At 40.6% G+C, this 121,896-nt stretch overlaps 1 protein-coding gene and 1 long non-coding RNA gene across 5 annotated transcripts; both read left to right on the top strand.

Moving 5' to 3' along the window:
• Positions 1 to 591: 591 nt before the first annotated feature.
• FAM110B (family with sequence similarity 110 member B) lies at positions 592 to 74,302 on the top strand. 4 transcript variants are annotated; one of them, XM_083451275.1, is made up of 3 exons: positions 592 to 1,178; positions 28,879 to 29,043; positions 71,131 to 74,302. In XM_083451275.1, exon 3 carries the CDS (start codon positions 71,471 to 71,473, stop codon positions 72,581 to 72,583), a length of 1,113 nt encoding a protein of 370 aa, XP_083307401.1. In that variant the 5' UTR covers positions 592 to 1,178; positions 28,879 to 29,043; positions 71,131 to 71,470; the 3' UTR covers positions 72,584 to 74,302. The 4 variants fall into 4 exon arrangements, with proteins under 4 accessions (XP_083307401.1, XP_083307398.1, XP_083307400.1 ...); XM_083451272.1 differs by lacking the exon at positions 28,879 to 29,043; XM_083451274.1 differs by lacking the exons at positions 592 to 1,178; positions 28,879 to 29,043 and adding an exon at positions 40,203 to 40,333.
• Positions 74,303 to 88,677: 14,375 nt separating this feature from the next.
• LOC310681800 lies at positions 88,678 to 90,300 on the top strand. Its single transcript, XR_014513632.1, has 3 exons — positions 88,678 to 88,743; positions 89,599 to 89,733; positions 89,992 to 90,300. It is a non-coding gene; the product is annotated as an uncharacterized lncRNA (long non-coding RNA).
• The last annotated feature ends 31,596 nt before the right edge of the window (positions 90,301 to 121,896 follow it).

Genomic DNA, 121,896 nt, shown 5'->3' with positions numbered 1-121,896 from the left:
CCATTGGCTCATTATTTACAAATCACCGATAACAACCATCCATAGAGAGTGTGAAGAATTCAGTTTCCTAGCGCCAGCTTTAAACTGACTGTATACAGTACTACAATGAGTTTCAAATTGGCATCATAGCCTGGAGGGGGGGGGGAGAGGTTAAAGCAACAACAGGCCAAACCAAGAACTGGTTCAGGCCACACAAAACCAGTGTGGGAAAACACCCTCGCTTTAATCCTATACTTTTTTTTTTCCTGAGAGTAAACTTCAACTGAACGATGTTACTTCGGAGGAAAAGCGCAGAGGCTTTTAGGCTGATAGTTCTCAGGGGGAGGGCGAGGGCTTGCGCGCAAATCACTTTGCGCAGCTTCGCACATGCTGCTAAAACAACAAAGCCGAATGCGGAAGAATAGATCGTCACAGTTCTCGCAATCCAAATTATGACTGGTTTAAAGGGGGGAAAGGGGGGAGGACCTTTCCCTGGCTTACTATTCATTTATTTGGACGCCTGCATTGGCTGGCTGCCTTCTCTCTCTTCCTCCCCTCACACGTCTTGGTCCAAACCCAAGAGCATTGCCTTTAAAAAGAAAGAAAAGGGAGGGGATGCTTTCTCGGCAGCGTCTGCTCCGTTACACGGAGGGGGCCGATTCAAGCCTATTGTGTGCGGGCAGCAGCATCCCCCGCCCCGCCCCCTTCCCCATTTCAGCCTGGACCAAACCATCCCGAAGTCGAGGGGGCCCCGAGAGGCAGCGGGGAAAGGAGCATGCCAGCCCCTTGGCCCAGCCGCGCTCTCCCGAGAGCTCAAGGCCGGAGCTCGAACCGGGGCTTCTGGCTGCTTTTTGGCTAGACCCTGCGAGGCCGCCCATGGAGAAAAGGCAGCCCCGGAGCAAGGCAGCTTCATTCCCTCGACTCCCCCTCCGCGTTGGCGAGGCAGTGGGAAGGACGGAGCTCGGCGCCGCCGCCGCAGCCAGCGGCTCTAGCTGTGGCAGCAGCAGCAGCAGCAGCAGCTCGGTCGTGGGAGAGTTTCATTCAGCGCGTGGAGGGAGCCCCGCGCGCGCCGGCGGGACGGCTTAGCGGGCTGCGCTGCTCCCGCGCCCCCTCAGCGGTTCGACGCCTCGTCTCCCCTTTCCACGGGAGCTGGCGTCGCCTGGCGAGGGGCTTGGTATCTCTGAGGAGAGGCGCGGCAGGTAAGGGTGCTTCTGAGAGAAACGGAGGGGGAATCCGGGCACCTCTGGACCGGTGGCGGCGGCGGAAGAATACCGGAGGGGTGTGTGGAGAAGGGTGGCTGGCTGGCTGTCGCGCTCGTTGTCTGGCGCAGTTACAGCTCCGTCTCGTCTGCCCTCCCCAACCCCCTCACATTTCGGCTGCTCTGACTGGAGTGCCTGTTCCTTGTTTTGTTGCAATGGCCATAAGCACAGGCAAGCAAGCCAGCAAGCAACGCTGCTGCCCGTTGAAATAGCAGCAGCTGAGTCCTTTGGGAAAGGGGGGGGGGCGCTTGCTTGCTTTGTGCATGCGCCAACCACCTGGACTGAGCCCCCCCCCCTCCAAAAGGGCATTGTTCTTCCAGTCTCTCGGAGATATTTGGGTTAGAAGCAGGAAGTGGGGGCAGGTTTTGGGGGGAGGTTGCTCGTGTAAACTGGGTTTGTACTGCAGAGAGGAGGGTGGGTTATCTGCGTGTGCGTAGAGGGAGGCAGGCTTGTTTCCTTGCAGATCTCCAGAGATGGAAGTAATTCCAGGAGAATAGCAAAAGGTTGGATACCCAGAGCTGCCAAGAGGATTCTGTTGGCTCTGCCTGGGAAGCGGAAGAGCTGTTGGTTGCTGAGATCCAGGTGCAGCAGCTTCTGGTTCCAAAGTCTTGCTAGTATCACTGTTGCATCCCGAGGCTGGGATCACGTGCATACTTACTCGGGATGCCTGAACTTGGACTGAAGACAGCCAAAGTTGGGGGGGAACTGCTTTGAACTAACATCCTCCCCGCCCCAAATAATTGCTACAGTTTGCTTGAGAGCACCAGCACCACACTTGTGATGGTCAGTCTCTCTTCACCTTAGGTGAGATTATTTTTGAGTAAGCATGCACAGGAATAGGCTGTATGGCTCCTGAGAATATGTATGTTGTGAATAGTTTGCTTTTGGCATTGTGCATGGCAATCCTCAGAAGCCATACTCATTGGAGTTTACTCCCTAGTAAGTATTTTTAGGGTTTCAGCTTTAATGTCATTCTCTCTCTCTCTCTCTCTCTCTAATAGTTCAGCAGTGTTTTTGGTTGCAGTCCTAGGAACATTTACTTGGGGAGTAAGTGGAACTAAGCACAGTGGGACTTGCTTCCAAGTAAACATCCATAGGGTTGCATTATTGGAGGACAACTGTGTTTTCACATTTGAGGTGCACCTGTTAGGTGGGAACTGGAGTTACAGTTGCAACTGAATAAATTGTGTTAAGGCAGTATCCTAGACTTCTAGTAATGGCACGGATCCAGAGGAGGACTTTTCACACAGGCTTTCCTTACCTAAAACATCCATGATACTTGCCTGTCAAACTTCTTTCATCAGTGTCATTTCATTTTAGTGCAGGTCCTTGTAATGGCAATATTATGATCTATGGATGAGACATCCATAGATGTGGTATAGTGGCTAGGAGTATAAGTTGTGATGTGGGAAGATTCTACTTAAAATCTACTTAAAAATTTATGGGGGGGGGGACTTTCTCCCTCCCCTTTTAGAATCATGTAATTGTAGAGTTGGAAGGAACTCTGAGGGTCACCTAGTTCATAGGCAGGTGGCCCGTATGGGGCTCAAACTCATGACCTTGGCTTTATCAACACCATTCTCTAACCACCTGAGCTAACTGAGCCCATTTGTAGTGTGAGGATAAGAATACAGTAATGGCCTACTGCATAGGGCTGTTATAGTAACTTTTAAGAAAACATGAAATATTCAACCAGTTAGGCAACAGGTTATGTACTAGAACTGCTTAGATATGAATGGGCGTCATGAAGAGGCTATGTAAAATTCTTGCTTGTGGTGGCATTCTATACAGTAGGCTTAAAGCTATTTACTCCATGCCACCTCCCCAGTCATAGTTTTAAAACCCTTCTAGGGAATCCTGGTGTTTTTGGAGAACTTATCAGTGCATTCTTTAGTGAGAAGACCTATGATGTTAGACAAAGTTCATTACATTTAGTCCTCCATTATTGATCTTTCTTTCCTGAACAGTTTTGCCAGAAGATGTTGGGTGCATTTAAGGCATGCTTATGGGTGCACATAGGATAACAGTGGAACTCAAAATGTATGGCCAGTGCCTGATGATTGCAGTGCATGATCTCCTACAATAGAGATGGGGAACCTGTGTCTGTCCAAATATTGCTGAACTACAACTCCCATTATTCCTGACCATTGGTCATAACTGACTAGAACTGATGGAAGTTTTAGGTCAGCAGTATTTGGAGGGTCACAGGTTCCCCAACCTTGCCCTACAGTATACAAGGCCTTTTTGGTCATGTGCTAATGTTCTGTAGCAAGTATGTAGTTGTATGTATTCCTGGCAGATAAGTTGATGCAGAAGAGGTTTCCGGAAGACAGAGAGTTCTAAAACCACTGGTATAAGAGACTCTTCATGCCCATTCCACGTGCAGCCTTGTTTGTAGAGCATCTCTTGCCCTCTGCAAAAACATTTTTCATTGCTATCCACATGTGGGCTGCAATATTTGAATGGACCTTTTAGTAGCTTTGTGAAAATGGAAGCAAAAATGTTTTGCATTAAAAAAAAAAATCTCACTGGTATCAAGAGAAATTGCATTAATAAGCATTTGACTTCAGGATATGTTATGAGCAGCAAACTCAGTGGAAAAACTATTGAGCCAGTGCAAATATAAATCCAGGTTAGTTCTTCCTTACATCAAGAATTTGTCTTCGGCCTGTTGTATGTCTGAAATACTTTTTTTTATTTAATTCATTGAGCAATTTTGCTTCACTTAAATGGTCCTGAGTAAGCTGCTCCTTACAGGACCATTGAAAAGCTGTTAATAAAATTTAAAACTATAACAACACTGGCCTAGAAAGATTACATATTTATGACTTGATCTTGGGGTTGTCCAATGTGCTTTAATTCTTTTATGATGAATGAATAAACACAAGGTTCCTTCCTCTAACCCAGACTTCTGTCCTGTTCCAAATCTGGTACACATCTGTCACAACACTACATGAAATTAGGCTCCTATGAGGGTAACCTTTTTTAAATAAAAGGTTGGTAACTGGTCAGATTTCAAAGGGATGCTCTTTCTTTTCAGAGAGGTGAACCTAGTGCGGCAAAAATGCTAAAAAGATACATAGAGACTATACTTCCTTATATATTCTCTAGCTCTTTAGAGGTTATTTTGTTAGTCAGTCAACTGAGCACTGGTTTCACAGTAGTCAGATATATGTCATGTATCCTTTTTATGGAAATGGCGATGTACCTTTTTTATCTCAATCATGAGGTCTCCTGATAGGAAATACAAGGAGCTCCTTGCTGCACCCTGCCACAGTCAGCTTCAGGAATGCCAGGGTCCTAAGTCTTAACCATTTGTAAAACGATCAGACAATTGTGATGGAGGTAGCAAATAATGAAATGGGAGGGGGGGGGAATCTCTTGGTTGCTACAACAATGTGACGTGAAATTCCAGCGGATCAATCAAGGCAGCTTGCTCCTTCATGATAGTGGAAAGGGTGGAGACTTCCTTATGGATCAGCCATAGTGGCAGAAATTATTGTGTTGCTGCTAGTGCGGAATGGAATCGGTCAGCTTGTAGAATCAACTTTCCAAGATCCAGAAATCAGTTTCAAGCCTTCCATTGTCGTAAGACTGATATCCGCATATCTCTGTTTTAAGTTGTGAAGAATGCCTGATTAAGACTTGTGTCAGTGAGCAGGAGTATACAAGAGGAGGGTGGGGGATTCTGATGAGAAAGGTGATGACACTGAAGCATCTGAGTTGGATAATATGAAGCAAAAATGCTTGTGTTGGCCTGACGTCTGCTTAGTGTAACCTTCACCACATTTAAAATCTGGCTTTTGCTGTGCATTCAACATGTGTGTTTCATATGTACTCTGTATTTTATTTGTTTAACTTCATTTTTTAAAATATCTCTTTGGGCTCTTCCTGAGATTCCATGATGAAGACTAAGAACTCTTTATTCTCTTCAGTATTATGTACCTTTGTATTTACAGAACATTCTTGGTAATTTCCCTTAAAATAGTTAACCATTTTATTTCATCATGTCATAATAACAGTTAATGGACTTGGTTCTGTTTTGTAAGTGATGTCAGTTTCTCACGCGCACTTCTCTTAAGTTGATGATTTAAATACTTGTCTACTCTTTGATAATATTTGACTGGTCAATTGAGCAATATTCCTTTACCAATGAGTTGCCTGAAATCTTGTATTTCATTTCATAATGTTATGTTCTCAAAAGCATGATAATGATTTGCCCTATGTTGAGGTGGAGAAGTAATTGATAAATCATAGTGGTTGATTATAAGATACAGCCATTAAAATTTCATTTCAAGTAAAACTGTATTATTACCAGAGCAGACAGGTAACCCATTATTTTGTAGCTGGTCAAATGGAATCAAATATCTGTAAAAGCCTATCGAAAGAGAGATGTATTTCAGCTGACACGGAAAAGTAAACTGTTGAAGCTTGGAGAGCATTCCATAGTTGGGCTGCCGCTACAGAGAAAACTGTATCCTGTTCACTACACAATGTTACTTATGTGGTAATGGGATTGAGAAGCCACCCGCTTAAGCCTCTTTGACAAAAAGGCAGGAGAAAAGTGCAGTAAAATAAATAAATGTATAGATTGCAAGACAACAAGTTGCAGTCATATATATATATATATATATATGCAGGTTTTGGTGTCCTCGGGTGTCTTCCCGTGTAAAAGTTGGGGTGTCTAGGCGACGTTTCGACGAGGTCTCACTCGTCATCTTCAGGCTGGTGCTTTCGGCTTCTTGTTACTGGAACAGAGCAGGATCTCAGTGTTTGAGTTCCTATAAATACTGTTGAGGAGGTGTGGTGTATAGCCTCCAATGTTCTGGGCAGAGAGGAGGTTCCCAGGCTAGTGTGCCTTTTCTTCTTTTGTTCCTTAATTACTTGAGGGATATCTTGAGTGATTTCTTGAGTGATTTCCTGAATCCCACTTAGGTGGGTCATTAGGTGTGGATTAGTTGCTAAAGCCTTCGTGTCTTGAACTCTTGAACTTTGTGAAGAGTTTTTCTGAGAAGATGGCTGTACAGCACTTGGTTGTGCTCTGGCTTGGCTTCGTGTATAGGGGCGAGCTGTGGTTTTGTGGCCTGTGCCAGCCAGATCTGTGTAGGGATTGCAGGGGGGTGCAGCATCCGGAGGTGCCACCCTGGTTTGGCTACTGGATGGTGTCTGTAATTTATCTGTGGAGAGGGTCTGGGTTTGGGTCTGGTGTGGTTGATTGGTGATGGCGTTCTGTGTGCCTCTGGATCTGGTGTCAGATTTTGTGGGGAGGGCTAATTTCCAGATGTCTGGCAAGCGGGATGTGTCGTCACGCTTGTTCATGTTGTGAGGGTGTTTCTCTATCTCGATGGCTTCCATGATTATTCTCTTGTGGTGATGTTCCATGTTAAAGAGCAATTTGGAATCTGCAAAATTAATTTCGTGTCCTGTTTCGGGTTACACTCTCCACAGATAAATTACAGACACCATCCAGTAGCCAAACCAGGGTGGCACCTCCGGATGCTGCACCCCCCTGCAATCCCTACACAGATCTGGCTGGCACAGGCCACAAAACCACAGCTCGCCCCTATACACGAAGCCAAGCCAGAGCACAACCAAGTGCTGTACAGCCATCTTCTCAGAAAAACTCTTCACAAAGTTCAAGAGTTCAAGACACGAAGGCTTTAGCAACTAATCCACACCTAATGACCCACCTAAGTGGGATTCAGGAAATCACTCAAGAAATCACTCAAGATATCCCTCAAGTAATTAAGGAACAAAAGAAGAAAAGGCACACTAGCCTGGGAACCTCCTCTCTGCCCAGAACATTGGAGGCTATACACCACACCTCCTCAACAGTATTTATAGGAACTCAAACACTGAGATCCTGCTCTGTTCCAGTAACAAGAAGCCGAAAGCACCAGCCTGAAGATGACGAGTGAGACCTCGTCGAAACGTCGCCTAGACACCCCAACTTTTACACGGGAAGACACCCGAGGACACCAAAACCTGCATTCCTGTACCCGTGAAAATCTACGAAAGCATATATATATATATATATATATATATATATATATCCATTTATGTTTTTAGAGCATTGTGATGTATTCAAGATCCCAGATTAAGAAAGTCTGTGCTGAGGTGTTTGCCATGCAGTGTCAGTAGTTCAAGATCATGGCAGCAAAGGATTTTCTTCAGTCTTGAATCGTCAACCTTCAAAAAATCATGTAAAACCTTTAGGATGACTTTCGTGGAACAAGGTTGATTTTCACTCTCATATCTGAATGCTGGCTTTTGTATTTCTATGCAGATTCAGAAGTAAGCTTTGCATAGATGAGTAGAACATGAGATTAGGACTCTATGGAAATACTTGATGTGAAAATTAATGACCATGGTTATTGCTTTGAATCTAACCTTCAAAACCCCTATTTGCGACTCAGCTGGATGGGCAAATTCATTTTGCATTAGTTTCTGTTGGTTTCTTTGTTACACAGATCTCTTCTTGTTGTTTTATGGGCTAGTTTTGCTCTCTAGAGTAGCAACTCCCAAACTGTGTTCCACAGGCAACTACAGTGGTACCCCTGGTTAAGAACTTGATTCATTCTGGAGGTCCGTTCTTAACCTGAAACTGTTCTTAACCTGAGGTACCACTTTAGCTAATGGGGCCTCCTGCTGCGGCCGCCGCACAATTTCTGTTCTCATCCTGTAGCAAAGTTCTTAACCCGAGGTACTATTTCTGGGTTAGTGGAGTTTGTAACCTGAAGTGTCTGTGACCTGAAGCGTCTGTAACCCGAGGTACCACTGTAGTTGTCCACAAGCTTCATTCAGGTGGTCCACAGCACATCTGTGAAGAACAGTTACAATTTGAATTCCATAAAATTTGATGGCATTCAAATTCTGTTACAATAAAATGCATTACAGTGGTACCTGGGTTTAACAACAGCCCTGTTTATGAACTATTCCGGTTTAAGAACGCCCCAAAACTGGAAATAGTATCATGGTTTGCGAACTTTACCTCAGTCTAAGAACGGAAGCCGAACAGTGGAAGGGCACCGGCGGCAGGAGGCCTCATTAGGGAAAGCACGTCTCGGTTTAAGAACAGTTTCAGTTTAAGAACAGACTTCCGGAATAGATTAAGTTCGTAAACTGAGGTACCACTGTATAAGAAAATAAGAAGCAATAAAAATACAACTAAAGATCATATAGCATCTAGCAAAGTGCATGACAGTTGCTACAACAGGCAGAAAACAAGGTTCTGCCAGGAACCTTAGCACTTTTCAAGTGGTTCATGGCGAAAGGAAGTTTGGGAACCACTGCTCTGCAGGAGCCAACTAAAGCATGCCTGATTTCTTCTGGCTACAGCCCATTATGTAGAAAGGATTTTCCATGTGGACATCTATGCAGCTTTGTGGTCTGTTCTGTCAACGGAAATAATGTACATTCAGTTAGAAGGAAATATAATAAGCACGCAACGTATGCACATTTAACTTGTGCACATTCCGCTTTATGTGCTTGGCAAAAAACAAACAAATAAGGGGTGGAAAGGCATCAGTGTCTGGGGGGGAAAGACTTTGGCAATCCCACCTGCCATTGAACCCATGACCATATGCAATTTTGGCTTTAGGCATGATCCCCAGAACTATAGTGAATGTTCAGAAATCTGTGTAGTTACAAATAATGCCCCACCCTTATCAATATTCATATTGTATTGCCATTGGTATTCCAGGTGACAACAGTTGCATACTTTCATCTGTATAGACACACTTGTGTTTACTCTTGATGCTGCATGACATTTTGATCCTAAACAGTCTTACCTCTTGTTTGCTTACTATCAAATCAACTGTGTGAGATATTAAAGATTTATATTGCAGCAAAATTAAGCATTTGCAAAAGCCTCAAAGTAATACTGATTTAAGGTAGTCTTTTAATGTCTATTCATGGCTGATTATAGCCATAAGACTGCAAATCTATTGTTGCCTCCTTTTATTTAATTTAATTATAAGACAAGTAGATACCATTTCTTTCTCTTCCTGCCCACAGCAAAACTATACTACTACAACAGAACTGTCTTTGTTTTTATGAATCTATGAAATTGTGTAACTCCAAGAGCAATCCTTCCTTTCAGGAAGAGACTGTTCCGTTTAGGTCAAAAGTGACAAAATTAATAACTGGTGACACAGCATTTGCTAACTCTGTAATCCCACTGTTAGTAAAATAAAATACACCCCCCCCCAAGTTCCATGAATTAAAACATAAGCTTCATAGAAATGAGATAAAACAAAGCTCCCCCTCCTCACTTTTAATCAATGTAAAATTTAGCATGAAATTGGAGAAGATAAAAGGCTTACGTTTAAGGAGTTACCCCTTTGAGTTTAGAAGTATAGCTGAACTGCTAGCTTGACAACTTTCTACATTTCCCCTCACCGTAATGTGGTTTGGCGCTACATAATGGAAATGTTATTTATACATGCCTGGTTGCAGCCTTGCAAGTGCAAATAGTAAAGAAATCCATTTGATCCATGCCTTGCACTTACCATACTTTTCTGTGTATAACATGCCCCCATGTATAAGATGCCCCCTATTTTGGGGGACTAAAATTAAAGAAAATGGGGGAAGATTGCCGTAATCACTCACCCAACTGACGAACGCTAACAATCGCGACACCCACCAAATTGCCAAAGCCAATCCAAAGCAGCCCTTGCCGCATCCGCTAATAACCCACCCATTTGACAAAGCAGCAGTCAATCCAAAGCAGCCCTTGCAGCAGACTCCATTCACCCACCCAATCGCAAGGTCCTGCTTGCAGCTGCAACCAATCGCCCGTTGTCGTCCCCCCTCTGCACTACCCATATATAAGATCCCCCCCTCATTTAAAACTTTATTTTTGTGTAAAAAAACCTTTGTCTTATACACGGAAAAGTATAGTATATTGAGCAAATTTTAAAAGTGGGCATGCCATTGGGTTGCAACCCTGCGCCTTGTTCCACTTGCAAGAAATCCTGCTGATTATTTTTTTTAATGGCCACCTCCTACCATGATACTCACTGCTTGAACTGATGACAAGCTGCTGCCAATATGGAGAGAGGCAGTCATGTGAGGAGCACCATTGTGTACAGATGTGTTTGCAGCTGCTTGATAAATATCACTGGGCACTGAGTTCTTAGTATACTGAGAAGAATGTTCATGTATGTATATTTGTAGTAATAAAAAAAAATGTGCCATGAATTTAGCGTGGTTCCTTCATCCCTTTGATGTCCGTGTTTTTGGCAGGTGTTTTCAGGAAAGAGACTTGTTCGATGAATCATAAAGGATTTCCTATCACTAATATGATAATTTACAAGGCCAGATAGGATATTTATTTGTCTGGAGCCAATGAATGTTCCTTACTCTCTTTTCACCCCGCTCCAAAAAAAAAGATTGTCTAATTCTGACTTCTTTTATTTTTCATTGAGAAACCAGTGAAACCAAATCCTTAATATATGGGACTGGTGTTTAAGGCTGCAGTCCTACAAACACATTGCGAGTTATATAATTGAACTAGTTTTTAAGATATTTTCATTGTTTTATTGTTTGTTTGCTTCCTTGGGCTCCTTTAGGAGGGAGGACAGGGTATAAACTTAATAACTAAACAAACTAGTGGCTTTACTTTTGAGTAAGTTGCATAGAATCAATTGCTGTGCTAGCTAAATATTTTTCTGCTATGGAAATGCATCTGGGTTTGTTTGTTTTTTTATCTCTTGGAATTTAGTGTACTCTTACTAGTCTTTTGGTAGCTCTGATTAGGATGGTTTCAGTTTTATGTCATTATGAAGCTAATATGTTACTTCTTTAGAGTAAAAACTACTTTAGTTTGGGAGATCTATGGATTCCCAAGGACAATGAGTTGGATAACTTCCATGTGCTGCCTTACCTGCCACACCCTCTGGGCTCATGGAGCCTTCCCACACAGTGGTGTAGCATGGGTTGTCAGCACCCGGGGCAAGGCAAATAATTTGCGCCCCCTAACCCGTGGAGCCAGGTAGGGGCAGAGAGCTGCGAGCATGAGCGTGCACCCCCCCCCCCCAGATGTTGCGCCCGGTGCGGCCGGCACCCCCTGCACCCCCCACGCTACGCCACTGTTCCCACAGAGTCCCTTTGACATGCAATCTATTGCAAATTATCCATGAACTACAGTAATTCTTTTATAATACTTATCCTAGTGACTGGAATAGCAAAATTTGCTAACTGTGCAGAGAAAGACTTGCTGGTTAATATCTATTAATTTTAACATGCTTTTGTGCGAAAAGAGTTTGCTCTATCAAATGAACCTTAGAAACATCTTACAATGCATCAATATATCATATATACCTGCCTAAATGATAAGTGACAGTCTGTGAACATTACTGTTCTCTGCACCCCCAGGGCCCCCCGCACAAGCAAGCTGTAGTTGTAGTGGTAGAGCACATGCAAAGCAGAAAGTCCCAGGTTGAGTCCCATTATCTAAAAATCTCCAGGTAGTCCTTGCTTCCAAGTCCATGTAAATGCTGAGCTATATACTATACACCAGTAATGTCACTTAGCCTAAGGCAGCTTCCTAAACTATGGGAGGTTAATTGCAAAAAGGGGGGGAAAGGAGGGGGATATAAGAACGCAAGTATGTGAGGACATGCTAAAGTAAAGTATCAACTATATTTGTGTAGTTTTGCTGCTGCTCAAGGTGCTGTGTGTTGTGTGTTTGCTCTTTTCATTTAACCCCATTCTCTTCTCCAATAATCTGATAACTCCGGTACAAACTTTCTACCAGTGGGTTTCCATAAGAAGTGAGGTGGGTGGCAGCCTGGGTTCTCATGGCTGAGTAACTGGGTGAATATTCTGCCATGGACTCACTTTTCCAGCTTTAAACATGAAAGTTATCAAACCAGTTCAATTAAAATGTAATCCTCATAAGGGGAAAAGGAACCGCATTGACATAACTCGTTCCAGATGTGCTTACCAATAGGCTCTTTCTTTCTCTGGCTTGGGATTTAGCCAGGTTCATCCGCTCTGTGCCTGTTTTTGGTCAGTTCCTGGGAAATCGGGAAGAGCAGCTAGTGTGGGAAAAGGCAAATGCTGATAAAATTTTGTATTCGCGAAGTGTCAGGAAAGTGGACAACAGAGATGAGAAGCATTAATGAAAGTCTCTTATAGTAGCTATGACAGGATAGCACTCCAAATTGCTACATCGTGTTCTTGTGTTAAGATACTGTATCTTCACTGCTTGGGTCCAGAGGCCAAATGGGCCCTTCTCTCTGGCCTTGGAACTCTCCTCAGGCAACACCTACTCACCAACTCTGCTTCCCACCCTTGTTGAGTGCTCTTGTCTGGTTGGAATGTGTCCTAGAACTGCAATAACAACTCTTTCTTATCTGGATGGAAAATAGAGGTGGATGTGTGTAGAAATTAGCCTACTGTCACTAAATGTTTCTTCCCTTGTTCCAGCCACTTTTTCCTTTGGTCCCACCCACCACTTGCATATGGGGGCTTGGAAACAGCTTCCCCACTTTTGCTTTACTTGGAGGTCTTGGAAGTGTTGGTCCAGCTGTAGTATTGTTCAACTGGCAAAGGGAACAGAGACAGAGTTGGGAGGGCTGAAGCTGATTTTCAGTTTTGGAGCCTTAGATTGTGTGCCTAGATAGCTCAGTTGGCTAGAGCAGCATTTCCCAACCTTGGGCCTCCAGCTGTTTTTGGACTACAACTCCCATAATCCTCAGCTAGCAAGACCAGTGGTCAGGGATGATGGGAATTGTAGTTCAAAAACAGCTGGAGGCCCAAGGTTGGGAAACACTGGGCTAGAGCATGGTGCTGATGACAGCAAGGTTTCAAGTTCAATCCCCATATGGGACAGCTGCATTACAGAAGGTTGGAATAGATGATCCCCAGGGTTCTTTCCAACTCTATAATGCTATGATACTAATGAAATACTTTTAATTGTGTGCTCCCCTCGTAAGTATACAGTGTGTGTGTGTGTGTGTGTGTGTGTGACATTAATGTTTGCACTCTTTTGTGAGTTGTATTTTTAAAACCATAATTCTAAATAGTGCTGATAATGGCAAGGTTGCAGGTTTGATCCCCGTATGGGACAACTGCATATTCCTGCATTGCAGGGGGTTGGACTAGATGATCCTCAGGGTCCCTTCCAACTCTACAGTTCTATGATTCTATGATGCTCAGGATTCAACAATGTTGCTCACCCCAGAGGCTGAGTATGCTCAAAGCTTTCTCTGAAACTTGGAGCCGCAGAGGTGAAAGAATAAAGCCTGTTGCCTCCCCAACCTCGAATTTCCACTGAAGCTTGTGATTTGTTTTGGTCCTACACCTGCCTGGTGTGTTCCATGTCCCCTGGAGTGAGGACTCCTAGCTCAGAGTCTGCATTACGTAGAACGTGAGTTTTCATGCTGTGTTTCAGAGGTGTGTCATGAGGTAAGGGGTTAAGGTAGTGTGGTCATAGCAACAACTAATTATTGGTTCAAGCATCTAGAGAACAAGCTGCCTTCAGGTCAGTTCTAGTAGCTCGATGTATTGGAGTGTTCTCAGCAAGCCTTAGGAGACAACTTTTTTGTTGGACCGTTCTTCCTGGCTTGTAGTGTTATTCCATGCATACTGATGGTGCCTAATACATATTTCTATCACATTGTAGTGTAGTTTGGGTTGATACTCCCAAGTATTATTGTTATTATGGAGAGTACAGATGCTGCAACAGAATCTCAGATGCAACAGCTGTTCAGAATCTCTCCAGCTGTTATCCATGCAGCACAATATTGCCTTGCACGTTTACATGCTTATTATTTATTTATTTATTTATTGAATTTAGTTATTGGATATAGTTTTGTTGCAATCTGTGAGAGTTCACTTGATAATAAGGAGTTAACATATAAAGAATCAATGCCCATTTCCCCCAAAAAGCAGCTCACTTTCATCACCTGGTTGACTATGGACTTTGTATGCACAGCATCTCAATTTAGGTTCCAATCCACATAATAAGTTCAGGAGGAAATTGTTGTTGATTAATCATACAGCCAAATGTATATGGTTTTGTATACTAAAAAAGGAAATTAGGAACTTTGGATACACTGTTAAGTCAAAAGTGCATCCCAGTATAGATCTGTTTCTCTGATGCTGATGAATTTGGCTTTCAAAATATGTTTCAGAATAACACAATAGGAGATTTATTATATGATCATTTAAGGTTTTTTGAGGGAGAGCCACAGGTTCAACATCTCCCTTAGAAGGCCTTTTCAATTTAGATTCTATTACTTTGGGGTGGTTTTTTTAAAAAGCCCTGAATTTTTGTGTTAGCTTTGTTTCTGGGTTTGTTTGTTTTTTAATCATTATAAAAATAAATGAGATTATGAGAATGCAAACTATTTTTCATAGCCTAACGTTTAATCTGTTGCACAGATAATATATATTAATATCAAAGCTGTTATAAATAAAACAAAAATCCAGCAAGCATCTCTCTTGGAAGTTAAATCTAGATATACTACTGTGCTGGGGGTGCCTACATGTAAACATTTAATTAAACAACAGTAAGAGAAAGAAGAAATCAAATAAGTTTGAAAATAAATCTTTAACCCTAGTCCAAATAAACCGGATTTTGACCCAAAGTACAAGCACTCTTTCAATTATATGCAATCCAGCAGAGTGTAGATATTCTTTTAGTTTTACTTGTTCATATCTGTCTAATATAATTCAGTATGTGGTATAATATGTTGCTTCTTCTTCTTTTTAAAATGCAGTCTCTTTCCTTCTTGTAGCTAGGAAAAAAAATCTAGGTCAAAGAGATGCTGTCTTATTAATAACTTAGGGCTCCGTTCAACAGAAATTATCTTCAGTGGCTTCCTAGCTTCTCTGTTCCATATCCATTGTTCCAAGACCCTTGCTTCTGACCTTTTCCTCCTCTACAGCCTTCTAAGTTTCATACAGCCAAAGGTTGTGTGACTGTGTGTGCTTATGATTGATTTCTTTGGATTTTTTTCAGCTTTTGTTTCTGCATTTACATTGCTGTTCCTCCAACAGAAATACTTGCTAGCATGACTCAGTGGCTAAACATATTTTACTCAGAAGCAAGTCCTTTTGATTTAAGTGAGAATAAGGTCTACTTCACATGCACATTACTATATGTTGGCACTGTGACTATTCCACTGTGGGGTGCCATAGGGTACCGTTCTGTCTCTGAAGCGGTTTAACAGTGCTTAGGGGATTTGGCGTACTGTATCATCAAGATGCAAGTGACGCACAGCTCTGTCACAACTGAATAATATGCAGATGTGCAAGTTCTGAGCCCAGTGCCTGGATACATTGGTGGTTTGCATGAGGGCCACAAGCTGAAGCTGAATGCTGACAAAGCTGAGACCCTGGCTGTGAGTGGTGGTCCTCAGTTCTGGGAGTTAGTCTCCCTGTTTTGGACTGAGGTGGCTCTCCCAATTAGGGAGCAGGTGTGTGCCCTGGGGGAACTCACCTTTAACACTGGAGCCCCAAGTGCCTGGCTAGGAACATTTTTTACAGCTTCATTTGGTGTGCTATCTACTTTTGTATCTGGACAAGGATAGCTTGGCAACAGTGATCCATGCACAGGTAACCTCATGATTAGATGATTGCAATGTGCTCTCTGTGGCGCTGCCCTTGACATTGGTCTAGAATTGTATAGTTGGAAGGGAACCTGAGGCTCATCTTGTCCAATGCCCTGCAATGCAGGAATCCTGCCCACAACCATCCCTGGGTGGGCTTGAAACATTAACCTTGTTAACAGCCATATGCACCAACCCTTTACGCCACGAGGCTTCTGCAGCTGTGCAAAATGCAGTGGTAATGCTGCTAGCTGGAGCAACCTACTATGGTCATGTAACACCATTGCTGAAAGAGCAGCAATGGCTGTCAGTTTGCTACCAGGCCAAGTTTAAGGTTTTGTTGTCTTACAAAGCCTTAAGCAGTTTGGAACCTGAAGGAATGTGTTCACCCATATAGACTGGCTATCAAGATATTAGGATATGGCCCGTTCGGTTGTTCACAACATGCAGAAGAGCATTTGGCAGGAATCAGGGTGAGGGCTCCCCCCCCCCTCTTGTGGCACCTGGTCCATGGAAATAAGATGGACACCAATTCTGTTGAGTTTTTGGCACCTCCTGAAAACATGACAAAATTGCTGTCCATCTTATTTCCATGGACCAGGTGCCACAAGAGGGGGGGAAGCCCTCACCCTGATTCCTGCCAAATGCTCTTCTGCATGTTGTGAACAACTGAATGGGCCATATCCTTTTATGGATCACTGGTGCAAGGCATTGACTGGTAATGATGAATTTAGTGTGTTTGTTTATTGTGATTTTACTTTGTTTTCCTGTATTGTTTTGTTAAGTTGTATTTTACTGTTGTAAACTACTTTGGGATTTGTATGAAGGCTGGTATAAAATATATATTAAATAATTGTTCTCGTGTTCTCACTCTATATATGTCCTTACAGCTGTAGCTTTCCAAATTAGCTGCTAGTTCAGAATGGGAGGCATGTGTTTGAAGGGTACTATATTTCCCAGTAATAATGCTTAGGGTTGGAACCCTGAACTTCTTGTTGGGAAGTATACTTTATCTATTGTTTTTGGTCAGCATTTAGGAAGGCTGTCCCAGGAGAAGTTTTCTGCAGTGATGAGGGTTAATATGTTGAGATTATTTCTGGATGAGGGGAAGGTTTTAGAGAAAACTCATGAAAGCTCATCACTACATCTTAGATGGAGGGAAATCCTTATGCATTTAACTAATATTTTGTAAGAGGCTGGGGGGCATTTGCAGAAATTGGCTACCCAAAAGAAGTTGCATCTTTTCATGATGTAAATGCTTGGGTTTGCATGAGTCTGAGATGGAAGAAATCTAGAGGAATTACTCCCAGCACAACTACTTCCAAGGTGAACCAAAATCTTACTAGGTAGCTCACCTGCAGCATCAATTTTTGGTACCCAGACAGTAATAGAAGGTTCTCCACAGGAGGGCCATCGTCATAGGGGAAGGCCTGTTTTCCAGGTCTAAGAAAGCTGTCTTCTGTGATTGTATCTGGGGCAAGAGGTGCCTTTCACTCACAACCCAATATGGCTTCTTGCTTCTACAAGTAGATGACCATATAAGGAGTTAAATGCAAAACTCGTATATCAACATTTATTAGATTGTTTAGATTATGTACAATAAGTTAAATGAAAACAGCTTTAAAATGTAACAATGAAAAAAATTCGTACTGAAAGTCAAACCAGCACTAAATAATAAAACAATGTCAAACACAATTCATTTTATACACCAGAATCCTAAAATTATATTGAAATGTAAAAAAGGCCCACCCACATCAAACAGCATAGACAATACTAAATTAAGAAATGATACTGGTATTTGGCCCACTGTGTGAACTACTGCAGTTAATTTGGCCCCAAAATTCATCCCCCTTTGAAATGAGGCCTACTTGTATTAATATCTTTTTCTGGTTTTGATTTGTAGCATTGCCTTGTTGAGTTGCAAACTCTGTCATAGTGACTAGTTGGACTGCAGGCTTTAATATGATGTTCTTTTAAGTTGCTAAATAAATAATATTGGAGGTGCTAAGTACAAAGAATTGGTGCACTGTTATAACATTCAGTATTTTGTTTACAAGAACAGCTGAGCCCACACCTTGTTAATAAATCATTTCCAAAAATAAAACATTTGTTGCATTTTATGCTAGTCAGACTTAAAAGAGGTGTGTGAATTTTGAGGGAAAGCAGGTTAATAAGCAGAGGCAGGACATGCACTTTCTAAATCGTGTTTGCATGTTAAAACAACTAAGGGTGTAATCTAACAGGGAGGGAAGAAACAGGTGGATGAATGGCCTAATCCAGGAGTCAGCAAACGTTTTCAGCAGGGGGCCAATCCACTGTCCCCTCAGACCTGGGGGGGGGGGCGGACTATGTTCTTTTGGGGGGGGGGGAATGAACCAATTCCTATGCCCCACAAATAACCCAGAGATGCATTTTAAATAAAAGGACACATTCTACTCATGTAAAAACATGCTGATTCCCGGACCGTCTGTGGGCCGGATTTAGAAGGCGATTGAGCCGGATCCTGGGCCTTAGTTTGCCTACCCATGGCCTAATCCAATGCCCTGTTGGGCTTATGCCATCAGAGGAAAGTGTGGGTGGAGTAGTGTGTCAGGGAAATGGGAGGATTCTCCCAGAATGACCATGGAGAACCACCTGATGTATCCTCTTTGTTGGAGAAGAACCTATAATGGACTTTCCCAGATCCTTACAGAAGGGACTTGCAACATTGTATATTTCTCTGCAATGGTGGACTTTTCTCTCTGCCACTAGAGAGGGAGATTTGACACATCCAGTGGCCCCTGGGATGGGGCCCTCTCCCCCAGTACTGTAGGGTTGTTAACTTTCCGGATAACACATTTATTACATCATAAGCTTTCGTGGACTCTGGTCCAGGAAAGTAAGTGTCCATAAGACTCACCTAGTTTTTAGACGGGGGAAACAAGAAAAAAATTATTCTGAATCAAATGTTGTACTAAACTATTTAATAAACTACCGGTATATCAGAATAATATTTTAACCATGTAAGGTGAACAGCAGTCAGCAGTGGCATTAACAAATGAAGAGAGACTTTAAGGTTTGAGTACTCTTCTAGTCTTCTGTGAACCCCAAGAACTCATCAGTGCTATAGTCAGAATGTATGAAGCTCAGTTGCTCACAATCATTACATCACTTTCTTCGCTATCTTCATACAAGATACCATCTTCGTTTCCATCCAAAGCATTGCTAATGCCACATTTTTTCAATGACTGTACAACAATTTCCTCCTTCACCGAGTGTTTTCACCCATTCACAAACTTGAGTGATAGTGGGCCTCTTCATTCGTCCAGTAGGTGTGAGATCATGATTACCAGCAGCCATCCATTTGTTCCACTCTTCTCGCATAAAGACCTTAAATGGCTTTTTGATGGAAACGTTGAGAGGTTGCAACTGGCTGGTAAGACCTCCAGGAATTATAGCTAGATGCCTCTTCACTTCTTTAAAGCACTTTTTTGTAATTTCGCTAATATGTGCTCTAAACTGGTCAAGTACTAATAAGGCAGGTTTTTTCAAAAGCCCTCCAGGACGTTTGGACCAAACTTTTTCAACCCATACTCTCATTCCATTTTCGTCCATCCATCCTTTCTCATGAACATGTACAACAACTCCTCTTGGAATCACCTCTTTTGAAAATGTTTTCCTTTTGAAAATTAACATGGGTGGCAATTTGGTGCCGTCTGCACAGCAAGACAACACAACCGTGTAACGGGTTTTCTCATGTCCGGAGGTTTTCACGACGATAGTTTTGGCACCTTTCAGATCAACAGTCCTATTAGATGGCACATCAAAGGTTAGCGGGACTTCATCCATATTCCCAATCTGGCCAATTTCAAACTCATTTCTCTTCCTAGCATCACTTACAAATTTATGAAAGGACAGAATCTTAGATTCATATTCTTCTGGCATTTTTTGTGCAATTCTAGTTTTGGTGTGCATAGCTTGGCCACATGGCCTCATAAATCTGTAGCACCACAATGGTGATCCAGTAAAATCGTGAATGCCTTTCTCTACAGCAATGCTTTTGGCTTCATATATTATCATTTTTGTAGAGACTGAGAAGCCATTATTCCAGTGATTTGTGATCCATTCTTTCATGGCCACGTCCAACTGTGGCCACTTTGCAGCATTTCCATGAAAAGTGTGCTTTTATCTGCTTTTTGCAGCTGATCCTCCTGTTTCCTCCACTCTCTTACCATTTTTTCAGTTGGAGGTGGCCCAAAATGTCTCTCCGCTGCTCTATTTCCATGCTCCTTAGCATATTTTACAACTTCTAGTTTAAAAGGAATCTTATATGCTAGTCTTGTATGTAGAATCCCTCCACCCATGCAAGCATCATCCCAAGGGGGTTGCACGAGCGCGCCCACCCATCCCAATGGAGTACGGGGGCGGAGGGGTTACATGGCTCCCGCTATGCTTGCTTTACACCCGTGTAAGTGGCTCCTTTCCTGCTTTGCTGCTTTAAAGCAAGCCATGGAGGAAGAATGGACAGGAACCATGGCTCCAGTCCGTCCTTCCTCCGCGCAGCATTCACTTCATAAGACACACAGACATTTCCCCTTACTTTTTAGGAGGAAAAAAGTGCATCTTATGGAGTGAAAAATACGGTAACTTCATAGCACAATCACTAAGATGGATGGCACTGTATTTCACAACAAGCCCCTTCCCTTGAATTATGTAGCTTTTTAAATTTTATTTTATTTGTTAGTAGTAATAGTGCAGACATGGTGCATCTGTATGACCTGAATATAATCTGACCTAGTCACCCAAATTCTGTCTTTTCCTGTATGTTGGATTGACTTTTCCCCCCAGCTCCCCTGCTTGCACCTGTAAATTCCTACCTTAGTGCAGGAAGTATTTCTAAATACTCATGGACAATTCTGTTTCTGCTTCCATCCGCTTTCAAGTGTGTTCTATCCCTTTTCTGCATTAATCGGTGAATTTTGAAAACCAAGCAGGATTAAAATTTCCATTTAAATATATTTTTAAATAGGCATTTCTAAATGCATTTTCTATCAAAATAAGGATTTTAGAATATGTAGTTTGATTCTGCACCCCCCCCCCCGAAAATCACTATGTCACAGTGTGAATTCCAGTGGATGGCTGCATTCCAACCTGTGCATTAATCTAGGAGATGCAGAATAATTCAGTTTGTACTGGAAACTGCAAAAAACTCCACATTCCCCCAGTATCCTCATCTATCACTATTAAACTAGTGTTTGCCAGTGTGACAGGTCCCTAGCATTGGTATCAAATGCCATTTTCTTTCCGTTTGTTTGTTTGTTTGTTTGTTTGTTTGTTTTTAAAAAAAACACCTTTGCTTGTTGCCTACATAACATATTTAGATGTATCTGAAATAACAGAATTCTTTTCCATGAACATCATTTTTGCTTGCATGAGTGTCCTTTAAATTATGCATTTCCCTGGGCATAAGCTGAATATCTTGAACGTCCTTAAAGTCACTAGCATATCAGAGGCATTACCATAAAACAAAAAATAAATACATTTTCTGTCATTCTGTTTATTCTAGCTTCTGATTTCACCACATCTTCCGCATAAAGGATGGAAAGCACTGGGATCAAAAGGGAAAATTAGTGCACCAAGAAACCTAAAATCTAACTTACTCATGAATATTGCATTGTGTGTCCTTCTCTAACCCACACAAAAAGAACTAATATCTCTGTCTTTTATCCAATTGCATATTTTTTGCAGTGCTGTAGAACATAGATGTGGGCAGGGAGGGAAATGAAGAAACCCCTTTGTTTAAAATATCATTTTAATTAGCAGCTAGTTGCAGCAAGCCTTTAAAAAGTTGAGAAAACTGTCTCCTTGCCTAGGACTGTGTTCTATTTAAAACATTTTTGGATGACTTCATAGATTTTGAAACTTTGGTTTCTACCCCCTCCCTCATTTGGCATACTGTTTGAATTCTCATATTGCATATATTTCTTTCCAGAGTTCTCAGTTGTATTTCTGTGTGTTTGTATGGTCATACATTGCTGTCTTAATTCAGTTCCATTTTGTTACATTTGAGGATTTTCGTGCAGTTTTGCACTATGTCTCGCCATGGTCTCAGATATCCATGGGAAGTCTACAAAGTGTCTTGGATATCCTTGCTTTTCCAAGCAATTCTTCTAGTGTTCTGCCCTCCCTCTGAAAGAGCAGTTGCACAAACTGATGCACATTTATAGTGGCAGGCGAGATGTATTTATCTTAGCTGGTTTGGGATGGGGATTTGCATTTGAATGTTCATCCCCACTGCAATCCTTCGTCCATTTTACTCTGTACCAAAGAGTTTTATTCGGTTAACGTTTACTCAGGGTAGACCCATTGAGATTAAGGTCTATGACTTATTTAGGCCTAGTAATTTCAATGGGTCTACTCTGAGTAAAGGTTAGTTGAATACCACCCAAGACTTTGCACATCCAACAGCCAACTCTTCCCTCTCAGACAAGAAAATAAATTGGATAGAACTGGTCATAAATTTCAGTCACCATCAGAACAACAAATATTTGCATTGGAAATAGAACATCACCAGTTACTTACCATGATAGTCCATTTATGGCTAGGGAATGAGAAATTAAAGGCTTTGGTGTTAGACGCCTCTCTAAAGACGTGTAAAATGTTATTAAATAGTTAATAATAATATTTTCATTAAAAGTAATCAGAGTGGTGAGTTTCACTGGAGCCTAGGTCTATAAGGGAACTTGTGTTCTTTATTTTCATTCACAGCTTCTGCTATGAATACCCCCCTTTCCTTTGCTTATGATGGAGCTCTTTCATTTGTACTGGTTAATAGTGTGCACCACATGAGCACTGTCTGTGTTCACACATCGCCCCTCTACTTTCTCAATTCTTCTCTTTGCCACATTTGTATAGTAGCACCAAACAGCTTCCTTGGAGTTTCTGTGGAAGAATGATGGGAAAACTTTCTCCATCTGCTGTTTCAAAACTTCTCGTATAAAATCTGTTTCCTATTAAGTGAAACTGTAGAAGACACAAGCTTTCCAAGAGGGCTGGATGTCAAATGCACTCTCATAAGTAAGAGGTACAAAAATACTAAACATAGAATAATGGCTACAAGGTGACTAAACATGTGATGTGTACTTCTTTTGTATACATGTCATTTCCTTCTGTTCTAATATTTCAAGGTTGTCAGAAGGCTACTGAAGGGTGATAGTGGTGAGCTGAAATGCCAAAGCAATTGGGCTGATATTCTTGTGTGCTGATATAACAACTTGTAGCTGATTAGTTTCAGCATAACATGGATAGGGATGTGCTTTCATTCAGTAATACAGTATGGGATGGTGGATCGACATATTTATTTGGCTGTATGTTTGTCCATGCGTAGTATATTGCTTTAAATGGGATGTGCATTGGAATGTGCATTCCCCCATTCATGTTCTGCAATTCGTCACTCTTAACTAAGTGAAACTAGAGCTTTCTCAGGGCAAAAGCCTTGCTACACCAAGCTGCCATGCAATGAAACTGAGCCTCATCAACATGAATGAACACATTCCTTCCTCTCCAAATGAGCCCTAAAATGGTGTTGAAGCAGCAGTAATTGAGGACTACAACTTGCAGCAAAAAATAAACTTTTCCAAGAGGGTTGTTTTTTTTCTTTCTGCATCTCTTGAAAGCCCACTTTGTCCCTTGGAAATGCTTGAGTGAACATTTTGACACAGAATTTCTTTTCAGCAGAAAGCTACAGAAAGGTGAACTCAAAAAGCTAGGTGCCCATCAGGATTTCTGTTGCATTAGGGGAATAATAGTGCTGAATAATGAAGGCAGAGGGCAAGGTACCAATAATTAAATCCCACTGTACTGCAGCCCATTTTCGTTTTGGGGTTTGTCACAACTTCTTGGCTTCCAGAATGAGGATATGGCAGTCAGCATGGAGAGACCATGGTGTTGTGGTTTCCACTTTGGGGGGGGAAGGGGGAAGGATTCTGCATCGGATATTCTAGGAGATACTCTGAGTATATATTTTGCTTGTTTTAGTGAGCATCTATTCAATCCTGCTCATATATTGCAGACACAAAAAATATTGTAGGCATGTAGAGTCATGGAAACTAAGAGATGTTGAATGACATAGGACTTTCACTTGTGCAACAGAACTTCACCACTTCCCCCATGTGTGCTCCTGAAATATGCTCTGGGTTTTCCCCTGACTCCCCAGATCAGATTTGAGGAGAGTGCAGGACACGCATACAGAGAGGAGAAGGGAAGTTGCACTACACAAGCAAAAATCATTGTGCTGGCAGGAACAGTTGGATATTGTCCAGGGTCTGCACCATACATAAACATAGATTTCTCATTAGTGTAAGTCTGGTTCATGTTCAGACATTTATTTGAAAGTGTGTAGGGAGAGGGGAGCAAGATTGTGTGTGCTGACTCCATACCTGCCCTACATGTATTCAGTGTGATATCAGAAAGATATTTGTATTGCACGCCTATGCAAACTCTCTGCCCTTAGGCTCTGTCTTTGCAATCAGATCTCGTAAATAAGTAGCAGTTGAATATTAAACGGTAAAAAGAAACAGTGGTACCTCGGTTGTCGAATGTAATCCATTCTGGAAGACAGTTCGACTTCCAAAACGTTTGACAACCGAGGCACAGAAGGGGGTCGGCAAAGTCAGTGGAGGAAAAAAAAGAAAACGCGGCAGAAGCCGTTCAACTTCTGAGGAACGTTTGAAAATGGAAGCAATTACTTCTGGGTTTTTGGCGTTTAGGTTCTAAAATGTTCGGCTTCTGAGATGCTCAAAAACCGAGGTACAGTGCCACCTTGGGTTAAGAATTAAATTCGTTCTGGAGGTCCGTTCTTAACCTGAAACTGTTCTTAATCTGAGGTAGCACTTTAGGCTAATGGGGCCTCCTGCTGCTGCCACGCCGCCGGAGCACAATTTCTGTTCTCATCCTGAAGCAAATTCTTAACCTGAGGTATTATTTCTGGGTTAGCAGAGTCTGTAATCTGAAGTGTCTGTAACCTGAAGCGTATGTAACCCGAAGTACCACTGTACTTGAAATAAACTGTACGAGTAATGACTCTTGTGTTGGTGTACATTAAAAGTTTGTATATAAGAAGTCATAAGGTATTTTAATTTTAAAATATTTCATATGCAGATAGGCTTATTGCAAGATGTATGTTTTGGTTAAATGATTATTTTTTAGCTGAATCCTTGCCTATGTATGATGATTTCAATGTTATTTGTCCTTTCTGTTAAAGTGATACACATTTTTGTTAATGCTGTGGGGCTTCTTAAAGTTTGACATAGCTTAGGGGCTCCTCAGGCCTTAGCCTGGCCCTCATTGTAGTCCAGCAATGTTTAGGGGCCCACAGGTTCCCCAGCACTATGCTGAAGAGGTCTATTAAGACACATAAACAGATGTTATACATTACACTTTATGTAGTATGGGTGACTTGAGTCACTGTCGAACATGTTGCATAGTTTGTTTTCTGCATTTTTCATTTCTGAATGTTATCATTGATTTTATGCAGGTGGCTTAATGTGGGAGTGGCAAAAGTGTTTGGTGTCTTAATGCCACTGTGGAACTTGTTTGATTCTATTTAGTTCCTTAAACAGAAATGCACTTCTCAGATTATATGGGGTACGATAACTTTTTTAGGTTTCCTGTTGCAACCTTATTTGGGCTTCAGTTATTCCTGTTAAGTGTGTGTGTGTGTGTGTGTGTGTGTGTGTGTGTTTAAAAATAGTGACTCAGCCTGCCTGTCTCCTTGAATTGAGAGTATGCTTTTTACAGACTGATTCTCTTTGTCATAATGTCCACTGGCAAAGATCTTCTGTTTCCAATTAGATGCAAGGCCAGGATCTCCCACACCTTTTCTGTTTTGTCAAATCACTTCTCTTGTTCCAAGAATAGAACTATCTTTCCTAGTTCAGTTGCAGAGCAGAAGGTGCTCTTTTGGAAGAGACTGTCATGCTTCAACTGAAGAGTTACAGAACCCTGTAGCTGTCTAGTCGGTTAAAATTGGCCTAATTCTTTCTCTTTCATTAGTATGTTAATTCTGTTTATAGTGTTAAAGTGCTATATCAGTAGCTTCTGTATGTTCCTGTTAAGTATCAAAATTGGCATTGCTTATCTTTAAGGCTGAGCAATGGATTAAAACATTGTTTCATAGATTTGAATACATGTAGTGGCTCTTCAGAGAATGTTAGTCAACCCAGCTTCATAAATTTGTCCCAAACTAACCTTGGCTTGTTTTGAGAACATAGTACTGTATACATTCACAGGCACTGGAATGTAATCAACAAGAGTAAAGAGAGGTCAGGCGATGTCAGATGAGCAAACTGTATCTAATATAAACAGAACTGATATCCTAAAGATTAGGGCAATAGGCTCAGGAGTTGTGGATTATTGAATTTCCAGACTGAAACATGGGGCAGATTAGCCTACTCAGAATAAATCGGAGTTTTTGTGTTAGAAGCTAAAAAGAAGAGACTGTTACATTTAATAGGCATGTAAAGAGGATCTTGCAGAGTTCTATGGTATCAATTTGATTTACCTCTGGCAGGACTCAAGGTGGCATACAGATAAAAATAAGAACTGCTAAAATTCAACCTAAAAGTATGGATTTACACATTCTTGCTGAAAAAATATGTATGTTTGTATGTGTGGAAGATCTTGCCCTGATAATCCCAGATAGAAAAGGCCCATGTAAATTCTGAGCCCAGGATTGCAGTTTACCTGGCATGGCCAAACAGGCTTTAGTCTGCCCTGTGCTGCATAGATTCCCAGGATAGTGACACACATAGTATGTTTGGGGAATGTTCGTTTGTGGTAGTATGTGGCTTACCCACACTTTCTTTTGGGGAGCAGTGAGCCTAATCTGCAACCCAAAGGGACACAAGGTGCCCTGGATGTGACAGATCTGGCAGTTCTCACATCACTGTACATAGTGCAGTACATTTTGTCATTTTGTTTGCTGAAGTTCTAAAATACCAGTATTGAGAATAACGCTAACCATCTTCAGCTTTAGACAGAGTTCAAAGTGGTTTGCGAACCACAGTTAACACTAACTCTTACGAGTTTAAACACATTTTCTGCAAATAACTTTTTTAATTTGTGTGTGTGTGTGTGTGTGTGTGTGTGTGTGTGTGTTTCATACAGGGATGGCACCAGGAAGGGACAGAACAGCACCCATGTGTTTATTTCACCCAGGGTCTTAACAGGAGATCAGAAAATGTTACATCTGCCTTGGTCCTCATAAGGAAGATCTCACTTTTTAGGTGTAGTAGTAGTAGTAGTAGTAGTAGTTGTGTGTTATTGATGAAGCATGCACTAGATTATCATTTGTCTTCAGTTTGAACTGCCAGGTCTTCAGAGGTTATATGGGAGTAAGAGGACAAGTGAATTACTCTGCTTACTTTCACTTGTACATTTATGTTGTACCTTTCCTCCAAGGAGCTCAGGGTGGCATATATAGTTCTTCCCCCTCCTCATTTAATCCCCACAACTATGTTGAGAGTAGATTAGGTTAAGAATAGGTTGGGTTAAGAGACCGTGACTGGTCCAAGGTGACCCAGTAAACTTTGTGGTTGAGTGGGGATTTGAACCCTTCTCTCCCAGGTTCTAGTCCAGCACTCTAACCACCATGGCACATTGACTCTTGAAATTACTTCACAAGGAGAATTCAAATTCTTCACTATAAACAACTCCATTTTCTGAGAATGACTTTGTTTAAAATTGGCATTTTAAAAGCTGTTTTTGGGCTACAGTCCCAATCATCCCTGACCACTGGTCCTGCTGGCTAGGGATGATGGAAGTTGTCGTCTAAAAACAGCTGGAGACGCAAGTTTGAGAAACTCTGATTTATGCCCTCTTACTGACAGTGGTCATCAACCAGAGTGGCCAAAGTAGTTTTGGTTCCATATCTGGGCCTGAAATCAGACTGAAATGGGTTTAGATAATCCACTTCTTCCAAGCATGCTTGCAGGTGGGCTGTGAGTACTGAAGTAAGGTGCTGCATGCTCTCTTTCAAGTGTGCAGAGAGGTTTCTAATGCCATTTATCTTTATGTAAGTGGTGAGATGCTGTTGCTTATTCTGTTTTAGCTGAACAGAATATGGCCTGTAAGCACTTATCATTGTAAATGTGACTTGGTTTTCTGACAGTCTGTAGAGGTGCAATCCTTAGGGCTAGAGCTGTTTATTTAAAAGAGAGCTTAGTTTTGACTGCAAATATTACCAAACCACAATTTTGAAAAAAGCTATTCTAGCTTGAAATTACTGTGGTTCATGTATCTTAGTAACTTCCCTCACGCAGCAGCTGCATTCTGCATTTTGTGGTAAAGGCACATATCCATCAATAGCTCCTTTCTCTTGGCACAAGGCTGTAGGAAGTTGTCAATAGCTTATTCAGCACTTGTTCCCTTGCTTGTGAAAAGAGATTCTGTAACACTTTAGTAGTTCTTGAGACAAACAACTTGATTGCATTTTTATCTAAATATTATGTGCTTGTATACAAGACTGTTGTTAATGCATCTGCTTTACACTTCCATTTAATCAGTTGGACTTAAAGGGATATAATACTGGGTAGGTTGTTCTTCCTATTGCATAGGTATCATTCTTCTGGGTTTTTATTTATTTATTTATTTCGCATTGTTGTCCCGTCTGCCCCCCTTCTTTTGAAACCCAGTTTGATAACCCAGTTACCCTGGTAAACTAGGTCTTTGTGTCTGATATTTGTATGGTATTATAAAAATGAATCAATATATGTTTATTCAGCCCACTTAAAAAAAAAAACCCTATTCACAGTGAGTTGTGAATTTTTAGAAACTAAATTAAATAATCAGCATCATTGTCCTTAGTCTTCCACTCAGGTAATATTTACTATTGAAAATCAGTCAAAAGAATTTCCTAACACCTCAAGTTGTACTCATTAATTTGTAGGGCGTTTAACATATATTTTCTTGTCAATGCAAGTTGTTTTGACAGCTACTTTGACAAGTGCTTGGATAAATGTTGTGCCTTTACAAAAATGTGGCTTCCGAGACTGTGGACCCACCAACCTGACTATCTTCCGCTGTTACGGTACTTGCTCTAGGCGCTGCAAAAAAAATCCTGAAAGTGCTTGTAGAGGAGTTTGGCCTTGGAGAGCTACTAACACCCCCCTCCCAAAAAAAAAATCAAATCTGAAACAACACCTTACATCAAGAAACTACCTGTGGTCCAGATGACCATAACAAAAATTCTGAAAACACACTAGCTGGTGAGATACTTTTTATACATTTATTCTGACAAAATGATTGGTAGAGTGCAGCATTCAGTTCTTCCCCTGGTATAGAATTTCTGTGTACCATCTCTTTGCTTGCTTCAGCTATCTTAATTTTTCATCCTAATATGGTATGGGTTTATTTACCTTGGAAGGACTTTCAAAATATGTGGAGAATCTTGGCTGATTAAACTGCATTCAGCTCATAGGACCAGTTAAAGGTGAAGGCTGGAAGGAACAGGACTGGTTTTGTGCGATTACTTTTCTGCTCCTCCTCCCAGACTTTAATACTTATATGGGGGGAGCGGAGTTCATCATTCCCTTGAACTAGTGGTTTTCATGTTGGGGTTTCCTGAAGCTTACTAATTGTCCCCAAGAACAGAAAGCTACTGCAAAAGTTGATTCTCGTTGCCTTAAAGTTTATTACAACCAAAGGCTTCAAGCTGGCTTTATAGTTCTCTGAAATACAGTTGTACCTCTGGTTACAAACTTAATTCATTCCAGAGGTCCGTTCTTAACCTGAAACCATTCTTAACATGAGGTACCATTTTAGCTAATGGGGACTCCCGCTGCCAGTGCACCACCAGTGCTATTTCAGTTCTCATCCTGAGGTAAAGTTCTTAAGCCAAGGTACTGCTTCCAGGTTAGCGGAGTCTGTAACCCGAAGTGTTTGTAACCCGAGGTGTTTGTAACCCGAGGTACCACTGTAGTGAAATAGGCAGTAAAAGCAACTGCTCCATGCATTTGTGTATCGTTTCTGCTTTCTCTTGAGGAAGTGGAAAACATGAATGGGAATCTGTCTACCTGTGTGCTTTCACGGCTTCTAATGCTCTACTCATCCTTCATCGTGGAGTCATTCACTCTGGTGGAACCTAACTGGGAGCTCTTGGTGGTAGAAGAGTCTCAAACAACTGTTCAGTTCATTCAGCTGTATATTGGTCCACTGACTGGCTTGGTCTACCAACAACATACAGAGAGGAAGTGCTTGTATCAAAGCCAATTTTGTAAAACTTTGGCTTGCAGCCTGACACATTTATTTGACTGGCACTAGGAACAATTGGAGTGACCCACAGTAACACAGTTCATCAAAGTTAAATGCAGGCTATTTTAAAAGGCTGTTGCCAACTTAGCACTTAGAAAATGAATAATTGAATAAATAAGTTTCACTCTTCTGAATGGAGCTCTTTCAAAAGAAGCGTCATCAATTAAAAATATCCTTTGAATAGCGAAAGGCAGCTTTGTGCTTAGCTGTTCTTAAAACTGTGGGGTGTTTATCATTCAGGCAGTAGGTAATCAGGACTAGATTTCTTATACTGAGAAATGCAAGTAATATTAGACACTTCTCTTGATCAAAAGAATAAGCAGCAGCTTTGGAAGTGTGCTGAAGCCCTTCATCATCTTTCCCCGTGTTCTTTAGTTTTTACCCTGCCAGCCGTCTTTAGAAGTTTGCATTGAGATTTTGTTGGTTTCTGCTAAACACTCTTGAATAGGGCACAAGAAAAGGTGTGAACCATCAAGAGATCGGTGGAGCTATTTTAATAACTGCATCACTGGAAGGGCATAGCAGAAACTATGTCCACAATGCATGATTACATTAAGTAAGTTTCCTCTGGCAGCAGGAAGCTGGAGGAATGTTACCTTGGATTCTCTTTTTAATTGTACTGATATCTAAATAGAGCCTAAAATAAAATAAGAATGGAACGATTTTGTCAAACTTGGTAGAAAATGGAAAGTACATTTTACTTATGAAAAATTAAAATTATTTAATATTCAACACAATTTACATCTCAACTCAGAAATTAATTCCATTGATTTCAGTGAACTAAACTCTTTAGTCAATGTACTTAAGATGAACTTTAGGCTGCTATGAAAGTAGAAAATTTAATGGCAGCTCAATGTGAGACAGGGCCTTTTCTGTAGCAGCATCCATGTTGTGGAATTCCCTCCTAGGAAGTGGTGAGACAAGCCATGTCCATGATTGTATTTAGGGAGGCAGTGAATATATACTTATTCTCTTTGGTTCTTAATACATGATTGAAGATTTAGCTTTATTTTTTGTTGATTAAGTAGCAAAAATTAAAACTAAATCTCAGTGCTAAAGGTAAAGGTACCCCTGACCATCAAGGTCCAGTCGTGACCGACTCTAGGGTTGCGCGCTCATCTCGCTCAAGAGGCCGGGAGCCAGCGCTTGTCCACAGACAGCTTCCGGGTCACGTGGCCAGCGTGACTAAGCGAACCAGTGCAGCACACGGAAAATGCCGTTTACCTTCCCGGTGGAGAGCGGTCCCTATTTATCTACTTGCACTGTGAGGTGCTTTCGAACTGCTTGGTTGACAGGAGCTGGGACCGAACAGCTGGAGCTCACCCCGTCGCAGGGATTTGAACCGCCGACCTTGTAATCGCCAATTCCTAGGCTCTGTGCTTTAACCCACAGCACCACCCACGTCCCATAAATCTCAGTGCTAGTCAACACATTTTGGAAGTTAGGTTTTGTTTTTCTAGATATATTGGTTTGCAGGGCTGAAAAACAATATAAATGGGGGCGGGGAATAGTAGGAGATACAGGATGGAGCACTTGTCTTGGACACGCTTCTTCTTTGCAGTACATTGGTGTGTTGCTTCTCCTTCCCCTAAAATGTGGGTGGAATGAAGGTACTAATAGGAAATATTTGAAATACTACCATTGCAATATGTTCAAGGAAAATGGAAGGTTCTCTTTAAAGTTGTCAAGGTGATGTTTGTCCTACTTTATTTCTCCTCACTGAAGCAAGTTTAACTGTTGCAGATTGTATGAATAATTGAACAAGGATACCTCACTCGTTACCCAAAGTAATATTCTGCTCACTTGCTGCTCAGAGCTGTGCTTCACTCTTTATTATGGCACAGAGCTTCTTAGATGTTTGTGATGTTTCATTCCCCAGTGTGAGTGCTGGCTTTTGCTTCAATTCCCTCCATGATTTAAATAAAACGTTCAGAAATCAACATTAGTATTGAAACAAACATCTGCCTGCCCCCCTCTCCTCCCCCCTCCAAAAAAAATCACAGACCTAGAAGAGATGTTTCCTCACAAGTCTGGATTTGCTGTCTTTACGGATATTAAACATGAGGGGTTTGCCACATAGTATTTTGTAAGGGGAGACTCCAAAAGAAATGAAAACAGAGCTCTGTGTATCTGTTTTGCTGTTTCTAGCGGAAGACATTTAATTTGCCTTCTAAAGCCAACCTCGAAAATGATGCAATTCAGCTGAAGTAGATTTATGGTGCCTTTTCCTCTGGAAATCAATACAGCTTGGAGGGGCTGTCATGGGAACTGGCTGACTGAGATGCAGCTGTGTTCAAATATAAACTTCTGTACCACAAACCCAAAGTAATGACTCTTGGTTTTTGCTTTTTAGTCAGCACTTTAGCTCTGAGACATTATGGGGTAAGCTTTAATTGACTGCTTTGTTTCCATTAGGAAGTTATTGAAACTTTGCTATAGCAAATTCAGCAAGTTGATGTGATGTTCTAAAAGCCATTGCTATTCTTACTTGCCCTTGTGTGTTTTGTGGTTTGTAAGGACCTGGAAATGTGTTGTGGGACAAGGTAGCATTTGTATACTGCAAGAGATGGAACCACTTCTCTCTCTAGTTTTATAAGCTTTGTAGTTGCTTGGCCTGTAAACAAGGGCTCAGATAAAGCAATTTCTTCATACTGATTGTAGGGATCAGCCTTCTTCATACTGAGTACATCAGGGACATGTTTGCTGATGTCACCAGCAAGTTCTATTTTATGCTGCTGGAAACTGGATTTTTCAAATAATATTTGTCGCAATACTGCGATCTTTCAATTATTAAAATATAATTGATAGTACCATTGCCTTCAGAAGCTCAGGGTGATGGTGATGATTTGGGAGAGGGAATTGTCTTCCCTGAGTTGCACTTGGCACCTTCATCATATGCTGAAGAAATACCTTTTTACTCTGACCTCTGACACTTGGAATGAGTCCTTTTAGGGCTTGTCCTATTTTTGTGACCATAATTTGTTTGAAACTATTTTTCTTTTGTTTCAAATTGATGTGACCCACCCTGGGACCTTAGGGTAAAGAACATATAATAAATCAAATATATTGTTATGGTTGCTATTATTAACAGCAACAACGGTGATGTTTACACCACAGATAAGATACAAATTCCATCTAGACTTAAAGGGATACCCAGCAGCAACCACCTTCTCTCCTCATTTCACAGATGCTCCAAAGCCAGTTATAGAAAGAGCCATCCATCAGCTCCAGCCAGTATGGGTTTGTTGGTATTTGGAGTTCAGCAACATCTGGAGAGCACCATGTTAGCTATCCCTGAGAAAACTGAAGAGCTGGAACAGAATTTGTACAGGCCTGGGAAAGCATTCATGACATAAGAGAGTGCATCAGCTTTAGTATACCAAGAAGTACAACAATAACCTGAAGCAAATCTTCTTTTGAAAACAATGTTTCTCACAACTTGGCAAGCCTGCTTTTTCCCTATTTGAATGGAATATAAAAGTATACCATGTCACGGCTAAAATGGCCGCTGTTTCTTTAATGCGAATAAAGCTGGGTCAGCATGACTCAGCAGCCTGCACCAAGTTGTATATATAGAGTGAGAAATGTTAGTTTGGTTGCTGGTGTTTGGGTTGGTTGGTTAGTTAGTTAGTTAGTTAGTTAGTTAGTTAGTGTTGGTGTGTATAGTTGTTCAGTCGCTTTTGCACAAAGACTTGTAAGAATAAAACTCTGCAAGGACTTTTCTTGTGGACTCTTTTATGTCAACAAGGGTCCGAGGACCAGGCTGAGGAGACAAAGGGAGGTCAGAACCCTTTCCTTCTTTTTTTGCTTTTTACAAACACTGACATACCATGTCATGGACTGCTGTTAAAATCAATATTCTGTTTTGATTTAAAACTTATAAAATGTTGGGTTGTAGCCAAAGGTTCTGTTCCTCCCAAAAGAAGGAGTCTTCCTCTCATGGAAGAATGGGGTCTTTGGATCCAGCCCATTAAAAGCTGGATTTGGGTACATAATAAACAAGGAACTGGCCACATCAAGTCATAATATTCTGTTTGGAACAACAAGCTGGATATAATTGCTTCAGAATCAGATCTCATAATTTAAAAGCTTAAAATCTGATTTAAGCATATGGTATTAAAGGAGAAAAAACTTTATAAAAATGAAATCTGAATTCAGTACCAACCACCATCTACATTTAGGGCCTGGTATTCTGTTGCTTTCTCGCTCTTCTTATAAAGAAAAACAACAATACAGTTTTAAAGTAGAGAAATGCCCAGCAGTTTGCTGGTTTTGGGGAGGAAGCAGCATCATGGGCAATTTTATGTAATGCTGAAAGATTTGCAGAATTTTTTTCTGATGTGAAAATAACAAGCTTAGTATTTGTGACCTAGATTACTATGTCTTTGTTGCAGTTATGAGTGAATGCACTTATGAGTGGGGTGTTTTTGTTTGTTTGTTTGTTTGTTTGTTTTGTTTTGTTTCGTTTTTAAAGCAGCTGATTGGCAAATGTAGCCACAGGCTGCAAAGGGTTCAGTCAAGAAATCAATGCTCTTTTTCCATCTGACTGCCTTGAAGACTATGTAAATTAAGTGTACTTAACCATAAAACCTATCTACATTGCTAGAGGTACAGTTGGCAGTTACAAACTACCACCAACACCATTTTGGGAAATGGATCGATTTATATATTTGAAAACAGTCATAGCTAGGGTTCCTTGGAATTTCTCATAGTGACTTTCTAATAAATATGTAACTTGAACTAATAAGGTTTTATTCCTTATGAAATAAATCAGAGGGCCAATTATCTTCCCATTTTGCATCTTTGTTAGGCTGGCATTCTAAAGTATGAGAGCAAATACCTTAACATGCATATGACCGTATTTATCATAAATTTAAATAGCAAGAAAAATGCTCCAGGTTTCAGCTACTTCGATTTCCAGATGATTGAAGACTTGACTGAAAGGCACATAAGGGCTGCTTTCCAGAATTATATGGAGTGCATTTCAATAATGATGGTGATGTTATTATTATGTGCATGAGTTTGAAAAGGACTAAATAGGTTGCATTGTTTAAATGGGCTAATTGGATTTAAGGGAAATAGGATGAACTGAGATGTTTACTGCTTATAATAAAATACTTAAACCAGTACATTTTGTTTGCTCAGTCCCAGTTTGTATTCAGGTAGCTCCAGATTGCTAGCCTGCTGCATGTTCCTCCAAATAGTTTCAGACAACTCACATATGTAAAGGTACCATGCTGTGATTGTACTGATTTGCAAGAATGGATGGAACATGTTTTAAACTATTGCAGGTAGCAGGATATGACTATCCTCCATATTGCCCAGGAACTTGTATGATAGTCTGGAACAGTTGCCACTGTGTGGTGAAATTCAGCATGCATATGAGCATAACATTGCCCCAAAAGTCTTTCATAGTCCAACACACTTTCAAAAAGGGAAACTTGTTAAACATGAAGAAAAAAGGTAAAATGAAGTCGAATTAAGGGTTTGGGTATGGAGAGATTAACTCAGTTGGTGGACTGCAGCTGGGAAATAAATCTGTCACATGCCTATTACTGTTAGCCACAACTACTGCGGCAGGGCAGGCTAGTTTTGTTCCATTGGCATAATCCCAGAGAGACCCAAAGGGAACCCTTGTCTGTGTAGCTCTACCAGGTTGTGTTTCTTTGTAGTGTGTGGCAAAAAAGACAAAACATGCAACTTTTTTCCTTTTATACACAAAAGATTCTACCAAGTGAATTCCATGGCCTTCTAACAAGTATATTGTAACAGTGTATATGAGTGTCTAATGAGAAAGGAAGGAGATTATTTGTGCTTTTGAAAATGGCATTCTGTTCCCTTGCCTTCACTACAGGCTTATGGGAGTGCTGCTCTTGCTTCTACTTCCTGGAAGCTTTCACCCTTCTGTTTATTGTGATGTAGGTGTGTCAGAACCAAAAGCTCATTCTGCACTAGGAATACTCATCCTAGCTTGACTTCCTATGGCATAGCAATCCAAATATTTGCCTGAGGTAGAAATTGCAAAAGTTGCTGAAGAGAGCGCTAACAAGATTCCAAAATGCCCTTGTGGCATATGTTTAGATATATTAGAAAGGGGTGCGGGGTGCTATTTAACATAAGGGATAAAATCCATAAGTAGTACTTCTCTCTTAATGCAAAGTAGCATTCTGAAATCCAGAAGAGCTTAATGCTTACTGTTCTAGTTGTGCAACACTGATATTCTAAATAAAGCAGGAGAGGCTGGTTCCTTGGGTAACTGGGGCACTTACTGAGGATGACCAACCTCTGTCATTTTCAGTCAGTCTGCAATCTTCCAAGCAATTGTGGGTGGCTCTGCATGTCATTGTCTCTGGCTCCGCCTGCTCCTTTCCTCCCTGCCTTCCACCCTAGCAGTCCCAATGAACAGCCGCCACCACAGCACATAATATAACTTCAGCAGTTAATCCCACTTGTTTATTTTTTGTTTGCAAGCAAGCCCTTAATATCTTGTCCACGTTTCTTATGCAGCTTCCTGCTTGCCTCAGAGATAGAAGGGGACTGCAAATGCTCTTCTCAGTTTTTTTTAGGAAGTGAAACTCTCTTAGGCTGCAATCCTATGGATGCTTAGTTGAGAGTCAGCTTTGCTGAACTTATTGGCCCTTACCTCTGAGTAAATCTTTGTAGGAACAGTCTGGGAATCTTAAATTCTGGAAGAGTAATTGTATTAATCTGTGCTAGAAAAAGCAACAAAAGCTTGCAGCACCTTAGTTTTAAGGTATTACAAGCCATTTTTTAGTCTAGAAAAATACAATAAGAGTTTTCATTAATTTATAGAATGGGGAATAAAATTATGAATGGAGACTAGATATGTTGGCAGTGTTTTCATCACTGGCATTTTCTCAAGGCAATTAAGATGCACATTTTTGCTCTCCTTTCATTTTAAACTTGTTAAAGTTTTCTGCAAAATGTGAACGTGGGCAGTGAGACATTCCATCTTTTTACATTCCAATTAAATTCCTAGGCATGCTCAGTTTGGGAGATTTGTTTATTGAATTTGAATGTTTGAGCAGCATGTAAGCCTTGCATGTTAAATTTTCTTCTTCTTCACCAGTTCAGTAAAATAATTTGCAGATATATCAATAACACTTTTTATCAACTAATTTAGATTAATGTTGGAAATGTTGACTTTAATTATGTTGGTTATTGCACAGGAATTGCAAGCTTAATTTATGCTGCCATGGTATGTCTGATGCAACAGAAAGATAAAGGTCATAATCCAATACAGAAGGAAAGTATCTCATAACTTGCATTATTAATAATAAGAAATCAGAAAAAAAATATGCAGTACAGTCCCACAGATGTCTTTTGACAAGTATACTCATTTGAGTTCAGTGGAATTTACTCCCACAGTAAGTGTCCATAGGTTGACATGAATTTAGCACACATAACATCTGGATGTTAAATTCATGGCTACAGTGGTACCTCGGGTTAAGTACTTAATTCGTTCAGGAGGTCTATTCTTAACCTGAAACTGTTCTTAACCTGAAGCACCACTTTAGCTAATGGGGCCTCCTGCTGCCGCCGTGCCACCAGAGCACAATTTCTGTTCTTATCCTGAAGCAAAGTTCTTAACCTGAAGCACTATTTCTGGGTTAGCAGAGTCGGTAACCTGAAGCGTATGTAACCTGAAGCGTATGTAACCCGAGGTACCACTGTACTTATTAAATAAATCTGGGCCATTATGCTAAATCTTCAGAGTGGGATAAAGGGCCTTTCCTCAATTCATATAATATGCAACGATGGATGTACATGTTGATGGCAGGATACTAGAGTTTGTCAAATAGTGGCTTGTCAGTGAACGACCGGTAATTTAACTTCACATTTATTGCCATATTCAAGGAATTCAGAAATGTTTTTGTGTAAAAACAAAAGTCCACAAAGGTCTGCTTTCACCCTAACAATTACTGGTGGTTTCCACTGATTATGTATACAAAAAGATTTGTTGGGAAGGGCTTGATTGTGTTTCATTTACAGAAGGAAGGACTAGCCTAAATAGCATAGATGCTCTATGCTAGCATCTTCATAATTTGAGAATCATTAGAGAATGTGGGTGTCAAATAAAATACAGTTATGGGCTGTTATGTACTGAAGTTCTCACCCTGGGCCAGCAGGGGGATACTGTAAATAGTTTTCACTCAGGTCCACGTCAGTTATTTTAGGCGGGAAACCCTGGGTTGTTGTTGCTACAATGTTGACAGCCGGCTGCCTATAAAAGCAGGCCGGCTGAGCTGTTTGCTATTCAGTTCTGTTCTAGCTTACAAAATAAAGAGCTGCTTTGGAGAAATCGCTGTGTCGTCTGCCATGTCTACCCACTATTCAACATGGACCTAACAAGTTCAATCTGGTTGTTGTTGGTTTTTTTAAGTGTGCTTAAGTACTACTGGAGTAAATTGGGACAGATACGGTTGATGTCTATGTTTCATTCAGAGAGTTTAAGCACATGGATTTTTAGCAAAGTTTAAAAATACTTCGCAATATGTAATATATAGCTGCGTAAACAGTTTAAAGTTTTTCTTCCTGGGTTGAATTAGTGTATTCATAATTCAGATGGTAATTTTCACTACCAACCAGATTGGGTCAAGAGAGGGAAAGAAAATGAGAACTGGGAGGCTAGCTTCAAGCCCTGCCTCTAGCATTGATTTGTTTTGCTGGCTTTCCCTTAATTGTAGGTCGTTGAAATAAGCATTATTATTTTGCCCTGCTTTAGCTATTTGACCACCCTAAATCAGGATTCTATAAATTTTATCTTGGCTAGTCATTATTTGTGCTCGCCATCATAGCTACTGCCCACTTTACTCTATAGGTTGCTTGGCGTATGCAATTACTGTAGAGGATGGGACAGATAATTCATGTCATTTCACATTGTTGTAATGGGGTGTGACTTGTCTTGTCATGCTCCCCAAATCAAGTAACCTAAACCCCAGCCACATACCTGCCTGCCAGGCTAACTACCCCACTCCTTTCTCACTACATGACACCACCTGAATGTAAGCGGTTAACAGGCCTGGTGTGGAGGAACAAGAGGAGCAGTGGCCCAGATCCACTGCCAACTTTCCTGGTTCTCCTGGCTGCTGAGACTTGATATTGTTGCACATCTTACACTTGTTCCTCTCAATATGCCATCAAGAAAACGATTAATGGGCATCCTCTGCCGATCCTAGTATCCTGTACGTACCTACTGCACACAAAATAAGGTTCTTTGCATGCAACAAAAAACTTGGAAGAGGACTGAGCTGCTCTGTTGTGCCCAACACAGAATGCTTCTTTTTTCCAGAGGTCCCTGCCAAGTGCAGATAATGCATGGAAAGGAATCTTTGTACTGGGTAGGGATGCTCACTGATAGAGAGGAACATTTGCTTCTTGGGAACTAGTGAGGGTATGTAGACCCCTGAATTGTTTTTGGAAACACAGATATAGAGTCACAATTCAGCAAAATACTCAAGCATATTCTTTACAAGTTTCAGCAGCTCCACTATAACTTTGCTTTGAGAAGCCATGTGCCAAACGTTTATATGCATCCTCATTACACTAGCACAATAAACCAGAATTGGAATTACTCATCCTTCTCTACTGCCAGTCTGTGATATGTCAAGGAAAATGATCGTATTTCATGCAAATGCAACGATTTTGCATATAAAATATGAAACACTATATTGTAGCATAACTTATGAAGGAAACTGGCTTTGAAATTGATGAATGCTGCTTCGTGGTTTCAGATCTCATGAGGGAGTATTGAAATAAGCTGAATGTGTGGATTTGATTTTTTGCATTTAAAGAAATAGCACATGTACACACACACTCATACACATACAATTAGACATTCCTAGAATACCTGCCTTTGGGTGGGGGGGTTATTTTCTTGATCATGTGCCGTTTTTCATAGTACTGTGCTAGCAAACTGCTATAATTAGATTAACAGCCTGCTAAACAGCAGTGACAGTATCCAAGTCTCAGAGAGCATGTGCTAGATTCTGCATGCGCCTTTCTCCGATTGGCTGCTGGCGTTTGCTGCTTGCCAATTTGATAGGTTTCCACAGTAATCTTTATGCTGCATTAGAGACATAGATACAGAGGTACAGTGTTCATGCAACGGTGGAGGAAGTCTGCCTCTTCTGTGTAGAATAAAAGAAAAGCCTACAGACGATAGAGGCATTGCTCTTTGTTATAAACCCATCAGCATTTAACAACTGCTGGCTGCAAGCAGAGGTCAGTGAAGGAGTTTCAGTTAATGGTAATTACTTTCAGGTCTTTATCTCCCCCCCATAAAACACATCCATGCATGAAATGAATACAGTTAATCATGTCATCTGTTTAATTTGATCTTGCTTTCATTAATATTGTGTGTACTCCAGCGAGATGGTCATCACATTATAAAACACATCATTATACTAAGAATTTAGCAGAGAAGTATAATGTGTACTGCATGAAGAAATAGCTCTCATATGAAATCTGGAGCGTGGCGTGTACCTTTTTTGTTATTCTAAGAGCAGTGTTGGTGTTTATTTGAAGGGGGGTGGCTGAATATTTGAATTAGAGCATATATGACTTTTGCCTTTCATGGAGACGGAGATATTTCTAAGTAATGATCAGATAACAAGGAATAATGTCAGGATGTATGCTTTAATGTGATCGGTGCAATAACTGCCTGCCGATTTATGCATAGGGAAAGGAATTCAGATTAATATGCTCCATTGTCTGTCTGTCACCTTACATTGTTTGGGTGAATTCTTTGTTTGATCCTTTGAATTTTTAAAGTAGCCTTTCGAAAACATCCACTATAGTGCAGTGAATCCATCTCTGCACACTCATTGTTCCCAAAGGCCAAACAGTGAGATCAAGCTTGTGTGTGTGTGTGTGTGTGTGTGTGTGTGTTTAAGGACCTTGCCCTGAATGTAGTGAAAGAGGTATATATTGCTGCAGTGATATATCTGACAAGCTTGGGTGGGTTTTTTGGTGGGGCGGGGGAGCTGTTCAGGGAAAAAACATTTCCGAAATTTGATTCATCTTGTATTGTCCTGTTTTTTCATTTGGGATTTGTGTGGTGACCGATCCAAACTTATTCAAAACTATGCTGATTGCGAAGGTTTATTAAAAGAGCAGCCAAAGAGAGCTCTATCTCGATGTAGTCTCAGAGTGCACTGTGACTTACAGTGTTCAAATCCCACTCAAATGCATGGGACCTTGCACATGATGACGATGGTTTCAGTGGGTTTCTGCAGGAGAGGTTCTTTGAGGATGTTCCCTTGGTTTGTTTTGACTGCTGATAGCCCATAAATGTGCATTAGGTCACCAGTTGTCCAGCTGGCACTTCGCCACCATGCGTCTGGGTAACAGGAGATTTGCCTCGAGTGAGCGCAAGCTATGGACTTTCACTACTTTGCTTTCACTTCTTATCTCTCCCACTAATCTCTGGCTCCCCCCCCCCCCCCGTGAAGTTTTGTACTGCATTGCAAAGCAAAACTAGGTAAGTCATAGCTATCGGTCTTTTGCCCATAAAAGCAGATTTTTTTTGTCATTTGTTGTCAGCTTTGTGCATTTTACATTTGGACACAGAGAGGATGGAAAGCAAACACAAGAAAGTAGTCATTCATTAAATATTTTACTGAGTTTAACCTTCAGCCTAGATTGTTTTAATATGGTGCATAATGTTGATAGTTTGTTTTGTTCTATTTGTAGAACAAGAGTTAAATTACTGGTTATGACTGACATCCCAAATTTGGTTCATCACACTTTTGAATCTGAGCCCAGCTATCAACCTCAACCTTCCTCTCCCAGCTTTAAAATATTAATAATACTCATCATATTATAGGATTAAATTGATAATATATGCAAAGAACTTTGAACATGAATGTGGGGGTGGAACTGTGGGTTTTTGTTTTTATTTAATTTACTTATCTATTACCTTAAAGAAACTTCAGTACCAGTGTTTTCTGAACTCTGTATTTCCCAGAAATTATAGAATAGCCTTTTTGCATAGCAACAGTTAAGTCTAGGACAATGATGAATAGAGAGAGTGGGTGTGCACATACAACCTGTGTGTTACTGTCTGCTAGCCCCTCTCTATAGTGCTATATTGCCAATTATAATTGTCCTGTGTTTTCTTTTTCAAAAGAGACCTACTGCCTCTTATAATTATCTGTGTGGGTGGAAAATAAAATGTTGCAGTCTTTTTATGGCATGGCACTTGATGCTGCCAGTGCCTTGCAGATGTTGACAGCAGCTCATGTGACAGTTCTAGACAGTTTTAATTCAAAATGAGAAGTACCTGTCTTTTCTGTGCCAGCAACTACCGGGATATAGGACAAGCTCTAGTTTTCTGAAAACATGGATGTAACTCCTTAATTTGTGGCAGGTTTTATATGCATCTCTTAATAACCATTTCATGCATGTGGTATCTTCCATACTGAAAGCTGTTTCTGACACAGTAACCCTGTCAGCCTTTCCCAACCTGGTGCCCTCCAGGAGATATTATTGGACTACACTTCCCATCGGTTTCAGCCAGTATGGGAAATGGTCATAAAATGATGGGCGATGTAATACAACAATATCTGGAAGACATCAGGTTGGCGAAAACCTGATCTAGTCCCTTATCAGTACTGTGCAAGCAAGATGACATGAAAGCTTGGTGGTTTCTAACAATGTTAAAGAATGGAAGGAAGAAGGTGTTCCTACAATACACCCTCATTTTGTTTTGATAATAGAATTGTAGAGTTTGAAGGTACCCTGAGGGTCATCTAATCCAACCCCTGCTATGCATTGTTCTCAACTAAATCTTACAGGACAGATGGCCATCCAACCTGTGCTTAAAAACCTACAAGGAGATTCCACCACCCTCCTGGAGAATCCATTCCACTGTCAAACAGCTCTTGTCAGAAAGTTCTTCCTGATGTTTATCTGACAAATACACGTTTCAGAGTTTTTCTGACCATCTTCCAAACATTTGTGCCTGATTTGTTTCCTAACAGCTTCCCCATAATTTATTTATTTTTAATGCAAGTGAGGAAAAGCAATGTCAAAGGCAGTCTAGTAATGCGTATGGTATCTGTCCTGCTTTTCATGTTAAGAGACCTTGTAAACATAAGAACGAATGTGATATTGCATCACGTTAAGATATTGCTGACAAATAAGCTGGTTTATATTATGTTTTCGCAAAGGTATACTTCCTTCTGAAACATAGTTCAGTAATTTGCACACAAATATTAGTTAAATTTTATTGTAAAACGAACTTGCTACTTACAGGTGAAACTCAAAAAATTAGAATATTGTGGAAAAGTTCATTTATTTCAGTAATTCAACTTAAAAGGTGAAACTAATATATGGGATAGACTCATGACATGCAAAGTGAGATATGTCAAGCCTTTATTTGTTATAATTGTGATGTTTATGGTGTACAGCTGATGAAAACCCCAAATTAACAATCTCAGAAAATTAGAATATTAAATGAAATCAGCAAAACAAGGACTGCAAATAGAGCAATATTGGACCTCTGAGACATATCTCGCTTTGCATGTCATGAGTCTATCTCATATATTAGTTTCACCTTTTAAGTTGAATTACTGAAATAAATGAACTTTTCCACAATATTCTAATTTTTTGAGTTTCACCTGTATTTCATTAAATTGCATATTAAACCAGGATGTTCCAGCATATCTGTTGGAAAGCACATTTTTGTACCATACTGTTGTTAAAAAAAATGTTTATGCACTACCATTGTGCAGCTCGTCAGACTTTGTGAAGACCTTGCCAAGATGAACTGCTTCAGTATTCCCAGACAAAAACATAGAGGCTATATATATCACAGTTCTCAACCAGGGTCTGGCTAAAAAAAAGCAAGGGAATAACAGGACCATGTGCTTAAACTGCCTTTCCCAATATGTTACCCTCCAGATGTTATTGGACTCCTAACTCCCATCAGCCACAGCCATATAGCCAATGGTCAGAGACAGTGGGAGCTATAATCTAACAGCAGGATACCAGGTTGGGGAATGCTATAAAATTTCCTGGGACGGGGCTAAGAGAAAGAGGAGATACAAGATTTGTTTGTTTTTTCTTATCATGCTGTGTCGTCTTCCATTTTTCCCCAGAAGCTTCCTCTGTGTGACAGTAGTACAGTGGTGCCTCGCAAGACGAAATTAATCCGTTCCGCGAGTCTCTTCGTCTAGCGGTTTTTTCGTCTTGCGAAGCAACCCTATTAGCGGATTAGCGCTATTAGCGGTTTAGCGGCTATTAGCGGCTATTAAAGGCTTAAGGGATTAGCGGATTAGCTGCTAAAAGGCTATTAGCAGCTTAGCGCCTTAGAAAAAGGGGGTGGGGAGCGAAAAAACCCCTCAAGAATCGCAAGACATTTTTGTCTTGCGAAGCAAGCCCATAGAGAAATTCGTCCTGCGAAGCACCTCTGAAAACGGAAAACCCTTTTGTCTAGCGGATTTTCCGTCTTGCGAGGCATTCGTCTTGCGGGGCACCACTGTACTTTTCCAAGGGTGGAAACAGTTGTTGAGAAGAACACTACTGCCACCAGTTTGCATTCATTGTAGATCCCATGGGATGCTTTCTCCCAGTGGATTGTGCCAACAATCTACCCTCAGATGTTTGGGACCACTCTTAAGGGACTGCATATTTCTATCTTAACCAGGTTCCTCGGAAACTTCTTGTGAGATAACCGATGAATAGTTAAATACCAAACAAAAGAATACCAGTAAACACCAGTATACACTAAAACAAACAGTTTCATGATGAATGTAGCAATATGGTTTTGTAAAAGGAAGAACTGTGGATTCTGGCCAACCAGCACTACTACAAAAATAAACAACCACATAACATATTAGGAGAATGTCAGATGTAGCTGTGTTCATGGATTACGTGGACTCTTGCTCCTAGACTCTCCGCTTTATCACAGTATTTTAAAAGTTCAGAAATCATGGTCACTCTCTGCATGAGGATGTTACACATAGCGAATTATGTACTGGGGGCTTTTTCTATATCCAGCAGTCAGATAACATTTCCACCCCCACTCATGTTCCTCAGTCATTTGTATCAATGTACAAATAGAACTTCAATTGCCAGCAATCTATATGGGACAGCCTCCTTTCCTGGAATGAAAAAAAAGGAACTATGGTTATTACAAATGGAGGACCTCCTGTTAGGCCCAGCAATAAGAGCCATTAGGCTGACAAGCATCAGAGACAGGGCCTTTTCAGTAGTGGCCCACATTTTTTTGGGAATCCCTCCCCAAGGGCGTCACTGTTGCTATTCCCCTGGAGACACCTAGTTTGGTTGTCTTAGGGGATTTTAACACCCACGCCGACACAACCTTACAAGGGGCTGCTCGAGACTTCATGGAAAGCATGGCCTCCATGGGGCTGTCCCTGAATAAGTCTGGCCCAACTCATAGCTGTGGACATGCCTTAGACCTGGTGTTCACCTCTATGGATGTTGGTGATTTGACACTAAGTAAAAGCAAAACTAAAGAAGTGCCATGGTCAGATCACTTCCTGGTGCAACTGGACTTCTCCGCAACCCTTCCCCTCTGCAGGGAGGTGGGACCGATTCAGATGGTCCACCCCCACCACTTAATGGATCCAAATGGTTTCCAGAGAGTGGTAGGGGATGTTTTATCCCATGTTGATGGCCTTTCAGCTGATTCCCTGGTGGCCCGCTGGAATGTGGAGTTAAGCAGGGCTATTGACTGTTTCGCTCTGAAGTGCCCTCTCTGATTGCATGGAGCCCAGACAGGCCCGTGGTTTTCCTTGGATCTGAGGGCAATGAAACAATCACTGAGACGGCTAGAGCGCCGGTGGTGGATAACTCATTCTGAATCTGACCGGACATGGGCTAGAGCTCAATGTCGAGCCTACCAAGTAGCGATAGCAATGGCAAAGAAGACCTTCTTCACCCACCTGTATTGCATCTGTGGAAAGCAGCAGCAGGAGACTCTTTCAGGTGGTTCACAATATAGCGGAACAGCCTGCTGCATCGGGGCCCAGTACAGGCCACATGATCTCCTGCAATGATTTTGCAAAGTTTTTTTGCAGATAAAGTCGCTCAGATTCGGGAAGAGATAGACTTCACCTTGGGAGCAGGGCCGGGACGGGAGAGTACTAGAGTCCTGTCTAGTCAAGTTGTGTGGGATTAATTCCAATCTGTTACCTCTGAGGATGTGGACAGGCTGCTTGGGCGAGTGAAACCAACCACCTGTCTCCTTGATCCTTGCCCATCCTGGCTTATAAAAGCTAGCCGGGAAGGGCTGGGTGATGGGCTTCACGGGGTGGTGAATGCTTCTCTCTGTGAGGGAGCCTTCTCAGACCCACTGAAAGAGGCAGTTATCAAACCGCTTCTTAAAAAACCATCTTTAGATGTGGCCAATATGGCCAACTATCACCCAGTCTCAAATCTTCAATTCTTGGGCAAGGTGATTGAGTGAGTGGTTGCTGAACAACTCCAGGCACGCCTGGAAGAAGTGGACCATTTGGATCCCTTCCAGTCGGGATTCAGGCCTCATCATGAGACTGAAACTGCCTTGGTCACACTGGTCGATGATCTCCGGCGGGCTAGGGACAAAGGTGAGAGCTGTTTCCTAGTTCTGCGGGATCTTTCAGCGGCTTTTGATACCATTGACCATAACATCCTCCTGGACCGTCTAGAGGGGCTGGGAGCTGGGGGCACTGTTATACAGTGGTTCCGCTCCTTCCTCCTGGGCCGTGTTCAGAAAGTGGTGGGGGGGATGAGTGTTCAGACCCCTGGGCTCTCACTTGTGGGGTGCCTCAGGGTTCTGTCCTCTCCCTCATGCTTTTCAACATCTACATGCATCCACTGGGAGAGGATAGCCAGCTCTACCTCACTATCAGAACCAGTGAAGGTCCTGTGTGAGTGTCTGGAGGCAGTTAGAGGATGAATGGAGGCTAACAGATTGAGGTTGAATCCTGACAAGACAGAAGTACTGTTTTGGGGGGACAGGAGGTGGGCAGGTGTGGAGGACTCCCTGGTCCTGAATGGGGTAACTGTGCCCCTGAAGGACCAGGTGCGCAGCCTGGGAGTCATTTTGGACTCGCAGCTGTCCATGGAGGCACAGGTCAATTCTGTGTCCAGGGCAGCTGTTTACCCACTGCATTTGGTACACAGGCTGAGACCCTATCTGCCCATGGACTGCCTCGCCAGAGTGGTGCATGCTCTGGTTATCTCTCACTTGGACTACTGCAATGCACTCTATGTGGGGCTACTTTTGAAGGTGACCCGGAAACTACAACTAATCCAGAATGCGGCAGCTAGACTGGTGATTGGGAGCAGCCGCCAAGACCACATAACACCGGCCTTGAAAGACCTACATTGGCTCCCAGTACGTTTCTGAGCACAATTCAAAGTGTTGGTGCTGACCTTTAAAGCCCTAAATGGCCTCGGTCCAGTATATCCAAAGGAGCGTCTCCACCCCCATCGTTCTGCCCGGACACTGAGGTCCAGCGCTGAGGGCCTTCTGGCAGTTCCCTCACTGTGAGAAGCCAAGTTACAAGGAACCAGGCAGAGGGCCTTCTCGGTAGTGGCACCCACCCTGTGGAACGCCCTCCAACCAGATGCCAAAGAGAACAACAACTACCAGACTTTTAGAAGACATCTGAAGGCAGCCCTCTTTAGGGAAGCTTTTAATGTTTGATGCATTACTGTATTTTTATATTTTGTTAGATTAGAAGCCGCCAAGAGTGGCTGGGGAAGCCCAGCCAGATGGGCGGGGTATAAATAATAAATAATTATTATTATTATTATTATTATTATTATTATTATTATTATTATTTATTAACTTTGGGATATCTTTTTTTATTTCCAGACTGTTTAACTAATTTTGGAAATTTTGACTGCTGTTGGCTTTTAATTTTAACATTGTACTTCTTGTAGCTTGGTGTAAAATATATGTTTACATATGTTAAAATGTTTTGGCAAGCCACCTTGGGAGGGCAGTGTGTATGCTTTAAATAAGTAAATACAGCAAGGTGGAACAATATTTTGACCAAGAGTTATAAAGAAGTGTGTTTTTTTTTCTTTTACCTGGTTAAACATCAGTTTTCCCAGCTGATAGAAATGCACTTCAACTTCATAATACACTCTCATAAAAAATTCATAACTCCTACTTTGTCAGAGAAATCTGATTTTCCTTGGATACATAAATATTGCCTTTGACAAGAGAATGTCCTCCTGACAGGCAGTGAAAATGTGCTGTAAAACTTTAATATTTCAAGGCAGGCAATCAAACCAGTTGCAAAGAGGCTACAGTAAAAACTTCCACACATGGCTAGTTTCACTCAGGAAGAAGTTGGATTTTTAAGGGAATGCATGATATGAAATAATTTGCTCACACTTTGTTTTAGCAGACAAAACATTCACCCATAGCTAAAACTGCTTGATTTCTACTCTGTTTCACCAATTGACAAGCCCCCTATTAAGCTATTAATCCAGCAGATATGAGAAAATGCAGCACTCAACTCTTATTTTCCAACTATCTTGGTCTGCCTGTTACAGTTCCGTTAATTTTTGTTGTTGAAATGGTGCTTGTATCATTATCTCTCAATATGAAAATATGATACACTAGCCAACAATATTATTATCTCATAAAAGTGCAGGGACATGTTATCTTTCAAATACATTAATTTGCATTTAAAATGGTTCTGATATATTGTCATTCTCACTGAAAGCAAAGTTCTTTACACTGTGTCCGCTTGCCATAAACCCAAGTTCTCTGACATCAAAGATATGTCCATGGTTGGGGTTCTCCCCCGCCCCCCCGCCGCTTCTTTTGGAGAGTGGGGTGGGCTAGTGACATCTCCAGTGTCTTAACTACCATCATCCCTTTCCAATGTCACCACCTCCTCAGTCCCCTTTCTGTGTGCATGCACACTACTTCAAGCAGTGGAAAAGGGGTGAAATGACAGTAAAGAGGAATGGGATAGACTACAGCTGATTCTTTCTTTGGCTCCTTTTGGACCTACTAGCCCTGATCTTCTTTGAAGCAAGTTCAGTGCTGGTGGGATTTTATTTGCTCCACTGGAGAATGGGAAGTCATTCCGGAGCCCCCTGCATCATCCACAGAAATAGCGGATTTAGTAGAACATGACACGCTTTCATGCTGTTTTCCCCTGCCAGCGCCAGCCTTCTGCTTCAAATCTGTTTCCTTTTCCTTAGCATCTCTGATTGGGACTTTGCCAGTTGGTGATACTGAACTTGGGTGCATAGTACATAGCTACAGAGGCAGCAAATTGCTTGTAAGCTCTTCTTTGAAATCCTGAAGGTTTTGTTTCTGGTTCTTCACCCTCCCTTTTTATTACAGCAGGAAAATGTTGTATAGTGGCATGGTGAAAGGTTTAGAAAATGTGTAAAAAGAAAAGGAGTGAAAGTGGTCTGTTTCCCAAGTGCTATAGTTTTGATATAGTTTACCAACATTAATTAGGAACATAATGAGGACATGGGTAACTTAGCAAGGCATATAACCTACATTCTTTTCTTCTGGGCTTTCAATGAATAAGTTTGTTTTGAAGGTATGTGCTGTAAAGAGAGATTTCTGTTGGGAAGAGATGACTGGAGCAGCATTTTTCATTGATTGTGGAAGTAGTTTTTCTATAGCCAGATTCTAAAAAGGAAGACCTTTAAAGACCTTTATCTTTCAAAAACAATGCAAGCTATTTGGATTTTTTCTTTTCTTTTCTTTTTAATGAAATAGGTGCCCTGTAAAACTCATTTTCAGATGTCTTGACAGAAATGAAACCTTTTCTATGGCTATATCAGGTGGTCTAATTAAAGCTATAGAATAATATTCTATATTATCCTAGAATAATATAGGATTATTCTAGCATAATCCTGACTCTAATAAGAAATATTATACTTAGTGAATAACAAGACATCCAACTTCTAGTGCTCTCTGCACACTGGCAAAGTTTGTGATGTGAGATAACTACATGAAAAAAATTGGGCGAACATGTTTTTAACATCTGATGTTATTTGTACCGGTAATTTTCATGTGTATTTTACATAAACCACCTAGAGTTTTTGATGCTTAAGCAATATATTAATCCAGTTAAATCAACAATTTATCAAATAAAATAATCAAATAATCAAATAAAAATTAACATAAATGTGTTGTTATTACCCATGATGCATTGTGCCAAATCATTTATCGGGTGAAATTTCACTGGTGTGCTGATGACACACTGCCCCATTTCTCCTTTTCATAACATTGTGCTATTGTGATGCCTTCCCTGAATGATCTGCCTGAGTTCAAGCATAGACTAGATGATAATGAAAAAGCTTAAATTGAACTGAGACAAGAAAAGATGAGGTGGTAACAGTTTGGTTCAGTTAAAGATGGCATTCTGTGTTCCTCTTTCTCCTGGTTTCAACAGTAATGTTTCATTCAAAAACATTTTTTTTCAAAATGCCTCTTTCACTCAAAATAATGTTTGCTATCTGCAAATAGCAGTAATTTCAAACCAAGTGAAAATCACAAATGAACTTCTTCTGCCTATGGCAGTTGCTCTTGCAGAACTGTTACCCACCTGATTTTATCGTAGTGATACAGAAATTATATATTTTTTCTACAAGTTGCTAGGTTTGCTTCCTTTGCAAGTGTGTGAAATAATTGTTCTTTGTTAACAAATGTGTTACCATGGAAACCCTCCAGGCTTCTTTACAAACATTATTGCTATGCATGTATACAAAGAAGATATTATAGATCCAGTGTCTTAAATAACTGTTAAATGTTTGACTACAGAAATATGTACACATCAAAGTTCACCATAAAAACTTTATGGCTAAAAAGTGTGCTTGAGTAGTTGCAGGATGGTTCTTTTTGGATTTTTTTTTGGGGGGGGTGAATTTTGGGGGATGCTCCAAGCTCTTGAATTTTTGCTGGAGACAACGTCAGCAAAGTCCTGCTTGCACCTGCTGCAAAATATATCTTCTAAGGGCAAGTACATTTCCTCCCGGAGTTCCCTGCACACAGCAAGCATTTTGGGAGGAAAGGGTGATTAGCAACACAAGCAATGGTTTTGCCTAATAAGGCAAGCTGAAATTTGTTGTTGACAACTTGATTACACTAGGACAGAGTTGCTCGAATTGAGCTCTAAAGTTTAACATGATTAGTAGACCTTGGTCAGGGAACTCAGTTTGCTGGACTTGCAAATAAGCAGACTGATGATGGTACAAGAAGTAAGGCAGTGGAGCCTGGCAGCAGGGCTGTAGCTAGGGGGTGGTGAGGTGGTTCCCCGTCAGGGGTGCAGGCATGGGGGGGGGCCATAAATATGTCTATAAATAAAAATACAGTGGTACCTCGGGTTAAGAACTTAATTTGTTCTGGAAGTCTGTTCTTAACCTGAAACTGTTCTTAACCTGAAGCACCACTTTAGCTAATGGGGCCTCCTGCTGCTGCCGCACCGCAATTTCTGTTATCATCCTGAAGCAAAGTTCTTAACCAGAGGTACTATTTCTGGGTTAGCAGAGTCTGTAACCTGAAGCGTCTGTAACCTGAAGCGTATGTAACCCGAGGTACCACTGTACTGATTATTGCCTCATGATAAAATGTTTTAAATAGAGGGTGAATTGAATGGGGGGGGGTTGGAGGAGAGGCGGAAAGAAGAACTAATTTGTCAGTGGCTAGGGGATGCAATCTGAACAATTCTGCGAGGGGCGCAAGATCACCTAGTTGGTTCTGCCTGGCAGCCACTATATACTGCAACTAACAGGTAACTCACGTAAAGCCAATATTGTGTATTGTCAAGGCAGCCCTGAAACCACCCCCATGTGAGCTTCCCTACCTTTCCAAAGCTGGTGCATTGAGGAGGCATTTTTGCCGTCGCCCAACCACCACCAAGCAAGGTGGGGAGCTTTTAAGCCATCCAAGTTCTTGCAAGAGCTTCCCAGAGCTTGCTAAGCAAGGTGGAGAGTTTAAAAGCTTTTTCCAAGGCAGAAAGAGCTTTTAACCTCTCCTCCTCGTGCACGTTTAATTTGTGTGATTTAAGCTAGCTGGCCGACAAGCATGTAAAGCTGAAACCATGCAAGTTAAATGTGTGTAAGTTGTGAGTTACCTGTACTTTGCCCTATACGACTAAACCTCTTCTTAGTATATTTCTTTCACATAGCCTACAAGTTTTTGAGCTGGTGTGCGGGATGAATACAGCAGGGCTTACCAACTTTTGATGACAGTAGGGAATTTAAAGGCCAGCTAATGAGTAATCAAGTGACATTGAGCAGGCTTATCAGATCATAATCTCAGGTTCATATTCTGTAATGCTGATTTCTCCAACTATTGTCTACTGCCTAACTTATAGTTGCTTTCTCAATGCTGTAGGTCAAATCCTACACACGTTGCTTAAGTCTTGGACAAATCCGCTTTAAAAAAAAATCAAATCTGATAATTCAAGGTTGTTTTCCCAGGGATTCTGACATCATGCTTCTATTTGCAACATCATGTAGCTGCCTGGTATGAAACCATCCACTTTTTTCTTTTTTTTCTTTTTTTGGTTCTCTATATTCCAGTTTCAAAAAACATATTTTAGGAATGGAGCACTCTGCAGCCTGCTACAATCTCCATAGCATATACAATAGACTTATTGTTAGAGTAGGCTGATTCGGATATGACTTTGCTACCAATGGTGATAATAGCAAAATCAGGATTTGTCCTTATTTTCAAAGAAACTCTTCTCCATTAAACTAACGTTTCAAGATCTGCCATGATGACTGTATATTCCTACCTCACAAGAGATGTACCTTTTGAAATATCCCAACAGTTTTCCACATTGAGGTGTCAGAAAACTCCAATCCGTTGTGGGTTTTGAAAAAATCGATACACTTGAATCACAACAGCTGGTGTATTTTAAGGCCACAGTCAGACAGCAATTTTGTCCTTTTATCCTGACATTTATGTAGCTGATAATTTTCACATTTTATGTAACCTTTCTCATATGAAATCCACTTCTGGATATTTACCATAATCAGCTTGGAAGCTTAGGCATACCTGCGATAGCTCAGCCAGGAGAGCATGAGACTCTTAATCTCAAGGTTGTGGGCTTAAGCCCCACATTGGGCAAGATTCCTGCATTGCAGGAGGTTGTACTAGATGACCCTTGGGGTCCCTTCCAACTCTACAATTCTAGGCTTCTAGGCTTCCTTGATAATTGCATCAAGAAATGAACTCCTTTGCAGCCCCATTAGAAAACCTGAATTTTTCTTGTGGTTTTCATAGATAACACCATCTCTGCTCACATGACAAAATGTGAGGCAGTTCTTTCCCACCATTTTCATGGGTGAATAATGAGGAAACAGAAGCGCACATGAACATAAAGGGTGATGACATGTCCAGTGACATCCAGTGTTGTGCTACACAGTGTCCACTGGCATGAATCAAATTTAGCATGACATGGCAGTATATCAATCAAAAAGCCCCAATTCCATAATGCAACAACTAATGCAGTGTAAAATGAATATTAGAAATCAAGACAGAAGTACCAGAATAATCACCAGAAAAACTAGAGCAATAATCTCCATGTCTGAATGCACCTGGAATGTGCATCTGGAAACTTTTACCAGGTCAGTCGTGTTCCTGTTTTCCACACGCAATTGGACATATTGTTCAGCATTCTTATAATTTTCCTTATAGTTATAAATAGTAATAGGTTCCATGATCTTGATTGTCCTTTAAGTACTGGGTAAGAATCAACAGATCTCCTAGAATTTTGGGAGGTGGGAAAGGGGTTTCCAACTTCATCAGGTTCTTGAAATGCTGACAAGTATTTGTCTAAAGCAAATCACCACTGAAGAATCTGCTAGAGGTGTTGCTACACTGTTTATTTTACCTACATAAGCTGATTCTATTTTATTAGACTTTCTGAGGAGGGAATTGTTGCTATTTCTATCTTAGTTTTTCATTTCTTGAAACAAGTGAAGTGTAAATAAAAGAGTTGTTTTAACCTCTTTTCTTCTTCAGATGCTATGTTTACTTAAAATCTAATCACTAAAGTGTTTGCAGATCATAAGTTTATTTAACACTGAAGGTAGTATGCACAGTCAATATATACAATATGCTGTGTTCAAAATTTTCAATTATATCATGGATCCATTATATAAGCAACAGGAATTCAACTTGGTTAGAAGTTTATGCATCTTGGCATTGGTGTACAAACAAATTTTATTTTTCATATTATATACTAATTGAACTTGTTCTGCAATATACTAACTTGATGTTAATCCATATGATCATACTGTTTGTTATTTGTGTACAATTTTGGTTTAAGTATCCATGATTTGAATTAGGTGGCCAGACTGTTTGCATGTTGAAGGTATATAAAACAGCCTACACCTCCCATTGTATACACTAAATTACTTTTGTAAAGCGCAAAAGGGAGCCTTCTATCTTCTGTTATCTTGTTCAGCTGGCTATATCTCAAGCTGGCTGACCAGCTATCACTTGCCCATTCATGGGCTTTTGAAACTTTTAACTATTTGTTTACATTTTCCAAAAAAATTATCCGTATTTTCACTTTCAACTTTTTACCACCTACATTTTTTAAGCATAGCAGTGTTCAGTACAAGACTGCTTGGCAGCATCAACCCACACAAATATAATTATATAATTATAATTTCCTATAAATCTGCTGAAACACAGGTCACCTTTCTGTAGATGTGATTTCTTATGCAGCCAACCCCCTGCTGACACACACATGCTCACATATATTTTTTACCTTCTGACATTAAAACAAATATTGTGATTCTGAAGGCTTATTAGAAACAGTGCTATCCCAAACAGATAAATTAGCCAAAAGAAACTTGTGTATGATCAGCAAGAGCTTTTGAGGCCAGGAGTGAAGGAATTGTTTGGTGGTGGTGCTATGGTATGCCATAGGAGGTATTCTACTGATGCACCCCAAATTTAACTATTTCTGTGTGTCTTGTGTTCTGTGTCTCTATAATAAGTGAGGCTCAGCCAGAATAGGGCAAATTTTGGAAGGAGTCTGTTACTGGCTTAAAAATGTTTGCCTGTGCAAAGACACCAAAAACAATGGTGCTTGCATTGAATGGTCACATGATATCACTTTGTAGATTACTCGGGCTAAAATGTTTATTGCCATCATCACACTTATTACATGATGCCCGAGTGATTAGGATAATGTTCTTATTGTTGTAAAAGGATGCAGTTTCTCATCAGGCACTTAGCAGCCTTTGAAGAGCAGAGAAAGATATTAGCAGACAGGTGGGGGCAGTTTTGTCCATTGAAAATGCTACCTTTTGTGCAAAAAAAAATATGCATGTGAATATTTGTATAACCAATGGCTGACATATGAATTGCTTGATATGCCTATTCAGTTAACTCTGTAGACCCCCTGTATTCTCCCCAAGATAGAACCCTGGCTGTCTTAAGCATGATGTCTATGGCATACAAAAGAAATAAACAACACTTGGGATTTATAGCAGCTGATATTCTAATTTGGTTCTGTGCTCTTCTTCTCTCTGCACTTCATAAAAGTTTTATTCTAAAAAAAAATTGAAGTGCTCTTTAGACTGGAGTTGCAAGCCTCATTGTCCCAAACAGCAGATAAGGTGGTATACCTGTGTCACTGCAAACTTCCATGGTTTGCATGAATGAATTATGTATAGGAATACATAATCAAATGTCATTTTTCTAGCCAAGTTTCTCCCATGCCCCCAACTTACTAATTTTCCAGGTGGAGGAATATTCTTTTCCTTCCCTCATACAAGTTCACACCTCAAAACTAAATCAAGGCACAGATTTATTACCTCAAACTGCTGGGTTTTTTTGGTAACTTGGCTTGGCTCTTCTGAACTTTTTTTGGAATTCATATCTCTCCTTCCAGGAGAACTAAAAATGTAGTCTAGCATGACAGTTTGCTGTTATATTGAAGCAATTATTTCTACATAATAATGCATAGATAATATGCAACGGTGTTGCTTTCAAATCTGTGTTACTTGATCTTTTAGGTGTGAATTCCAACATTGTATTGTTAGGTAGTCATTTGAAGGTAGACGTGCTGGCCCATAAGAAAAATGGCAAAATCTGCATTAAGGGATTCATTAGGGGATTCATTAGGCCAACCAAATTTTATGCTGAATATAGGATGCAGCTACAGCAGGCATCAGCTGCATCAAATGTACAGTCCAGAGAGTGCATATCAACCCCACCCCCTTCATGATACACATGTGTACTGTTGTGTGCTAGTGCTGCGCTTGTGATGGCAAATGAGAGTTAGATAGCACCTCATAATGTCAGTTTAAACTTTTTCAGAGTTTTCATATGTAGCCTGTGGAATGCTAATGATGCTGTTCTTCAAGAGTAATCACAGACTATTACTGGCCTCTTGTCTGAGAACTATTCAGTCACTTGAAAAATGTGTTGATTTATTTCTACTCTCTTAGAGTATTTTTTTTCTTTTCTTTTTTTGGTAGGACTGAAATTACTGAAACACTGACTTGTAATTTTCATCCTAGGTTATCTGTGCCAAGAACAAATACTACTTACACTTCTGCAACACAAAAATAATGTGCTGCAGAAGAAGAAATAGAAATGGTTTAATTTAAGCACAAGCTTAGCAAGTTCCTTATTTACTGAACTAACGTTTTGTTGGAAACAAGATTTTTTCCCCCAACAATGTTTTTAATTTTAATGTGCTATATAAACAGCAACTTGTTTTGGAAGAGGCTGCATGATAGAATTTGAAGTACTTCAACTGGGTTTAATTTCCACTGCATTGAAGCTAGTGACTAAGCTTCCATTGAAATTGAACAAAAGAGATAAATAGAGTCAAGGATGTGCAAGGATGAACATTAGGGGGTGATATTTATTTTTATTTGTTCTCGTCTTGTTTATTTAATTTCTTTGATTTATCTCTCTCCTGATCCAGATGTTAATGGAGAAGTATAGCTGCAGGTCACCAGCATACTGATGCCACTATGTTCCAAAACTCCCAATAACTTCATATATTATTATTATTACTACACTATTACTAATAGTATTTATTTATTGAATATCTACAGCACCTTCACCCAAGGATCACAAGGATTACAATATAAAAACACAAAGATGCATAGCAAACTAAAACAATAACCACACACACACATTGTTTAAAAGGCCATAGATTGTTTAATTAGCCAAAGCCATAGCATATAGATGTTAAATAGCATTGGAAAGAAAATAGTGCCCCAGGGAGCCCCATAGCACAGGTGCCAGGTAGTCTTAAGAGCACTCCCCCAATGCTACTCTTTGGACTTGATGATGTAGGTAGGAATGGAACCCCTATAGTACAGTGCCTCTGATATCCACCCTACACAGCCAGTTTAGAAGAATACCAATGTCAATAGTATCAAAAGCTGCTAAGATATCAAGTAGTAGCAAGAGGATTGAACTTCCCAACCCTTTCCCATTACAGATGACTGTCCCCCAAAGATCCTATGCAGAAGAAATACATAGAAAATGGTTAGATTCACTCTCAAGTGTGCCTTTCTATGTACTAACATAAAGCAGAATGTTAAAGGTGATATTGTGCCTATTTCTCAGTTTTAAGCAGAAACTCTTAAGGTACAATAAGTCTTGTCCCCTCCACGGATTGTGTCATAGACTGGCTGGATGCCAAGGAGTGATGGGAGGCGCCAGCTGAGGAACCCCCAAGGGAATAAGACTCAGGGCCTGAGGATTGGTGGTGGGATGATGATGATGAGTGGTCAGAGGGAGAAGACTGGGAGGAGGAGGTGTCGGAAGCTGAAGAGGTAACAGGGCTTGGTGAGCAGGAAGAGAGCAGTCCAGAAGCAGAGGCCTAAAGAGGAGGCGAGTCAAGAAGCAGGGATATGAGTCAAGCTGGTGATGAAGCCAGGGTGTCTTCCCCTCCTGCTGTGACCAGCTCCCCTCCCATTCTGGTCTCCCAGAGGAGGTATGAAGACGGAGGAGCAAAGACAGGCATGGCGATGGAGTCTCCGATTGCTTGGGAAGGGCCCAAGGGAAGACTTAAGACAACTGTAGGGAGGCGGGGTCCTTCAGTCCCCACAACTGCCTCATAGGAGCAGGATCTAGTTGCTGTGGATGAGCAGGATCTAGTTACCAGGATGAGTTGCTGTGCTCAGGAGGCCTGGCCTCCTGAGCCGACATTTCCCCCTTGAATAAAAAGTTAACTGCACTGACGTTATGTGATTGATTGCTGACCTACTCCGGAAATCCGCTCCTGACAGATTGTTTTCTGCTGCAAGTTTCTTGAACATGAAATATATGGAGTGGTTGCAGAAGCACTCTGTCTAACCCTAACTGTTGGAGGGGATCACTGTTTCCTTTACAGATGAGCTGTACAGGCTGGTGCCTTTACTCCATTTTCCTTCTCCAAACTTACTACTTTAGAGCATAGGGAGGAATTCAGTGGTCCTCCAGATGTTGCTGGACTACAACTCCCATCATCCTTGACCATTGACCATGCTGGCTAGGGCAGGTTGTAATTGGTGCCCAACAACATCTGAAGAATCATAGATTTCCTCTCCATATATCTTCCTTGTTCCTTCCTAAATACCTTCTGACATTTAACAGCTATTTGTTATTTTTTAATTATACCATTGCCCCTTTTAAAATAACTTTGAATTATTTGTGGTTCATGCATATATTTTCCACTTGCATCTAAAAAGTTTTAATGTTCAAACATTTTTTCATTAACTTTCTTTACTGCTGCTTATGCCATAAAGCTTTTCATCTGTCTTTTGAAGAAAATTGGGTTTGATTGCAGAGATAGCACCATTGCACACAGCTTTCTCTCTGTGTATATCTTTTAGCCTATGTTGGGACTATTGGAATATTCAGTCTTTCCACCCATAAGCCATAAAATTATCCATATGGGTACATCTGCACTTGGAGAGCTATAACAATATCATATTCAATATTCCCATGTTTTCAGGCCTGTATTATTGGAGAGAGAAGATGGAATGAGAGAGAGGTTTGGTCTGAAAACCATTGTGCATTTTAGTTCATGCTCAGCATATATTCTACAAATAAGGTTTTCATAGTTTAAAGTTTGATCAGAATGTCCAGATTTTTAAAAATGATATATATTGAATTTTGTTATTTCTTTTAAAAAAAGCAAATCCTCCCTCCTTCTACCATTACATACCTCCTTATTTTAAAAAAATGTATTGGCTACGTCCAGTTACATTGATCTTTCTTTCTTTTGTTAAATATTTTTTTATTATTTTCCACAATTTAATTCTACATTAACACCAATAAAAAAGAACATTTTTACACACATACCCAATCCCTATGCGTAGCAATATCTTTTCAAAACCTTTTCTTCGAGATTCCAAGAACCTCTGGACTTCCCTCCATCCCCTCTTCTTGTTCTTTATATAAACAAAATTCTCTTATATTTCCATATCCTTTTACCCAATTTTCTAATAATTACACATAGTTAATCAAAACTCACTAACACTTCACATCATTTACCATTATTTAATACATATGTCATTTAAGCATCTAGAATATCATTTAACACAACTTTCTGCATTCCACATCTGTGCTCAACTATTATTTTTTCTTCCAATTTTATCCCCATCTCTATTAGTTGCAAGCGTTTAATCAGAGCCTGCTCACTTACTTTGATCTTGTAGTAAATCGAACCAACAAGCACATCGATGATGATCTGGGTTTCAAATTCATTTTTGTTTGTAAGCCAAGTGGACACAGAGAGGGTGGGTGTCAAGATAATTGGTATTACCACAATTGTTGGACAGATTTTATAACAAGAACAGTGTCTGTTTGTCTTAAGAACAAGAATGTTGTCACATCAGCCAGGCAACTGGAAAGAAAGCAATTGAATGGAAGTAAGGAATTGTATTAATAGATTGGATTTGTGAGGAACAATGACAAGTTTTGCACTCTCTTCTGTCTAAACTGTTCGGTGGGTCACTGAAATGGGTGACATCTCACTAGTCAAAATGGCATGAGTTAGGGTAGTCATATATATGTTTCTCTGGTATTGTGAATTATTTGTATTGGGGCTCTGAAATGATTCACAGATCTGTTTTACTAAAGTGTGCTGCTACATTGTTGGACTAGGTCTCAGAGAATATTCAGCTCTGATTCACGGGGTGACCTTGGGCCAGTCGCCATCACTCAGCCTAACCTACCTCACAAGGTTGTATGGAAGACAAAACGGGGAGGACAAAACAATGTACTGTATATAAAATTGAGCTCCTTGGAGAAAAGTTGAGATATAATTGCAGTGCTTTGGGAGGACCCGGGGGTGGGTGTGTGTTAAAAATGAAGTGCCAGTGCTCATATCTTGATAAAACTGCCTTGGGTGCCAACACAGAGTGGCTACCATAAGCAGCAAAACAAGATGGTGGTACTCTATAAACTGTACAATAGTTAAATAAATAAGTGTGTTGGCCTTGGAGTAGTTTCTCTGCAACATTGGTAGATATCTCTGGCAGATAGGTTGCCTCTGTGTGTGATGTCCAAGATAATTCAAGGGAAGAATCTCTGCCCCCAACCTCAGGGTTCCAGGGCTGTTCTACTGCCGTAGAAGTGCCTGCATCAGTTCATTGCAAAAAATGAAATATCAAGGGTTATACCAGCAATTATCAAACAAGCTGTATAGATAAGACAGTTGAATTCAATTGTGAGTTAGCACTGTGTATTCTAATTGGCTCTATTACATTTTGATTGATTGGTCGATGCTTCTGTATCCTATACATCTCTAGTTCTAAAACTGAACTTATAAACTATGATTGCATTTGACAGAGGTTATGCAGTTTGCTACTTGCTCAGTGTTTTCAATCACAAGGAATGAGATAAAAGTTTGAAAGAGCAATTCAGCTGAGGATTGGGCATTTAGTATCACTAGCTGTGCGGTGCCAAATTTACTCAGATCAAGAGAACAAGCTATTGTGAGTGTTATTCTCCATATAAAAGCATGATGGAGCATCTAAATATAGAAACTCAGCATACTCTTCCCAGAATACAATTACTGATATATATTTATTGCATAGGCCTTGTAAATATTTTTGTGCAAATTTGTCTTGGAACATCTAAGGCAAAAAATTAAAATGAGGGGATGTTTCAAAGAATTATCTTAAGTGTTTCCAGCATTTGATGGTGTAACCCACTTCGTCTTAAAACGTAATTATTGTAACTTAGATATCAGTTTACAAATTTAATTGTTTTCCTGATGTCTTGAGTAATTCTTTTGCTCCATCAGTTTACATCTAAATATAAAGTTTGATAGCTTGTACTTGAGGTCATTTTACTTTATTTATTGGAAGTTCACAGTAGTGAAATCAAGGTTTGGACTTTGAGTTTCCTTAAGGATAACTGTGATAAAATTTGTTGAACAGTGCATAGCATTTTGTTTTCTTTTTAAAAAGCAAATATCAATGTTTATCAATTATGCTGGGCTTTAGCGCCCCATTGCAACCCATTGTTTCAGGTAGCATGCACGCCTCCCCTTGCCACCACCTCTCTTTCCCGCACCTGTCCAGGCACAAACACCTACCCATTCCCTGACATCAGTGAAGTGCATGCAGCTGTGAAAAAACTTAATGTGCTGATGATTATGTGAGGCTTAATGCGTTGTGAGCTAGAATTGCTGGAGAGGGTGGAACTCTTTGTTCACCTTCAGCAGAAAGGATTTGCATTTCATCTGCATTTGACTAAGAGCTACACATTAGTTTACACTTAATCACTGTTGTATTATATTCAGAATCACTCCCTGTAAATTGTAAACACTACCGTGCATGAAAGCAGTTTTCCTGGAATGTGCCTGGATCTGAGTCATGCCAAACACTGAATTTGTGTCCATAGAGAGGAAACAAATTGTCCCATGGAAAGCAGTTTATTGAAACCAATTAAAAAACAAACAAACCCAAAGATGACTGCTTGAGCTACTACAGATGGATTTTGATAAATTCAGAGTTTTGCAAGTGAATTTGATACTCCCTTGCTTCTGTTCTGCCAGATTTGCTCTCAAAGACTGACTGAATGCTAAAATATATAAGTGCTTAGAAGTTACTACTTTGCTTTGCAAAAATATATTATTCTGCAGGAGCTGTGCTACAGGACTTCAAATGTGGTGAAAATAGTTGGATACATATCTTCCCTATTGTTACTTGAGACACTTGATTTTCTCTTCTCATGGACACTTTGAAAAACTGTTTTGCCTTGCAGAGGGAATTCCCACAACTCAAAGTCTCCCTATTTGAAATGCCGTACAGATCTCTCGGCTTGTAAAGCGAGATGAGCGCTGCAACCTCAGAGTTGTCTGCAACTGGAATTATCTGTCAGGGATCCTTTATCTTTACCTTTACAGATCCATGCACCGGATATATCCTGCTGTGGGTTTCTTTTTTTAAGTTAGCACTTTAAATCAAAGCAGAAGAGAAAATGTCTCTCCAGACTTGTGTTCATTGCAAATATGTAAAAAGTAGTCCATGCATTTTGCAGTTGCATACATGCAGTTTTGCAGGATGCAGTTGCATTTGGAGGTTTGAGTCTTTAGATAGGTGCAAGGCAGGGCTTTCTGTTGTGCATTCACCTTATTTGTACCCTCTGTGATTACTGAGTTCTTTTTGCACAGTTAGACAAATAAATGTTGGTGAGCATTTTTGTTTGTTTGTTTGTTTACAAGCGTGAATAAAGTTTGTAGAGAAAATGGTAGGTGAAATGAGTGGAATTACTGAGAATTGCTGTTTCCTTAGGGAATAGCTATGTTCATGAGACAGATAGAGGGAAGGTTGTGTGACTGTGTGGGCGTCTCGCCCCACCCACTACTCCTGGAATGTGCTCCCTGACATATTATCTTCTTCTTCTTTGGCGATTACTCGTAGCCGAGTAAGATTGTCTTCCATAAACACAGGGGTTTTTTGGAAGACGCCTGTGTGTGAATTTGTTTTATGTGTGTAGATCAGTTCACCCTGACCAACACACAGTCTTCGCAGTAAGGCTCTGTTCCGATGGCATGAGTAGTCACGACGACCAGTAGATTCTTATCTGCTGCAGCCTTCATCTGCCTTCACAGCTGTTGTAACATACTGCTTGTTATCATCAGCCTGTTCTGCCGTAGAGGACTTCTTGGAGCATTCTTTGTCTAGTTCCTTCGCTTTGACCATACCGCCTTGGGTGACCCTGCTGGGCGTACGAGATTCCTGACGGCTTTGCTCACAAGGGTCATAGGAACGTGCAAGCCCACTCACCACGACAAGGTGATGATCTAGCGAGTGAGGACATATTATAGGGGTCATGTGGCTCTCATCTCCAAAAAGTTTTTCCCCACCCCTGCTATAGAGAGGGTTCTTATGGGGAAGAGGCAGTGCAGGGGCATGTATTTGGAGGAAGAACAGAATTGGAGATAGCTCTGCTCTTAAGAAGAAGAACAACAACACACCCTGAATATATATCTTGGTTGTATTGTGTTAATTTTGTAGGTATGTCCTTAATAGAAAGAGAATGGGAAGTTTGCTTTTATTGAAATTCAGTACCAGACATCTATGCTAAGTTGGGTGATGGAAGTTATGGAGGGATGCCAAATTTGACAATAAAATGTTAAACATGGACCTGCAGCAAAATCTTGCTGTGTGCAGTACTCTTGTTCAGTGTGCCAGCCAGCCATGTCTTCTTTCAGGGCACTCCTTTCCACCACAGTCAGTTTTCTCATGCCCAATTTATACTCACCATATTGTGGTGACTGAGAATGCTTGGTCATCATTGAACTGTTTGGTAGGTGCACAGCTGCTCCCTTAGAATTTGTCCTAAATGGTGGTTTGTACAGGCAATCTGCGCTTTGTGCACATTCAAAGAATGCGCAACCATGCACGCACAGGCCATTTTTGGACCCAGAAGAAGATGGAGTGGTGTAGGGTTGTAATGGACTTATGCACTCTCCACCGACTTGTGCAATAACCTGGAACGCAGCCATCATACCAATTGGGGCTTGCCTAAACTTTTGAAATGGGGCTCCCTGAAGCATGCTGATATCTTGCTCAATACCTCTGTTTTGCCTGCTTAGTCTTCCTAACTTGGTACCTGAATCTGTTATTGGATTTCCTTTATATTTTAGTCCCTACTCTCACTCTAAAACTCATCTTCAGGTTTCTCCTAAAATGCCATTGATTCTACCTGCAATCAATCAATCAATGCAATTATCAATGAAAGGAACATCTAAGTAAATCACAGTACTTTAACAGACACTGCCTAAGCTGTACTAATCCATAACGCCTCTATCCCATTTGTTTTCCTTTATTTCATAGTTGCCTCTGTTATTCAAACTTTTATATCCATGGATCACAAATGTGTCTTTTCTGGCATGTTTTTCTCCATATCCGAAGCTGCTGTCTTGATCTAGAGCGCTAAAAAGATCAATATTGGATACAAATTGAGGTTGTCCTTCATCTCAGCACTGTAGCTGATTCCAGACTCTGCACAGACCATGAATTTTTTGCAATATTCCAAGAACACTTGGAATTCCAAGCCATATAGGTGGAATCCACACACACATTAAAAAACTCTGTGAAAATGCTTTTTTAAGAAATGTTTTGAAAAATACATTGAATTTAGCATAGCTCACTGGCGCCATCTAGTGTCACAACTGTATATTGCACATCTAAAACATTTTATTTGCAGCTGTGTAGCTGAGTCTATATTAGGAACGTGGGTGGTGCTGTGGTCTATGCCGATCGGAAGGCCGGCGGTTCAAATCCCTGCAGTGAGCTGAGCTCCCATTGTTCAGTCCCAGCTCCTGCCAACCTGGCACTTTGAAAGTACATTAAAGTGCAAGTAGATAAATAGGTACCGCTCCAGCAGGAAGGTAAACAGCGTTTCGGTGCACTGCTCTGGTTTCACCAGAAGTGGCTTAGTCATGCTGGCCAGATGACCCGGAAAAACTGTCTGCGGACAAATGTCGGCTCCCTCGGCCAGTAAAGCGAGATGAGCGCCGGAACCCCAGAGTTGTTCACGACTGGACTTAACTGTCAGGGGTCCTTTACCTTTATCGTTTATCTGAGTCCATAGTCAGCTTGCAAGAAATCTGGCTCACTGCCCTAATCTGCTTCTAAAAGACCTCTCTCTCCCCAACCCCCTTTGCGTGAGCCATGGTGTCTATTTGGGAAGATATCTGATGTTTTCTTCTTAAGAGTTAAATGACCAATTTCCTCAGAACACTTTCACTTTGACTTTTCTGGCATCCAGCATATCACACTTCACAAATGCTAGCATAGAAGCCATTCTTCCCCACTGACATGCTCCCCAACACAGAGGAGGAAAAAGCTGTGCCCACAGTTTTCCACCTTTGCTTCCCCTGTATGTATAATTCACACTAATATTACTCGGCATTCTACCTTAGATATGACTGGATTTTAAATACAAAATCAGACCGCTAAGTTTGAGTCCAGCAGCACCCTATAGGATCACAGGATAGCCACGATGGCTGTGTTGCAGCTCCTCTGTCAGAGGCAGCGTGCTGGGGATTACAGGTGATGGGGTCTTGTTGCATTCGTGTCTTCCTTGCAGGTTTCCCACAGGCATCTGGTTGGCCACTGTGAGAACAGGATGCTTTCCTAGATGGGCCATTGGCCTGATCCAGCCGGCTCTTCTTACGTTCTTATTTAACCAATTGCTTTTCAACTAGGGTCACTGGAGCCTCATTTTCAGAGAGATAACCTCTCCACCACCACCTTTGCCTACATCCAGTGCAACTGTATCATAGAAAACAACATTTTGTACCTGCTTCATTTTTTTCTGTTTCACAGCTCCTAAGGCAGTGGAAAATTTGCCTTTCATCTGGCTAGATTAAAACCAAAATAAAAAACCCTAAGATGCACAAGAAGTGCAATAACTTCCTTTAACTAATACCTGACTATCGGAGACTTAAGTGTGTCTTTGCTTTGATGGATCATATACCAAAGGTTCATCTAATCCAACATTTTGTTCTTCATAGCCAGGCAGATACTTGAGAAGCTCAGAAGCAGGACATGAGTTCATCAGTATACTCGGCACTCATGTAACCCAGCCACTGGCATTCAGAGGCATATTGGTGACCTTGGAAGGTAGAGCATAGCCATCATGCCTAGTAGCCAGCTTGCCTAATCCCTTTTCTTCTTGGACAAAAAAAATCCTGAACGATGGTTCTTGAACTCTCATCTCTTAAGATTTCTGGTATTCACCACAGAACAGTCATTAAATCTCACCAACCTTTCTTTATTTGAGGCTGCATACACAACATATATTTAAAGCTGTCTTAAGGCACACCTGGACCAAGAATCCTGGGAACTGTAGCTTTTACCCCGCCATCGAACTACATTTCTCAGCACCTTTTACAAACTACAGTTCCCTGGCTTCTTGTGAGTGTAGAAATATGCTCTGAATGTATGTTGCGCAGAGAATGATACTCTCTCACATCCAGTACTAAGACTGCTTGTTTTATGGACTTTTAAAAATATCCAAAATCTGCCATTTTCTCCTTGTCAGGCCTGAGCAAAAGGGCAAGGAAGAAAACAGTAAGCTAGTTTCTAAGCACACATTTTATATGTAGCACTAGGTTTTTGTTTGCTCTGTAAATACAGTGGTACCTCGGGTTACATACCCTTCAGGTTACACACTCTGCTAACCCAGAAATAGTGCTTCAGGTTAAGAACTTTGCTTCAGGATAAGAACAGAAATCGGGCTCCAGCGGCGTGGCAGCAGCAGGAGGCCCCATTAGCTAAAGTGGTGCTTCAGGTTAAGAACAGTTTCAGGTTAAGAACGGACCTCCAGAACAAATTAAGTACTTAACCTGAGGTACCACTGTATTTGCTAGTAATGTCGAAAAAGGCTGTGGACACTCTCTGTATTGCTCTTTATCCAATGTGCTCCCATGGGTGGTTTGGAAAGCCATGTACACAAGAGGTTAACCACAATCTACACCTATCCTGTGATTTCTTAAGAAATACTGCATTTTGATCCATTTCCCCCATAAACCTGCTTCGATCCGAATTGAGAAAAAGAATGACCTAGCTGTGTTTTAAGCCAGTGATGTGCACACTGCCTTAGATTGCAACAAGAGTAATCATGGGTTTTTTCCAGGGTGCTTTGAAAGCTAGCATAGTCGCCCTAAGATAAAAGGCTAATAGCAGAACACAAAGGGATCGCTTAAATAGAGAGTTCCAAAGAGTTTCCATTATTAATGATGTATAAGAGAGGGGAAGGATGGAAGCCAATAAATAGTAACCTTTACAGTGCCGTTATTGCAGAGAAGGCTGTTTTTAAGTAGCAGTCAAAAGGTAATAGGGTATAGTGCTATAAAGTTTTATGAATCACTATCCAGAAAACAAGATGATGGTTCAGCAGGGTATTCTGAACTCTTAACTGATTTGTTAACATTAGAGACTATATAAAGTCAAATTCTGAAGTGCATATTTTAGCTCTACTTTCTAGAGATATTCATCTACATGCCATTGAAGAGATTTTTTTTTTTTTATGGCCAGCATGTGTGCAGCACAACAACTGTCTGATTTAAGTTTGCTTTCTAAAATTAAGTTCTGAGTCATGTGTCTCCTTGAAATACAGTGGTACCTCAGGTTACATATGCTTCAGGTTACATACGCTTCAGGTTACAGGCTCCGCTAACCCAGAAATAGTGCTTCAGGTTAAGAACTTTGCTTCAGGGTGAGAACAGAAATCGTGCTCCGGCGGCGTGGCGGCAGCAGGAGAGCCCATTAGCTAAAGTGGAGATTCAGGTTAAGAACAGTTTCAGGTTAAGAACAGACCTCCGGAATGAATTAAGTACTTAACCAGAGGTACCACTGTAAACAAATCTCCCTTTCCACAAGACATAGCTAAGGGATAAAATTTGGCACACAGTGTTGCTTAAAAACTTACAACACCCCTTTGAAGGACTCTTCCACCTAGTGAGAAACCAGTAAGTCTATTCATAATCCAGATGCAAGGCGATGCAAGGCTTTTTGTGTTTGGCAACCTTTTAAAGAGAATAATTTGCATCTGAGAGCATATGAGTTACACATGTGCCAGTTTTAACCCAGTTTTTTTTACATGCTACTGAATTTACATTTTAGAAACTGAATTTAGATCCTCATTTACTGAAATAACACTGCAGTTCTGCAGCATAAAGAGAGATACAGCGATGCAAGGCATGCCATATCACAGCTGATATGTTTATGGTGTCAGTGTATCAGGACAGTGATTGTCAATTGCAGCAACTTCCAGAAACTGATTAGCAGCTTGTGCAAGATACTTAGAATTCACTGCAGATTTAGTATGGAGTCACAAAAGCAATAAAAAGGTCAAGAATATAGTAACAGGAATCAGGACATTCCTTGGTGCTTGTTTTATTACTAGTGTCTGCTGATTATATGGAACAATAAAGAACAATAACAACAACAACAAACTTTGAGACAAGGGTGGGGGGAATCTAACTTAAAATATGAAACCAACATGTTTTGTGAGGGGAACATCTATTGTGAAAGCGGAGCCTGAGCTTTGATCGATAAATGGCATCCATTGACATTGAGCTTAGACTTCTGATACAGAAAGGGCACAGGATAGTCCTGCATTGTCTGTGCTGTAAATAAATGCAACAACAGTTTACTTGCTATGCTGTTCTTCCTTTTCCCTTCCACCACCACCTCAGACTTTTGGGGGATATGTGTAGGACAGGGCGCTATAGGGAGGACAGGGTGCTATAGAGAAATAGGGAGAGAGAAAATTTCCCCTCTTTCTCAAGTGGATACCTTGCATCAGTGGAGGGGGCAATGGAGGTTAATTACCAGCCAGTGTTTGTACAGCTGGAACACTTGCTTACCCCACTCTTTAAACATCTTAGGTTTTGCAGTATTGCATATACTTTCTGGTTGGATATTCAATATAGCTTTGTTGCATAATTTGCTGCCTTTTTTGTAGCCTTAGTGGTCCATAGTTTGCCTGGTAATGCCTATTAAAGAACTCATTCCATATTCTTAATGCCACTAAATGATGTATAATTCTGTCTTTATTGCTATGTTTATTTCAGCAGTTACTGAGGAAGTATGGCAAACCTTTCCTGCTCTATGAAGCTTTAAAGAACTTTTATTGAGTTGGATACTAATAAGTAGATTAAGAGATCTTAAGAATTAATAATATATGTGAATTACTGGTGTCATAATTTCATAGCAAGAAATAATAAAAAATATTTTTATACCCATGTAACATCTCTGAAAAAGAAAGAAGATAAATGTTCTGTTTGGAGTGTGTTAATAAAATGTTACCAAATTGTGTTTTTATTTAATGCCCATGCTGGTAACATAATTTGCTTATTAAAAGGAAGACATATAAAAAAAGCTTTTGGATCACCCATTCACTCCCAGTGCAAGGGCATGGGGAGCACTTTCACACCCCTGGTGCAGAGCTACCCTCTATTCATTTGATTTATGTCCACTTCAAAATGAGATGTTTTCATACAAGCTGCCATATTGGATTAAACTAGTTTTCTGTCTAACTCATTATTTTGCCTGCTGACTGTGACCAGTCAGATACTATTGTGTGATTCTTGTGCAAGGCATGATAGTCATATCTTGGTCTGTTGCTCCCCAGCATTAGATAATCACAGGTATAGGAATGGTGCTTCATGGCTTGTAGCCACTAAGTACCCTCTGATGGTAGATTAATTTGCTTGCAATTCAATTAGGTCGTTATGATTTTCACCCTGCATTATCAGCCATTCAATTCATCATTTACCACCAGTAAGTAGCAGCTGTGTTGATGGCAGATACATTAATTCAGTCTCTGCCCACCAGGTGCTGCCACTAAATTCTGCTTCCTTCCCCTTTTGTTGCTGGTGCTTCTACTTGAAGAAAAACCATAACATCAGCAGTAGTAACTATAGCAGAGGAAAGGCAATAAGCATAGCTGAAGGGAAAGAGGTAAAGAAGTAGTGAGTGAGCAAGAGTAACAACAATAGGGCGGAAGGACTGGGGCATGAGTAGGCAGAGCAAGTAGAGGAGACAGGAGTCCCCCTTTGAGAGGTAAGGTTTGCAAGACTGATTTATTTTTGTAAATGATTTTGGCGTGTGATCATATGAGATCAAAAGGGTTCTGTACACAGCATTTGGAACACGTGCTTCCCTCAAAGAATTCTGGGCACTCTAGTTTACCCCTCACAGGGTTTCAATTCCATCACAAACTGCAGCACCCAGAATTCTTTAAGAAAAATGTGCTCTGAATGTGCTTTAAAGGTATAGCGAGTACAGAGACAAATGATGAAGTAACCCTAAGACCGGAAGGAGATGTTTGTCTTAGACATTTGTAGCATTTGTCTTAAACATTTCAGAGGGGGAGCCATGATAGTCTGTTGCAGCAGCAACAACAAAATGTGTTAGTCTTTTAAAGGTGCCCCAAAACTCCTTGTTGTTTAAACATTCACAGCAGAGACAAACATTAAGAGAGAAAGAAGCTATTGCTGTTTTTAACTCTGCATTAACTGTTCAGTATAAAATACATGAATTAAGATCATCTAGGCAAAACGCCAACAGCTGCAGTTCTGGTTTTCTTTTGTGACAATAGATATAGCAGGAGGGATTATTAAATTTTCCCTCCCGGTTGGTCCTTTTCATTCAGCCTCTTTACCATGTTTCAAATGACAGGCAGAAATATAGGGACAGCCTTGAAAATTCAAGAGACCACATAAATGTCTAAGCAAGAATATGATTTACCGTATAAGCCTGCAGCTTTGTCGCTGTAACTTATTTTTAAAAAAAAACAACAACATTTGAACCCCAGGCTTAGATTACAAATAACTAACATCTTTAAAAGATGCATAAATATACCTACATAGAAGTGCACCAATCCCAGTTTGTTAATCCCATATTAATAAGGCGCATGCCATTAGTCGAAAGTATGGTGGAATGTTTTAGCTTGAACAGTCCACAGCTGTAGCTCAGCCAACAAATGAAGGGGTGTGGAGAGAGATCTCTGTTGCTATAGCTGTGATATCATACACTGTTACTAACATGTGGTTGGTTATTTTGCGTTTCAGATCACTGCTTGTAGTGGAGCACAAAGGAACCGCAGAGACTTCCACGTCCTTCATTGAGAAGAAAGAAGCCAGCAGAGCAGGATTAATACAGGCTTGTTTCTGGTGGTCTTCTTATACAAAGGCTGCCTTCAAGGGTGGGGGAAGAAGGAAGAAAGAAACACCGTGCTTATTTAATGAGCTGTGAAATGAAGCGCTGCTGCTGCTGCTACTGCTGCTGCTAACCTCCCAATTCCTAGATTCATCTGCTATTCATTGTGCTTAATATACATGTTTCTGCACTGTGCATTTAGAAGATCCCAGAAAGGAATTCAAAACGGCTGCCGGGGAAAGACCACCAAACATGCCTACAGAAACACTACAGACAGGTAGCATGGTGAAACCTGTCAGCCCCGCCATCACTTTCACTTCAGCCGTTCCACTCCGCATTCTAAACAAAGGACCTGACTATTTTCGCAGGCAAGCAGAGCCTAACCCAAAAAGACTTAGTGCCGTGGAGAGGCTGGAAGCTGACAAGGCAAAATACGTTAAGAGCCAAGAGGTCATCAACGCCAAACAAGAGCCTGTGAAACCAGCAGTGCTTCCCAAGCCGCCAGTGTGTCCTGCAGCCAAGCGGGCTTTGGGCAGCCCTACCTTGAAAGTGTTTAGCAACAATGCAAAGACTGAGAGTGGTGTCCAAAGGGAGAATCTGAAGCTAGAGATTTTGAAAAACATAATCAATAGCTCAGAGGGCTCTAGTTCAGGTTCGGGTCACAAACATAGTTCACGAAACTGGCCTCCCCACAAATCCGATTCAGGAGACCTTAACCGGCATTCGTTTGCAGAATCCTTAAAGGTTTACCCCACCCAAGGCCGTAGCAGTCCTCAAGAAAGCAACTCCAATGTGGGTAGAAGGCTATTGGGACAGTCGCCAGAGTCATTCTTGCACGTTTCCCATAGCTCATCAGACATTAGGAAAGTATCTAGTGGCAAAACCTTAAAAGCAATACCGTGCAGTAGTTCAGCTCCACCTCTCCCTCCCAAACCCAAAATTGCTGCCATCACCACGCTGAAATCGCCAGAGATGGACACAGTAGAATCCAGCTGTGGAGTCAGTAGACGACCTTCTCTACAGCGATCAAAGTCAGACTTAAGTGACAGATACTTTCGAGTTGATGCAGATGTTGAAAGATTCTTTAACTACTGTGGACTGGATCCTGAAGAACTTGAAAATCTTGGGATGGAAAATTTTGCAAGGGCTAACTCTGATATTATCTCTCTCAATTTTCGCAGTGCAAGTATGATCAGTTCAGACTGTGAACAGTCTCAGGACAGCAACAGTGACCTTAGAAACGATGATAGTGCCAATGACCGCGTGCCATATGGCATTTCTGCAATCGAAAGAAATGCCAGAATCATCAAGTGGTTATACAGCATCAAGCAAGCTAGAGAGTCACAGAAAGTGTCCCATGTGTGAGTTAGATCCGCAGGGGGGCAAAGAGGGACTGTATCTTTGTGAATATTGTGAAGGGTTGTGAAGTCTACTTGAAGTCTTAATACACTTCTCAGATCTCTTTTTGTGTTGCTTGTTGTGCAATGTTTTCAAGTTGCATGCCTGTCAACATGTGAACTGACCTGGCTTCCACTTGAACAATAACTAGCTACAGAGCCTGGCTAAGCATACACACATTATCTGCCAAAAGTTTAAGACCAGAATCTAAATAGGGCTTTGTTTATGAACAAATTGTTTACATTAAATGGTTATATGGCTTCTTTTTTCTAGATCTGTAGGTCCCTTGTGGTTGTTTTGGGGTTTTGTTTTGTTTTGTACATTTTTGTGTGTGTCTTGAGCACAGGTATAGTTAAGACACAGGACAGAAATTGCCAACCTAAGATTGTTATAGCACCGTGCATTAGAATGGCATAGTAGTCTGTGGAATGAATGGGTCAGATTACCTGTAGTAATAATAATAATAATAATAATAATAATAATAATAATAATAATAATAATTTTTATTATTTATACCCCGCCCATCTGGCTGGGTTTCCCCAGCTACTCTGAGCAGCTTCCAGCACATATAAAAACATAATAAAATGTCAAACATTACAAACTTCCCTATACAGGGCTGCCTTCAGATGTCTTCATCTGTGAACAGCAGTAAAAGGCAGTGGTATAGGGCTGAGGTTGCGGGGAGGACGGGGGCTGGCCTGTCCATGAACTACATTGTATAATGCAATTATATTTCTTTCTTTCTTTTTTTTTAAAAAAAGGTTGTTTACCTTTCGAAGAAAGGATACACAGGTTTTCTGTCGTAATCTTCTAACCGAATCCCCCCTCCACACCCACCCACACGCCTGGTGCCCCCATATACAGCCTTTTTACAAGCAGTGGTCTGGAAAGCGATAAGCTATTTTTTTGATGTAGCAAGAACGGTCTCACCAATCAAGGGGTATTTTGAAAAGAGGCTGGGAAAACGAAAAGGATGGGTGGCATTTTAAAGGAAACTTCCTTGTCTTAAACTTTTGACAGGAATGGTTAGATCCTGTTTGCTGATCTTTGAATGCCTTTAAACTAGACAAAGCACATCATGATTACAAGCTCCTGCTGCTGACTACTTTTTTTGTAGACCTGTTTGAGCAGTTCATGAACAGAAAATGGAAGTACACAGCCATATCAGTATAAGAAGAGCCTCTTACCCAGAAGTTTAAACACACTCAATATAGCTGAACTATATCTGAGAAATTGTGATTATGTTGTCTTAAATATGTTATATCTTAAGGCTGTGGAAGTTTGTTACAGCTCTAGGAAACTGTAGAAACATGACAGTATGTAGCTTCTTCTTTTTTGTACCCTTCTCTTCCTCCTTGCACCGTACGATGTTTAGTGCTGCACGTCAATCTGTTACACTTTTTTTTTCTTTTGACAATCTTGTGTCTTCCCAATGGTTTAACTGTCATGTCAAAGTGGCAGTTGTGGTGCATAGCGGAGAGTTGAAAGTGCAGTGGTCTGCTTCATTATTATTATTATTATCATTATTATTATTATTCATGCTTTGAAGTACTTTGCAGCACTCTTATACTTCATCAGCTAATAGGAAACTTTTTCTTGTGTAAATGCTGTAAGACTTTGTACATATTTCAGTTCTTACGAGATCTTTAAAAAAAAGTGTTATGCTAATAAATAGCTCTTGGTGCAGCTACTGGTCATGAGTTTCTCTGTTTGTACTCCTTATGCTAAAGTGGGCACAGGAAAAAGATTGAATGTAATGAGTGTGAAAGCAACTCCTGGTTAAATGTACAATGGAAACAGTCCCCATCCCCATCCCCTACCTCAACCTTTTTACTGCTAGACTAGGCATAACCAGGGTTGCTGTTATTGTTAAAATTTGTAGTCTTAGCCTTCAACCCCAAGGTTCCCAGGGCAGTGCATAACAATACGTTTGTTCATCAATTCAATAAGTTTATTGTGCTAGCCAAAGGCCATAACAGTTCATAACAAAATCAACACAAAAGTCATAAAGCAAATATCAAACCAATATATCAAGAAATCAGAATCAGACAACCCAGCAGCAATCTATCTGTTACATCAGCCCAGATCATATTCTTTTGTTTTTGTATAATCATGTATTTTGTACTCTTATTCGGTATTTTTCTGTTGTGAACCACCCTGGGATCTTCAGATGAAGGGCAATATACAAATTTGAAAATAATAATAATAATAATAATAATAATAATAATAATAATAATATGCCTGTGGAAATTAATGCATCTGAATCTGACACCTAAAAACAGTGTAGGCGACAGGTGGATCTTGATGGGGAGAGAATTCCACAACCAGAATGCTACAACAAAGATCCTAATCCACATCATTACATCACGAGATATCAGCAGAACTAAGAACAAGGCCTCTCTTGGAAATCTTAAGGCACGGGATACCAGGTAATAGGGGAGGCATTGTTTTGAATACTTTGGCTTAGGCTATATAGATCCCATAGGCCAAAGTCAGTATCATAAATTGGGCCCAGTAGAAAACAGGCAGCCATTAGATACCCTTAAGGCTAGGTGTTACAAATGTAGAGAGGTGTGTTATACCAGGGTCAGACTGTTGGTTCAACTACCACACCATTGTCTATTTTGACTGGCAGTGGCTCTCCCAACCGCACCTGGAGATGCAAACTTGCCTTCTAAGGCTAAAAGAAGAGGGGGTGATTTTCATAAGGGCCACATCTGGGCGGATGGATTAAAACTCCTCACATACTGTCTCTTCTTTAGAGGCCATTCCTGAAAAAAGTGGTTCAGGTATAACTATGTGTTCACAACAGCAGAGATGAAAGGAGGTGAAGAAGGTAACTTTTATCAATTAGTACCAGAATTTTAACAGATCACTGGGGCTCAGTGGCATGTGCTCAAGAGTTTTTAAATAATGCGGATATAAATTTGTTACACCTTTATGCAACTTGTCACCAAAATCCATCCTGAAAAACAGCCAATGCAATGCCAGTTCTTAAAAAGGGATCTAAGGGAGAGTCACAACAATTAGCTAGTTACTCTTTGTCCTAGGTAAATTGGTAGAATTATTAATGCTAGAATTATTATTTGTATTTTATTTTATTGGAGTACAAGTGCATATATTGCCACACAGAAAAACACAAATGTGAATAAGGGCATATAACGAATATGAATGAAGTCATAGCCCAAAGGACTAATAAATTAGATTACAACATGATAACCATAATGTCAAATAAGTGAATCTTTCAAAAAGGATGAATTAGGTGGGGGATGAGTACTTGACACCCCTTTGTTGATGTGATTAAGGGAAATCACATTTCAAAGAAGTCTTATTTAGCTGCATCACTTGCCAGTCTACTTTGACATGTTATCTTTCAGGCACTGCCCAAAAAAACATAATTCTGGACCAATTCTGAACTGAATATCTAGAGAAGCATTTCCAGTTACATCTGCCTCCATTCTAACTGCTATAGGAAGAATACAATGAGGTCCTTCTGGAGAAGCTGTTATTGATACACTTCATATACACACACATACATGCAAAATGGTAACTTGGGGCAATGCAGTATGTTTAGACATACAATGTCTGATATATTCCTTAAACCCTTTCCCAGAATGTCTTAACCACTTGACCAGCCCACTCCATGCAGATCATTCGCCCCCTTTTCCTTGCATCTCCTCCAGCACATGTGAGAGACATTGTTCCATCGATGTTGCAAAAATGGTTGGGGGTAAGACAGTACCTATGCATGAGTTTCAAGGAAACCACACATACTGAAGCTGAGGTGGACTTTGCAGAGCACTTTGGTCCGCATGAATGACAAGCAAAGCTCCAGAATAAAGGTTCCTGTGTCCATTCCTCATAGAATTCTTAAAACTTCATTGTTATCAGAAGACTGAAAATGAATTCATTGCAAATGGTGGATACTACATGTTCAGGAACTGAGGTAACGTGCCTTTTCAAACTGTAAGTGTTGCCTGCTGAATATTTAGAAGCTTAGATGCAAAGGAGCTTATTTGATGGTGTAGCAGCTAGTTAAACTGATACCTTGAAGCTTTTCAGCAAGTTATGCTTTGCCATCTAAAGAAGTCTGGTATTCTGTTCAGTCTGCATTTTCCACAACCAATGCATTTCTTACCGTATTTTTTGCTCCATAAGATGCACCTGACCATAAGGTGCACCTAGTTTTTAGAGGGGGAATGCAAGAAAAAAAAAAATTATTTAAAGGGAGCGCTGAGCTCCCTTTCACAAGCTGCGCGGAGTGTGTGTGCGGCGCTTGCAGGCTTTTCCCCGAGGAATGCCACACACACACTCCACGCGGCTCTTTAAAGGAAGCGCGGTTCTTGGGGGCTTTTGTGGGAGGTGGGGGAAGTGAGAGAGCCTTGCTCTGTCCCTTCCCCCACCTCCCGCAAAAGCCAGGGATAGCCGCGTGAAGCCTCCGCAGGGCAGTGGGATGAGGCTTCGCTAAGGCAGAAGCTAGAACTGCTCGAAGGAGCGCTGCGGAGGCTTCGGGGGCTACCCCAGAGCTGCTCAGGAGCATGGGGCATCTGCGTGCAGCCTGCCCGCTGCTCCCAGGACTGGCGCGGGAAGCCTGGTCCCCCCCCCTCCAGCCCCAGGGACCACACATTCGCTCCATAAGACACACAGACATTTCCCCTTAGTTTTTAAGAGGAAACAAGTGCATCTTATGGAGCGAAAAATACGGTATATATCCCCATGTCTGTGAAACAGGGGTGATCCAAGAATCCAAATATATATAACGTTAGCATTTTAGCCCAGGATTTCCACAGTGCCCTTAAAAAGATACTGTGTATTTCTATCATGGTTAAGAGAGGACTGCCCTTAATGATGGCGAATGAAGCAGAAGTTTCCAGGGAAGACTCATTCTCGATAACATGGATCAGTTGTTTGAATTTAAATGGGTCATAATATATTTTTAGAGTTGGAAAGCCAAATGCTCCTGCAGTGGTCTGTCCTTTATGTACCCTAGCTACAATAAAACATGTAGCTCCTGTATTGGTCTCTACCCCCACCGCAGGCATTGTAACTCTCCAAAGGAGTTAGCTACAGTACTTGGATTATGTATCTGCTTTGGAGAGAGCCAAGGCTGAACTCCTGTGGACTTAGTTGTATGTATTTGGCCCACCTCCAAAGCAAAGCAAATATTATCTGAAGCAAAGCTGTCCCCTATTGGAAGCACTGAAGCAGGTTCCAAAATGAATTCTTTTTCTCTGCACACTCCTGTTAGCAACTATAGTACAAGCATTTGCTACTTCTTCGTTGTTAATACAAATAGGAGTTGCATGCCTATGTACTCCCATTAGCAGGAATTCAGATTTGTCATAAAGCATTGTACTTTCAAGGGTATGTATGTATGTGTCATTCTCAACTCTGTTTCAAAAATGTAGAACAATGAATTAATAACTTCCTGCATATGCCCAAAAGGGAGAGTCACGAGAAAGTTAAAATGCAGCTGTTCTGCTACTACTTCATATTTTGCAATTATATTCTGGTAGGAAAATAGGGACAAATGATGATGAAAAGTTTCAGATGGAAATTATGCATTTCAGTCTTGTGCTATAGAATGCTGTGTTTGTTTGCAAAAGAAATCTAACATCAGATGATCAAGGGCTTTTGAAGGGCAAACACAGAAGGAATAATGTGTTTGGCAGGAATTCAACAGTCAAAAGACACATTTAGAAAATGCAGCCAATCAGCATTGCTGACTTTCTCTTTCTTTTTTCCTGCTGCAGCTTCATCCATCCATGGAGGCTGCACATATTTGATTCAAGTCTCTCTGCTCATTCAGTGAGAAACAAAGTGCTTAATGGAGCTCTGGGAAAGGGAGTTGAATAAACTCCCCGCAGAAGTCTATCACCCGGAAAGTGCCAAATATCAGCAGCTGGAGCAGACTTTTCCCTTGCTTGCATGTAATGCTATAATTCTTGGCTTCAGACAAAATAACTTATTTATTTTCTTTCTATTTTTTTCAAGTTCACAGGTAGCATAAACGTCAACATGAAAGAGATTAAAAGGGGACGATGCCTCAATAAATGGAATTGATCGGTGACAGAGGCTTTGACGATTACAGCTCAGGAGCCTATACTGCAGTTTATTAGAGGGTTTTCTCAGGGGCAATGAATTCACTGAGAGTGAGGCATTTTGGAGTTTTCATGAACATTCCAACTTCTCAGGAATGAAATGGTGAAGTAGAGAGTCTCAGTCACTAGTTGGGCTTCTCTCTCTTCTTTCTTCTCTCATGGCCTGCAGATCTTAAGTCGCCTCAGAGAATGTGAGTAAAGAGGTGTCTCAACAGTTCTCTTAAGTCCTTTCAGGAGCAGTTCATACCTGACCATGGCATCTTCTATAATCAGTTGAGCTGATTTAATATGAAAGGTCGATGGGAGGGAGGGTCATCTCACAAACAGGCCAAGAAATAGAATGAAGCCGGGTGGGAAAATAAGAGGCCAAGCACACATTACACACAAACACATGAAACAACACCAATGCTACTTAAAAATAAAATGAAAGATATACCAGGACCATGGGGGAGAAGGTGGTTTAACCATTTACACAAGTGATTCCAATCAATATTAGTGGGACTTAGTTTCAGTTAGAGATGTTGGAGAATTCCAATTAAAACAGGAACAGCAGTGGAAATTACCAGTGTTCACTTATTCATCCAATGTCCAGAGAGAAAACAATCCAGTAAATATAGAGAGAAAACAATCCAGTAAATATGTTCGGTATTTGCTGTTGATTTCAAATGATACATAGTTGATTACATTCCCCCACCCATGCATTGTGTTTCCTTTGCATTAGTGGGGTGGTGGTGGACTAACGTAATGGCAATGTAATTTATTCAATTAATAGTGCAAGTTACGCAATTTCATCTCAACAGATAGTGAGACGAATAATGTGATTTTTGGAAGAAGACAAACTGCAGCACAACACTAACACTGCTGCATGTAAGAAATACAGAACACAATGGAAAACAAGGCTTCTTAATCCCTCCACTCAGGTAGGAGGTACAGAATTGAAACTGAGCACTTCCATTTTCAGGGTGTATAACAGGGTTCAGCAAACCTTTTCAGCAGGGGGCCAGTCCACTGTCCCTCAGACCTTGTGGGGGGCCAAACTGTATATTTTTTTGGGGGGGTGAACAATTTCCTATGCCCCACAAATAACCCAGAGATGCATTTTAAACAAAAGCACACATTCTACTCATGTAAAAACATGCTGATTCCCGGACCGTCCGTGGGCTGGATTTAGAAGGCGCTTGGGCCAGATCCAGCTCCCGGGCCTTAGTTTGCCTACCCAATGTGTATAAAAGGAGTTACAGGGCTGTTATTACACTACACCAAAGGTAGAGAACTTGTAGTTCTCTGGACGCTGTTAGACTACAGTTCTCATCAGCTCAAAACAGAATAGCCAATGATTAGGGATTATGGGAGTTGTAGTCAATAACAAGGGGGGCACAGGTCCCACACCCCTGTTCCACACCTGGAAGTAAGCCCCATTAAACTAACATCTGAGAATGCTTATCTAGGATAGCACTGCTAGTGAACCAAAACAAAATGGATTCAGCTGCCTTAAAAAATGATTTAGCCTGATTAGAAGCTGGCACTCTTCTTGTGAGTACATGTTCTGGTCTGTTATTGAGACAGTAATGGCCAATTGCCTCTAGTGTGTGAAAGACCAGTTTTGACTGTTGACACATCTATTCTGTCAGCGGTGAGCAGGTAAAGTCATTAAGAAAGTGTTAACAGCTTCCAAAAGATTCAGAAGCAGAAAAAACAACAGTTCCTGATACTTCCCAGTGGCTTTATGCTAACAGGATAACTAGCATCTTAAAATGAACAAAATTTTGGCATGAGAGCAGAAAAGATTGTATGAGGGCATTTTGGGTAATTCCGAATCATGACAGGAGGAAAATCGGGATGAGGGAAGGAATTGCTTATATAAATATAGGTTAGAAGAGAATAGCTTGGTGCTTTTAAAAGTGTGCTAAAATGTGTGACCTGCTTTTCAAGCATATTATTATTTTATAGTTAATCTTGCTTTTGTGAGGCGATTGAATAGTGCTAGGGTTTCTCTCTCTCTCTCTCTCTCTCTCTCTCTCTCTCTCTCGCATCTGCAGATAATATTCCAGAGTACAAAAGAGAGTTTTCCTCCTCCACCCCCCCCCCCATTTTAAATTATGGGATATAACACTGCTTTATCTGCAGTGTTTCAGTGTAGACCAATTTTCACATATCTTCTCCATTAACTCTGACCTGCAAATGACTTGGGAATGTGTGCTTTGCTAATGTGCCTCGCTGCATGAAAATTATAGTATTAAATCTCAATAAATGCTTAATTTGCTCTATCCATGTTATGCATATCGGCAAGCAGATCAGCTTACCATTATCTGGCACAAAATGAACTTCTCCTGAAAACCCTTCCTGTGAGCTTATGGATTTGGACTCCCATCTGCTGATGTGTCTGTTGTATGAAGCATTTGTGAAGAAAGAAAGCAGTCATAACACTCCCAGGTTTCCCAAGGTTCTCATTTTTTGCACTTTCTCCAGCTGTTAAACGCTAAATGGCAATTCAGATGAATTGTCTGTGTCCTATATGTTAACATGTGCATATTCTGGAGAATATGGCAAGCAAGTAAATCAAAAAAACAGAAAAGCACTGTTATCTAAATTGTAACATTCCTAGCATGCAGTGATATACAAGCAGAGTGGAGTTATACAGGCAAGCCTGATGAGTTTATAACCTTCATGTGTTGGGAAGAGATTGGAATACCTCTCTCTAATTTTCATTATAAAGTGTACTTTCGGCAAAATCTGGTGCTTTGTTTTTGGTGTCAGCTCAGATCATCCTTAGTTAAAGCATTCTTGCTCAGGTAGATCCTCTATTGTATGCTGAGAATGGGCTTCAGCAGTGGAACAGTGGTTGTAGATTCTCCTTTCTCCTTGGAGGTTTTTAAGCAGAGGTTGGATGGCCATTGGTCATGGATCCTTTAGTTGAGATTCCTGCACTGCCAAGGGTTAGACTCGGTGACCCTCAGGTGTCCCTTCCAACTCTATGATTCTGACCAAACCTCTTTCCGATTTCTTGGCACTTGGAAGGGTCTTTTTCCCAGATGGGCTGTTATATGCTATATGAGGAAAGATGAAACACAGAAGGCTTTGCCACACACAAGGCACAAATACTTGTTTCACCAGATCATTCTAGCTTAACAGATATCACCTGTGAGTTATAGAGAACTGATGAGGTTCAATGAGGTTCACATTGTATAGTAAGTAGTTGGTACTTTTTAAAACAAATTTGACTTTTTAAAACAAATTTTCCAAGAGAACTTTCTAAAGTTGAAACTGTGATAAAGTAAGGCAGAAACATTACAGCTGCAATCGTAAACTTGCTTAGGCAGCAGCAGGACATAAAGCAGCCGAGTCACCATTGCATTGCATTATAGAGCCAGGGAGGACGAACTGGGAGAGGAGGAAGAGAAATAAATGCTTTGTATTTTTGCCATGCCAGCTCCCAGGCTGGTGCAAGAAACAGTTGTGGCTTAGTATACAGTATTGTTAGGCACACTAGTGAACAGTGTATGAACTTGAAAGGCGCCGCATTGCATCCTCTGTCACATTGTGAGAAAGTCTGGGAGGCACATCTCAGATCCTGGCAAGCAAAAACAAGTGAGGTGAAGGCCATACAATTTTTGCATTGCTAATAAAAACTCATAGCATAAAGTCATCCTGCTTTTGGGCTGGTCTGTGATTGATTTTCTGTTTTGAAAATACCAGATAATTCATAAAAATAATCCGTAGAAACTGCAAGCCACAACTCCTACTTGCATTTCCTTTTCTTTTTTAAAGGAGCCCAGTTTGCTGGGGGAGAAGGGGTTAAATCCATTCCTCCATCAGATCTAGTAGAATAGCTTAGAAGCATGTCTGTGATCAAAGCACCAAACCTTGGCAGAGGTTTGTCAAAAGCACTAAAGGTATATTAACCTAGACTAAAAGAATATTATTTGCAAATACAGCTTCTAATGGGAAGCTAAGGTTTAACCCCCCCCCAAAAAAAAAAAATCTGAAGAGGAAATAGCAATGGCTGTGCAATGCAAAGAAGAAAGCTACAATCAACTCTGATAAGTAGAGTCATGAATTTTCCTAAAACACATTTCTATTTATCTCCTATGTTCCATATCCAGAATAAACATGTAGTAACTGACAGAACTGATGTCTCCCTATTTTTTGTTGTGTTTCTGCAAATAGAACATTATGATGTTCTGCTTAACGAACAACACATCCTCTGTGGAACATAGGTCTGCATGACAAGATAAAAAGGGTGGTGGCCTACAATTCGGGAAGGTATTGGAGATGGTTGGCACAGAACACCTTAATCATAAAATGGTTGTGTTTGTCTGACTTGCAGCTATGCCCTTAATTGACTAAATTAACTGAATTTCTGCAATACAACCACCTTACTGATCTCTGCCTACAGTGGTTTCCAGAAGAACTAATATAATATATCAGTACTTAGTCATGAAAACATCCATTAATGAGTGAGACTTATTCTGTAATGTATTTGTTCCCCCACCACATCTCAAAAGTTTTAACATTTGTATATTGCTCTAGTGGTTTGGGGTTTTTGTTTTATGGAAAAAAGTACAGGGTATTTCACAGTGATCATCTCAGCCATAAGAAGAGCCTGCTGGATCAGGCCAATAGCCCATCTAGTCCAGCATCCTGTTCCCATCATGGCCAGATGAAATGGGATCAGATGCATTAAACTCTGCAGGCTTCAATTTGGGAGGCCAAACATGGAGAAAAATGTATGCCTAAGACTTTTACAGGAACATATTCCAAATTCTTGGAGACTCTTTTTTTCCCATCTTCTATAAAAGAGACTATTTATGACAAGCTTATTATATTCAGAGACAGGCAGAGTATAACTTCATAAAAAGAGAACATGAGGGCCTTTAGATAAGTCAGAAAAATTCTCTGCTCACAAAGGTGATTTACTATTCTCCATTGCCCAGGGTAGATTGCCCCTTTAAGCAGGTAAGAGCATAATTTAAGGCTGAGGGCAGATAACAGGGCTTTCCCCTCCCCCTTGAGAACAGAGGGGAGCTTGAACATATGTTTAGGGGGGTGTAGTTTGAGTGGTTCATGTGCATAATAACTGGCCATTGTGCACATTCACCAGGCCTCTTAGAGAATGTGCACATAATCCTTTCATGAAGAGGGAATTGTACAATGCGCCCTATGTGGGGCTGCTCTTGGGTCTGGTTCAGAAGCTCCAGCTGGTGCAGAATGCAGCAGCCAGACTGCTGATGGGGGCATCTGGCCAGGAACACATGGCACCATTGTTAAAACAGCTGCACTGGCTGCCCATGTACTACTGAGCCAGGTTTAAGGTCCTTGTATTAATTTGCAAAGCTTAGAACAACTTAGGTACCTTTGGGATTGCCTGAATCCTTATATCCTAGCTCAGTCGCTCAGATCTTCTGTGAGAGCTTCATTCATTGAGTTTCAGAAGCTCATTTGATAACAACAACAAATGCAGTCTTTAGTGTCTTTGGTCCGGTATTGTGGAATACTCAGCCGGTGCCTTCTGTTTCAACTGACTCAGTATAAGGCAACTTCCTATGTTTCTTACACTTGTAGAGTCCATTCTTTTACTTAAAGCATATGTTTGAAAGTTGATACAGTTCTTTGTTGACACCTTTTTGGTCAATAAATATGAAGCAAACATGAAAAGGAATTAAATTTGTGTAAATATCTTCCACATCCCAACTCTCAAAGTGAAATAGGTTTGTTTTTTTAAAAAAAAGTTAGTGTTTGCTTTGGGCTGGTTTTGTGGCACCCTGTTACTGCTAGTGATAGTAACGTAAGCAACCAAATTAAAATGGAACTGATTGACAGAGCTGTCAGGTTACTTATTCTGCTGAGCTGTGATTAAGAAGCCATGCCTAGCTAGAATTTGAATGGGAAGACATTTGGGATCCAGCAAGGGAATGGTGCTGATGATAAATCCACTCCTTTCTGCCATGTTGATCAACAATACTCTTTCAAGAAAGCATTTGAGTGCTCCACTATTTTAATTTGCTTGCTGATCAGGTTTTCCTCTCCTGTACAATCCTTGTTTCTTTTTTTGAAATCATTTTCTTCTCTGTTCCTTTAACTTTGCTCTTCCTCACTTGGGCTGCATTCACATGGCAGTTCTGTTTTCACGACTTTCCCCTAACTTAAATTCTGAATTATATTTGTGTTTTCATGTGACTTAAAAGCTACTTCTGGAAACATAGTGGAATATAGTGCAAGTTTAGCGCTCATTCCCATTTTATTTGCTTCTGGGGGGAAAAACATATGCAAATAATATGAAAATGACCATTAAACTTGCATTATATTCCAATATAGTTCCACTATATTCATGCTTTGTGAAGCAATACATGAACTGAAACTTAACCATATTTCAAAAATCACACTTTCCTGAATTTTGTAATGCTGTTCTCTAGACACTTTAGTATATGAATTTTGTATCGCCATCAATTCTTGCCATTGTGAAGGGTTGCTGTGCTTGTTTTTCATACATCCAGCTTCTCAGCCCATCTCCTTTCCCCCCATTCTGTTGTATCCTTTGCCTCTGTAGAAGTTGATGCCTAACAGCAAGGGAAGATTGCTTCCATTTTTAAGTATGCGTAAGAGAGCATATATTAATGCAAATAACATACAACTGCAGTATATTAGGGTAAAGTCCTTTGCAAATATGTGTATATAGGGAGAAATTTGTACTAACATGCAGATGCAATTTTATGTGGACTTCTAACATTTTTTAACAGAATCACAAATGAATGTGGAAATATGATAAAATGACCTTAAAGACTGGGAAAATTAAAAAATGAGAGGAGCCAAAATCCCTAGCAGCAATATTCTTAAGAGGGTAAATGCAACTCCTACAAAAGCCCATAGCAGAAATAAAACTCCACAGTATTAACCTTCAAATAATACTTGTATTGGCATATATTTGACTAAGTAATGTGCTGAGATCAAAATACAATGCCCTTTAGTAAGCAAATGTAAATGTAAGCAAATGTAAACAAAGTCTCCCATATTTTATCAATTCAATGCAGTTTTTAAATGGTTGCATGGGAGATTTCCAAATATGTGCTTTGCGCAAATTTGCTACTGTACACAGTTGCTTGAGAAAGTCTTCATGCAGGACTGACTTTAATGGATGTACTGTCTAGTTTTCATAACTGTTTTTGGTATCTGAGGGGTGCAAACCAGTGAACAATAGAGGCCTGAGTTTGCTTTGTGAGAGACTACAAGGATCACTCTAAAAGTTTATTGTGTGTTACTAGCAGTACTGTACATCATTAGACATGGGATAAATTGTTGCCAGTTTGCAACACCGCACTGGGGCTTCTTTTAATGTACCATGTAAACTTTAGCACAGTCTTTTGCTTCTGTATTTATGATGCTCTCTTCCCAATAAGTGTTCCAGCACAGTAATTGCTAGTCTTTCAGACAATCCTTATTACAAACAAATTAAGTTGTTTCAAGCCATGGTGCACCTAACATTACATGGGCTGATATAAATCACATTTAATGAGTTTCCTCATTATTCAGAGTTTGCAGCCAGTGTGAACAGGAAGCAAACAGCCAGGCAGTAATCAATGTTATAATATATTCCCTGTCTATTAATAGCAGCTCTGCTTTGGTCTCGTAAGACAGGACTTGGAGTGTACAGTGGTACCTTGGGTTACAGATGCTTCAGGTTACAGACTCCGCTAACCCAGAAATAGCACCTCGGGTTAAGAACTTCACTTCAGGATGAGAACAGAAATTGCACGGCGGCGGCATGGCAGCGGTGGGAGGCCCCATTAGCTAAAGTGGTACCTCAGGTTAAGAACAGTTTCAGGTTAAGAACGGACCTCCAGAACGAAGTTCTTAATCCGAGGTACCACTGTACTTCTGCAGTGGTAGGTTTAACTACCAACGCTTGGCATGTTATAGATTTTGTATCTTCAGGGGCATTTCTTGAATAACTTTCCTACGTGCTATACCACCAAGAGATTTCAACAGTAGCTTATGATGTAATGTAGATGGTGGATACATGGGACACAGCCTTCTTGGCTGTGGCCCACACATTCAGATTTGGCTCACACATAATGCCAAACCATGAGTCATCAGACTATGGTTTATGAAACCATGGTCAAGTGTTATATGTGTCATGGAATGCTACTCAATATTGATCCAGAGTAGATTCCCATGTATAGTTAGCGGAGTAAAAAATTAAACACGTTGCAGAATTCAAAAAAAAATAGACCAGAGGCAATTGTATTTCATCCAGCAGAGCTTTACTGCTACTGAAGGCAAATGAGCATAATGGTTACAAATCCAATACATTCAGGATTGGCACTGACCATAAGAAATCCAGTTGCGGCAGACTTAAACTTACAATAACTTGTAAGTCTAAATCTTAACACTAAGCATGCTATGTACAGAACACCACACCAGAAGGAAGAGAGATAGAAAGAGAAAGTGAAACCTTCCAGCCTTACTTTTGTAGTCAGCATGACCTTGGCAGAAAAGATAACAGAACCAGTTTAAGCCGAGTGTACTCAGCTTCTCTGAAGGAATAACCCAAACATCATGAACCTTCTGCTTGTTTCTTTCACACAGAGAAGCTTCCAGAAGCTTCCAGAACCCTCTTGAATTAATTAGAATTGGAAAGATCTCTACACATTATATAAATACTTTATGCACTAAGAAATGCAAACTGACAATATGTGAACGCAGCCCTGCAGCTTAACTATTGTTTGCTTTCTGCCAATAAACCATTATCTGAAGCCATGGATTGTTGTTGGCTTAAGAACTTCAGTTTGTTTTAACTACTGCTTGGTGTTACATATGAACCCAACACCCTAGGTTCTCACCAAGCTACAAAGGCCTGAGGCAAGAGCAGCTGGAAAATGAAACAAGCTTTGGAGAAATGAACCATAGTTTGTTTGATCAGCTGCGGGGGACAATTTGGGGTTAACCCGAAATTGGTTAAATGCACCATGACCTAAATAAAGTGTGGCTTAACACTGTGTGTGAACCAGGTCTCAGGCCCTTTACCTCAGATAACTCATCTTGCTCTGTCTCTTTCAACTGTTTCTAGGTTAAAATCATAGAGTTGCTGAGTTGAAAAGTGTCTTGGAAAACATCTAATCCACCCCACCCTCCCGCTCAATGCAGGATTTGCAATGCAAGGTGCAACAACATCTTCCTTATGCACAGATCTTTTTCCTGCATCTTTTTTCTGGCGCTGCCAACAGGAATGAAAAGGAAGATTCAAAGGAGTCCAGGCCTCTTTTAAATGCCAGGGGATTACTCCAGCTGCTTATTATGACAATCCCCATATAACAGTTAGCACTCCCTTACACAGACCAAGAACGTTTTTCAAAAGATAAAGGTTGGGCATGAGCCATTAATCATGGGACTTGCAGTTATCTTTCACCAGTGAGAAAGAAAGGAATTGGTTGCTCAAGGAGAAAATAGGGAACGCTCGCTGGGAGGGGGGAAAACTTTTTTAAAAATCGGAAATAAAATAGGACACTCCGAGCTCTTTGTTTTGCTTCCAAAAATCTTATCAGAGCAGATGCAGAATAAAATTTTGGCTGTGCTATAAATAATAAAACTTATCTTCTCATTATGAGGGCCACAGCACAGTAAGGAATCCACGCCCCAGGGTGCTACAAAATATATAGTCTGGACAAGATGTTTTCATTCCTAGGTTTTTATTTTTAGCTTTTTATATAGACGTGTTGGTTAGTAAACAAAAAAAAAAGTTGATTGTTACATATAACAGCAACTCAGTTTCTTAAATCTGGCATCAGAGGCATTACAAATGACCTTCGTTTCCTTTCAAAATAAGAGGCCTGACAAATGCTTCTTATTTCAAAACAAAATGTATAGACACTTTGTTTCTCATTGTAGGAAAGGAACTGCAGCACATACATAGTTTCTGGGTATCTCTGGTTCATGGTTTGAATGTAGCTGGAATGTCGCTATGTATTCAGTAGCTGACAAACAGGAAACAGAGAGGTTTGGCTCCCTGAGAAGAGACTGACCAAGGAAAAGGTAAGAAAAAGAAATCTGGCATGACTTAACTATTGCTGGCCCTATTGGTCAACCTAATTTTGCCACAGAATCGTTGCTGTAAGACTAAATAGGACGACCTGCATTGAATGTGCTAGAAGAAGAGTGGGGTACAAAATATAGGGAGAAGTGTAGCATGATGCTATGGCAACCATCCCAGCAGCTCAAGCTTTTCAGCTTGTCGGGCAGAAAGATCTTCCCCTTTTTTTCTCCCACACACCGTTTTGTGGTTCTCCTGACCTACCCAAGTCACTTTCAGAGTGCATGGTGGGAGGAGAATCCCTCTTGCACTAGTGGAAGTCCTTGCACAAGCTTCTGCTGGCAGGACTAGTTAGCTGAATCCTGCCCAAGACAATGACACCGAGAAAGTAATTTTCTTAATGTTTGCTTTTTTAAAATAATAAATTAATTTTAATTTTAATAATCAAAATAATGGGATGGTATTCAGCTAAGTTTTACATGAATAAGTTAGGCCCATTCATTTCAGGAGGTCTGCTCTGAATAAAACTTAGTTGAATACCACCCAGTGGAAGTATACTTTTCCCCCTCTAACGTTTGCTTTTATTAAAAACAGAAGTCATTGTTTTAAATTCATTATTATTCTCAGGCTATATAAGATATCTCCAGCAAGCAGAAGTGTCTGAAATTGTCTCTTAATTGTCTCTAGGAAAAGTCCCATCTAGTTAACCTTTCCCAAATGGACTGCAGACTTGGAGGATAATTGCAGACGCCAAAAGAGTTTGCCAGGTATTAGAGATATGATTAAAATTTCCTGTCTCCAAAGAGGAGTCTGTCAGGGTTTTTTCTCCCCCTTCCCTTGCTGTCCCCTGGACTCAGCTTTGGTATCAACATATGGGACATGACATGCAATCCATTTAAAGATGGAAAACTTAAGGAAGCAATAGATTCAAGCCCAATGCTGGTCTGGTGCCAAGATGAGGGGGTCGGAATCAGGAAAAGATACTGGGCCAGGTACTCGGGCTTTCTTTCTCTCTATCTCTTTTCCCTTTTTTGAATTTGCTTAACTGCATTGGCTTCAAATGAATGAAAGCAACATGCGCCAGCTGAGTGCTGGCTCCTTGCACTCAGATAACCAGCTGTTTGGGTCTCCTGCAAAGACTGCAGAGCTTCAAGCGCTGTCATCTCCACAGTTAAATCTGATTCCCAGACTTAAATTAAAACCACATTGCTTTCTCGCTCCCACAGACTAACCTTTTTTTTTTTTAACAGATCTTATCTTCTCATTTTTCACGGACAGGCCCACATCCTCTGTGTTTTCACCATGGCCCCTGAATCCCACTCTGGTACTATAATAATTTATGAAGATGTTGAAAGAGGCTTGGATGCCACACCCACCCCTCATGTTTTCCTCTGGAAAGCGATCGGGAGCAGTGGCAGGGGGAGATAACTTCAATGTTTGAAAGTTAAGAATAGAAGAAGATCGAGGGATAAGCTTACTTTTAAAACTGGTAAAGCCAAATGGGCAGTTGTTTGTGTTGCCACTGAAGCAGAAGGTAGATTGAAAAATGTGGGATCATTTTTAAGGCATGCTCTCAAATGTTACCAAAATGTTGCATCCTTCTTTTTTAAAAAAAGAAAAGAAAAGAAAGAACACTTTTTTAATGGTGAGAAGATGATATGTTCCATCTTGATGCGCCGGATTTATAATGTTGTGGCATTTATATTCTACTGATAATGAAGCTTTGATCTTTCTAGAAATGTATGGAGATAAAAGAGAGATTGATTCACTCTGAATTCTTACCCCCTTAGGGAACGGAGAGGCAGGGAGCAAGCTTGATGAGGGTTACACAAACACAGACCAGAGTACAATACTGCCAAGAGGGACTGTTTATACTGAGTGAGTGTGTGTGCATTGACTTCATGGGAAAGAACAGTGTTAAAAAATTCTCAGTCACAACTGCAGTAGTATATCCACAATGAAAGTATGGTCCAGCCAGTGCAAGCAAACTCTGAATGGGTTCTTGTGTCAAGAATGGTAAGAGCAACATCCTGGAGTTGGGTTTCTCTCCTTTTTATTTGCATTAGTTCTTAAGAGAGGGCAAATTGTCCATGGCTTTTATTCCTTTAGTGTATGCAGAAGGGTGGGAAGTTTGGAAAAGAGGAGAGAGGGAGCAAGTTGGTATAGAAGAATAATGTATCCACTCACAAGGGATTGGAGTGGGGATGTTTAGAACTAATAGGATGTGGTTTGGTCTGCATTGTTAGATCAGTCTCAAGCCTGGGCTGACCTGCCGTAAACTGCATAAGAAGAGCCCTGTTCGATCATATCAGAGACTCATCTATATCTATCTATAATATAATATAATATAATATAATATAATATAATATAATATAATATAATATTATTATTTATACCCCGCCCATCTGGCTGAGTTTCTCCAGCCACTCTGGGTGGCACCCAATCGAGTGTTAAAAACAGTACAGCGTTAAATATTAAAAACTTCCCTGAACAGGGCTGCCTTCAGATGTCTTTTAAAGGTAGGATAGCTACTTATTTCCTTCACATCTGAAGGAAGGGTGTTCCACAGGGTGGGCACCACTACCGAGAAGGCCCTCTTTCTGGTTCCCTGTAACCTTACTTCTCGCAATGAGGGAACCGCCAGAAGGCCCTCGGCGCTGGATCTCAGTGTCCGGGCTTAACGATGGGGGTGGAGACACTCCTTCAGGTATACAGGACCGAGGCCGTTTAGAGCTTTAAAGGTCAGCACCAGCACTTTGAATTGTCCTTGGAAATGTACTGGGAGTCAATGTAGGTCTTTCAAGACCGGTGTTATGTGGTCCCGGGCACCAGTCCCAGTCACCAGTCTAGCTGCCGCAATCTGGATTAATTGCATAGGATAGATCGTCATCCTGCTCTGAGTGGTCACCAAACTGTTTATGGCAACCAGCTAAGATACCAAATTGTGTGGAAGCACAAGATGGCTAACATATAAAGGACAATAGTTAGCCAAGTTTTGCACAGTGAAATTAATCAGTTTAAATAGTTACGTTCCTTAATTTAAATAAGCCTACTATGAATAAAACTTAGTTGAATGCTGCCCAATGGTACCAGTGTTGACTCAGGAAAAAAAATGTGGAAGAGATATGCCACGAGCCCAGGTTAAGATGCCACAGTAAGGGTGTGTTCACATTGCTGCCTTAGAGCACAGTTAAGTTGTTGGGTTTCATGCCTTTCCCCACTCTCAGCTGTTCACATTAGCAGAGCTTCATTAGTGTCAGACCAGGAGTTGTTGACAGGGTGGGGGTATCTGTATCCTATGCAAATGTGGGATACACAGCTTATTAAAGAAGAATTAGGAAGTGACGCTGGCTTAAGAAACACTGCATCAAACACTAGTATACATATACATATTGGATAACATTGTGTGAACACAAAAACCCAGTAATGGAAACTCAGCGAGTACCTAGTAAGCAGGCATATGAACACAGCCATAGGCAAACCACAGCTTAGCTCGCAGCTGTGCAACTCCAGCAGGAAAAGCACAGTGGCCACAACCTCCTCCCTGGGAATCATTGGTAAGGTTGGCCCCCACCAAGGGCACAGGCCCAGGAGTGTGTGAAAATTGCACCACTGGTGAGAGAGTGCACGAAGAGGAGAAGCCGCTTGTCTCCTGCTTTATTTATTTATTTAATTCTTGCTTGCTTGCTTGCTTGCATTTATATCCCACCTTTCTCCTCATGGTAGCTTACATAGTTCTCCTGCTCCTCATCTAATCCTCACAACCTCTCCATGAGGCAGGTGTGTCTGAGAGGTAGTGACTGGCCCAAGGTCAGCCAGTGAGCTTCATGGGCAAGTGGAGACCTGAATCCTGGTTTCCCAGGCCCTAGTCCAACACTCTCACCACTGATGAGGGAAACAGTCCCTTTTCCTCTTGCCTTGATTTTCTATCTGTGGTGGCAATGGTTCCCACTTAACAGAGAACAGTCTATTTGAAAGCTCTCCAGTTCAAGTCTGATTTAAACATAAGGAACACTTAAGAAGGGAGAGCAGGAGCCTTGAAGCTTACCATCCATAGTTAACAGCAACTGGGCAGCAGATCAAGCCCACACATAAGTCACCTGGTGTCTCTTCACTCCTTACTTCATTTCTATATACATCTATATAATAATTAAATACTTCTGTTCAAATTATTGTACTTTTTCTAAATTTGCAGCTCTGCAGACAAATTGCCATATGCAAATGTTGTACAATTTGGAGCTCTCTTTGGTTCTCTTTTTTACCTGCTGAGGCAAATCCTCTTTTTTAGCAATGCATAACTGGTCACTCTATTCCCAATGTTTAAACTTTCATATGGAGCATGGTGGAAAGAAAAGTGAACATCTACACAGAAAGGAAGAGAAGCAGGAACATTTTGTCTGTTCGTGAGGGCTGGATTGCCTACATGACAAGAAAAATTAAACTGGGATTTGGAGACTCTTTATCTTTCCCACTATCTCCCCCCTCCTCCCCAAACTCCTTGTAGAATGAAAAGCATTTAGTGTTTTTCTTTAATTACCTTCTTGTTCAACCTTTTATTTGTTGTCTAAAACCTTCAACGAGGACTTTTGTCTTCCTTTTTCTCCTGCCAGAAATCTCTTGAGTAAAATTGCTCCTTTCAGAATAGACTAGGAGACAATAGCAAGAAATTATTGAGGAAAAAGTTCACATAGTGGTGAACAGGGTGGAAGGAAGAGAAAATAAAAGAAGGAGAGCATGTCAGGGAACATGTCTTCCTAAACTTTATCTCTTATCTAAAACTGGGGTCACCAATGTGGCACCTGTGAGGACTTTCCCTGGTGCCCATGAAACCTCTGAGTGCCAACCACTGCCCCATACCCTTTTTTGTCATGAGGTAGGGAGTTGCTTTTTGCTCCTTGAAAGGGACACAGCGGTGAAGGAGAATACTGGAAGAATGAGGCAGTACCACAACAAATGAAATATATTAAAACAGTATAAATATCCATTGAAACATAATCGAAAACATCCGTACAACATGAGTAAGTACTGGCTGGTTAAAAACAGAAATTCATATTGTGAAGATCTGCCTAAACAATACAGTTTCTAAAAGAAGGGATGGTTCCTGCTTGGTGATCCCAAAGTTCTCATTTTTTTTTTTCACAGGTTGCCTTATAGAATTTTATATCCTGCTATTTCCCCCCAAAAAGAAACTCAAAAGCAGCTTACAACAATCAAATATACAAATGTTAAGGCTGAAATCACAAATTATATTAAACCAAAACAACCAAAAAATAATAACATATTGAAGACAAAAACAACTCATACAATCAAGCAAACACAGCAAGGAAAACATCATTAACATAACGAGAAAATAAAAGTTCTTTAGCTGAAGACCTTAATAAACAACCTGGTTTGAGCTAAAAACGTAACAAGTGGCATTCAATATTGAAATTGATGGACCAAATTTAGTCATGCTCAATCATTTCAGTGGGTTTATTCAGACTAAAATTTAACTGAATGCCTTCCAAAGTGTCAGGGATTGGTAGATCTCCTCTGGGAAGGCATTTCACAGAGAGAGCATTACTATCGAAAATGCCCTTTCCATGTTGGTACCTGCAGGCCTCATACAGCCAAGAAATCTGGAACAGGGCCTCAGATAGTAAACTGAATTTCTGAGAAGGAACGTATGGAAGAAGGCTATCCTTAAGATGATATTTTTGCTCACTTTCAGCTGGTTACGAACTCTGTCTGTTCCTGGCATTGTTAGACTTGGCCACAATCATACAGGTAACTTTGGTGACTATTAAGCAGTTCTTAAATAGTTCAAATTCCACATGCCGTTGTTCCAGTAATGTTAGAAACAGAAAGGGAAAGCCACTGGCTGCAATATAAAATAAGATTGAGTACCAGGCCTTCTGGAGTTCATTACAACTTTGTTCTGAATCACTACTTGACTTCTTTCTGTTTGTTCATTCTCTAGCCTTCTGGTGTGCCAAATCACATCATCACCACAGTAAATATTTTGCATTGTAATATAACATGTTCTGCTTCTTGTATGTTAATTCATTTCTAATAATGACCTCCTTGTGGGAGATGTGTGTATTTTACAAAAAAAAAATAAATTAAAACAATCAATACAGTGTAATGACGACACACTACAAGTGTTTTAGCACAAGGAAGTTAACTTGAGAGAGGAAATATTTGAAATCTGGTTTTGTGTTCCAGAAACTTTGCCCCCGCTGTCACCTGCCAGCTCTTTGGAAGCAGTGAAACTATGCTCCCTAATATGCCATAATATGAGTAAGTGGAAGTTCCTTCAGAAGGAATTCTATTATATTTTTTTTTTAAAAAAATGCTTTTTATTAAGTTTTTCACAAACAAAAATAAAACAAAATAAAACAATCTTTTACAGTCATCATTTTACGACATCTTATTTACACTGCGTATATTACACGCCCAGACTTCCTTCCTTCCCGCTTCGGTTTTCTTAATATATGTCTTCTCTTGTAGATTCTTATTCACCTTCCATACACATCACAGGATTTATATCAACCCTGCTGTAGTCTTTCCTCATATGGTTTAATTTTCCATCCCTTCTCTGTTTTCACTAATATATCTTCGTACGTTACTCTCTTTCCCTCCATATTTAATTTTTTTGTTGTTAACACATCTATCGGGGATAACCACCAGGGTGTGGTTCTTTCTAATAAATTTTTTTTCTTGTCCCATACATCATATAGGGCACCCCTAAAAATATGATTTGTAAAACCTTTATGTATTTTCACCTTGTTTTGCCATAAATAAGAGTGCCATCCGAATCTATTATTGTATCCTTCAAGATCCAGCAAGTCGGTGTTTTTCAGAAAAACACCTTCAGAAGGAATTCTAAACAGCCTCATCAAGGGCTCTATGAAAGCCTTCCCCAACATTGTCCTCTCCAGATGTTGCTCAATTCTAGCTCCAATCAGTCCCAGACAACATGGTCAATGAACGGAAATGATGGGAGATGTTGTTTAGTGACAAACAGAAGAGAAGCAGTTGGGAAAGGCTAGTCTTGGATCTCTAAGCCACCCCCTCTTGTTCCTGTTTGCAGAGCTCCTTGAGAAGTAGGGATGATTGAGAATGCAGTCCTATATACACTTGCTTCTATGTAAGTCCCATTGGATTCAATTTTACTTTCTTCTGAGTAGACATGTTTAGGATTGTGCTTTAATTCAGTTTTAACTTGTTCGTGTAGGTATGCCCAGAAAAAATAGGTCCTGGTTATAGCAATCTGTTACATTTGCCTGGTGGGATTTGTCTCATTCCAGAAACTATTGCCTGAAGGAAGAGGCTGGAGTCAAACCAATGTTTTAATCAAGTATGGAAAATCCAGTATTTAAAGTATAAACATGGCAATTGCTTCTCCCCCCCCCCCGTCTTATTACTGAACATTCTTCAGTGAGGAAAAGCATGCCTTATCTGCATGGTCGTATGAGATCAACCTGGTCCATTGCCAAAAGGGAAGGATTCTCACACAGAAAAGCCACTTCCCGTTGCTGGTTCTGAAATCTTTCTTTAAAAAATGAAATGAACAACTGTTTTGTGCCTTCCATCTTGGGATGCTTTAGGAGGGTTGACAGAAACCAAGCAGCTGGAGTAACTCCCTCCCCCCCCCCCCAAATCTTCAACAGCCGCTTATTCAGTGGGAAAGAGGAGAGGAAACTGACACAAATCTGTGCATCTAATGATGAAGCAGCCAAGTGTATTTATGTCTAAGCTTTAAGGAAATTGCAGAAACCCTGATTCAGCCCCCCTAAGAAGATTCCCGCTGTAAGGCTGCCAAGGTCACTGAATGCCTAAATCTGATGAGAAAGCAGCCCGTGAAAGAAAGTGGCAATTCTTTTGAGCTGCTCAGCATTCAGTTGGCCAGATGCATTTATATTTTTTTGCCATGTCCAAACTGTGACATTCCTGTGAAAATAAGGGATTTAATTCTAGCTGCCATTTCAAGGTTTTACCAATAGGATAGGAAAGCTTCTTTAATTTGTACTGCAGTGGTGGCTCTCCACAAGAAAGCCAAGTTAAGGCCTGGCATTTCCTTGCCTGTCAACCTGAGGTATCCTGGTATTTGATGCCTCTAGGAGGAATTCTCTGTAGCAACAAGTCATTCTATTCTGCTCACCCTTCATTTTTCTAAGTTCATTTTTCTATATATCTTGTCACTATATCCTAGTAATGAAAAAGCAACATCACATAGAATCATAACAGTTGGAGGGGAGCCTTGTAGGCAATCTATTCTGATTTGGAGCAGTTCCCCCATGAGGAAAGATTACAACATTTGGGGTGTTGTTGTGTTGTTGTTTTTTTAGGGGAGAAAACAAGCATGGTAGAGACATAGTAGAGGTGAATCAGATTGCACATTTTGTGGGAAAAGCAGAAAGAGCATATTTTTTCTCCCTCATATTTTGAGCTAAATGGCAGAAGACTCAGGAAAAAAGAAGCATTTTTTTCACACAGCACATAATTGAACTATGGCATTTGATCTTATGGGATATAGTGATGGCCACTAACTTGGATGGCTTTACAAGGGAGTCCGACAAATTGACAAAGTATAAAGCTACTAGCCATGATAGTTCTGTGCTACCTCTGTTGCTAGAGGCCTCTGAAAACCAGTTCCCAGAAATCACACGTTCATGTCCTGCTTCTAGGCTTCCCGCAGGCATCTGGCTGACCATCTGCTGAGCTTCTGTCAAAGAGGAGCTACCTGCAAAGCTTACATCCCTTTCTAACAACAGCCTCGGTGTTGCCAGTCTTGGGACTGCTGTACAGAATTCTGCAGACGAATGACTGGAGGTAAAGTACTCATTCCTTTGAAAAGAAGGGCATCAAAAGCATCCATGTTTTATCTTGCTTTCATTGGAGAGAAAAAGAGGAGAATGAAGGGGAGGTTCCATTTCATTGGAACTGGAACTTGTCAACACTGTTTAAAGTGATGTAGACAAAGTTGTTCGAAAAGGCCTTACTACTGTTTTCAGATTAGAATGGCTAAATTAAAGGGATTGGCTTTGATTTATTTTCCCGATCGCTCAGCATCAACAGAAGCACTTTCGGAGCATGTCAAGCATCTCCAGTGAGCAGATCAGCTGAGTTGCTGCTTTCTGCTAAGAGCTCATGCACAGCAAAAAATAGATAAATCAATAACAATGTGAAGCTTAGGAAGGGTAAAAGTGGTCTCTCATCTTGCAGGAGAAATGCAACTCAAAGGGAAGCTATATTTAGAATTGGCAGCTCCCTATATTATTGTGCAGGGGCAAAAGGAAGTGAGGTGCACCCATGGGTGCAATCCTGAATACATTTCCTTGTAAGTAATCCCATTTCAATCTGAATGGAGTTTATCTCCAAGGACATAGGTTTAGAATCAGGCTGCATACACATGGTTTCAGCACCACAACCCCAACAGAATAGCAGGAATAACCTTCCACAAAGCACCCTTATAGCATTATTCCCTTGGTGTCCATTATTGCTAGCTTGATTGCTGGGCAAACTTAACAAGGTGGAGTCTGACTGCAAAGAAAAAGTGAGGCACTTACAGCCTGTTGCTATTTTTAATCACAGCCTACCAAATTCAGGTTAGGCAATTAAAGTTGATTTGGCGCTGTTGTGCAACAAACATCCTTCACTCCTCACAAGTGGACATTTTGCAAGAAGGAAGATGCACTGGAAAGTGTGGTAACAATTGTTTGATCGTGCAATATTATCTAACCTTATTCCATCCTTAAGCAAACCAGAATAAATGCTCAATAAAAACTGTTGTTGTCTAACCTGCCTGCAAACTTTGTGCCAAGAAATCAGGACGGATACTCAACAAACAGGTTATCTGCCTCCTTTTTATTGGTCCCTAATGTCATCATTGCAGCCACACCAGTTTTTAAACATCCTGGATTTTTCTTCTGCATTTTTCTTCTAGTATCCTTATTATTTGAAGGCATTTCAGGCAGACAAAACAATGAAATCTGAAACAGTGAAGCTGCTGTTCTTTGTATTATCCCTAGAATTCCAATATAAGTGACAAAGGGGGGTGTCATTATGTGTTTGTTGTTATTTTTGGAAATTGTAAACTAGTCTAATTGAAGAGCAGTATGAAAATACTTGTAATAAATAAATAATAAAGGGTGGGATCCAGTGGTCACTATCTGCTGATCAGCAGATCAGGGAGAGAGGTCATTTTGGAGTCTCCTAATCCTCTGGAGCAGATTTACGGGGGCCACTGCAAAGAGGAGAGGAAGTCATGAAAATAGTCTCACGCTCTGTTCTGCTGACTGATCCCCTTCTATCAGTGAACAGTCACTACTGTATTTAACTCAACAGAGTGGTGCATGCTCTGGTTATCTCCCGCTTGGACTACTGCAATGCGCTCTACGTGGGGCTACCTTTAAAGGTGACCCAGAAACTGCAATTGATCCAGAATGCAGCAGCTAGACTGGTGACTGGGACTGGCTGCCGGGACCACATAACACCAGTCCTGAGAGATCTGCATTCGCTCCCAGTACGTTTCCAAGCACAATTCAAAGTGTTGGTCTGACCTTTAAAGCCCTAAACGGCCTCAGTCCTGTATACCTGAAGGAGTGTCTCCACCCCTATCATTCTGCCCGGACACTGAGTTCCAGCGCCAAGGGCCTTCTGGCAGTTCCCTCATTGCGAGAAGTGAGGTTACAGGGAACCAGACAGAGGGCCTTCTCGGTAGTGGCGCCTCCCCTGTGGAACACCCTCGCTTCAGATGTGAAGGAAATAAGCAGCTATCCTATCTTTAAAAGACATCTGAAGGCTGCCCTGTTCAGGGAAATTTTTAATATTTAATGCTGTACTGTTTTTAACATTTGATTGGGAACCACCCAGAGTGGCTGAGGAAACTCAGCCAGATGGGCGGATATAAATAATAAATTATTATTATTATTATTATTATTATTATTATTATTATTATTATTAATTCGATGGGGGGGGGGTGTTTCTACTATTTCTAGTAGAACCACTTAACATTTGCAAAGCATTTGAAAACGTTAATCATAATTCTTCCCAGGGGGCTTTTTTGGGTTCAGGGCGCAGGGAGGCTGCAGAGTGCTAGAGAAATGTACCCAGGAAAGAAAACATCTACACCCCCCCCCTCACCTGCTTGCAATGATCAGGATTTCTAAATAAATTGTAACTACAGTTTCGAGTTCCCTGAGCCATGAGCAAGAAAAATAGAAGCCTCTTTAACAGGGGAAGAAAACTTTAGAGAACTTGGAGGACAGAGTTTGGCATAGCACTGATGGTAAATGAATGAAAGCAAGGTAAGGTTTTGTGTTTCCGGACAAGACATGATGTCTCACACACAAACACATACAAGCTTTCCATGTTTTTGTATCCAGATCTTTTTAATTAACGTGTAGCTGTTTCAAGACAAGATCCCTAAACATTAATTCAAAATATTCAGATAGGGAAACATGGAAACGTTTTGTATGGGTGTATATTGTGTATACCATCTTCAAATTCCCTTGGGTGATTTCTACAGCAATGAATTTGAATCAATGAATTTAAAGCCAAACATATCATTATGTCTTCTGAAGCAGTAACATAACAATAAATATTGCAAGTCTCAGGTAGTTAACCCTCAGTTGATTCCTATTTAGGGAAGAACACATGAACTACTAACAACATCAGATCCTGTTTGTTGATTGACAGGTAAATATGACTGCTTCCCACTGAGAAATTATTGCCCTGAAATGCGTTCACCACAATGAATATGCTTTTTAAAGGTTTATTATGATTTAGGGACCCAGCCATGCCCCTTAAGTCACTTAGGAGCTTTTGAAAATCCTTTTCCCCTAGTTTAACAAATGATAACAGTTTTTATCACTCTGCAGACTTTTAGGATTAAGGAGATGTGGATTTATGTAGTGAAGGCATTCTATACCTGGTGCTAAAGGTGCTTTGTCATAAAGAGATTTCTTATGCTTAACAATAACACCATTACCTACAGTATTTGTGGCCTTGCAGATTTTAGTTGGCATTTTTTTAATTAAGTAAATGTCCAAAAAGAGCTGTGTATTTTGAAAGCAAACCATATCAGTGGGTGTATATACCCTGATTCCACAGTGCCACCATCTGAATTACTCTGGCCTCAGCTTGACTTACATATGTTGCGGCAGATCTGGGATAATTCAGATGGCAGTGCTACTGCATACTGTGTAACTGTTCCATTTTAAGCGGAACATTCCAGATTTACAGAAGCCAGACCCAATCCCAGATGTCCCATTTTGGCTCCCATGTTCTAGAGGGAGTTTTGTTTATTATTATTCCACCCTGTGGCGTGAGTCAATTGGTTCACACCAGAGCATGGGACAAAAAACAAACAAAAAAACAACGGAAGCAAAACTTAACTTGCCCCATTTGTCACCACTCTTCTTCCCCCTTCTGCCATGGCTTTCCAGCGGACATACTTGCTTCAGGCACCATCTTCTAACCAGAAGTCCGTACTACTGGAAGCCGGCGCCACACTTGTGGAAGTGGCGATGGCCTCCGGAAGTGTGGTGGCAGCCATGGAGGCTGCAGAGGTGGAGGTTGAAGGCAAAGGCAGTGGGTGAAGGTGTGAGCAAGGGAGGGAAGGGTCGGGCATGCAAGGAGGAATGGGACCAGAGTGAGAGGGGGCATGGTCTCTGTTGAGGCTGTGTTCCAGTTTCCCTCATTTCAGTGTTGGAGGACATGCTATTAAGTGCCCCATGCAAGCCCAGAGCTCCACTCAACACCAGTTCTATTTGAATAGGCAGGGAACTTACCTAGCAATTTTTAAGTGGTGTGGGTTGAGCACTGCTGGTGGGGGACACAATACCTCTAGAAGAGCCCTCTGAGAGAAGCCTACCCAAACATGGAGTCAGACCTGAATAATAGCATGAATAGAACAAAAGAAAAGGCCTCCTGGGTGTGGCCAAAGGCCCATCTAGTCCAGCATCCAGTTCTCACAGCAGCCAACCATGGTTATTAATTGTTAGAATGGTTAGAAATGCTAAGATCTTTGCAAACCAGGTTAAAAAGAGTCAAAGGGTTATCGAAAGAACTACTTCTCTAATGTGCATCTTCTTTCAACTGGAGCGCAAGCTTCTATTCTACCATTAGCAATCTGTGCAAATTTCCCTTTGGTTGATTGGTAGTACTGGAGTTCAGGTGGACAATAAGGCATTTTAGCAAGGCTTTTGTTTCCACAAGTCCATCCTTAAGGCTGTGGTACCTCTTTTGGATCTACATGCCCATACTCTGTCCTTTGTCATCTTGGCTGTCCCACCCTGCAATTTGTTGCCTACAGGTGAAGGACAAATGAACACTGCCAGGTGATATTCTCCTGTTCCCCTTTTCTTCACTTATTTATATTACAGGAAACTTAGAGCAAAACAGCCTCTTCCACTCATTTTTATCTAAACACCCCATTTAAAAAACGAGCCACAGCAATTAAATCTTCAGGCATTTCAAAGAGAAATGAAGACCTCTATTCTACACAATATTTGCTTAACACTGCCTTTTATGATCCCACTTAATTTCAATACCATCTGGTTTACTCAGTTAAAATTAATTGAATTACTTTGTGGTTAAAACAACCACTACCCAACTGGCAGAACTCCAGTGCTACAATGCATTGCAGTTGACAAATAAGAATGAAAGTGGGCTCATTCATCCCAGCCACTTGAAAGGTTTCTTCTCCCCTCACGGGATCAAGAAAACCCAAGGACACATCCCAACAGCTGGAAACGTCATTATCCCCAAAGAGCAAACAAATGTAGAAATAGGCGCAAAACCCTTTAACTGGCTGGAAGGTAACATTCAATTGGCCTCCAGTCAATAACTACCTAGACTTGCCGTAAAATTCAGCCAGTTGTTCTGAGGCCTTCCTTGGCCACAGCAGCAAGAGAACTGTCTCTGTGTATGACTCTTCCCTTGCCTTGGGAACCAAGAATCCTGTACTTGGTGAGATGCATTCCTTTGGGATCATGACATCTTTATATGATCATGGTGATCAACTTTTCAGTGGATTTCTCTCATGTGGAATACATCAGTTTTAATTATCTGAAGCTGCATTAAGATAAAACATTTAGTTTGAGAATTTGATAGGTGCAGACAATACATTATTATTATTATTATTATTATTATTATTATTATTATTAATCAGGGCAGTGTACAACATTAGAAACACATTACAAAACATCAATGGTAAAAACATAAACAAACATCAATGGTAGTTGTAAGAATTTGGCCACAGACTATTGCAATCGTAGGACAGACATTTTGATGGGCCTACACAAAATTCCCCTGAAAAAGATCAACAACTTTTGTGTCCAGATTTTTTACTTCTTGAAGTTTGGCAAGGTCAAATGGCTCGTCTAATTTCTGAAGCAGTCTGAATTTGACCTTGCCTCCTCTCAGTTTGACAGCCAGGGACAGCCACTGAAGATCCTTGGCCATCAAATGACAGCTTTGTGTGACAGCATGAAACATCTGAGGTAAACAGGCAGCATTCTCAAAACCACTGATGGCTGGAATTCCACCCTCTTAGATGTCTCTCTTGCCCCAGTGTCTTCCACTGAGCTCCTCATTCCTCAATAATTCTTGGACATGCTGCCCTTCTACATCCTCTTACAGTCAAATCTTGTACTTGACCACTTAGAAGTCAGTTTCATTTACTTCAATAGAGCTTACCCCTAGGTAAGTGGGTATAGGATATCAGTCTTATTTAAACTTACAGAGTGACATCATTATATTTAATAAGAGATTTAATGAAGCTATATTGGGGGGGGGGGGACTATAGCTGGAAGCCTATCCTCCTGGATGGGTGGGTGTGGAAGTGTTTTTTTTTGGGGGGGTGCACTCATCAAGCCAAATAGACGTGCAAGCCTGCTGTTTAACAGTTTCAAGTAGCGAGGAGTAGCCTTGCTGGGGTTTCCCCAGGCCAAACACACCAGCTTCCAGGCTAGCAAGGATCAAAGGACATGCCCTGGCTGCCTTTCATAGTTTTGTGCAGACAGGAGAGATCTGGCAGGGCATCTGCTGACTGATGCAGATTAGAAGTAGCTGGATGGAAAGCAGGTGAACTGGAGATTCTTTTCCAGCATGGATTTTAATCTTAACTGCATAAGAATTTAGGAGTTTCTAACACTTGGCTCTTCAGTGAGATGAACATTACAAGTCCCCAAAGTTTAATTCTGAACTCAGGCCTGGCAAGCTTTGCTGACATTTCTAAATTTAACAAAATGCACAGAAAAAGGTAGTGATATAAGAGTAATTGTGGGTGGATTCATTTACAGGCAACATCAAAAGAGATGATTTAGTTTCCCTGAAACCTAAATAACTTTGTAAAATGCCGCATGCTGCAATCTCAAAGTTTATGAATTATGAAATTATGTTTTCATTGGTGCAATAAAAGTAAATAATGAATGATGTTAAGATTTTTTTTCCCTTTTAAAATATGTGCTGTTGTTTTTAGTTTAAAGTGACGATAAACTTTCATAAATCTCTCAAGCAAGGTAATGAATACAACAGTATAGTTTGGCAGTTGAAACTCTATCAATGTTTAAGTGCTTTTTCTCTTAGGTATTTTTGTGGTTGCAAGGTTTTAATAATTGAAAATGGAGAAAAAATATATATAGATCAACCTTCATCAACCTGATGCCCTCCATATATTAAGGACTACAACTCCCATCAACCCAGGTCATTCTGGCTTGGGTTGATGGAAACTGTAGTCCATTACATCTGGATGGCATCAGGTGGATGGAGGCTTGTCTAGATTAAGCTTGGTTCTCTAGCTGTTTTTGGCCTACAACTCCCACCATCCCTAGCTAGCAGGATGAGTGGTTGGGTATGATGGGAGTTGTAGTCCAAAAACAGCTAGAGACCCAAGTTTGGGAAACCCTGGTCTAGATCACAGATGAGGGGATACTACTGTATATCTGAATATGGTACCCAGAAAGCAATTACTTTCTGGAACACTTGTATTATATCTATGAGTGATAAAAGCTAACACATAGAAAAATTATCATAGTTTTATATTTTTTTAAGTGTTCTGATAGCACATATAACACATCTCAAATTATCAATGCAGATGAAGAGATTAACTATAAATGTATTTATTATACTTTATTATATACTTTCTGGCCCCTATTGACTTAGACTGAATCAGTTCCTTGGCAAAAGTATGAATAATCTATTCAAGGAACGGACAGGAAGGGGGAGATGGAATCCAGACTCCCATTCCCAAAGGCAAATATTTTTCTGCCTATCACTGATGATCTGGCTAGTGCTGTGCATGTATAAAGAAAGTTGTTGGATTGGTCTAGGAAGGGATCTCATGAATGACACTCATTTATACAGGTGTTTCCTCATCTAGATATCTGCACAGACCGCTTAGCAATGTACAGCCGGTGATGACATCACACCTTATTTTATGCCGTGTGGAGTTTTAGACCAGGCGAATTACCAGTTGACGCCGACCTTCTTCCATTTAATCAGTAATAAACATGACTCATGTTTGATATGGGTGATTTCCATTATTAGAGTGATCATCAGGGAACAGAGCTCATGGAAATGCTGTGCTCCATGAGCTGTGAATGATTAAAAAAATACATAACATGCTGACAAAGTGCAGCAGATTTTGCCACAGGGGGAAAAGGGGGAAATCAGCAAACCTCTAATCTTGTCCTGGAAAACTGTGTAGAGCAGGAACTGGAAATGTGTCTGGTGGCTATGGCTTTCCCTGTTCCCTGCTACACCCACAATTTTAGATAGACATGTCAGATGTTTCTACACCTGCATCTCTCATTGCACAGTTCTTACTCAGAGGTAAATGCCACTGAATTCAAGTTAGTGTTATAGGATTGCAGCCTCAGTTTCCTTCTGTCTATTGCTCAGGGGTAGCATGATTTTCAAGTGGTGTTGTGCCTTGCATGTTGATGAACACTGAACAGTCATTTTGCCATCCCAATATGAAAAACTTCCCAAAGGAATTATGAGATTGGGTAGACTGGGTAATTTACTTAGGTCAGGTAGTTGTTCCTTCAATTATAAGACACAGAAATGACTCTAAATGTACTCATCTAACCAGACAAGCTGAGGGGGGCGGACATATGTAAGATTGTCAGATATTATTATCTAAACGACTTTTATGCTAACCCTTACATTAGAGGGCTTTCTGGGTATAGAGGTTTCATGCTAAATGGCTTCTCAGACTTCACTAGCCAGGGCATGTTCTTTGCATTTTTTTAATCTTTCAATTTTAATCCTCTGAAGCTCTTATTTCTTCTGTTATGCTTCATTTAATCTATATAGTGATATTCACTGTCAATTCTGGCCATTTCAGGCATCTCCAAGTAGACAGCCTAATTCTTAAGGTGCTGTGAGACTCTGTCTTGTAGTTGTCACACAAAATACTGTTCCAGAATGTAGCCTCAACAGTCCATCCTGCCTCACCACTTAACTCTTGAGCATTCAGTTTCTCTTTCAGTTATGTGCATCCTAATCTTAGATGTACCTGCTGAGCATTCATTTCCACAGTAGAACTTAGTCTGCATACACACCACACATTTAAAGCACACATCTCCCACTGTTAAAAAGCCTAGTAACTGAAGTTTAAGGATGCTCAGAATTGCTAAGGGTGCTTGAGGGCTAACCAGAGTTCTTTAGGGGAAGTCATGTGTTTTAAGTGTATATTGAATACATGGGGTATATGCAGCCTTGGTCCAAGGAGAGCATGCATAGAATTAAAGCCAAACTGCACATCTTTACATCTCACATTGTTCAACATTATTGGTGTCCAGAACCAGCTTGTCTATTATGGATTTTAATAGTGTCTGTACTTTGTCCTGCCGTTTAAGCAGCCACAGATGTGATAAGCATCTGTGGACACATTTGTAAATCAAATAGCACACATTTGTAAATCAAATAGCAGAGAGACAGGACTAAAGACAAGGGAACATATTATTTGACCTTTTTGTGTGTGTTTTTTAAAAAAAGATTGCCCCACAAACTTTCAAAAAAGTATTACAGTGGTACCTCGTGTTAAGAACTTAATTCGTTCCAGAGGTCCATTCTTAAGCTGAAACTGTTCTTAACCTGAGACACCACTTTAGCTAATGGGGCCTCCCACTGCCACCACGTGATTTCTGTTCTCATCCTGAAGCAAAATTCTTAACTCAAGGTACTATTTCTGGGTTAGCGGAGTCTGTAATCTGTAACCTGAAGCGTCTGTAACCTGAAGTGTCTGTAACCTGAGGTACCACTGTAATATGAAATGTTTACAGTGTAATGGCTATATATGTACAGATAATTTCATAAACTCCTTGGAGAAAGTTGTAATGTTGGTATCTGTTTTGCCATAGTCCAATTAGAAAGAGAATATGGTTCATTAAAAAATTGATTAAGAACAGGACTTCCAGGAACTACCAAGGACTGTTAATCTTTCAGAAAAAATTCTCTTTCCAAACCTCTTGGCAGATTACTGGCTTCTTTCTTCATTTGAAAGTAGTCTTTGTAATTGGCCAGTTAGAAAGGCTGAAAAGATGTGACATTGATTAGGGTTTAGAGGGGGTTTGGGGGGGGAGGGGTTAAAGGAGAGACGGGGATGGAAGGGAAGGAGTGTGTGTCTAAGCCAGGAGCTGCTAAGGAAAGTAGCCAACACATTTCAGGATTTTTTTGGCAGGTTTTGTCCTAATGAATTATAGTATTTGCTCTCTCTCCCCCACCACTATATCTTCTACTCACCATCACCCCACCCCTCACACACGTTTCCCCCAATTCTGAATGTTTTTGAAAAGCTGCAATTACAGAGGTCACAGATCATTTGAATCAACACAGCTGGTCCTGGAACAGTTTCAGCACATAATCACCTATCATGGATGCTAATTCCTGCTATGATTAAAACCCATGCTTTCCAGTAGGGCCGACAGCTCCATTGTCAGATATGCCACCCCTTAATGCAGAAGTCTTGGGCTTGTCTCCACCTGGCTTGCAGGGTTTCCTATATTGGTATGATAAAATATGGGGAGGGGGGCAGGTAAGCCCTGTCAGGCATAATCGATCACATGACACAGTGCATGCACACCATTTGAATGGCAATGTCAATCAATTGGGGGGGCAGGCCTCCTCAAGTATTGGGGAGGCTAAAGACCTTTCAGACCCTAGGAGTTGGCTCCTATGAATATGTATGTACTTTCCCCAAACCTGCTTATGCATGGACAGTGCTGTTTGGGCTTCTCTGCACCTCAGAAAAGAAGGGCATGGTAATTGTGCACAGACCAATAGAACAGGAGCACAGGAAATTGTCATATTGTGAGCCAAATCATTGGGCTTTCTAGTTCTGTCTACACTGACTGTCAGAGATTTTCCAGGGTTTCAGACGGGGGTCTCTCCCAGTCCTATCACAGATAGAACCTAAGACCTTCTACAAGCAAGGCAGATGCCCTACCACTAAGCTGTGACCCTTCTGAAGGTACATGAAGACAGAAAGAGAATACAAGATCAATGAATAAAAATGAACGGGTGGAAAATAAACTTAATGTGAGTCGAATTTACATTTTCAGTTTTGAACTCTGAATATGATTTTGTTTGTTGAATTTAATGCATATTTTTACCTCAGGCATTAAAAAAAATATTGGGAGGAATGTGGCATGAAAGAGAGAGAGCTGTCTAGCTTCACATAACTTCTTTCATACAAAACAGTGTAACAGGATAAGCAAGAAATGCACTTCATTTTAAAATTAGGAAAGCATAATCTAAATTTCCATTATTCAGTTACATTTTCACATGAGTCTGCCTTTTAAAAGTGTGTGGAAATGTAGAGAGAAGGGGATCTCTCTTATCTTAATTAATCTTCTTCTCATCCTCCCCCCTCTTTGCGACAACTAAGCCGTCGTAGGAGTTGAAATTACGCACTAAGAAAACCTGGAATTTGATGACATAAGTGTTTGAAGCAAAAAGGAGTTTTGCAGTATCCAAGGCTGATGAATAAGCTGTCAGTATCTGCAAAGGCAGCAGCTCTCCCACAGTAAGATGAGAGCTGGCAATGCAACTGAAATGTAAGTGAACAGCACCTGTGAACGAGTGTTGTTCATTTGTCACTTCCCTGTTGCCCTGAGGCAGTTGTTGTGGGGAACAACTACGACTTCCATCAGCTCCATTCAATATGGCCAGTGGCCAGAGATGATGGGAGCTGTAGTTCAATAGCAGCCAAAAGGATTCCCCCACACCTGTCCTGAGGTTTTGATGTGAGAAATGTGTACGGGGAGGTGTTCCTGGCTGGGTCTGCTTCAGGTGGCATCTTGGGGCAGGCACAGTGCTTCTTTTCGAGAAAAAGAGGTGCCAGAGCTCACCATAACCGCTTCCTTTGTTCTCTTCTAATGGCATTGGTGGTGGAGGAGGAGGAGGTTGGATTTGATATCCCGCTTTATCACTACCCGAAGGAGTCTCAAAGCGGCTAACATTCTCCTTTCCCTTCCTCTCCCACACCAAACACTCTGTGAAGTGAGTGGAGCTGAGAGACTTCAGAGAAGTGTGACTAGCCTAAGGTCACCCAGCAGCTGCATGTGGAGGAGCAGGGAATCGAACCCGGTTCACCAGATTACGAGTCCACCGCTCTTAACCACTACACCACACTGGCTCTCTCTCCACCTGAGAGGTGCCAGAACTGAGTTCCAGTGATTTCCGGCTGAAAAAACAACCCTGGGGAGACAGGACCTGAAGCCTGGATGCTGCACAAGGCTTCTGACACTTTGGGCACCAGCAGGGAGAAGGCTGCCATTGAGGCTTCCCTTTCTGCAGTAAAATGTCTTGACTGGTTGACACTGGGAAGGAGGTTGTAGACGACTCTCCCCAAACCAACCACTTTAAGTTGATGAGGAAGGACAAGGCTGAGTGCTAGAGCATCTGCAGAAGGTTTAATCCTTGGCATCTCTAGGTAGAACGGGGAGAGACTGTTGTCTGGAAACCTGAAGAGGCGCTGCCAGTCAGAGTGGACAATACTGAGCTACGTGTATCAATACTGCATTGCAGCACAAGGCAGCTTCCTATGTGCCTAGCACATGCCAAAGCATTCTCGCTGGATTGTTTAAAAGTGATTTAAATGGCATTCATGTTGCATTTCTGAACCTATTGCGATTTCCTTTTACTTCCTCCCATTACTCCAACCTCGCAATTCTTCGTGGATGCTTCTTCCTTTCATCTGAAAAATGGCACTTGCTTTCCTTGGGAATGAATAATTCCCGCCCCCCTTTCCCACTGAACATTCAGCGGTTTGTTGTGGCTTTACTTTACATTACAGCCTTTAGCGTCATACTGGAAACATCTTATTTTCCAAAGTGGTGCTATTCATTTTTTTCAACATTTTAAACATCTATTTCATCAGTATTGGTTATGTACGCTTTGCTCAGCCATGTTTAATCTTTGGAGTGATCTGTTTTCCCCTTAGAAAGTATCTTTTTAAATGCACCTGAATGAATGTATTCATTACAGCTACCACCATGGTGACACTTTAATACCAAGGCCTTATTTTGTTAACAGGCTGTGTGGCATTAAATATGAGTGCTGAAGCTGCAGAAGTAATTTCATCTGTGAATGCCTAAGTAAGGCTGAATGGAAGCATAAGGTGCTATGACAGAACAGAACATCTCATCTTTCTATTTTGGACAGCACCATATGCTAAACAGTAGCTTTCCTCCTCCTCTCTGAACTTAGCAAGCAAAGCCATTCACTGTCAATACTAGCTTCAATTTTGTTTTTTAATTACTGTGGATATTTACTATCAGACAGGATGCTATATAGGAGCTTCAAAAATGTACACGGTCCAGACGGTTATCTCTATTTTCAGATTAAGAGTATGCTTAATCACTTATCCCAGTCAAAGAGAGAGAGAGAGAGAGAACCCTAGTTTATAGATTTTTGTGCATTTTTTAAAAAAACACACAACCAATTATTTAAAAGTGAAAGTGAGTGAAGTGGAATGGGGGGACCATTTTAGTACAGTAGTTTACAAATTAGATTGGTTTTAAAGCAGACATTCATAACTGTTGTTTTTTCCCCTGTGGCTGCATACACACCCTACATACATTTAAAGCTCATTGCTTCTCCAAAATAATCCTAGAAACTGCACCTTTCAGAGCTTTAAATGCCCGGTGTGAGAGTGGCAAGAGGGTGAGTGAAAATCCCATATTGAATTGGCTTTGGGAATATAGGGATTTCCTGTCTGATAAAAGTAGAAAAATCCAGTCCACTTGATAGCTTTTTAAAGAGGATGTGGTTGAGTCCTCCAAGTCTTGTTGGTTTAATATGCAAAGTGAGGTTGGTGCTAATGAAGCTCATTTTAATCAGCATCAGCCATGTTTATAAGCCACAGAAAACAATTTTCAGTAGCTTATCTTGCTTACTTTGATATTAAGAAGAAGAAAGTTTAATAAGAATTATGGGGAGTCAATGAGTTTGTGGTAATATTGGAAAGTAAATATCATAAGATCCCACACAAAATAACCAGGAGTCTAATGGAACCTTAGGGGTTCAATGGAGATCAAAGTAATTCCAGGAAGGGCCTGAAAGCAGGAAAGAGAATGTGTCATCCTTCTGTTCTAGGAAATGCCCAACACTTCTCATGAGCACAAACTGAGAAGATGTGGGAGGAGGCTTTATGGAACCCTACGGAAATTCTTCTGGCCACAGATGCCTCTGCCATTAGGTTTTCTGTTCTTTTTTCAAAGAGCAATCAGTGCCCTAGGATCCACCATGCTACAAAATAACATTTCTCTAAAATGTAACCAACAAATGAAGTCCATCAGGCCTGATTGTTTGCAATAACTTCCTGAGTTTTCACTGAAAGCTAGCAAGCTACATTCCTTCCATCCTCAACTGTGAGGAGTTCTTCACTGTGATGTCTTGCAAAATAATCTCCTAAGGGAAAAGCAAATGAGTTTATTTTTATTTGTTTATTTTTAAAATTTATATACCTCCCTTCACCAGGAGATCTCAGGGCAGTTCACAGAATAAAATACAAGATAAAACACAAAGTTTATATCTCAAGCTCATGTATTAATGTCAATTAAGACTACTGAAATCAGGATTAAAATCAAAATAAAAGGTTAATTATTGATATTTTAATATGTGCTAAAAAGTACTATTATGTCAAATTGCAAAAACAATAGCATTCTGCCTCTTTTTCTTTTCTTTGTTTTAATCTAATTATCCAGATTCCTAAAGATTTTCATTTCACAGAAATCATTTGTTCCCTTTCCTAAAGTGAACCTTTTGATGCACATCTGATAAGGCCATCAAAGTCCCTGTTACTATGCATTCCAATTGCCCTTGGGAGTATTTGATTAGAGCATTTGCTTTGTCACACTGACAAACTAAAAGTTATTATCTATCTCAGGGGGCTAACGGGAAGACATAGGAAATAAAAAGACTGGTTGTTATGACATGCACAAGAGATCTGAAAAGCTCCATGAATATCGTGAAGTGAGGCAACAGAAATGCAAATTAGATTGGCTTAGCAATATTTGCACATTCTAATTATGTCACCTAGCAAAGGACAAATATATAAATAAATCAGGAGGTAAACATGACTTGGTTTCAGGAATGCTGATATTATTTCCTATGCCATAGTTGACTGTGAGCAAAGGGGATTTGGGCATTGGGATAAAGAGTGAAGGTGTGGGATAAAGAAGGGACAGGTTAAGCCACATAGGAATGTGCAACTTAGGATGATGCTCCATTCTCTTTTCCACTGCCCAAGCTGAAGAGGAAGGAGAAGGTGAAATGAGTTTTAGTATCCTCGCCAGTTTCTTCAGGACCAGAGAATGATCTATGATCTGTTAACAACAACAAAATATTTTTGAGATTCACAAATATAATTTAAACACATGGAGCATAAACAAAAGAACGAAGACATGCGGGGTATTGTGCTGCTAAGTCATGCTCCAAGTTGACCCACTGAAATCAGTGGACTTTAGTTAGTAGGTTCATTGATTTCAGTGGGTCTATTCTGTGTATGGTTTAGTCTGATACTGTGCAAAATCTTCAACTGTAAAACAGCATCAAAATGAAACTGGTTTAAAGCTAGCAGCTGAAAGCCAGAGTGCAAAGAACTTTGAAAGCACTAAAATTAATGTGTGACTTTTTAAAAAGAAGAAATAGTAAATAAAAGTGATGATAAATAGAATAACAACATAAAAAGAGTAAAAATGCATTGAAATGAAAAAAGAGATAAAAGGAATTGATAGTTTGTATATATCCTATCCATAAACAAATGTACAGTTGTACTTCAGCTCTCAAATGCCTTGGGCGTCAAACGTTCCAGCTCCCAAACAATCGAAAACTGGAAGTGAGTGTTCCGGTTTCTGAACGTTATTTCGGAAGCTGAACGTTCGATGGAGCTTCTTCAGAGAAGACTCCCTGGAAAAGACCCTGATGTTGGGAAAGATGGAGGGCACAAGGAGAAGGGGACGACAGAGGACGAGATGGTTGGACAGTATCCTCAAAGCTACAAACATGAGTCTGACCAAACTGCAGGAGGCAGTGGAAGACAGGAGTGCCTGGCGTGCTCTGGTCCATGGGGTCACGAAGAGTCGGACACGACTAAACAACTAAACAACAACAAAGTCCCATGGAAAATCAGTGCAGCTCTCAACTTAGTAGATATGTGCAGGGTTGTACCTGCCCTTTTCTGCAGGGCAGGTGAATCTAAGTGCCCATTAATTTTGGGAAGAGTGTGGAGATACCTACCAATTCCACACTAGAACTGGTAACATGGAGTTGCCTGTTGAATTAAAAAAAAACATTTGTATTCATAACCTGCATTTTGAAGAGTTGACCATTTACAATTTACTGCAAAATAAGAAATAAGTTGGAAATAAATAAATAATAGTTCATATTGCTGTGGTTTTAAAACCTACATTAAATGTGTCCTAAATATGAAAATGGTCTAGATTCCTTATATATAAACACCAATGAAAGCAACTTTATTTTTTCCAGGTTTTTAAAATTTGTATTCAAAACCTCTTTTGTACAACCTGTTAATCAGTCATCTCTCTCCTGCTCTTGATATCCAACAGTGCAGTAATCAGAAACTTGCTGGGTTCGCTTCTTGCTGTGTGCACTGGAAGTTTGAATATACAGCTGACTACACATCAGTTCTACATCTACATATAATTTCTGTTGTCTTCTTATTCCAGCCATGTTAGAGAACATAATTAGTGAAAGGACAACTGTTTGCAACAAATCAGAACTAGGAAAGTGAAATCTGGCAAGCTTAGTCCAAGCAGAAAAGTTATGCAAACGTTATGCATTATGAAAAATTAACAATGCAAATTTGTATCTTGGCAGATAATCATTGACATTCTTTTATTTCAAGTACAATTTCAAAAAGAAAGAAGTTAGAAGAAGCAGCAGCAGCAGCAGCAAATTTAATTTCTACAGTGCTACAATGGTAGTAGGACTTGACAAGGGCATATTGGAGCATACTGAGGGAATCCTTGGCCCCACATGATCTCAGCACTTCCCATATCCCCAGCAAGGAAGCAAAAACTTGCCAGCCTGGGACTGGTATGAGGTTATTATATTCCTACTGAAACCAATGTATTCAGCTTTGCCTACAGAGGAACCAGTGGCACAAGTTCTCAACTAACCTGAAACCTGTAAGTATAGAAGTCAAGATTGGATGACAACAAAGGAATATGGCATATTGCTGAGCATGATGTAGCCAAATTGAGGTCCAGTTGATTAAATGGGCGTGTTAAATTATGTGCTTAAATTTCTTCACTTAAAGCCAACAGAGCCTCAAAGTGCTTAACTTAGGGTTGTGCTTATTGTTGAGTCAATGGAGCAACCAATCCGCTTGAATGTAATATCTGTCTATCTTTCACATACACACCCCAAAGTTTGGAGGGGTCATCTAAGCTCTCTGGCCATCCATAAGATTCACCTCACAACAGGAATTGGTATGGCCCAGATTGCCAATAAAGAGTTTTCTTTTAAAGAGAAAGTGCATGTAGAAAGTCCTGTCAGACTTTGGAAGCAAAGAAAACAAGAATGCTGTGTGACAGGCATGTTCTAGGATTCCTTTTGCTGCTCAGTGGTTTGTATCAGTCCTGCATGCCAAATAGAGTGTTTCTGACAGCATCACTTCCCATGGTTCCTTTGAGTTACCGGCTGCAGATATCACATAAACTCACTTTTCCTTCAGATCAAAGGCTATAGCTGAGTGAACAGCTCCCGAAAGGATGTACACCAGTTATATCTGAACAATGATAATCTCAGATCCACCTCTGAGTTTAGTGTGTGTGTGCATGCGCGTGCGCTTAGCTATGGTATTTTTTAGCCTGTCCAAAGATATGAGGAACTAGCATGAAATGGAATTCAGCAAACAGATAGGTTGCAGAGGGAGATAGATCAATTGCAGTAGAGTTTAGAACTTCAGAGTTCTAAAAACTCTCAGTGGTTTTATTCAGTAAATCAGGAACACCCAGAAACACATACAATTGAATGGCTTCAGTGCTGAACAGAGAGAAAGATGGAGTGGTGGATAAACAAACTTCAGCAGGCACTTAAGCACTAGGAAATGATGGTTCCACAAATGATTAAACAGAGCACTATTGTACATAACAATATGCATCCTCAGGATGAAGACCCTGCTATGAAGTCAGAAATAAGTTCTGTTCAACAAAGATCCTCTACTACTTTAATTATAAGCTTTCTCCATGTGGCTTCTACCTGTTTGGCCTCATCCTTAACAAGTAGGTTCTTGATTGCAGCTTAATCATGCAATTCCTATACTTTTTAAAGCATACAGTGGTACCTCTGGTTAAGAACATAATTCATTCTGGAGGTCCGTACTTAACCTGAAACTGTTCTTAACCTGAAGCACCACTTTAGCTAATGGGGCCTTCCGCTGCTGCCGCGCCACCACCATGCGATTTCTGTTCTTATCCTGAAGCAAAGTTCTTAACCCGAGGTACTATTTCTGGGTTAGTGGAGTCTATAACCTGAAGCGTCTGTAACCCGAGGTACCACTGTATAATGATTGGTTTTGTCTCTTCTGCAATAAAAAGAACATCAATAAAAGACTAAGGCTGCAATCTGAACCCCACTCATCTGGGAGTAAGTCCCATTGAATTCAATAGGACTTCTGAGTAGACATGGTTAGCATTGTGCTGTAAACTGGCTAAGAAACCAATTATACATAAGGCTGAACAGGAGGCTATTATAGGGGCAGAAGTCACAAGGAGGAATATTATAAGTAAAGGCACAGTAGCCTAAAAAAAAAGCTTGATAAAACTTCATCCATTTTCTGGTGGCAAAATATATTGAAAACAATTACTATAATCAGTAATACTAATAGCAAGTTTAAATCATCATAAAATGTGTTATGGAAGATGGAATTATTGGATTGCCTTTATACTTATTTTTATTATGTGTTTTTATGTACTTTATTGTACTTTTATGGTGTGAACCGCCCTGAGATCTACGAGTATAGGGCAGAGAGGAAGCACTAGACTCATCTATTTTTCACCAGCAAAAGCCTGATCATTACCATAAAAGGTGGGTGGAATCAGAAATCGTCACAAATTCAGAATAGATACATGTGTGGTAGAATATGTATAATTAAGGCACCTGCAATTTCTGACATCTGTGGTATGGATTCTGTAATTTTACATTTGGTTTTTGATTCAGTACAATAATATTAAATAGGCTCTGGAACAGCCTTGGTTATACACCCTTGTGGAAATTAATTGAAACAAACAATGTAGTTTATTGTACAAAACTCACATATACATACATTAGTAATGGATATGAGCCCCACTATTTTAAAGCAGCATTTAAACATGGTTTGGCGTGGAGTCTACTTGTTTCGAACAGTCACTGTTGATTTTCGGATCCTTGTACCACACTTGAATCAGTGCCTGAATGAGCTTCTCCATAGTCGTACAGTCTACAGTACGGAGGCTACTTTTGCATATAGCCCACAAATTCTCAATGGGATTTACGTCCGGGGAATTCCCTGGCCAATCAAGTATCTATATTTGCTGCTCTGTCATTAATTTCTTCACCACTTTCGATGTGTGACGGGGACTAGGTCCTGCTACAATATCCCAGTACTGTCAGGATACCTCTTTTCCAGCTCTGGAATAACTCTCTTTCGTAGAACCTCAATATATTGTGGCGAGCGCATCATTCCTTCTATTGGCTGCAGGCTTCCAACACCATAATGATCAACTGACTTTTTGTGTTTGTTTTGAGTACAGGATTATGAGTAAGAGAAAACATGCTTTGTTTCAATTAATTTGCACAAGGGTGTAGGTAACCCTATACAAGCATACTTACAATCCACAAATTACTTCTGAACAGAACAGTTGAGTGATTTCATGATTATTCATTTGATTGGATTCTGTATTCACTTGTGTTCTGCATAATTGTGTGATAACCTACAGCTATCTCTGGCATTACTTGACCTTTTTGCCTCCATACACACCTATGCTGATCACACACACACACATACACACACACACACACACACAGATAGTGCTGGCTATAAACAATAAATAAATCACACTTAAAAATGTTACATTTCACCTAAGACTAAAAGCAAAACTATTTCAGTGATCATAAAGTGCTTATGTAATACAACATCCAATTATAGAAGTTTAACTTTTGTAGTCTCTATTGCAATTATTGCCTTATGGCCTTTGTTCTCCATTGTGCACCATTCATTTTTAGATGTGAATGTTGTAGATTAATACAAAGTACACTGTCTGAATTTGTGATGTGCTAGTTTGGTAGATCAGTTTTTCATGGCTATTACCCTAAGAAACTCATGCCGAACTTCCAGATGCCTGTTTCCTTTAAGACGCCAACATTGGCAATGACCCCAAGAGACCTAGCCAATGTAAAGGAAACAGAAGAGTTTCCTCTGGTGCATATGATGAAGAATTGGCAGTCAGCTATTAAAGATTTTGCAGAGCATACTGTAATACTTCTAACCTGTGCTGTGAGCAACTTTTTATTGGAAACCCATCACAACCAGAGATCAAGAACACCCCATCTCTGCTGTCAGGTTTGAATGTTGTCAAAAATCCAATGATGCTTTTATACTGAAGAGTGAAAGCCAAGAATGGATAGATTCTAGATTAATGAGCTAGAAATGTGAATCCTGGGAATCTTCTATAATTAGTTTCCCAAACCCCAAGCAGTCAGAGCCTCTGTGTTACAATAGCTACATGGAGATTGCTTTAAACAGCCTCCTCATTGGTACTCCTTCATGTGGCAACTAAGACATGTGCAATGTTTCAGCACATGGACTGTTCCCCATCAGAAGGAGAATCTTTTGGTGGGAGTTGTAAGTGGCATACAAATGCCACTATACCCAAGGGGGTCAAGTCAGGAAGATGCTCAGCCTGTTAAAGCAGTTTCCATACCAAAACCATTTCAGAGATTGTCCATGTGGCCTTGTCCTGGAGGGTCATGCATGTTATATAATTAGAAGCTGCTGGAATGATGTCTACAGCAGCATTGTGTATAACCTTATTCCTTTTCATCCTTTAGCACTGCTAATTTTATGGACCAATGTGTGCCTTTGCCTTCAGATTGTGCCAGCACATCATTTAATGCAGCTGTTAATAATTGAATTTCCCTGATATATTTGTGATCAAGAAAGTGCTATTTGCTTGGGGAAAGTTTGGTGAAGTTGGTTACTTTTGCAAATCCTTGATTTCTTGATATGAAATAGAAATGTTTCATTTCCATCGTGTTTTTTGGCTGTGCACTGTGACTTCATTCTGCCTTCATCAACATTATTGATATTTTTGGATACATCTTGCTTTGCGATGCTGACTAGCTAGTAGTGACTTAATCATCCTGGCTTCCACCAACTGTTTTCTGTCTGCTAATACTGTTGCCCAACAGAACTAATGATAACATTTTCTACAGTCATCTCAGCAGAGACTGCTCCACTGCACATAAGTCTGCTCAGTATATAAAACTCCCTGACATATTCTTGGAAAGAAACAGAACAGATTACTGTATATCTTTTCTTCCTTTGGTGAATGAGGCTCATTGGCAGAGGAAGAGGAGTGCGGGGGGAATGCACCGCCCCTGGCAACGCGATCCCGGTGGGGTGCCATTGCGGCTGCCCCCCGCCCGCACTGGGCACCACTGCCCTGCAGGTGGTGTGCCACACCCCCAGGACGCACGCCAGCCCTGCCCCCACCTGCTCTCCACCCCCACCCCACCCCAGTGCCAGAGCATGAAGCTCTGCCATTGATGAGGATATGAGTATTTAGGTTCAGAGAAACAAACAAGTTTGGCTAGAATTCTGGGTATGCAAAAATTGGCAATTTGTTCAGAGTTCTATCTTGTCACCTTGTTTATAGGGTTCTTCATCCATGAGTTGCTCATACATGCATGGCATTTGGATGCCAGTAGTATGGTTGAGTTCTGGCTAGTCACTGGTATGTAAAAGCTGCATGAGTAATAGAGGCCCATGGATTAAGACGCTTTGTATGAGATGCAGGACTGTATGAGACACTATTATTTTATATCCCACTATTCCTCAGAAGACTCCAGCATGGGTAGCAATCAAAATACCAGAACATTAAAAGCAAATAGCACAATTGTAAAAAGCTCTATTCAATTTGTACACATTAGTATAGAAGCCATTTATTTTAAACATTCAAGTGGCCATTCAGAAGAAGAGGCAAGTTTTCAGCTGGAAGTGAAAGATGAGAAATGTTGGCACAAGCCAGCATAAGTGATAGGACACTAGAAAACACACACACATATAAAGCTTTGAAAAATAGCGACAAAAATACTATGAGCATGTGCAGTTTCAATTTAAAAAAACTTACTTTACTCATCATTGGTTTTGCTCTTAGGGCCTTGGTCCAGTCAGTAACTTTCAGCATAACTAGAAGGAGCAATGGCTGCAAAAGGGGACTTGGTCCTTGTACTGCAGACATCAAATTCTACCTCCTTTAACCAGACTGATGCATCTTTGTTCCATGTTTTTCTGCTCCCTAGCCCCACAAAAAACAACTTCAATCAGTCTTGCCAGAATCCTATACCCAATTTAACTGAAATCAAAGCAAGCCCCATTAAACATAAAGTGACTTCCTTCCGAGTAGACATATATGTTGCTGTACTGTACTATAAGTTAACTGCCTGGACTTTATCCATGTAGAGTTTTTTTGCATTTGCCATGAAGGGGGGCATTCTTAAACAACCACCCACATGTTGTAGAATCTTAGATTGTAGAGTTGTATGGGAATCCGAGGGTCACTTAGTCCAACCCCTTGCAATGTAGGAATCTCAACTAAAGCATCCAAGACAAATGGCCATCCAGCCTCTGCTTAAAAGCCTCCAAGGAAGGAGAGTCCCCAACCTCCCGAGAGAGACCATTCCACCATCAAACAGCTCTTAATATCAGAAAATTCTTCCCAATGTTTAATTGGAATCTCTGTTCTTGTAACTTGAATCCATTGGTTGCTACGAAGAAAGGAAAGGCAATGGAGTGGGGGTGGGGGTAAGGAAATCTCTTTGGAGATTGTAAGCAGATACGAAAGGGGGGAAAGCAAGAAGCCTGTTGTTAGGACTCAGGGATTCCTGTCACCTGGTATCCAAAGCAGTTCACTCATCACTGCCTTGTTCATTCATTCACTGAAAACATGCAGGAGGAACGGTCAGCATACACTTTGAAGTTTTTCTGGACATGATTTCCTTTTCCCCCCTTTACTCTCCAGAGACAGAATAGCTTGCTTTTGTTTTTAAACAAAAGCTCAGAGTCCAGCAGTGCTACCACGGGCCATGAGTCAAACCACTGTAACACCGTGGCTCCAACTCCCATTTCACAGAGTCATTCCAGTCCAAGAAGATATCAAAAGCTGCATAGAAATCAAGCAGATTTATCAAGCTGTCCTTTCCCTGACACAGGTTATCAATCTGGGCAAGCAAAACGGTTCAGAAACCACCCCTGCCTGAAGCCAGAATGACATTGGTCTACAGAACTGGCTTCTGTTTACAACGCCAACTAACATTTTCAAAGTTCTATCATTTTGTATATGAAGCAAATCTTTTGTGTTCAATTCAAGTTCAACCCACTCTCTTTTAACAGCTACAAGTGAAATAGAACTTTATCCATTGCGGTAGGAAGAGCCATTGTGAAAAGCTATTGAGACAGCTAAACTGGCTTAAATTCAAGGTAAAATTCTCAGTAGGTCTTCAATGCTGAGTGTTTCTGAAAAGTCAATCCCTCAAATACCCTCAAGAACAGAATTTTCTGCCATTTGTAAGTATAATATATGATATGCCATTTCTGGTAGTGAGAAATCAACAATTTTTCCAAAGGTCTGAAAAGCAGTGTCATCTACAGAATACATATTTATGAATTTAACACAAAAGTTGAGGTTTTAAAATGACTACCAATGCAACAGAGAAACGACATCCTGTTTGTGAAACAATCTCCAAATAGACTTGTGCAAGTGCCCCCACATTTCTTGGTTAGGTTATTTCTCTTCCAATAATATCAGGAGCCAATGTGTACATGGCCTTGCCAATCTATGCCTCAAAACCTGCTTCACTATGCAGTTCATACAAATATATTTAGTATGTATTAAGCTTACATTCTGAACACCACAAGCTAAGGCTCCTTTTCATATCTTATATTTCTAAAAATCAGCTACACTGCTCAGAAATAGTCACTTCAGCAGTAGACTGTATATATGATTTGGCTATATTTCTAAATGTACTGTTCATAGTATCTATTGGGAAGCTCTTTCGATTCTAGTTCTATAGTGAGTCTTGAAACAGCTTTAGAAATAAAATTGTTTCATTTTATTCAAACCCAATGAATGTTTAGTGGCTTGATTGAGCAAGTCAAACCTGTGGTGATTTAAACAAAACTATTAATTCTCTCCTTTATGAATAAGTTAATTTTCCCACAAAGGTCCAAATGTACCTCTTTATTTGGTGATTTTGTCTTATTAAAACAGCTAACGGCTTCTTTCCGCCCAAACAAGATTTATACCCATTTGATTCTATTAAGCCACAACAGACACATCAATCCAAAGTGATTCTAGTTAATTTATATGTCCCTGCCCACTGGTCTAGAAAACTTTACTTTCTGTACAGAAAACCTCGACTTCCAAATTGAA

This window comes from Podarcis tiliguerta, assembly GCF_965153285.1.
Source record: "Podarcis tiliguerta genome assembly, chromosome: 7".
Taxonomy (NCBI): Eukaryota; Metazoa; Chordata; class Lepidosauria; order Squamata; family Lacertidae; genus Podarcis; species Podarcis tiliguerta.
The sequence above is the reverse complement of the archived record's forward strand: the minus strand, read 5'-3'. Positions and strand labels throughout refer to the sequence as shown.

Bases quoted from the DNA above. Each gene is read 5' to 3' on its own strand.
- FAM110B (XM_083451272.1), top strand. From the start codon at position 71,471: ATGCCTACAGAAACACTACAGACAGGTAGCATGGTGAAACCTGTCAGC.